This window comes from Gavia stellata, chromosome 13 (genome assembly GCF_030936135.1).
Source record: "Gavia stellata isolate bGavSte3 chromosome 13, bGavSte3.hap2, whole genome shotgun sequence".
NCBI classification, from domain to species: Eukaryota; Metazoa; Chordata; class Aves; order Gaviiformes; family Gaviidae; genus Gavia; species Gavia stellata.
This window is the reverse complement of record NC_082606.1, coordinates 2,649,419-2,791,650: the sequence shown is the minus strand read 5'-3', so window position 1 is coordinate 2,791,650 and position 142,232 is coordinate 2,649,419. Positions and strand designations below refer to the sequence as shown.

General features: G+C 46.3%; 4 protein-coding genes across 4 annotated transcripts; 1 reads left to right on the top strand and 3 right to left on the bottom strand.

The window, feature by feature from the left end:
* Positions 1-13,514: 13,514 nt before the first annotated feature.
* Positions 13,515-16,768, bottom strand: LOC104256630 (zona pellucida sperm-binding protein 3). The gene is made up of 9 exons (XM_059824096.1): positions 16,361-16,768; positions 15,433-15,551; positions 15,252-15,355; positions 14,848-15,025; positions 14,652-14,772; positions 14,463-14,554; positions 14,248-14,393; positions 13,870-13,989; positions 13,515-13,645 (listed from the first exon to the last, which is right to left on the bottom strand). Exons 1-9 carry the CDS (start codon positions 16,766-16,768, stop codon positions 13,515-13,517), a joined length of 1,419 nt encoding a protein of 472 aa, XP_059680079.1.
* Positions 16,769-22,825: 6,057 nt separating this feature from the next.
* On the bottom strand, positions 22,826-30,842 carry CD276 (CD276 molecule). Its single transcript, XM_059823586.1, has 7 exons — positions 30,719-30,842; positions 28,966-29,316; positions 28,275-28,571; positions 27,124-27,264; positions 25,373-25,414; positions 24,843-24,878; positions 22,826-23,495 (listed from the first exon to the last, which is right to left on the bottom strand). The coding sequence occupies exons 1-7, from the start codon at positions 30,765-30,767 to the stop codon at positions 23,473-23,475; spliced, it is 939 nt and encodes a 312-aa protein (XP_059679569.1). The 5' UTR covers positions 30,768-30,842; the 3' UTR covers positions 22,826-23,472.
* Positions 30,843-51,638: 20,796 nt separating this feature from the next.
* NPTN (neuroplastin) lies at positions 51,639-110,581 on the top strand. Its single transcript, XM_059824095.1, has 8 exons — positions 51,639-51,726; positions 83,226-83,394; positions 87,838-87,932; positions 96,897-97,030; positions 98,580-98,853; positions 108,509-108,530; positions 109,005-109,078; positions 109,511-110,581. Exons 1-7 carry the CDS (start codon positions 51,639-51,641, stop codon positions 109,063-109,065), a joined length of 843 nt encoding a protein of 280 aa, XP_059680078.1. The 3' UTR covers positions 109,066-109,078; positions 109,511-110,581.
* Positions 110,582-110,702: 121 nt separating this feature from the next.
* Positions 110,703-135,614, bottom strand: REC114 (REC114 meiotic recombination protein). Its single transcript, XM_059824094.1, has 6 exons — positions 135,441-135,614; positions 134,836-134,925; positions 119,713-119,796; positions 115,582-115,776; positions 113,615-113,683; positions 110,703-110,864 (listed from the first exon to the last, which is right to left on the bottom strand). The coding sequence occupies exons 1-6, from the start codon at positions 135,612-135,614 to the stop codon at positions 110,703-110,705; spliced, it is 774 nt and encodes a 257-aa protein (XP_059680077.1).
* Between the last annotated feature and the right edge of the window lie 6,618 nt (positions 135,615-142,232).

Genomic DNA, 142,232 nt, shown 5'->3' with positions numbered 1-142,232 from the left:
TTTTTTTTGTGGACAGAAGCTTCAGATCAATAAACCGTCCGTCATGGAGAAATAATAACAATAACATATATATATTATATGTATATATGTGCCAAGAGCGGGAAGCCTATATGGAGGGGAGAGCCAGCGCATGTGAGGTCGTGGCCAGGGGATGGATGGGGATGTGGGGATGCTGCGGGGGGGCGGTGGCTGGGTTTGGGGAGTGAATGTCCCTCCCTGGGACGTTTTATCCCTGTTTGGCTTAAGAAGAACCGGGGTGATCTGCTTCGGCGATGTCTGAGCGGAGCAGGGATGTCACCGGAGCTGTCACCTCACCCGCCAAAGAGGTTTGGAGAGGGGTTTGCAGAGAGCAAAACCACACCGGTGCTGAGGAGTCGGGGTGGGGAACATTCCGCCTCTTCCCAATTTCCATCCTTTATACCAGCTCCAGGGGAAATATTGGCGACCTCGAAGTCTTGCAAGACTGTCTTAAACTGATACGCACAACGTCTCCAGCTTTCCTCCAGGTACCCGCTTCTGGGTTTGCATTTCCAACGCTGCAGCCCCGATTTGGGAAGGGAAAAAAAGGTGGATTTGCCCTAAAAAAATGACAGAATCTGGGCCTCCAAATCCACCCTCAGCATTTTTTTTTTTGGCTTCCAGGTTTTGCCGAAGCCTTCAGCATCCAAAGGGGTCGGTGCAGTGCCTGGTCCCGGAGAGAAACACCCCGCGTCCTCCCCATCGGCTCTTCTTCCCGCAGAGATGTGTTTGCACCACCAGCCCTCGATCAACCCCGGCACGATGGTGGGTTTTTTTTCCAAGCCTGGCAGCAAAAAACCCACCGCCCTGAGTCCTTATTTTTAATCCAGGTCCGAGATGCTCCATGTCAAGCCTTTTCCAAGTGCCACCCCAAGTGTCACCCCGGAGCCGGGACCCTCGCTGCCACCCAGCGTCGCTACCGTGGGTGAGGGATGCTCGTGCGAAATGCCCTTCAAAAAGGAAGCGATGGTGATCAAAACACTCTGAATTCAACCCAAATCATAGCAGGAGAAAAGCCTTTCACCCAAATTATGTTGAATTACATTTATTTTTGGTTAGTTTTTAGGACCTGAGGGACGTGGCATCACCTGGGGATCGGCATATGTTCCCACCACATGCAGCACCCGGGAGGGTTCGGTGCCTCCGATCCAGGGAGCATCCGTCTGGGTCCCCACTGGGACATCCCGGCCCCGGACAAAGCCAGGAGAGGGAAGAGCCCTGCAGAGGGGACCGTGGCGGGGAAGATGATGCTGATGATGCTGATGCATCATCTTCCTCCGCATCACCCCCTACGCCCAGGGCTGGGACCCCCAGGGGAGCCTTAACCCCTTGTTTTTCACAAATAGGGCCATCGAGGGACGGGATGTCCCCATCCCACATCCCGGAGAGGGGACAGCCGGGCTCACCCAGCGCCGGCACGGGGAGACATGAGATGGGACAACTCCTCCCCACTCCCTCCATTACTCCACATGTCAACAGCTGGTTCCTTATTTATTTTTTTTGAGCTTTTTACAGCCTGGCCCCATTGTAAAAGCATGATTAATAGATGTAGCTTTGTTCTTTAATAACTCCTCCCAAAGGATGCCAGGAAGAGGACAAGGCAAAAATTCAGAGCAGCCAGAACTGCAAGATGAGATGCTTTTTTGCTGATCCAAATTTGGGGGCACCCGCATCGCCTGCAGCCCCGGAACAAGCTGCAAAAGCAGCCAGAGGGGAAACTGAGGCACGGCGTGGGGGTCCAAAGCTCCGGTTCCTGCACAGCTCAGGGCAAAGCCGCTCATCTTGGGGCCAGGGATTTAAAGCCAATTGCTGCAGCTGGGACCGTACGGACAAGGGTAATAGCTTCTTCCCCCACGTTTCTATTAAGGATGAATTTACAGCCGCGCGAGCTTTATTTCATGCTCTCCGATAAATCCAAGCGACGGCGGCGGTAAGCGCTGTATTAACCTTCTGGACCCACAGATGGAAAACCTCCATAAAACAGGGGTAAACAGAGGTGGGGGTAAATCCTCCGCTCCCGTTTGCTCGGGGTAAGGGGTAATAAAAGCCACCGCTGATATACGGACAACCACGGGCGATGTCCTTGCTGCTCCTCGGCAGATTTGCTGTTATTATTGAGCACGAAATCCTACTGGTTTGGGGTTTTTTAGGGTAAAATTCCAGAAGATGGGAATGATTATGAACACAAATATGGAGAAACTATTCAAACTAGTAAAAAATGGCTTTGTTACGCCAGATGTTATTAATTGCACCACCAACCTAGTTATTAATGATGAATTAATGGATTTTGCTCTTGCAGGGACAAGATCCAGCTCGTTGGAGTTATCGCCCCACGGCCGCGGGGAGAACGATGGGGGATGGAGCAGGAGCTGGACTGGGAAAACACCTTGTCTTTCTCTTGATGCTATAAATTAACTAATTAATGAGCCTTTTCCCCACAGCACCCCAACAATGTCCCTGTCCTCCATCCCCAGGCCCTCCCCGGACCCCAAAACATGTTCGGAAAGACCCGAAACAACAACCAGAGAGTTGCCGGTGACGGCAAAGGGAAGGGCAAAGGGCTCGTGTTTCCTTCAAGAAGCAATAAAGAAACCATCAGCAAATAAAATGAGGACAGGGACTGGCCAGCGACCCAGAACTGTGGGTACTTCTGCCATGCATCCTGCTGATTTGTGGCCGGGAAGGATGCTCAGATGCTGCTCCGGCCAGAGCCAGGGTTTGATGGGGTTTAAAGCAGAATTTCAGCTTCGCGTTCGAATCCTCCGGCTCTGACCCTCCCCACGGCTCCTATTTGAGCTGACCTGAATTATGAGAGGCTCTGCTGGGATTCGTGTTTTGAAGAAACTCCTCCGAGCTCACCCAATCCCTCCGGCTCGCAAAATCCAGCCGGAAAGTTTCCCCCCCCGGGAAGATGCCGTCTCACTACATCTCGCTTGGGCGAGGGCTGAAAATAGCCCCCACTGCCTGGAGACTTCAATTCTGAGTTCGCTAACATGAAAGGCAGCCATCAAAGTGGATAACGGGATATTTTCCAGCCTAAGTAAGAGCTCCAGCTCGGGGTCAGGCTTTGGAAAGGCCAATTCTGCAGGGGGTGGGAGCCCAAACCGCACCCATGGGTCCCTGTGCTCATCCCAACCGCCCCTGGGAAGCCAAAACCCAAGCTGGCCCCATACATAGATGCAGCTTTTTTGCTCAAATATATTACGATCCGCTCTCAGGACACTGCAGCAACCTCTCCCTGCGCAGCGATGGGCTTTATTTCACCTAGCCCTGGCTCAGACCACGGCTGCAACCAGTCCCCTTGTAGCTTATCAGCTGGTAAAAGCATCCCTGGATTTTTAGCTGGGCCCCCCCTGCACCCTTCGGGGCTGGTTGCTCGCTGCGACTGGAAGACAAATGCTTTGGTTTCCAAGGGAGAGGCTATGCCTCCTGCCCCTGCTAACGTACGGCATCTTGTCTTATTTATTCCTTGCTGTTCCACAGCTGAATTACGGCAAGTGGTGTAGCGGCGCGTTGTACGGTGATGCTTCTTTATAGCTGCAAGAGGAGCGCTCCTTCAGCCTCGTCTTCCAGCTTTCAGGAGTTAAATCCATCTGCGAGGGGGTTCTTCCCTCCTCATCCTCACCTCCCCGGCCAGGGTGCTCCGCTCCACGGGGAGAAAAGGAGCATCCCCCCAAAAAGCTACGGTCCCCGTGGGCAGGCGCAGCTCGGCTGCATCTTCCCAGCTTGATTTTCTCCACGGTGCAGCGAGCCGGGGGTCGCATCCTCGGCGCCTCTGCTTATCTCCAGCCTTGGAGCCAGATAACTCACTGGCGGCAGTTATCTCCTCGCAAGAAAAGGCTGCATGGGGAGAAAGCGAGGAGCCTTGCACCGAGCAGAGCGTACCCATGCTGCTCACAGCACCCCGAAACTGTGTCCATCCCCAGCACAAACCCAGCCCTCTCTCCCTGGGGAGTTACCGCAGCATCTCGCAGCATCCCGCAGCATCCCGCATCCCTTCGCCTCCTCGCCCCCAGCCCAGGACATCCCCATCGGAGGAGGACGGCGGGTTCAGGGGCACCCCCAAGCCACATATCAGGGCACTTGGTGACTCAGCGCTGGTTTATGGCTTCACCCCGATGCGATTTGGCATCTAAAACCCCAACCGGAGCAGCTCCCCTGCTCATGCTCCCCTCCAGTCTGTGCCAGCCAAGCCCTCCTGGCAGCCACGGGATGGAGATGTATAAACTAAGCTTAGCCAGGCATGGGCCTGAAACGGGTGCCCGTGGCCACGGCAGGCTAATTAATCCTCGTTTGTGCCTGGCACATGCCAGCCTGTAATTTCACAGCTTGCTGGAGGCCTCTGTACCACAGGATGGCTGCCAGTCGCTCCGTGGTCGGGAGAGCTTCCCCACGCTCACGGATGGAGCGGTGGGCTCCAACCTTCTCCGGGGCTGACAACCCAAGGATGGAGCAGGGCCAGCAAGACACCTGACAAAAACCTTCTACTCTGCCAGGAGAGGGAAGGAGGATGGGGATGGGGAGCTGGGATAGATACCCGACAGCGGGCAGGAGCCTGCACCCCACCCTTAGCAAGGGGGGGATGAGGGGGAAACCAGTCAACAGGGAGCTCAGAGCATCCGGGAAGGCGGTGAGGATGAGGCAGGTCCAAGGCAAGGTGGGAATAAGTTTGCGGTCAATGGGCATGGCCGGAATGTGGCAGCCTTGCAGCAGAGCTCAAGCAGGGACCGATAACCCCAGGCTGAGCTTAAATGGGCTCCTGGGCCCACGGGCAGGGTGCGAGTGGGGGTCCCGGGTGGGGGTCCCGGGTGGGGGTCCCAGGTGGGGCTGCCCAGGCCATTTAATGCCCCCAGGGTGGCGGGAAGCCAGATGCGAGGTGAGGGTCTCTGCCTGACATGCGGAGCGGAGCTGAGCGGAGCTGGCAGCTCCTCCATCACCTTCAGCCCAGCAAAACCCGCTTCTCCAGCGGCCGCCACTCCTGGAGCTCAACCTTCCGATACCTGGATACGGCCCTTGCTACGCCAATGGGGAAACATATATTTATTTATTACGTTACCTTGCCTTATAAAATGCATTTTGCTGGGTGATGGCTGGGTGCTCTCCCACCACTGGGTGGCAGTGGGCACACACACACACACACACACGCGTACACGCATGCACACGCGTGCCCCATGCAGGGGCTGTCTCCGTCATCGCCACCCCTTCCAAGACCTGTGCCAGGCGCCAGTGCTGTGGTGGCCCCATGTCACATCACTTCCGCGGATGAATGTTGTCTTCACCCCACGCTTCGTCCCCAGTGGGGACATGGGGACCGAGCAGCTTCAGCTTGGCCACATCCTGCTCTCATGTGGAGAGCATCACCCCCAAAATACAGCCAGAAAGGGCAAATTTGAGACAAAAAATGCTTCTTACCTCCATAACCTGAAGGCAGCAGCAGTCTGGGTCTTGCCTTCACCCTGGGACAAGAGATGCTTGGCTGGAGCACCCCCATTTTCAGGGCAGCACCCACAGAAGAGCCCCAGGCACCCCCCGGAGCCGTCAGGTCCATCTGAGCCTGCCAAAACACAGCTGTGCCGGAGGAACCCTGGAGGTACTTGTAAGACAAGGGATGACATGCTTGATGGGACTTCTTAATTAGATCTCGCTAAACCAAAATGTACCGGGGCTCCCCTGGCAGAACAACGTCAGACAAAACATTAATCACGCTCCAAATAAATAATTAAAACGTTGGGGCTCTTAGAAGGAAAAAAAAAAAACAAACCAGGAAAAATCAAAGGGGTCAGCACCAGCCCATAATAAGGAGCACTGCTGCTGGGTCTGGCAACGTCCTGGCCTCGGAGGGAGCGGAGCTGTGTCCCCAGGGCCACCTGAGCCAGGTGGGACCCAACGTGTTCATTGAAATCTGTGCCCAAAGTCCCAGGAGGTGTCAGGATGAGGTTTGGACCCTCATAACCTCATACTTGGAATTGTGGGATTATATCCTCATGTCAGCTTTACATTAAAATGTGCCTTTCCACAACTAGCACCTATGGACTCAAACAACAAACTAACAAAAAGGCACTGGTTGGCCCTGGGACATCATCTTTGGTTTACCTCTGGGATGTCATCCATGGGTCACCTCCGGGACATCATCCACGGTCACCTCTGGGACGTCACCCATGGTTCACCTCTGGGACATCACCCACGGTCACCTCTGGGACGTCATCCATGGGTCACCTCTGGGATAACATCCATGGTTCACCTCTGGGACGTCATCCACGGTCACCTCTGGGATGCTGGATGATGCCCAGATCTCGGGCTCCGGCACGTGCCTGATGCAGTGTGGGAAAATCTATTCCCCCAGCACTTAGGAAACCCCTTTTGGGAGAAAACAACAAAAAAAAGGCTTGAAAAAAGAAAGCTCTCCCTCCCCAACCTCTCTTAGCCAGAGCGGAGATGATTACTCAGTGTAAGCAACACAGAGCTTAAATTATGCATGGAGCCATTTGCATCAGAGAACACGACTGAGGCAGAGCGGGTCCTGTCCCTCCCGGCTCCCCGGGATGGTGGGAAGGCTCCTTGGGACCGTGCATCCCCCATCCCAACATCGGTCATGGCCAAAGCCTCTGATGCAAGTTTATGGGGGAGGAAGAAGGTGGAAAAAGAAATATGAGGGGCTGTAGTGTCGTTTTCCCCTGTGTGGCCATCGAAGCCACTTGGGTACCAGTCTCCAGAAACAAACATCACTTGTGCTCTGCTTTCTTCTTCTTTACCTTTCCTACAACATATTTGTTAAAGAGCAAGCTATATTTATTAAAAAGCAAAGCGAGAGCTGTGGTGGGATGGGGCTGCTCCCCTCGCTCCACCGATGAGCTGATGGTTGATGATGAATTTCATGCAATGACCATAATTTTTAGCTTCTGCTTTTCCTCCCTGGAAGGCTGCAACGCTGCAGGTAAAGGGGGCGTTCTCTGGCAAGGATGGAGCAACCCCGTAGCCCATGGACGTGGCCACCAAGAGATGATGCTGCGCACTCAGAAAATGACGGGCACCCATGGTGCAGCATCCATGGGTGCCCATGGTGGGCAACATCCCCGACCTTCCTCTTCCTCATCCTCTCAGCCCTTCCCCAGCACATCAGCTGGGTACAAAGTTCTCTGGGAATGAAGGACTCCACCAAAACCCGCTTTATTACGTTAATATTTGCTTGTAATGAAGCTAGCAAGCACTTAGAGCTCCAATCAAATGAGGAAAGCTATAATGAACAAGAAGCGGTGCATTAATTCATTAGCAGGGAATTACGCTAAATTATCTCAGCAAATACGGCAAAACTTTAATTTACCGGCGGTGTTTTCAAATGGCTTTTGCTCCTTTGTCTCCATTTACACCGCGGCGCATTTTTTCTGGCAGCAAAATCACAACAAGTGAATTAACTCCAGGTCCTTGGGGAAATGCTTTTGTCTCTTGGATGGGAATAAATACCCATAAGAGATACTAGAAATTTTCATTTTCTGCTCCTTCTCCAGGTCTGCAGAGGGAAAATGGATATTATTTACGATAAACAACTTAAGTGCTCCGAAAACACCATTGCAAACGTCACTGCCAGCTCTACCAGCAGCATCCCAGGGCTTGGAATAACGTTCTGCTTTGCTGATTATCACAGAAAGGGAAAAAGGGGGAAAAAACGTGTAGCAATTCCCTTGAACATGTGCAGGCAGGGCATTAGTAATGTGCACTGTTGGGAAATTAGCCCTGATACTCAGCTGCCAGTTTGTACATGCCTAATGCATAAATCCGAGCATCAAAATGTAATGTTCTCTTTACGGTCTGGATGCAGAGGGCTGAGAAAGGACGCAACCCGCATCACGTCCTTAGCCTGACACCACTCAAGAAATAAATCCCTGGACCTTCCGCATCCAAGCACATCACATCTGGGGTGGTTTCCCCTTGCAAAAGCCGGCCCCACATAACATCAGTGATGGTAAAAGCCCTTCTCACATGTCCCCTCTCCCCACACCTCTTAGCTTTAAAAAAAAAATGATAGAAGATAAGTTTTAAATACACCGGAAGGTATTTTTCCTGCTTTCTTGCAGTACAAGGAATATTTATTTATTTTTAATGAGCTTCCCATGTGCTCACAGGACTCCACGAGCTGCTGATGCAGGGACACCTCTGAGGTGGGAGAACATGGCTAACGCCCTGGAGCTGGGGCTCAAAGTGCAGCCAAAATAGCAGGGCAAGGTCCAGAAGACATTTGGGGCAGAAATAAGGTCCTTGGGACATCGGGGAGCTTATCTGCAGGAGTAAAACGAGGGTGGAAAGGAGCCCCTTGCACCACAGGACATGGGTGCCTGCAGCCTCCTATTTAAATGACCAGGTCTGCAGCCATACATACGCAGCATTTAAGGCAAGAGGGATCTTGGCTTGGTGGGAAAAAAAAAAAAAGAAAGCAATAAATAAGGCTGGGAAGTCCTCGAGCTGCACAGATGTACCTCCTTGCAGCTGCAGGGCTCCGCAAACCAGGTTTTGTCTGGGTTTAATTGCAAAGCAGGCAGCTCAGGGATAATGGGGGAGACGTCTTCCTTTTGAAACTGGAAAAAAAAAAAAATCAAGCCCTGAAATGACACCCTGTCCTCAGCGACCTGGAGTTTTCAATCAGATCTGGAACTTTTGGTTGCCCCCTTTTTTTTTTTTTAAAGCAATCCTTTGCAGAAAGTTCCCTTCTGCTGTAGGATGGATGGCAGTGCAATGAAGGGGATAGTCCCATGGGATAAACTGAAGCACCTCAAGTCTTGCCACGTCAAACATCCCATTTAAAAAGAACCTGCAACCCCTTGAGCTGGAGGATAAGGGTGCACCGTGGTCAGAGAGAAGGATGACTGGCAATGCAAACTCTTTGGGTACTCTAACAAGTCATTATGGAACGGCTAAAATGAACATTTCTTCCCTTCCCTCAATTCTCCCTTTCCCTGGTTGCTGCTGCGTCTCCAAGAAGGTCATCTCCAGCCTGCCCTCTTGGGCACCCTTCCCTGGTTGTCCAAGTGCCCACATCCAGGTTGGTCCAGGGCTGCCACTATCTCACTGTCTCTCCGAGATAGACCCCATGGGAATGTGGCCACCCACGCTAAACACAGGCAACAGGACCTCCGGACTCCCCAAAAGCCCTAGCTTGCTTCTTGGGAAAGCCAAGGAATTCCTGCCATTAAGGAATTATTTTACCCTGTCTTTAATTGTTCTTGCTGTCTAATAACAGATGGGCCATGCCCAGAGATAGATAGGACAGAGCAGCTCCTGCTGTGCGGAAGGGAGATGGGTATTGATGTTCACACCACTTCCACGGGACAGCACAAATTTACAAATGAACATATGAAGCAGCTCACTCTTACCCCGAAATTCCTGTAAGTACTACTTGATTGTTCTCCTACATGCTAAGTTATTTTTCTTTTAATTAATTGCCTTGAAGGCCACTTATAGCCTATCACCAACATCTTCACATAACGGGGCACTTACAGCAAGTGGGAGACACACGTGAATAACCGCGATGCGTCCTTGTTCGCATTATTAATTCCCACAAATTTATTGTTCTACCAGCATCTTACAGCTTTCTAATTAAGTCTTTACTCAGATGGGTGCAAGGGAAACAAATGCTAATAAAGTCCAGAAGCAGGGATGACCACCAGCACATGCCATGCACTTTCCCTCTTTGTCCATCAAGCCATTGCACAGGGATTTGTTAAACCAGACAGGAAAAATGGACCAGCAATGTCACCTACTAGAGCTCCAGCAAGAGGTCTTGGTGCCTTTGGGGACAGTGGAGCAGCACCCAGCACTACCCGACTCTAAGAGCGTCCAGCAGTAAATTGCTGCCTGGCCCCTTCGTTGGCTAAATGCTCCCTCATCCTCCATGAGACACCTTCGCCTCCTCGGCTTCCTAATCCACCTACAGCAATCCCAGCTTTGGGAGCCTCAGCTTGGGACTGGATTTCTGGGAGCTGTTTCACCACCAAACCCTCCTCCTCCTCAGCCCTCCCATCGGGTTTTTTTTCCTGATAAATAAGGGGGGGAAATTGGTTTAGGATTAATAATTTATTAGAGAATGAATAGCTGTGTTAAATTATAATACTAAAATCCGCAGATGTGCTGGCTACAACAGGGGAAGCCAACAGTGTTATAAGCAGCTGATGAGTAGCCTCTCCTGGGCTGGGAAGGGGGTTTGGCAGGGGGGGAAGACAGCCCGGAGCACTGCAGCTCCCAGCACAAGTCTTTCCTGCTGAAGATGGGCCTCAAAAGAGGATCTGAGCACAGGCTGAAGGATTAGCACTAATAGGATCGGATCCAGCCAGGGCTCAGAGCCCCAAAATCAGGCTCTTCTCCCCACACAAAAGCCAGCCGCCATAGGTACGGGTCATCAAAAGGCAAAGAGGCTTCAGCTTTGGGCACGGGTTACCTGTCAGATCACTAATGAAGGTTTCTCTCCATCACAGCTAAAAGGGTAACTCAGGAAGGCATTTCCAATAATAACCAAATTGAACATACGGGTCAACAAACAACACGTGCAGCCCCACACTTGGAGCTCAGAGCAATCCCTTTGCACGCTGGCATCAGCCCAGCAGCTCCTCAAGCATTCCCTGGACACATAACTAAGAGAGCACCATAACTAAGGAAGACTCCCATGCCATAACTCAAAAAACCCAGCCAGATTTCCTCCCCATTTCCTGGCCTGGATGCTGAAGCCCTTACAGAGAAGTCCTGTGCCACCTCTTAGAACCTGTACCAGAGGAGGTCACAAGTCCACAGCTTGAATTAAGAAGAAATAACCACAAAGCTTGGCTTGTTCATTTAAGCTCCTCACAGGTCTGGGAAGGGAGATGGCACTGGCAGCACCCACCCAGCGTGGGACTGGGCTTTCACAGTTGGAAGAGTTTGCAGGAGAGATGTGACACCCAGAGAAGCACAGGTCTCCATCAAAGCCCTGTGGCATAGGACAATAGTGACAAGGGCAGCAGGTCCTGCTCAGCGGGAGATTTCTTCAGAAGGTGGGAAGAAAGTGGCTTTATAGATGAACGAGGAGCCTTAAGACAGATGGTTAGGAGAGGACCATAAGTGTGGGACTACCTGTAAAGGACAACCTCCAGCTCCCACCCAGAGGGCAGGGCTGGGTCTCCGTGCCCTTGGGAGGAGCACCAACAGCCTTTTGGAAGGGTAGCATCACAGCCTGGCCACACACTCAGCCCAGCCCCACAGTGCACATCACCCTGTCAAGGTAAAAATTAAGAAAAAAGGGGGTTTAATCTTCTGTAGCTCCTCCAGGAAGGAGCTTGTGCATAAAACATGAAGGCTGACAGCCTGATGTGGGAAGATTTCAGCCCAAAAAAAAGCTTACATGGCTGCCTCATTTTTCCATCTAATTATTTCAGCTCAGCTGCTTAATTCATTGAAAGCAGAAGCAGGAAACATTTGCCCTAAGCGCATCATCCCTGGGCTTTCAAGCTGAGCTTGCCTGGGGAGGGGGTTCCTGCTCCACACCCTGCCGAGTCCACGGAGAACGAGTGCCAAGCTGATTTCTCAGTGTTCGGCAAGGCTCATTTGCAGAGCTGGAGCTACACTCGGCCTTTGTTGGAGTATGTTGCAAGGAGAATCAGCATCGCTAGATTGCATCCTAGTGAACTACAGCCCCAAAACTTCAGGGCAGAAGTGCTGTTTCCAGCCTTCAGCTGCCAAATTTAGGTAATGCCTTTAACAGCAGCAGTTTTCAGAAGGCGCTAGCAAAAGCAAAGGGCCAAACATCCGAGAACTAGGGCTGCCAGCATCGCTCAGAGTCAGCTTTGCCCCTTTTTACTCTTTATCCAGGGCCAAGAACAGTTTTCTCAGCTCAGAAAAGGCTGTTGCAAACACCAAGTCTTTGACTTCTCCTGGCATATAGAAACAAGAACATGAGGTATAAGGTCATTCAGACCAGAAGGATGGATGGGAGTCAAGAGGCTTGGGGATTCCCCCTGCAAAGCACACAAGGGTCACCAGCACCAACCAAGGCACGCTCATGCTTCAAGAAATCTGACCCCATTGCTGTGCTTACCCAGGAGCACAGGGTCCTGCACTATATGAAATAAATCATTTGGTTCATCTGACGCAATGTAGTTGGTCTTTTACCAGGTAGCACCTCAAAGCACATGGACCTCTGGCCATGGGATAAGGAAATGCTGCAGCCTCCAGGTTGGCATGGAGGTGACCACTGCTCCCAGGGTGTCCCCTGGGGCTGCAAGTAGCACGCCATCCATGGTAAGCAAACCACTTTTGAGAAACATTTGTTACCCAAACTCCTGAGACACACAACCAGTCTTCAACTCACCACATTAGGAGTTGAGACACCAAGAGCTCATACCCAGCCTGAATCCCACCAGGCAGAAGACACCCCAAGCCCTCAGCAGCCTAAGCCAAGAGGTCAGGAAAAGCCTATGCTATGTAGGAAGGAGAGCCACAGAGCAAGGAGAGCAATTTCACATAGCTTTAAGGCCCATCTTGTGCATGTTGACTCAATTTAAATGTGATGAGGACTCCTGTGCCCTATAGCACAACTCCTCCAGTATAGCAGGGACAGAGTCCCCAAGGCTGCTGCAAGAAGAGGTGACGATAATCTAGGCCAGACCTACTGGCTAAGGGCTTCACCCCCCTTTGTATTTAAAGAAAGATCTGTTTAGAGTGAGTGGACCAGTAGCTTTCCCTATTTGTCCCCTTTCTCTTAACTACAAAGTCACCAGTTTTACCTCCCCACCCAGCCATTGCTCCCTGCTCTCCATATGTCTGAGGCCATACCAACTAGAAGCAACACCCATCTTCAGCCCTTGTCCATCTCCAACACCAAGTTTTTCCCTGTTCTCCCAGCAGCAGAAGCCATACTTAGCCCCAGCACCCACAAAAGAGCCAGAGTTAGAGCTGCTGTTGTGTTGTAGTATCTCCTCACCCAGGCTGCAACAACTCACACGCACAAGCTCAAGAGAGCTGCTGTTACCACATGCTCTAGTATCACCCCTGCTAAGGAGGAGCAAACAGGTCTTCCAGAGTCGGGAACCCATTTAGCATGTTAGCAGCATCAATTCTTCCCTGATTTGCCTGAAAATTGGAGCCATACCTTGTTTGCAGCCAGTATTTATAGGATGCCCCGCTGTCAGGCACCGCACGCCAAGCATACGACATACAAGGAACCTCAACAGCAGCACTGGACATTTGGAAAGTCCTCCTGCAGGGAGGCACTTTCCATCTCCAAGTGCTGTGGTTTGGGAGATGCTTTCAGGTGGCAACAGCTCTCCATGTCTTTGGTCCCACCGCTGGTTCATTGGTAGCTTCCCAAGAGCTTCTGGCCACCCCAGGAGATGGCTTACCTGAAGGGTGGTACCCCAGCACAGCCCCAACTCCCATCCCATCGGAGCAGACCCAAGGAAAGGCCAAATGCCATGCCTCCTCCCCACTGAGGACGCAAGGGTGAGGACAGAAGCATTTCTCTTTATTAGGGTCAGGAGTTACAACGACACTCCAGGAGGGCAGCTACATTTTCTGCACATAAGAAACAGTCCAAGGGCAGTTAAGCTCAGCACAGTGGCTGCCGTGAGCATAGCAACTTGGACCAGTGTAGGAAGCCCTTCAGCAGCACCTGGAAGAGACAAGAGCCACTTACTACGCATTTAATGGTTTTCCACCACCTGTCAGTGGATGAACTTGCAGGCAGCTTTGGGAAGAAGTCCCCCAGACTGTCTTCTGGTGATTATACTAGAAAGTCTCTGTCCCAGTGTGAAATCATGGGGAATTCATGACTAGATCAACCTGGAGACACCTTCAAATGAGACCTGAAGACACGGTCAAACAGAAAACACATACCATGTGGGGTCTTCCCCGCTGGTGCAAGACCTCCTGAGGAACTCCATAATCCCTGAGCTGGATCAAGGATTAATAATGGTCCAACTGAGACTTCAACCTCTGCTGCCCTTGAGGACCCACCTAAGAAGAGATGGACATGAATGAGTTCACAGGGGAGGTAATTCCTGCTTAGTCTTGATTTCAGGGTTTACAGAAGGGTGGACCCTGCAAGAGGAGGTTTCCAGTAGTTTTAAATATAGGGACACACCGACATAGTTACAATGCCCAAGGACACTGGAGAAGAGCTAGGTTTGTCCTTAAGATGAGATGCATTTGCTAATATCTTCCAGCATTTGGCCATCCCAGCCTGGAGGGTACCTTTCGGACACAAAGCCCTACCTTGCTTGGAGGAGATGTCTCTCTTCAAGCGCCTCCCTGGCCATCTGGCCGGGGGGTTAATTCTCCGGGAGTATCCTCCATACAGTGGACAGTTGCCGGTCTCACAGCAGCTGCAGATGTCTCCAGTACCCTCCACCGGAGCCCAACTGAAACAGAATTACCTGTAAGCCCTCTTCTCCAGGCTGGTCCCCTCCCTACACGCACCAGGTACTCACAGGCTGCTGGCTTTGTTGAAGGAACAGGCCTTGTTCAATGGATTTGGGGCTTGGTCAGCTGGGGCAACCTTCAGGTGGCAGGTGATGTAGATCTGGAAGGGAAATTAAACCAACATCCCAGGTTAAATTTGTTCATGCAGAACAGCACAGCTTCTGAACATGCTGGGGGAGGTGGGCTCCACATCTCACCAAGTTTCTGTCATCTCCTGCAAACTTGAACGCATCAACCATGAACTGCAGCGTTTCCTGCCTCGGCCTTGGGGAGATGAAGGCTGAAGTGGTGTCATCTGATCTCCCATCCACCAAACACCTGGGCAAGAGTCAGAAGTCAGAGACACCCCAGGCAGCTACAGCAGTACCACCCAGAGAGCACCGCACCCCTTACCCATTGAGGTCAATCAAGGCATATCGGGGAGAGGAGCTCCTGTCTGGACTCAGAGTAGCAACACAGTCATCCACAAAGAGCCTTAGAGGTACATGGTCCCCAGAAACAACATCAGCCTGGAGGTGCAGGCTTTCCCCCAGTTGGAAGCCATTGGAGAGTCTTTCAGTGCTCCAGTCATCTGCAAGGCACGTTCAAGGCTACAGGTCACTTTGGACAAATGCACGTTGCCCTCCTTTGCACATGGGACCTCTCAACTGAGGAGCAACCCCCCCCCCCCCCCCCCAAGTACTCTTGCAAGATTTATTTTAGCCCAGATTACAGCTCTGTTTGGGCTCTCAGCATGTGGCCAAGAGCTGGCAGGAGCAGGAACCTGAGGGAAACCAGGCTGCCAGGTCTGCACCCACCATTCATGAGACGTAGGGAGAACATCAGCCTCTCCTCCGCTGACAGGGTGGAGTGGAAGGGAGCCCACGTGGGCCGGACAGCATTGCTGCTCACGTTGCTCTTCCTAAATGGAAGAGATGTGCATTAACAAAGATGCCACCACCGGTCCATAGGAGCAGAGGCACAATCACATTTGCTCACCTAGGGTAGTGACACTCAATAGGAACCTCAGCCGCGTTGGTCCTTACGATGACCAGGTTGCCAGAAGGAGTAGGTTTGTAGGACAAACTTGTTTTGTAGATCAAGGAGTCTGGGGTCATCTGCAAGGGACATTTGGGAGAGCTGATAAGTCAGTAAAACCAGTCAACCAGAAGCTCAGCACCATCAGATAGCACAGTCAGTGCTGAGTAGGACACAGAGGTCCATCAGCTGTGAGGCACAGGCTGTCCTCTGCATTCCCCATCCAGCACATATAGGATGCCATGAAGCTTGTTTTGGCATCCCAGAACAAGGGTGCTGGCTCTGCAGAAGGGCAGTCTTGATGACTTTGGCACTCCAGCAACCACCCACATCAGGTGGGCAGGGGCTGGAGGACAGTAGGTCTTCAAACCTCATCCCCCAGGTGAACTGGGGCACACCAGCTCCAGGCAGCCCTGTCCTCTCCTGCTGAGGAGGTCAGCAAGCCCCTTTCCCAGCAACAGTCACTGCAGTGTCAAGTTATGCCCAGTTCCCCCGTATACTCAGGCATCCAGTTTCATCCGAGTCATAAAACTACTAGAAGCCTTGCTTGCTGTTGAGTGTGCACTTCATCTAGGGCTCAAGGATGGTACCCACACACCAAAAGCTAGCTCTGCTATGGTCACACCACCCCTTGCTGGGGAGCTGCCGCAACCAGATGAGCCCCTCCTCACCCCAAGCCCTGGCATCACCTTTACCAGGTCATTTCCAGGACCAAGATCTTCGCCAAGATGAATCAGGCAGCATGACAGCACATTGCTCTTTAGCAGTTAAGCTGTCCACAATAATTCCCATTTACCCACCCAGTGCTGGTCAAAGCCCAGAGAAGGTCCATTACCTACACAGCGTTAGCAGGCATGGAGCAGCCCCTCACCCTGGCGTCCCACCTCACCTGCAAGGTGCTGCCACACTCATGCAGCCCAGCCACAAAGGTCACGGTGTTCTCGGCCACACTCTGGGCCACAGGCGGGCAGGCGGCCGAGCCCAAGGTCAGCTCTGCAGCCCTGACCAGGCGTCCCGTGCCAAAGAGGTCCCTGTGCACCGTGACCACCACCTGCGCCTCCTGGCACCGCACGGCCACGGGGTGCAGCGGGGCAGCAGCCTGCAGCTGGGAGACATCCACCCATGCCCAAGGGGAGGGCTGGGAGAAGGAAGGCACATGGGGCCAGCTCCAAGAGGAGTCCCCCCGGACCCTCAAGACCCCTGAGTCCCTTTGAGGGAAACCCCAGGGGCTGTAAGATGCTGCTTCAGCCAGCACCCAGCAGAACAGAGCTGCACCCAGGCTGCCTCCTGACCCCATCCTGACCCCAACAAAACCAGCTCATGGAGAAGATGCTGCTCAGGAGCCTTTTATACCAGCACTCCCAGCAGCCCCAGCCCAGATGGGACACACCTGGGGCTGCAGGCATGGCTCCCACCCAGCTAGGAGCAGCCCAGGGCAATGGGATCCAGCTGGGACCATCCCTCCCTCTCGGGGCATGGAGGGTGATTTCCCTGGACCCGCACCTGGGAATTGCCCTGGAGCAGTTTGTCCCATGTCCCTCTGTCTTGCCTGTTTGGGGTGCCATCAGCCATTGCCACTTCGGTGGCCAACTGGCCACAAGCCCCCTGCTCTTGCACCTTGTACCCCCGTGTCCTCACTATATGAGAAGGAGCAATTTTGGCCACCGACACAGCAAGGGCTCAGTCAGGGTCCCCCAAGCATTTCTCCCCTGGTCTCCCCCACATCATCAACATCAGCAGTTCTCCAAAACCCAGGTCCTGGAGCACCGCTCGAGGTGGCACATTCAGAAACGGAGAGGACTTTAACTGCAAAATCCACCTGGGTTCCGGCCCGTGTGCGTTGGCAATCTGTCCGTGCTCGATTTCATGGGTATCTGCGCTGGGTAATTGTATATGGAGTAATGAAGGCATCATAACCGGCTTATTTGCATAGAAAGCAGAGGTACAAAAGCAGATCTTCCCATAATAGCAGCTGATAAGTGAATGGCAGGCATAATCAAGAGATTAATTGGCCCTCGTGTGTTAATTATGCTAATTGGCACAGCTGCTCGTGTGTACAGTACGATGACTAATGGCTCTACATCGCCGAGCTGGATGAAGAGGTTGGGGGTCACCCAAAGCCTCTTGCCGCGGTGGCAGAGCCTGGTTAGCGGGGTCGCCTCGACACGGGGGCAATGCCCTGCACACACCCGCTCTTCAACGGTGCGGCTGAACAAGCCGGGAGGGTTCGTTAGCCTGAGTGGTTGTATTCCTGGTGTGTTTCTGATGGTGCTTTACGTGGGTGCCCAAGGAAATGGGGTTTACTGGCTGAAGCATCTTCCTCCTGCGCCGCTAGGATCTGCGGGATGGGTTTGGGGTGGGGTGACCTGCGCTGTTTGCTTGCAGGGGAGACCGCAGCGATGAGCTGGATGAGCAAAGCTCTCACCAAGAGCAGGAGGGTGCACCCAAACCCCCTGCCCTTGCTGGCCCGTGACCCCGCTGTGGTGTCCCCGAAGCATGAATAATGCCACACATTTGCACACCATCCTTTTGTGGCATGATCTCCATATCCCAGCCTTGCCCCTGATATTTTTATGAGTGATGAATAAATGATACAACAAGAAAAACCTCTCCGGCAGCATAAGCCCTCTTTATTAATTTAGCAAGCAGGACGCCATCTCCGAACCCAACTCATCCCCCGTGCTAGGTCGGTGTCTTCTACCCTGCAGACATGCGAGCCAGGTTTTCCGAGGGGGGCTCCTGCAGCCAAAGGCTTGCAGGAGGAGGGGAGGTGATGCTCATGCTTCTCACAGCCCCATCGCCCAGCCTGGCAGCAGGACACAGCACTGAAGGTCCAGCGGTTGATTCACCCAACCTCCTGCAAACCATCTCCATGAGGAACCAGGTCTATGTGGATGGGTGCCTGCACCCCACGCATCTTTGCTCCTGCTCCAACGGGAGAGATGTAGCTCACCTAGAAACCCAAGGAGCCATGTACAGCCCGAGCCCCATGTCTTACGCTAACACAGCCCAAAGTTTCTCCGCTCAAAGGTGGGTTTCTCACACCTTGCAATAGCTCCAGCCAAAGGCTGGCAAGTCAAAGCACTGGGAGCGGGGTGGCGGGAAATAAATCCAGGCATCTGGGATGAAACGGGGATGGAAGATTCACTGGCCGTAAAAGCCTGAACCTGTTGGGTGGGGAACAGCTTTTATTCTCGTTTGGGTGCCAAAGAGATCAATAGGCAGCCAAAACCGCCCCCCATCCACCACCTCCCGGTCTCGCACCGCAGCGAGTGCCGCATCCATCACTGTAATGTGTATTTAATAGCTCTGAAGGAATAGCCCTTTCCATCTGCAAAGTCCTCTGACTATAGATTTTCTCCGGGAATGAAGGACATTGGGGGCCACCTCCTTTTTGCCGCAGTGGTCTGTCCTTCCCTGGGCTCACGGGAGCTCGGGGTCTTTACTGAGCCCCGGCTAGAAGGGGAAGGCCAACGGTTGTGTACGCCCCATCCATGCTCCTTGGAAAGCCTTTGGTTGAGCAGGACGAGTCCACAGCAGAAGTCTTTGATCCATGCTGTAGGAAGCAATATCACATCCTTCTTTTGGGATGGGTCTCCTTGTGAATTTTTCATTTTTATACCCAACTTCACCACCTGAGATGAGAAAAAGTATTTCTCTGTCGGGTGTGGAAAAGAACTGCACTGTCAGCACTTTTTCTCTAGATGGTTCATCCGAAGGCATCTCTTTATTTACCCGTGTGCTTTTTCACTGGAGTGTTAAATACTGGATTAATAGGGGAATTGAGTACTTCTCTGGCACTGTTTAAGCAACGTCTCCTTACCTGAGACACCACATGCTTCTCTAAGGCTCATTAAGCAACACCGACTTCTCTTCGCCGGTCCCCGAGAAAATGACACTATCACCGAGCCTGCAGCGCGCTGGCTCAGATCCCGCTTGCAAAAGCATTGCCGGGGGGGGAGTTTGTCTCACCCACCGTGAGTAATGATCGTAAAATGACATTGAAATGCCACCCGATCGGAAAACGACATTGAAACGTCACCCCAATTCCCTCGTCCCCACGCCACGCTTCGGCTGCGCATCCCCGAAGAGAAACGAACCCCGCTTGGCTAACGCAGGAAAAGAGGGGAATTGGAGTTTGAAAATGATATTGCTCATTAATTTTCCTGGCTGGAGACAACTTCTTAATGCCAGGTAGTTTTTTTTTAAGCAACATCACCGTTTCGTTTCAAATCTCTCTTAAACGACTTCTGAGTCACCACGATAAATACTCCCCGCGCTTTCTTTCTGCTTCAGATCCCTTGTAACTGCTGATGGATGAATTGCTCGAGTTACCCGGGATAAATCACGCAGGATAGCCAAATCTGTAATTAAAATGTCTCTCAACCCCTCCGTTAACTCTGACTTAGCAGGACCAGATGTATTGCGGCTGCAGGGAATAACCCACTTGGGATTCGGCTCCAAAAAAGGGGTCCTGGGAGGGAAAAACTGGCTCTGAAAGTGCCGACACCACGCGGTTGCCTTGGGAATACCATGTCGCTCTTCACCCCCCACCAAAAGGATTTGGGTACCAGGATCGATGGCACAAGTGGAGAGTTTTTCAAGGCCTTTTTTTTTTGCCAAAAAGGAGCTTTTAGGCACGCCAGCGCTTTGCATTGCCTCCGACATACCCGTGGAAAGCAAATTCCCCGAGCAGAGCTGGCACGGAGCTGGGTGGTTTCTCCATCCTAGTTGTTGCACTGGGAGGAAACAAAAGGGAATTAAAATGAAAAACTGGTCGTACGCAACAAATTCTGGATTTTTAGACCAATTTAAATCTTTTTTGGATGTTGCTTCCCAGCAAAAGCTCCAAGCAGAGGTAGAAATTGATTTTTAACATTGCCTCTCCCTAAGACGAGCTTCCCCCCAGGCTCACAGCGCTGGCCTCGGGGCTTTGCTCCTCGCCTTCATCAGCTGAGCAGCAGGAAGATCCAGCCCCGGGGCTGTTTCTGGGCTCTGCTTTCCCTGGGAAAGTCAGATATTATGTTTGCAGGGGCCTTAAAATCAGAAAGCAGCTCAGCCAGGTTGCTCTGAGCTTTCCAGCTGTATTTGGGTCTAGCCTGGCAATTTTGAGGCTGGGAACTGGGTATTTGGGGACAGCGTAGGAGCCGGAGCCTGCTCATCACCCCACAGAAACAAGCTCACGCGCTTCTTGCAAACCCTTCATCTCCAGAAAACAACGCTGACCCACGCCGCAGGGAAGGCGCACCCATGGGTGCTGGGCAGCTCTTGGGTCCGACCCACCTCGCAGGGTGTCCAGAGCATCCCTGCTGCCTGCAGGGACACGGCCCCATCCGTGAACCGGGGCTGGACAAGGGGACAACAGGGACAGACAGCAACGCTACTCCCTGGAGCACCACGGGGTCGTCATCCCATCCCATCCCATCCCATCCCATCCCATCCCATCCCATCCCATCCCATCCCATCCCCCATCATCCAGCCCATGAGGTCCTCGGGGAGAGGCAGCATCAAGGCTCAGCATCTCTATCCTCCCCTCCCTCCAGAATTAGGTCAAGAGAAGAAGCAGGAGCCCTTTATTTATTATTGATGGGGAGAATCAAGCCGCCATCGATCGGCGCTGGGGAGAGACTCGCCCCGGCGCTTTCTGAAATAACCTGCCAAATGAGATATTGTTGTTTTTTACCCATCGGGGGTGTTTGGATGAACTTGCAGCCTCGCCTGCTCCCGGGAGGGATGAGAGCAAACACGAGTCAGCTCCAGCAGCCGAGTTTCTGCCAGAACCCAGTGCCGGCTCCTTCCCTGTTAAATCCCACTTTCCCAGCTGCCAGGTTTGCCGTTATCAGAAGGCGGGCGGAGGAGGATATTGGGGCATTTGGGGGATGGAAAAACCGTGCAGCATCACGTACGCGGTGGTGTGGCCAGCCAGCCTCGTCCCTGCCTGGGTCTCATCCGCGGCACCCATAAAACCATGCGTTGAATTAAGGAGAGCTTGAAGAAGAGGATGGATGGTTTCCTCCCCCAAAACGACCCATCACCTGGACAGCCCCAAAAGCAGGATGGCACCACCCTCAAGATCTCCTTTCCCTGCACAGCCCAGGCTGCATTTTGCCAAAAAACCCTCAAACTTGCCCAGAAAACCACCCCAGAAAGCTCCCAGCTGGAGGAGACATCCCTGAGGATGCTGGCACCATCTCAGGACCTTTAAAGATGTCCTGGACCCTGGGGACAACTCATCCCACCGCCCGACAAGGAGCTGGGGGTGGTTAATGGCTTCATTCCCCCAGCCCAGCGTCTGGGTGCTAAATAATATTAATGGTACCTCCTGGCACTTCGTTAAAAATTGCGCCGGCGCTTAATTCAGGCTGTAGATCCAAACCCCTAAATGAAATCACCATCCATCCCCTCCCTAATCCGAGTTGGATACCAGCACGCTTTCCCTTGTCTCGCTTTTAGAAATATTTTTCTATTGAAATGCAGAGCCTGGCTTCACGCCCAGGGAAGGAGGGCTAAAAATAATCCTCCGCAGGTGATTTAGGAAGGTCCCTTCCCCACCGGCCCCCATCAGACCCCAGTTGCATCCCATCACTGGGATTTCAGAGCGATCTCAGATGGATGATGACATTCCCTTTGGGATTTTGCTCTTCGTTCTGCTGCTCGAGATATTAAAATAAAGAGGAGGGATGAGGGCAGGCATCTCTCCATCGCTGGAGTGGTTTTCTCCCCACGCCGGGTGATGGATGAGGGTGGCGAGGTGCTGCGGTGGCACCAGGGGACCGAGGGACAGCCCGGCCTGGGCTGAAAAGGGGACATAAAGGTTTCGCTCTGGGAATTTCGATATTTAAACTAATTACGGCCAAAGCTGCATCGTGGAGACCATGCCAAGCCCGGAAAGCACCGTCCAAAACAACCCCCGAATTTATTTGTCAAGGCACAAAAATCCCCTTCAGATTCTAGATTTTAAATAACGACAAAAACCAGCAAAGAGCCATCGAGGGGCACAGTGAGGACTTCTCCACCCACCGGAGCGGGACCAGGGACACGCCACCCTGTTCACCCCGGCAGTCTGGGTGCCCCCACGCACCCTGCAGGTACCCAGCAGCGGAGGGAGGACCCCCGGGACATGCACAGGGGCAAAGAGCCCCGATCCCATGGGAAACACAAAGGCTCGACCCCATGCACTGGCCAGGTTCGTCCCCACCAGCGCTTTAGTCCCCAAAGCATCGGCTTTGTCACCATGGGGAGGACAGGGGGGCTTCTCCTGGCCGGCAGGTCCCCCCCAAGCCCCCACCTTTCACCCCCCCCTCGAAAAATCCCCCAGGTTAATTCGAGGCAGGGGATAACCGCTCCGGTGGGATTTTGCATTTAAGGCAAAAATAAAAGTCCAGTGGGAAACACAGTGGTACAATGTGAAAAAAAATAATCGTCCCCATACATCCCTGGAGCGGTGAATCCATGGGGTCCGAGAGCACCAACTCTGTCCTCCCGTGCCTGGGGGTCCCGTAGGTCCCATCCATCTTCCCAGAGCCTCCGGGGCTCCACTGGTCGCTCCCAGGGACCTCGCTGAGCCCATCACCCCTCTCGAGGCCTCTGGGCTTGGAAAGGGCACCGGAATTCACCCCGGAAGGCACCTGGAAGGCGGCTGGCTCGGCTGCGGCCACGCGGGAGTAGGCACAGAGGGTGCTGGGGGGGAACGGTCAACCCCGGTTGCTCTCAGCCCCACGTGGGGACAGACAGACGGACAAGGAGCCTCCTCCCCGCACACACCGTCCCCGGGAAGGATGCGCCGGTCTTCGGGGCTTGCCGGGGATAAAGAGACGCAGCCTCTCTCCAGCCCCAGGGTGCCCCGAAGACGTGGCCGGGGTGGGAGGAGGGTGACGAGGCACGGGACGAGGGGTGGCAGCAGGTCCGTGCCCTCCCCAGGGGACCCAGAGCTCGTCCCCATCGGGGACATCTCGGCTGGTCCAGGGCACAGGGCGCTGCTTGGGGGTGTCCCAGCTCCCGTCAATCAATTTCTTCCTCATTATCTGGGGAGGAAAAAAAGAAAGAATAAAGAAAAATTGCCAAAGACATTAAAAATAAGAATGAGCCACAGGTCCAAATGAGTTCATTTGGTCGCCGGCAGCTCCCAGCTCTCCCTGCCCTGAAAACCAGGATCACCCAGCAATTCCCCCAGTTCCCAGAGCTGATGCCAGCCCCAGGCAAATAAGACCAGAGGCACATGTAGGTGCATTTTTATCCCTCCATCCATTCTCCCAGCTAAAAAAAAAACCCGCAGTCGGCAAACCCTGGGAGATGTTATTATTCAAGCTTTGCTTCTGCTGAAAAAGTGGTCGAGGAGCAAGCGGGGGATGTCTCGCATATGGGGTTAAGCAAACAGGCTGCATCAAGGATGAAAAGCTAAGGGGCTGGGAAGCCGAGCACGGTCTGTGGTGGCTTGTGAGGGGGAGATAAGGGCAGGGAGGAGGAAAAAAAAGAGGAAAAGCAGAGGCAGTTGATGCTTCGCTGAAGGGGTGAAGGGAGAAAAGGCTTTTATAAACGAATCGGGGTGGGGGGAAAAATGGCATTAGAGAAAAAACAGGGCTGTTAATAAAAAGAGGAAGGGAGGGTTAAATTAGCAGTGATTCGCCGGCAGAAAGGCCAAGCCTCTGTCTTTAATAAGAAAGGAAATAAATTAAAGGATTGAGATCTTGGGAGGAGGATGAGTTGGGGAAGAGCGGGGCTGACCAGGCACAGCAAGTGCTGGAGCCCATCACCGGGCTGGGATGGGTGACGGGCTGTTGGCAGCACCGAGCCCCAAGGTTGGGAGAAGATACTGAAAGGCAGAAACATTAATTCTCATTAATTTCCACCAGAAATTCAGCACCAGGCTGGGGAATTCTGCATGGGGAGGGATAAAGCTCATGCCTCCCACTCCGCAAGGCGAGGATGGACCCCAGCAATTCCCCTCCTCTTAGCAAACCCATGGCAACACTCAAAAAAGACCCAAATTCCTTGCAACGACCCCGCAGTTGGTGGCAGGAGGCTTTTCTCAGCCTCAAGCTGCCCGAGAAAAGGAAGGATAAGAAGAAACACCACGTTAAAGCCGCCGGCCGCATCGCTCCATCGCTGCTGGGAGATACGAGCGGCAGTCAGAGCAAGCGCAGCCCAAATCAGAGTGGAAATGGGTGCTGGAAAATAACTGACCTGGGAAAATTTGGTTGAAAACTGAAAAAAGAAAAGGAAAAAAATGGAGAAACCCCCAATCAAAAAACAATAATGGATAACGGAGATGCAATAGATGCTTTACGCTTAGATCTGAGCATCATCTCCAGCGTGCTTAGCAAGAAACCTTCATCACGAGCCAGCCCGCGGTCCTGGGCAAACACACTCACCGTCTTTGCTCTCTGCGCTCTTCAGCGGCTGCAGGGCTGCGAAAAGCAAAACAGCACGTGGTCAGAGTCCGCCGTGCAGGACGGGGCAGGGGGGGCTTGCAAGGGAATGCCTCCCCAGAGGAAAAAGCTAAGAGCCCCATTTTGAGGAACCCACCCCAATAATTGCACGCGCTCAACGATTTTCACCGCAACCCAACCCCCAGTCCCTAAATCTCCCCGGCAGCAGCGGAGCCGGCATCCCAAGCGGACTCGCTCCTGTGCCAGCAGATAAAGGCAATCACCGGGCATGTAATTAACCCATTTGATGACAGCAGAGCACCGTGAGTGCTTTTTTATTAAGAGATAGGGTGGCTTATCAGGGAGCTGCCAGCCTGAGGGGGTGCGTCAAAAAGCAGGCGAGCACGGGGAGAGGGCTGAGCACCGACGGAGGGTGCAAAGCACGCCGGGGTGTTTTCTTGCGTAGGGGACAGTGGCACGAGCACGCGCTATAAGGCACTCACGTATATAATAAGCAAGCATCGTGCACCCACCTGTCTTGGGTTCTTCCCCCTCCTCGTCGTGCTCCTCCGTCCCTGCAAAAGAGCAAGTCGGAGCATGTGAAGCATCTGCCAGGCTCCACCCCAGCACCCACCCTGAATCCCACCTCCCCGGGCAGCCAGGTTTGGTGCCTGCCCCTTGGATCGCCACCATTCCCGGCTGCTCGGAGCCACCCACGATCGCTGCGCATCCCCGGGCTCTGCTCGGGACCAGGCGCTGCTGAGCCGCTGGCGGTGCTCGGGGAGGAGGTGACTGGTACCCACCTGCACCCAGCACCCCCTCCAGCACCCCGCAGAGGGTATTTCCCCCATCTCAAGGCTGTACCGGGGTGGCACGTCCTCTACAAGCAAAGCAGAAAAAGCCACAGCTCCGGGCGACGCAGCGCAGCCGCTCGCCTCCCTATTTATAGCACAGCCGCCATCTGGAGCGGCGCTCGGCAAGGGGCTTAGCGGGGAGACCACGGATCCCCCGACACCTCCGGGACACCCCATCAGCACCGAGGGATGAGCAACCCCTTCTCCCTCCCGTAGCACCCACCGGGCTGCCAGGCTGTCACCCCATCTGGGAGCCCAGGAGCTTTGCACCCAATGTATAGCACCTGCTGCGATGCTATTCCTGGCCAGAAAGACCAGCAAAAATTGCCGCTCCTACCGCCGCGGCTCACGGGCAGGGTCCCTGCCCGGTTTCTGGCTGACCAAGAGGCACAGCAAAAGGTTATTGCTAAGGGCGTATGGCCGTCGGTGCAAAACAGGGCGGGCTGGGAGCCGTGTCCTGATGGTAAAAGCCTGAGGTCAGCTGGCCCGGGGCCACGGCTGAGCGTCACAGCACTGCAAATCCCTTGGCCGAGGAGAAAATATTCTATTACAGAGGGGAAAAAAAGAAATACCTTTTTTTTTTTTATATATATATATATATATATATATATCTCCTGCAGACGATTCCCTGGGATCTGCCAGGGAAAACCCCACCTCGGTCCCCACCGCTGGGGACAGCCGACAGCCAGGCATCGTGGTGGCACTGGCACCGATGCCCTCCCCGGCAGAGAGAGGAAGAGCGCAGCGGGAGCCCCCGGGGAGGGAAGCTGCGGGTCGCGGCCCCGCAGCACGACGCTGGCAGGGAAAGGCTTTGGCAGAGCGAACACCTCGGGAGTCAGCGAGAGAAAACAAATGGGGAACGCCAGCAAAGCTGCTTCTGCAGCCATTTTCGGAGCACGGCAGCTGTTTTAAAGCAACAAAGCCTCCCTTTTTGTGCAAACACCTCTCCATAATAAAAAAAAACAGCAAACAAACAGGAGAAGGATGCAGAAAACAAGAGCATGAAATGTCTCTCATGCCTGTTTCCACGTGTCAAAGCACTTGGCATTTCCACGGTGGCAACTGCGAGAGGCACCTTCTCGGAGAAGATGCTCCACGCACGCCTGGTTGTGGGTACCAGCCATGCAAAGGATGCTCGGAGAAGGAAGGTGAAAGGCGGAGACACTCTGGGTGGCAGGAAAATCAGGTTTATATTTGAAAGAGCCGCCTGGAGCAATGCACGCAGCCAGTATGGGCTCTCCGGCACGGATCTGATGGTGCCTGCCAACCCCAGCAGCTCAGAGCATCCCTTCGTCCTTTAAAAGATGTCACCACCAAGGCAAAACCGTGCTGGTTCAAATTTGCTGTGGCTCCCCCCATCCATCGCCCTCCAACCCTCCATCACCCCCTGCAAACCCCATCCCTTTTAGCGGGGGTACCCGCCACATTACCTGCATTTTCCTCCTCTTCCTCACAGCTCTGGCGGATTTTCTTCTGGCACACGTATGCCAGGACGGCGAGCAGCGCCACGACGCAGATGGCGAGTCCCACCGTCACCCAGAGAGCCACGGCGGGGAAGGCGAGGTGTTGGCCTTGCAGGGGGAGGAAAGAGAAGTACCACCACGGTAAGCATCACTGCCCGACCCGGGTGGGGACACGTGGCCGTCATCCAGGACCCCACGGTGGCAGGGGCACGTCCCCATAGAGGAAGTCGGTGGCACAAGGGGTGGTTTTGGAAGTAAAACCATCGGTGCCTCTAATTATGGCCTCGCCCAGCAGGTCTGGATCCGGCCGGGGAAGCAGCAGGTTGAGTCACTCCCTAAAATACTTCATTAACCTTTAAATAATTGCACTAATAAATTAAAATGGCAGGCTGACCCTTCACTTGCTAAGAAGCTCAAAAGAAGCATCAAATGATGCTGCACCCACTCCTTTTCCCCCCTCATCTCACGCCGTGGGGCTGGGAAGGATGGGGACACCTTCCCCAGGGTCTGGGATGGCCTGGCAGGGACCACCAGGGCTTGGGGGGTATCTCCTGGAGCGCTGGAAATCCGATTTTTCCCAGTAATATCGCTCCTTCTTCAAATAAAGTCTTGCCCCAAACCCTGCCCCTCCACAGACATCACCCCAAGGCTGACCATTTGCTCGCGCGCTCGGGAGCCCATGCAAAAGCCACCCCTCTGCCCCCAACCAGCAGCATCCACGCAAGTTTTCCTGCAAGAGTTTGGTGCATCCAGCCAAAAAGTTTATGCTCCACCAGGGACCCACCTTCCCAACCCAGCAAGTGACGTACCAAGGGTAATTAAATGCTAATTAATGCTACCGGGGAACGCACAAGGTTCTGAAGAGCTCCGGGAGGGCAGCAGGAGGAGCTCGGAGCAAAGCGGCGAGGCTGAACGTGCTTGATGAACTCTCCCAGCCTTTATTTCTGAAGTAGGATTGCCGCAGCTGGGATGGAGAACCCCAAATCGAGAGCAACCCATGGCCGCGTGCTAAGGAGAAGACAACTACCATGCCATGGTAGGGACCCCAGTGCCACCACGGTCACCTTCAGACAGAGCCCATCCCTTCCTTCCCCCACTTTTGGCCCTCGCTGGCTCACCCGTGATGGTGACGGAGGCTTGGGTCTCCTGCTGCAGCACTGGGTTTCGCACCAGGCAGGAGTAGGTGCTGCCGGGCTCCACCAGCACTTGGAGGACGCTGCGCACATCAAAGAGACCTTCCTCGTTGGCCACCTGGGACGTGGTGATGTTTTCCGTGATGTTTCTGCCCCGGCTGTCCTGCCAGAGGACGCTGGCCTCGGGGTAGCCACGGGAAGCGTGGCAAGTCACAGCCGCCAGATCCCTTGGCTTCAAATCCTTGTTGGGTTCCAGGTTCATATTGGGCTTGGAGTACGGAGCTGCAAGGGAGAGGACAGTCAGCATGAGGCGACGGAGAAGACCAAAGGATCAGGATCTGGAGCAACCCAATGAGGTTGGGCAAGCCCCAGGACAGACTCCTCCAGCTGATAAGACCAACAAGCTGAAGCCTCCCCAGCTTTGGTTCATTTATGGCCATGTTTCCAGGTGGCCTCTCAACTGAGAGCCTCTCCATCACGGCAGAGAAGGGACCACATCCTCCAGCACCAATATTTTGGGGAGACGCAGCTGGTTAGTCTCTAAGAGACCTGGCTTCATGGGGAGACCACAGCAAGGGTGGAGAGAGAAAAAGGCTCCACAGAGGAGCAAAGCACGATGGAGAACCCTTCTCTTTGGGGGAGACACATAGGGACACCCCAACTCTCCATCTCTCACCTGCCACTTGCAACGTCACAGCCGCACTGCTGTAGTCCTGGACCCGGACGAAGCAGGTAAAGCTGCCCTCATCCGAGATCTCCACGCGTCGGAGGAGCAGCGAGACATTGCCCTGGGCCAGCTGGTCATAAAAGAGGGCCGTACGGTTGACGTAGCCCCCGCCCTGGTCCGCCAGCTGGTCCCGGCCACCGGAGAAGCTGTGGACCAAACGTTTGGTGTCCGTCAGCTGCCAGATGAGGCTCAGGTCGTTGAGGCTGAAGTTGGCCTCGGGGGAGAAGGAGCAGCGCAGGGTGGTGTCTCGGCCGAAAAGAGCGACCACGGGCTCATCCGGGACCTGGATCTCCATGGCACCTGCGGGAGGGTGGCAAGGGCAAAAGCACGTGGTGGTGAGACCCTGCAGAAGCACCTCCTTAATTCTCCACCTGGATAACATCTAAGCAAATCGAGGGATGCCCACGGGAGGGACCTGTGGGTAGGTGGCATCTCAGGACCCTCCCCAGCACCGACCCCCAGCCAAGCCAACCCAGCCAGCAGGGAGACAGCCCCACACCCAGCGCCAAACCTGCGGCACCACTGCCCTCAGCTGCGGCCACGGGCACCCGAACCTGCACCCCCCCGGGACACCCAGCCCAGGAGAGGAGGTGGGTGGGTGACACGGCAGAGACACGAGCCAGCTCCGGGCAGTGCCATGGCCGGGCTGGCAGGCGCTAGATGGCACCAGTGCTCCAGCGCGATGCCAACGGGCGCGCCACGGCAAGACGCCAACCGCATCCCAGAGCCGTGGCAAGATGCCAACCACATCGCCGAGCTACGGCACGATGCCAACCCTGCTATTGCGTCAGGGAGCGATGCCAACCACACCAGGGCTGCCGGACCCTCCGTGCTTGGAGCTGGTCCTGGGGTACCCGTTGGCAGAGAGCAGTGACGTGCCCCAAAGCAGACCCAGGGCACCGTCAGCGCTTCATTCACCAATTCCTCCCAACCCCAAAACGTCAAGGAAAAGGGGAAAAATCTTGCCCCGGACCAAGGGAGGTAGATGTGCTTTATATTCCGACCTCAATATCGTTGCAAAGCCGTTACCCACAGCAAATCCCTCCCTGGGGATGAGGGCAGCAGCGAGACCGTAAATTTTAAGCAAGAGCCCGAGCGGGAAGGATGAGGAGCTGCAGGAAGGAGCCGGGCTGGAGAAGACCTGCCAGGGGCCGCAGACGGGCAGACAGGCAGGAGAAGAGCGCTCGGGCAGCCTGCCTGGCTCTTGGCAGGCTCGAGAGCGTCACGTCTCCCTCCGGCTAATAATAAATGCCAGTGGGTTTTAGGAACATTACCCAGCCTGGCCGGAACTGCTGCTGGCTGCTGAGCATCCCGAAAGGATTCAGTCCCGACGTCTCTCCCAGGTTGAGGTGCTGCAACCTGGGGATCCAGGAGCTGCAGCGCATGGGGACAGACCCAGGTAAGTCAGAAACCTTCAGGATTTAGTCCTCCCGTGGCTTTGCCATTCAGCTGTAGCACGCGGGAGGTGGCGTCCCCCGCTACGAGGGTGGCCCACGTGCACCAGAAGCCATCACACCCACGGGGCGATGCTCTGGGCAGCTGGAGGAACCACGAAACCGGGAGAAACACCTTGTGGGCGCTGCCATCAGGAGCCACAAGTCAAAGGCACCTTTCTCGGGATGAAGGTGACATTCAGGACATCTCCTTTGGGGTGGTGACACACAGACCACGCCAATCCCAAAACCTCTCCAGCCCCGCTCACCTGCCAGGCTGAGCACCAGCGCTCCCAGGGCAAGCGGCGGGCAGAGCATCCTTGGCGCCAGCAAAGACGGGGTAAGAAAGCAGAAGCGAGCACGGCCTCAGGCGTCCTTCTCACGGGGAGTCTTCTCTCTCACGACAAGCACCCTGAGCTGGGGAAAAATAGAAGAAAACACTGAGATGGTGCCGGGGACCAGGGGCAGAGAGCAAGAATGGGCAGCAGACCCGCATCAGGCAGGGGATCCCATGCCAGCCGTCCTCTCCGGCTGCCACGAGGCAACCGGAGCACCCACTCCGTCGTAAAACGCAGGAAGGGGGTTTGCCTCCCGTTCGGCACCGGCCAAGGGACTGGTGCATCCCCTGCAGCGGGGAGCCAACAGACCCGGAGGCAGGTCTTGTGCCGGAGGGCGCTGGCCGGTGCCCGGAAGAAGCCACGTGAGCCTCTTCCCCTCCTCACTGCTTCTCCTCCCCTTGTGTTTCTCTCTTTCCCAGCCTTTCCCTGCAGCGTTTGGCTCTTACATCCTCGTCCTCCAAGAGGAGGCAACTCGCTCCCGGTGTCCAAAATGGCTAAAAACCAAACATAAGAGGTTTGCAGATTCCTGGCTCTGCCGGCGGCTCGAGGGCTGCGAGGTTCATCCCTGCTCGCGGCAGGAAAGGCTGCGGCACGAGGTTGCCCCGAAAAATGGGGAATAAAACCAGAGCATCTCGGAGCTGGATGTGGGGAGAGGTGAGGGCAAGCTGCCCGGCACCGCTGACTACCGTGGCTTGGTTCCCGAGCATCCCTCCCCGGCCGCGCCGAGGGCTCGCCGGGCTCCGCGTGACCCGCGTTCCCTCGTAGCATAAATGAGCCCCAGATATCGCAGCCAGCGTCGCCGCTCTCGTGGCCCATCCCTGTCCCAGCACATCCCAGAGCCCCGCTGCTCCGCCCGGAGCCTTTAGTGCCGACGGTTTTCGGTCCAATAGCTGTATTCGCAATAAATGGGTGTCGCAGCACTGATTTCCTGGAGTGCAGTGGGAACAACTTCGGCCGTCGACGCCTTGCTCCTTAAATCCCCTTTAATCGGGGAAATGGCAGCCCTGAAGTTTTAAGCTTTGCTCAGCTCAGCTCCGACAGGGGAAACTGAGGCACAGGAGGGTGGATAAATGGAGGCACTGGGGCGGGAGAGAAACAGAGGCATGGAGGGGAGGGAAACTGAGGCACGGGGGGGTGGATAAACAGAGGCACTGGGGGGGGAGAGAAACAGAGGCACAGAGGGGAGGGAAACTGAGGCACGGCTCTGCCCCAAGCACGCTGGGGGAGCATTTCCTCTCCTTCCCTCCCGAGCACGAGGCTCCTTTGGGGAACCCAAATTATCCAGCTTATTTTCTTAAACCACCTCCCCAACTCTTGCCTTTTCCCAAGCGGACGAGCCCGGAGCCAGCCCCGTGCCAAACCCCAGGCAGCCGGGAAGGGAGGGAGCCGCGGTGGGAGCGGGTGACAGGGCATCGCTCAGCCGCCCGGGCAAGGGAAACCCTGACTCATCTCCCTCACGCTCACCCTTGGAGCTCTTTCCTTGTCCTGGTGATGCTAAAATAAATTATATTTTATAGGTTTTGTGGCCTACAAGTCCCGAGGGACCGTCTCAGAGGTGCAGTCGGGAGTCTTTCAGGGGGTGTCTCGCCTTTTCGTGACTCAGTTTCCCCGTCGCTGCCGTGTGAGCCCGGCCAAAGGACAGGCACTGCCCCAGACCTGAGCTTCCGTCGCAAGTCGGGATATAACGAACCCCACGAACACGTCCCTCGGAAGAGGGACGCCCTCGTGCACGGCAAGCCAGGAGGGCTGAACCCAAGGAATGATTAAATCCTCCGTTGCGGCGCAACCACATGACACCCGTTTCCCATTTAATATTTATGATCACGCAACCAAAACGCCGCTTTTTGGTAATACCCAGATTTTCGACTGCCAAATTATCACCCCGAGATGGGTGGAGGTGTAAAGAAAACATCTGCTGGTCCAGAGAGAAGAGGTCCTCACCCAGCGGGCCGGGTTGGTCCCCACTTTGCTCCTCTCCTGCCCGGAATTTTTGGCAGACGAGAGCCGGGCTCTGCTCTAGACTATTTTTAGTCCCCGCTTAACCTTTCGGGGCGCAGCAGAAGCTCCCCGCTTGCCAAGCGGGACCCCACGGGGATGGCAGGCGTGACGAAGAGGGGGTGCAAGCCCCAAATCCCCGCCTGGATTTGGGGGTGCGATATTGGGTGGGGGAAAGGAAGGGATGGGTTATCCTTCTGCTCATCCCACGGGAAAGGGGAACAAGCACTTCCTCGCCCTGCCCGGTTTTATTGTCTCACGCGTGGGGTGGGTTTTAGCTCTAGACGTTAAATACGGCATCGTAAAGCGGGTGGATTTCTAAGCACGCGGGGATGCTGCTTGCCCGGCAGCCGCACCGGCCACGGTGGGGACACCGCCTGCCCCCCCCGAGCCCCCCCCGAGCCCCCCAGCAGCAAGAGGAGGGGACCCCCGGCACCCCCCTCCCCACGCCCACCCGGGCTCCCCGAGACACCCCCCCCCAGCACCGGCTCTGCCCCGGCGGGGCACGGCTGGCGGAGGGGCGGGGGAGCCTCACTCATTTCCCCCTCCCGGAACAACGTCCCGGTTTCCCAGCCCCGTCCCGCGGGAGCGTGAACGGGAGCGGCGGCTCCTCCCGCCGGGCGCTGCCCCGCGGCCCCGCTCCCCGGCTGGGACCCCCCCCCCCCCCCCGCCGAGAGCCCCGGGCCCCCCCGCGCCCCGCCACGTCCCCGGCGCCGCCCCACGCCGGGCGCGGGCACTTACCGGGAAGGCGGCGCGGGACGGGCGGGAGCGCGCGCGCTCCGCCGCGGGCGGGCCGGTCGCGGGGCGGCGGCCCCGGCGCTGATTGGCTGCGGCCGCTTCCTGCCGGGGTCCCGCCGGCGCGGGAGGGGGGGGGAGGAGGAGGGACCGCGCCGGGGCCCTGCGGGGGCGGGGCATTGGGGGCACCGGGCTGGGGGGGCGGGGGGGCACCGGGCCGGGGCATTGGGGTGCACAGAGCCAAGGGATTGGGGTGCATGGAGCTGGGGGATTGGGGTGCACCGAGCCAAGGGATTGGGGTGCATGGAGCTGGGGGATTGGGGTGCACCGAGCCCTGGCATTGGGGTGCACAGAGCCAAGGGATTGGGGTGCACGGGGTGAGGGGATCAGGGTGCATAGGGCTGGGGGGATTGGGGTGCACCGAGCCCTGGCATTGGGGTGCACCGAGCCAAGGGATTGGGGTGCACAGGGCTGGGGGATTGGGGTGCACCGAGCCCTGGCATTGGGGTGCACCGAGCCAAGGGATTGGGGTGCACAGGGCTGGGGGATTGGGGTGCATGGAGCTGGGGGATTGGGGTGCACCGAGCCAAGGGATTGGGGTGCATGGAGCTGGGGGATTGGGGTGCACCAAGCCAAGGGATTGGGGTGCACCGAGCCAAGGGATTGGGGTGCACAGGGCTGGGGGATTGGGGTGCATGGAGCTGGGGGATTGGGGTGCACCGAGCCCTGGCATTGGGGTGCACCGAGCCAAGGGATTGGGGTGCATGGGGTGAGGGGATCAGGGTGTATAGGGCTGGGGTGATTGGGGTGCATGGCGCTGGGGTTGGTGGGGTGCACAGGGCTGGGGGATCGGGGTGCATAGGGCTGGGGGATTGGGGTACACCGAGCCAAGGGATTGGGGTGCACAGGGCTGGGGGATCAGGGTGCATAGGGCTGGGGTATTGGGGTGCATGGGGCTGGGGGATTGGGGTACACCGAGCCAAGGCATTGGGGTGCATGGGACGAGGGGATCGGGGTGCATAGGGCTGGGGGGATTGGGGTACACCAAGCCAAGGGATTGGGGTGCACGGGGCTGGGGGATCAGGGTGCATAGGGCTGGGGGATTGGGGTACACTGAGCCAAGGGATTGGGGTGCATAGGGCTGGGGGATCAGGGTGCATGGAGCTGTGGTATTGGGGTGCACAGGGCTGGGGATTGGGGTGCACCAAGCCAAGGGATGGGGGTGCACATAGCTGGGGGATTGGGGTTCATAGGGCTGGGGGGATTTGGGTGCACGTGGCTGGGGGGGGCTGGGGTGCACATAGCTGGGGGATTGGGGTGCACGGGGCTGGGGGGGTTGGGGAGCACCAAGCCAGGGATATTGGGGAGCATAGAGCTGGTGTTGTGAGGTGCACCAAGCCGGAGGATTGAGGTGCATGGGACCAAAGGATTGGGGTGCACATAGCTGGGGGGTTGGGGAGCACAGGGCTGGGGGACTGGGGTGCACGCAGGCAGAGGGATTGGCGTGCACGGAACCAGAGGACTAGGGTGCACAGAGCCATGGGGAATCAGGGTGCACAGAGTTGGGGGGCTAGGGAGCACTGAGCCAGAGGATTGGGGTACACACTGAGCCTGGGGAGTGGCACTCACGGAGCCAGGAGATTGGGGAGCATGGAGCTGGGGGAGTGCGCTACATAGCAGGCCTGGGCATTGGGGTACACTTAGACAAGACATTGGGGTGCACTGAGCCAGGGGACTGGGGTACCCACTGGGCCTGAGCATTGGGGGTGCACAGAGCTGGAGAACCAGAGCATATGGAGCTGGGGGATTGGGGTGCTTGGAACTGGGGTACACACTGACCCAGGGCATGGGGGTGCACAGAGCCAGGGGACCAGAGCACCCTGAGCTGGGGGATGTTGGGGTGCACAGAGCTAGGGGACCAGGACGCACCAATCCACAGGACTGGGGTGCACAGAACCAGGGAATGTTGGGGCGCACAGAGCCTGGGGGGCTCCGGTGTACAAAGCCAGGGCTTGAGGTCCTCAAACCTGGGAGACGCAGACATGCAGACCCAGGGGACCGAGGGTGCACCGAGCTGGGCCATCGGGGTGCACGAAGCCAGGGATTTTGGAGACCTCAAAGCAGGGGTGCTGGGTGCACAGAGCCAGGGGATGGGAGCACTCGTACCTCGCAGCCTTGGGGTGCACAAAGCTGGGGCTTGGAGCCCTCAAATTCAGGGGGCTGGGGTGCACAGAGCCGGGCGGTAGTGAGGCAGGAGGGCTGAGCCGACTCCTCCAGGGAGAACAAAAGGCAGCTGGAGTTTCCCCTGCGGAGAAACAGGCCGCTTCCTAGGGAAAAACCCGGCTAATAATTTACCCGCACCAGCTGCCCACAGGCACCAGCAGCCCCACGCCATGCTCGGTGGAAGATGCTGCTGGGGACCCCCAAATAATTGAGAGCTGCAGTGCTGGAAGGAGACACCCACGAGGGTCCCTCATCTAGAAGAGCAGGACCTCAGATGCACGAGGCATCGGGGCAGCCTTCCTCCTGCATCAACCACACAAAGGGACCGCAGTTTTCGTGGAAAAATCCATCTCGCTGCCTTTTGGAGTTTGCTTTTCTGGGGGTGCAGCCTGGCTGGGCTCCAGGGGGACGCCGCCATCGCTCCCACAACCCATGGGGTTGCTTTTGGCCGGAGCAGGGCCGCGGCGCTGAGCTTCCTCCCACACTCCCGCACACAATGTCTCCTTTTATACAGCTTTGGGCAGGCGGGTGCTCCCCAACGCGCACAGAGGGGGACGCATCGGGACCAAGACCGGGGAAGGGAGCACAGCAGGAAAGGAGGAAGAGGAGGAGGAAGAGCAGGGCACCGGGAGGGAGCCGGGCTCTTTGCAAGGGCGATTTTTCAGCAGCGCACACAACAGATGTTTCCCTAAAGGAAGGAGCTTCTTGTTTTTAACCTGTTTTTCATAGAGGGCCCCTCGACATCAGCGGCTCTCACCGTGTCCCCGAGGCTCCGGTGGCTGCAGTCCGTGTCCCGGAGCCAGCTGCCCGCGTGGGAGGTTTGGGTCTTTCATTGCTCCGGAGCAAAGGAAGCTCCTCACCCCTTTGATTACAGAGGAAACCTGGAACAACTAAACCTGGAGAGCTTAAAATTAAAAGGCAAATAAAAATAACCTGAAACATGCTATATTTAAAACCATTTGATTTTTTTTTTCCCACCCTTGCAGGCAAGGAAGGATTTTGCAGCAACAGAGCTGGTAATACGGCTGCATGTCTCGACCCAGGCGCCGTGGGTGACGGCAGCAAGAACGAGAAAGGATGAAACCAATATACTTTAAAAGCCTGCAACTAAATCGGGAGCCCTGTGCTCCGTTTGCAGATGGGCCCTGCAAATCAAGAGGATTTCTCTTTCCGTGCCCAGCCCGGCGTGGGTTGTGCTGGATGTGCAGAGCGGCTGCGTGATCCCAGCCCATGCTGGCTCCGGCTGAGGAGCTCCTGCAGACCAGGCACGAGCCATGTCAACCCTGTTGGCACATTGTCCCCATCCTTTTTTGGGGGCTGGTGGAGAAGATCCAACCATCAGCCCCCGACGCTGCAGCAGGGAGTGGGTTGCAGGCACCTTCTGCATGAGCCGATTCCCTCTCCCAGCCTCATCAGCAGTGGGTCCATGGGCATCTCCAGCACCGAAGCTCAGCAACCCCAAAAAAATGAGGGTGGAGCCCAAGGTTTTCTCAAAGACTCCCCCAAAAAAGACACAAACTCCCAGCACTGCCAGGGCAGGGCTCCACACCGTCACGGCTTCATCACTTTGTCCCTTCTTCCAACAGTTCACGTGATAAAAGCAGCATCACATCTTTGATACCTTAACTGCAAACGCAACTCCGCTCCTGTTAGTCTTTGAAGATATAAAGTGAGCATCTGAGCACCGGGAGCTTTCTCAGTGTTAAATAGAAACACACACAAAAAAGTAAAAACTAAGGGAGCTTGGAAACAAAGGCAGATTTTTCAACATCAAAACTAGCTAAAAATTAAAATCCGTGCTGCTTCTAAGTCTGCTCATAATTAACAATGAAAGGGCAACCGGGGAGGAATTTAAATAGTAGATGTTCTCCATCCCAAATGATTATTTTTGGCTAATTTTCCTTCCTCAAACCCTGCAGTACCCAAGGTATGCGCATTAAGAAATGTGCATAATAATGAAGCTGACAAAAAAAAAATTACAGAAAGGCAAAGAAAAGGGCTACAATTTGCAAGCTTAATTTCACGCTCAGCCAGAATTTGATCAAGGAGAGGAGGGATAGCCAGAGAGGATGGATGGAGGTGCCGGGGCAAATCTGGAGCCTCCTGACAAGGTGTCCACAGCATGCAGGTCAGCTCCGTGTATCCCAGGGAAGCTTGCATGGCTGCTTCTCCTTCCCAGCAACAGCACAGAAATACTGCACAGCACCAGCAGTTTCCAGCTGCTAATGATGTAGAAATCAAATATGTGATGCCCAGGAGGATCTCCTGTATTTTCTTCCAGCACAGGGCATCTGGCGCACATCTTCATGATCGATTCAGTACAAGGCAGGGGGGGCGGAGGGTAAAATCCCACCTTGGCTACGTGCAGATTTCCATCCTCCAAAAGCTGCTCAGATCATCCATTTCGGAGCCCTCAGGAACCAAACATCAGCCGGATCCACAGAGGGGTAACTGCGTTATCTCTGTGGGTGAGTGGCTGCAGCTACTGCACCGCAGGATCCTTGGACATACAGAAAATGGCTCTGGTTCCTCTTGCTGAAGCCTCAAAAGAGTGCAAGGAACATGGCAGTGGCAAAAAGCAAAGGATCTGGAGGAGCAGGAAGGGGTTTTTGAGGCTGCTTTGAACAAAGAGGCAGAGCAGCAAGCCAGTCCCAGGAGCAGGCACACACCACAACGCTAACCTGGGGCTCCCGAGCCTTTTTTGATGAGGCTGCATCTGGATAACCTCAATCCTGCTCACTCAGGAGGAATAGAGCTGAAGTGCTTTGGATGTGGTCGTCCCGAGACACAGGGTCGGGGCTGGGGACGGTGAGTCACTTGCCAGCGCCCGAGCCCAGAGGTTTTAGGTCTGCACATGTGGCAGGAGGCTGCTTTGGAGTGAGCTCAGCATTTTTGCAGCACACAAGGGTCATTCATAAGCAGAGAGCCCAGCAATGGACTCCAGATGCAGAACCACCCCAGGGGGATGCTAGCAAAACTGGGATGAGTTCCCAGATGTGGGCGCCCGGCCGGCCAAACCCTGATCCTGCACCCAGGTATGTACCAGCCCTTTCGCCTCTCCTTCCCAAGCACAGACCCAGCAGGTCCCCACCACCAGGAGATGCTCAAAATGGGTCTTTCTGTTCAGATCAGCTACCGCAAATGATTCCCCCCTAAATTCAGGAGGGCTTTATCTGTCCTAAACTCCAGATGGGACCCAGGATGGCCATAGCCGAAGGTGCTAGAGGTCTGAGTTGCCAGTGCTGGTGCTTCCGCAACTGCAGATGAACCAATCTTGCCGACATTTATTTGAAAACTTAACAATTTAATGGGATCAGCACCCCAAATTCACACTGGGGAGCCCCAGTGCAAGGCAAGGGGTGGGAGCATGCACTGGGGAGGGGGGAAGGAGCCAGAACTGCAACAACCTTTACTTAGTTTTCCCCAAACTGTTGTGAAATAGCCCTGAGGGGTCTGCAAGGTGTAAAGAGGGAGGGCAAGTACAGGGTTACCCCATGACGCGGGGGTCTGGAAAATGCTTACAAAAGCCCATGTCAGCAGAGCCCTGCCAACACACATACATGCCAAGGGCACTTATTTTCACCCAGGGGCTCTCAGTAGCAGGATGGTGAAGTTGTCCTGTTTGCAGAGGCTTTTCTGCTGCCTGCTTCAGACCAGACACTGCAGGATGAAAAGGGTCCTTTTTGTTTCCACAGCATTGCCTTTGAGGTATGAAGGAGCAAGCTCTTAGGCTGAGCTGTGCACCAGGCCCTTGGAGAGGAATTTCCCTCCCCCAGACATGGAAAATGAGGCATTTTTCATCCTCCTTTCCTCCCCTTCGTTTCTGCATCCCTCCCAGGCATCCCCCAGCCCTTCCACCCAGCCTTGCAGCCATCAGCATCTACAGAATGAAGCCAGCAGTTGCCACCTCTGCTAGCCAGCAACCCCACTGCACTGTAAGTGCTAAAGGAGGCTGGGTCTCATCACCAAACAGCCAGCAAGGACAGTAAGAAGGAAAAAAGTCTTTTTCCCTAAATCTGAGAAGTATAAGAACTGCTTCCCCAAAGACATCACCCATCCGTGCTCAGCTCCAGGCATCGCCCCTCTGTGCTCAGCTCCAGGCATTGCCAGAGCCTTCATCTGTCCCCGTAGCATCCTCTGCTGCCCCAGAGCCACCCTCACTGCAGGATAGCCAGGGCCTGTCCCCCCTCATCCTCCTCCAGCCAGACTGTGGGTGCCAGCCTGGAAGGGAGCAGGCAGGAGCATTGCACCTGCAAAACATGAGGTCAGAAAAATAGCTCAAGTCCGGCACAGACAGCTTTGCAAAAGGCATCTCACCGTCCTGCACAGGACTGGGACCACCGGACACCCCAGCTCTGGTCCTGCCACGTGTTCTCTTTCATATAGACTGAGCCAGAGGTGGGGGCAGAAATGGGGGGCTGCAGAGTCCACCCTGACATGGGGTGAAGGTCCCACAGCACTGGCAGCTCCCTCCCAAATTTCACATTGCAGAGGCAGGAGGAGTTTCACAGCAGGGATGTCTCAAATGCCACATCCATGCATTTCCCCCTCTTACCTGACGGATACTCCCACTGAACAGCACAGCTTTCATTGCTTTCCGATGACAACAACCAGATTCAGGTTTCCAAACACTGCCATGTGGCCACCTCCTACCTGCTTGCCATCATCCCTGGCAAGCACATTTACCCAGTGTCCCCATACCCATCATCGCTGCGTCGTGGGCTCCGTCTCCTGACCACACCGGACAAATTGCCTGTTTACAGAAAAACAGACAGGAGCGCAGGGTTTTCTGGTTCAGTTACAAAGCAGGTACTGCATTTTGATCTCCCAGGAAATTAATGCAGTTCAGAGCAGGGTAGCTATCTGTAAATATTAGTAAGGTGTTTTCTTATCAGAGAAAATTCACAAGGCTTTTCTTTTCCCCAGTAACACCTCCGCAAGATGACTTTCACTATGGCTTTCATCAATTAACGGTTGGGAAAAAAAAAGTTTTCTCTAAAGCCTTTCCTTAAGGTGTTTTCTTCAATAAACTCAAAACCCCACATCGCAACAATATGCAAACCCCATGTAGGCAGCACAGCAGCAACAGCAGAGCCCACCTCAAGTGCACACGCAAGGGAAATCAAGCAGAATAAATACCTGGACAGTGCCAAAGCAGAGGCGCAGCACCGCAGGATGGGATCACCACGCCCCAAGGAAAGCGGTGACACCACAGTCCAGCCATGCAGAACTTCAAAAGATCATGCACAAACCACGCACAGAAAACAGATTTGCCTGGGCCATTAGGTACTCAACCTGCTTACACACAAGATAATGCTGCAAAGGATACGTGCTGCTCACAATTTGTGCGCACACCAAGTACCAGGTTTGCCCAACAGCTGGGCAGTTTCTTAATGCAAACTCTTAATGGTTGATTCAACACTTTTATTGGCAATTACAAGGTATGTGAAGTTGGCCAAACCTTATAGAAGGGCGCGACTGAGCTAATGCAAAGCTTTATGCTATCCCCCCACAAAATATAACCTTAATCAGCCACGGGGCTGAGTTGATGGAGAATCTGAGGCTGCATTACATCCTAATACCCTTTGGACCTTGGCTCCTGCCTGGGAGATGCCCACCAGCGGCCGTGGCAGGACCCGGCAGAGCCATGGGTGGCAGGTCTCGCTTGGCAGCCTCCACCAGCCGGTCGCTGCTCACCATCTGCTGCGCGAGCTCCTAAGGCAGAGCCTGCTGTCAGCCTGCAGACGGACACACAGCCCGGACCTCTCCTGCGCAGCATCCCCACCACTCCAGCAAAACCCTCCACAGCACAGCAGCATCCATAAGTAAAGGGCCCGTGATGCCGTTAGTGTCCCTGACACAACAAATATCCCTTTTAAGCCCAGTTTCCTAGGGAAACTCAGTGCTGATCACATCGCTGGCTGTCCCTCTTCTCCCGAGGAATGCACTAGCAAACTTTACCTAAGTCTGAAACGAGGGCAAAGCCTAAGGGGTGGTTTGGTTCTTACCAGCTTGGGTAGAAATTCAGCAGCAGGAGTCAGAGCAACACACGCAGCCCAGGGTGGCAGGCAGCGAGCTGGCATTGCAGCACATATCCTGGCTGCCCATCAGCTGCTCCGTCCTAGCCATAATCCATGCCATAGCTGTCCCGAGGGGTCACGGGGGAGAAGGAGTTATTACGGTGATGGGAAAGGGATGATCCGAAGAAAAATGAAGCCCTGAGAGGGAATAACCCCCACGCTGCTGCTCCCGGAGCAGCTGATTTCGGGAAGCTGAGCACCATGTTTCCAGATTCACCCACACATTTTTGGAGCCCACCCTGTGCTGCACAGAACAGTTTTTTCCAAGAAAAGCCCTTCCCAAATCAGTTTCTCCATCTCAGCACCATCATGATCCTCCTCCTCCTCCTCTTCCTCCGAGGCAGCTGCCAGCAAGGAAGGGAATATGGCAACTGCAGAAGTCACTACGAAGCTTGTCTGCGGCTGATGCTTTAGGCTTATAAATTGCAGCTGTCCCATGGCAACGTGTCAAATGTATCGCGCAGAAAATGCCACATTCACATCATTATCTCCATCGCAGTCCTCCCCATCGCCATCTGTTTGGAGCTGGGCCCCCTCGACAGGTGGCTGGTGGAACGGCAAGAAGAACCACCAGCTTTTTAGGGGATCTTGCAGCATGGGATAGACCGACTTTTTCCCAAATATCCTGCCACCTGCTTAGGAACAGTCCCACAAGGAGATTCCCACTCACAAAGCCGGGCAAAGACGTTGTCATGACAAACTGAAGATCAGCTGTTTGTTCTCTCACACTTTTGCAGCAGCTTGACGGGCCAGGGAGCCATCGGGGGAGGTTTGCAGCATGGATCGCCTTGTCCCACAGCAGGACCCACCTGGGGATGCAGCTGTAGGTCCTCCCTGGCCTGCCCAACCCACGCAAAGCCCCATCAGGAACACAGGTAGCTTCAGGACAGTTATTTGAGCTCATGCAAACACACTCCTCTAGCAGCCTTTTTTTTTTTTTTTAACCTTTAGCCTGTGGTTTGTTTGCGCTGTGCTGAAATCGAGCCCGAGGAAGGGCAGATGTCAGCAGAAACCTGAAATAACCACATACCTCTGCACCCTCTTCACCTGTTTTTTTCTGGAGACCACATGGCCTCAGGACTGAGGTTTATCTGAAGTTTGGAAACCATTCCCAAAGCCCACCTGCATCAGAGTACAACACCGCGTGCTGGAGCCTAGAGAACCTGGAAAGGGGATGGAGGGTGAAGAGGTGCTCCCGGTCGCAGCTGCGCAAGCACCCACCACTGCTCCTAGCACCCCAGACTTGCCGGGGCACAGCCGTCCTCCACCACCCACCCAACCACAGGCTTTGAGAGGCAAACCAGCCAGGACTGCTGGCGAGGACCTCCAGAGATGAGATTTCCAGCCTTCCTGCCACTCTTGAGCCTTTCCCAGACTTTCCTCTTGCTCCTGGCAAGCTCAGAGCTGGATCGCCTTCCATGCATGTATCCCCAAGGCTCAGCATCTCTCTATAAGATCCCTTTTAACACATCCTTTGCTCTTCTTTAGGGGTTGCCCTGCCCAGTTTATCACCTTTTTTTCCAAAACTAGTTCTGCTTTCTATAAGCCCATGGGAAGGAGGTTTCAGACTTTCCACTGAAGCTGGCTTTTTCCTCCGCCCATGCTTCCCTAAAACTGTAATTCAAACAACTTTAATTGTACATTATTTTCTTTCTGAATTGCCCCTATGGATAATTTATCTTCTCTTAGTGTAGCTGTAGGGAGTACAATCTTATCTTTCAGCTCCAGCAATGCTGACAATTTCCTATCTTCTGATGCCTTCTGCTCTTGTTGGGGCTTTGTTATATGGTTGATTAAAGCAAAATTACTTTTTACTGCAATCTAACCCAGAAATGCCCAAAGAATCATAGTCATCTTTCACAATGCTCATCTGTTCGCTGCTATAAAAGTCCTCCCTGCTCATTCTGGAGCGTCTCTAATTCTGTACCAGCCATAATGTTTGCCATCAATTAAACCTCCCCTATTGACACTCCTCAGAGCTTTTGTAGGTGAGATACTGAAGATATTCCGCTGAGCCCGTGGTCACTCACTGCTATCCCCCATTGTTCATTTTCTCCTATTGATAAAAATTCTTCCACTCAGAAATTGCTTTTCTTTTTGCATTTGCATTCAGAAGCTTTTGCCAAGCCCTCTCCACCGCAGCTTCCTCACTAGTTTTTGTTTTTCAAAGGTGTGAAAAAAGTCTGAAGCCAAAACATTGTCCCCTACACACACAGAGCCTAAAGCCTCCATGAGAAACCCATGATTCTCCTAAGGCAGCTCATCTCCAGGCCTCAGCAGGGCACAGCACTGACCAACGCAGCCCCAGCCCTGCATCCAGTTCTTGGGGGCTATAAACAGATGCTTTTTGGCTATTCCAGCTCACTCAGGCATTTTGGCTGCCCTCAGTCACCTGCAAGCAGGTTTCTGCATCTGGATTGCACATCACATGTGAGGTTCTAGAAGGTTTTCAGGTGCCCCATCCCTCCTCTTCCAGCAGAATAAAAGTTGGCCTTTAATGACATCAAACCCACTGTCATCTCTAAGTGCCAGGGAGCATCAACAGTGGGATTGAACCAAGAGACAAAGGCAACCACAGCGCAAGCAGGAACCTCACCAACAGGGAGTATCCCGCAGGATCCAAGCAGCCCCAGGGAAGATGCCTGTGTCAGGGATCCATCCAGGAGCAGCAAGACATAAGATAGGGCTACCTAGAAGAGACATCTAGATCCCACCCCAGTAAGGCCAGTCTAGGAACCCAAGCCAGGACAGGCTCACCCACACTCCAGCTCAAACCAAGAACAACTACCTGGCTCCGAGCTTATATGGATCTCCCGGAGCAGTGGGCAGAGGGTGTGTGGGTGGGGGTCCCAGGTGAGGCTGCTCAAGGCCATTCAAGCCTATTAGTACCCTGATGGCTGGACCCGGTGACTGGTATTTATTTTAGGTGTCATACTCTCAAGGGAGAAGGGAGCCTCAGGTTTCATCAAATCACTTTTATTAAACAGTTGCATCACTAGCTAAAATAAATGTGCTCCAGGCCAGCACAGACAGCCCCATCTCAGAAAGGCTGACCAGAGGAAGCCAAGAGAGCCATTAAGGCTAGAAAAAAGCATGTCTAATCTGACCTGAATCACGCAAGATTAGGAAAACAGGTTGAGCTGAGCTAATTGTATCATTTACCACACTGTAAAGGCTGGCTAATACCTTTAATTTTGATTTAGCTGGTAAAGGCTGACCTGTAGGGGATGCTGAAAATAAATGTCATGTATGATGTGATAACCCGCACATGCGACGCGTCCTGTCCCCCACTGCCCACCATCACGAGCAACCTGTGCTGCTGTTGTTTGTCAGCTCAGTAATGAACTCCTAGCTGGGCTGTTCCCTCTGTCGTCCCCGCAGTGATCCAAGCGTGATCATCTTCATTTCATTTTAATCATTGGCGTTTAGTCAAACGTATCGGCGTTTCTGCCTGGTTGGCTGCGTGCGGCTGGGACCCAGGGGGAAGCAGCGAGAGGACTGCGATCGATGCGAAGCCATGATAGCACAACTGTCATCGACGTGCGGGTCACTGGGCTACCTCCTGCTACCAGCACCCCGAAAACCTGGCTTGAGCACCCCTGCAGTGACGCCCGTATGTGGGTGTTCCTTTAGGAAGAGACGCACGTCGTGGGAGAGCTGGGACCGGGAACCACGAGCCCAGAAGGGAAGAGCAGAGAGCCAGGATAACACGGCCAAATACAGCCCTAACAAGGAGGTGAGGGACCACATGGCTCACTGAAGTGTCCCCTGATGCAAAAAAACAGTGTACAGCGCTTTGGGGAGGGTGTGAGCTCTTCTACCTCTTGAGGTAGTTTATGCCTGCAGGCTGGGTGACAAGTCCTGGGGGCACTAACGGCCCTGAGCAGCCCCACCTGGGATGCCCACCCACACCTGCCCATGGGCTTGGGAGCCCATTTAAGCTCAGCTTGGAGCCCTCAGTCCTTGTTTGAGCTGTGCTCTCAGGGTACTGGTCCATATTTCAGCCCCAGCTACACTTGTACATAACTTATGGGCCTTGCTGATCTGAATCCTGATCCAGACTTATTTCCTGGCTTGATGTTGGGTCTGTTTTGTGACCTTGGACCTGCCTGGGGATTACTTGGCTGTGTCTGACCCTGGTTGCCCTCACCAGCATTGATCCTGACCTGTGAAGTGATTTCTCAGCTTGCTCTTAAGCCTACCTCGTTGCTGTGAATATGCCTGATGATTGGAACTCTTGGCTGACCCTGGCTGCCTCCTGCTTTCCTTACTCAGGTACCTTGGGGCTGATCCTTCCCTGCCAGCCATGGTGTCCCCCTGCTTCCCCATCCCTTAGGGAGCAGTGCCCTTGCTGCTCCCTGGCACAACACCCCTGCTTGCTGTGGGCACCCCTTGACCAAAGCCAAGCCTAGTCTCCAGGCTAACAAAGCGTGATGGGAATAGCCTGAATGGCCTGTGAGGAATAGCCCCAGGCCACCCCACGCAGGACACAGATATGTCCCCGCATGCAACCGAAAGAGCCCATTTCTCTGCTCTTCTACCTCTTCAAGGAGATGAAGCGAAATCCTCACTGCAGGCATTGCCCAGCCTGGCCTCGTGCTCACCCCGAGCAAGCCCTGCGCTAATCCATGGGTGCCACCTGCCGTCTACTTCTGATGGCATCATCCACAACTTCACCTTTGCATCATGCAAATTGCTCCAGATGTTCAGCTTTTCCCCTTGCGCCTTCTCGGAGGTCTCCTGCTGGGACGACAGCGTGCGAGAGCAAGTTGGGGTGTAGCGTGGCTGTCCCCATGCATCCTGCCTGTGGCTGAATGGAGCTGCTCCCAACCAAAGCAGGAGGATAATGTTATTCCTTTCCTCGGGATAATGAGGTCAGGGAATAGCTCTTGTGTGTCTGTAATTAGAAACTAAGCTATTGGACCCAGTTCCCTAAAAAAATTGGGTGGAGAAAAACATTACTGCATGGCTGAGCTGGATGAAAAATTTGCAATTGTGAGAAATAACTTTGGGATTGGATCAGAGGGGCGGGGGGAGAAGCACTTTCTTTTTGTCCTTCTTGATCCCTTTCTGCAGAAAACAAGGTTAGACAGACTTCAGATTTTTGTCATAGCAAAGATGAAATCAGATATGCCAATATTTCTCATTGGACTCTTTGTTTACATTGCTAATCATTCTGATCAAAATTACCCTTTCTGTCACAATGTTTGTTTTGTGTGAAAAGACATTTCTTCTCAGGAAAAAAAATCAGTTAAAACATTTTGACCAGTTCTGACAGGAACATTTGAACATGTAGGAGGATGGGATATTGCTCAAAATAACCCAACTGCCATTACCCAGTGGGGTTGAGATGTGTAAAGCCAGCTTTCTGCAAAATAAGAAAGCATGTCTATATTCTCTTCTCATCACTACCCTTGGGTCTGTCTTTTTTTCAGAAAGACTGTTTCTCTATCATTTTATGAGCTTTTCCTTTCCCTCTCATTCCTCAGAGCACTACTTCTTTTTCAGATCAATCTTTCTCTGGCTATTTAGAGTGAAAGCTTGTATGAAGTTCTGTATGCAGCACACCCCTGTCTGTAAGAAAAGCCAAGGAGCCTTTCTGGTGACTCACTGGGATGGGTGTCACCTCTGTCTGGTGCTTCCATTCTGTTATCTGATTAGATTAATGGTGTTCCCCGCCTGCCACTGTGCCTCTAGGGAGATTAATATACATTAATCATATGTATAATCCAAAGGCCAGAGCTACCTCTTGGGATGCTTTACCAGTACCGCTCGCCGCAGAGCTGTGCACCTCTGCCATGCTGCAAGGCAGGCAAGGACTGTCGAGGGCCAGCAGCTGGAGTTTGAGCTTGGCTGGCCTTATATAATGTATATATACGCACACATGTATCGCATCATGTTTGCTCATTCGTATCTCGCAAGCACAAAACAAACACAGCGGGTTATCTTGATCACGCACTTAACAATGCAGCCTCACAGTGCTGAGGCGTTCTGGTTTGCAAGTACACCGCCGGTGGGTGTCTGTCTACGAGCTGATTTGAGCCTGTTGGATATGGATCTGTGTTTTCCCTAGCATGTCACCCTCAAAAGTATTAACTGACGTTATTCAGCGTTTCTCAGCCCTGAGAACAGCTGCAATAGCTGAGTTTCACTGCTAGACATCAGCGAGCATTTCATGCTCTACCCTATATTTTCAACTTGCCAATAATAGATTCAAAAGAAGGTGACTGCAAGTGAGACTTCTAGAGGCAAAGCTTTCTTCAAGGGCCAAGGCGTATCAATAAATACATCGAAATAAGAGGGATCTCGTCAACGCTTCCAGTTGCAAGAAGACGGGCTCAAAGATTATACAGAAAAAGAAGGATGATGCCTCTTTGCTGTTCTGCAATGCGAGAATTGAAACACTTGCCTGAATTTGCTGCTGCTGATGGGTTTTTTTGTTCCTCTTTGCTTGTTTTGAATCCAAGATTTTCTGTCCTGCTTTTGCTGAAGTCCCAATGAATAATCAGAGAGTAGTCAAAATTGAGACATCCCAGGTGAAAAGAAGTTGGGTCTTGACTGAAGGGAAAATGCAGAGATTTTGAGTTACTGTATTTGGAAACTTTGACATGTCTGAGTTCCCCCTTCTACTCACAAGCTGTGTCAGGAATCACCGTACCCACACAAGACTCAATCTGCCTTTGTAAGAAATCTCTTTCCTCACCATCGAGCCATGGTGTTGAATCCAGTGCTGGCAAATCCCATTTTTCTCCACAACTCCACTATAAGAGCAAGCTGTTGTAAGAGGATATACTCCTGCGGGGTAGAACAACAGGTTTTTACCCTATACTAGCCATGGCTGGACACATGAGTATGGCAGGAATAGATCCTGCTATACATATATATTAGGGATCTATAGGAACCCTGTTTATGTTCCCCCAAAAGACTCCGGAAGGCAACAGCAAGCTTCAGATCAGGTCTGTCAGCACAGTCCTCTTCTGGCCATGGTGATCTTCTGCTTTGGTTTCTTGTGTTTACTTTCGCAGGGCCTCCGCATCAACCACAAACCCACAGGTTAGCTCACTCTGTGCAGCATCTTTGTTAACTGCGCCGGGTAACCGTCTCCGATCACAGCCTTCGAGGGAAATCCCAGCAGCTGCTGGCGAATGCCTGCACCGGGGTGAAATCAGCAGGGCAGCGTGTCCCGGCGTTGTCTCCAGGACAGAGCCAGAGGAATGCGAACGTGACGGGCGAGTTATGCAATTGTGGGGAGAAGATCTAGCAAAACAGTGTGCTGAGCTGGTGACGGGAAAAATAAAAAAGCCGCCTGCTAACTTCGGCCCAGGCCTCTGGCAGCATGAGTCACTGTGAGCTGCCATGGTTACGAAACAAGGATTACTGTGCAGATACAAACCATGCTCAGAGGCAACTACATCGCTAACTAGTTCCAAACTTGGAAACCAGTTGAGTGTAGGTAAGGCCTAACACCGAGTGGGTGTTTGCAAAAAGGAGAGTTACAGCAAAATCCTCTGGAGCCAATATTCGGCAGGCGAAACAGCACGCAAAAAGCAGAAAGGACAACGCCGTGTGAAACCTCGATTTCTGGTTCTTTTTGCCTATTCCTTCTGGTTTGCGAGGGCTACTGTCAGAACTGTTCCACAGGGAGGGGAAAAGAGGATGTTTCTGCACCATGGCAAGAAAACAAATAGTAGTGTCACAGATGATTCAGCTGGCACGAATAGTGAGTCATGGAAATGCACCATGGAAATTCTCCAGCACAGGATGCACGGCACAGTGGAATATCTGATGCACATCAAATCTAGTACCTGGGCATCCTTGGAGAGTTGGGGGCAGCCAGGATTATGTACAGCACTAGCACGTGCCCAAATGTTTCTGGCGTGTGACCTCAGCCCCGTGAAGCTGCAGTCGTTAAGCCCACAATGACCGTCATCAAAGTCCTGAAGCGCTCGAGCGGGGATTTCACTGGCTTCAAGCGAGCAGCAGGGCTTTCATGCAAAAGGTGTGTCCGATCCTCCTTCTCAGTCTTTGAGTCACACCAACAATAAAAGGACTCCAAGTCTGTTTGCTTAAGGATCAGCTGAGAATAACCAGGCCAGGGTAAAGGATGAGGGATGCAAAGTCAGGCGGCTGCTTTGAGGGAAGAGGGGGAGCGAGGGTGCGATCTGTGCGGCTGCTGCTGGCTGTGCCCTGCTCAAGCAAGCTCTTGCTGCTGCGGTAGAGCGGCGTGAGAAATTACGACTGGTTTGGAGGCTACCACCACAAGTCCATCGCATTGTGGGTACACTGATGCCTGCAGAGACCTCTGGATTGGAAACAGAGGACTCTGTAAAAAGCAGAAAATCTATTTTTGAGCGATTTTCTGCCCTTTTTTTTTTTTCCCCCCCCAGCATCCTTCTCTGCTGGTCTCTCCCAAGGTCTACTGCAACTCTTGTTACCTCCCTACTTCGGGTGTGTGGTAGAATGACGAGCTCACATTCAGCCGTTTGTGCCATCCCATGACGGAGAGCAGTCAGAAATCCGGCTGAAACAGCTACATCAGGCTTACCATCGGCTGGGGTCACCAGTGCAGTGCAAAGCAACCAGGGCATAAGGAACGCATCTGACCCGGTATCTGTGTTTTACAGACCGGGAAATAAAGAGAAAACCTCCCAAAGCTCATCGGGCAAGCCTTGAGGTGGAAGCACAGTGATTTTCTTTGGGATGCTTGGCAGGTTCGGTATACCAGGAGTGAACTTTTGGGCTTTCTGCCCTCAACTCTGCCACTAACCTGGGGCAAACGCCTTCGTTCTTGTGGCCTCAGTTTCCTACCTGTGCACCAAGGACAGAGCCCAGCCTGTACGAGAAGAAAGACGTAACTGGTTTATTTTTTCATATAAATGAGTAGCCTTATGTGCTGGCAGTCTGTGGGTCCTAACCACGAGCTGGCTCTTTGTCCCAGCCATCAAGCAGACACGCAGGACGAAGCAGCCCTTGTCCCGAGGTTTCTCAACAACATAACTGTGCGTCTTCCCTCCCCCTTCATCACTTATGGTAAAATTTCATTTGGCCATGGTGCATTTTTATAAAAAGTGCAGCACTTTCACCGATCAAACTCCATACAGAAGCCTGCTGAGGGGAAACACGCTGGTAAGCGGTGATTGGTAAAATGGTATTTGGACGGATTTTGCCTGCCTCCCACACCCCACGGCCCCTGAAGAATAGCACATAAACCTCCTAAATCACCCCTGTAATTAAGACCGGAGCCAAATCACCGGCTGCTGGCCTGCCTAACCCTGTCTCTGCCGGTATTAAGCCCACGGAGAACAAAAGCGAGGTGTGCGGTACTCCTCAGGCCGCAGCCTTCCCGCCCGCAGGAGGGACTCCGCTGTCCCGCCCGCTGCTCCCCTGAGGGGACCGCAGCCTCAGGCGGGGACCCCGGCGCCGGTGCGAAGCCCGGGCAGCCCGCCGGGAGCTCGGCGCCTCAGGAGGGGAGGCCGGGACCGCCCGCCCGCCCCGGGGAAAGGGGGGAACGGCGGCATCATGGCGGCTGAGGGGGGCGGGCGGCGTGACGCGTGACACCCCCCCCCGCCACACACACGCAACCCCCTGCGCCGCGCGCGCGGCGCCCCCCGCCCCGCGCGGTGCCGCCACCCCCCCCCCCCGCCCTCATCAAATCTCGCGAGAGGTGGCGGCGGCGTCGCGAGAGCGGGCGCTGCGCTGCGGTAGGAGGTCGGCGGAGAAGGACGGAGCCGGAGCCGCTTCGCTCCCGCCGCCGCCCGCCTCACCCCCGTCGCCCCCTTTCTCCTCCTCGCTTTCCCTCCCCGGCCGCGGACAGGAGGATGCCGCGCTCCGGGCCGCTCCCCGCCGCCCTCTCCCTGCTGCTGGCGACGGCCGCGCTCCTGCCGGGACCCGCCGCGGCGCAGAACGGTGAGGGCGGCGGCGGGGGTGGGGGTGGGGGGGGCGCGTTGCTATGGGGGCAGCCACGGTGGGGGGCGAGGGTCAAGCGGGGGGTGACCCCTGGGCCCGGGCCGGGGTGGGGGGGGGGGTGACCCCGGGTTTGGGGGGGAACCCCGCCGTGTTTTCGGATCCCTCAGGGGAAGGGGGGGCTGACAGGGCCGCGCCGCGGCGGGTTCTGCCCCCCCCCCCCTGCGGTTCTCCTGAGGCGTCTCGTGCTGCCGGTAAAATGGAACATCTCCTCCCGCCTACTAAACCTGCATCTGCCGGGCTGCCTTAAATCATTTATAATGCAATAAAACCGTAGTTCCTTAGCAACTAAAGAGGTCCTCTGATAGGAGCGTGAAAGAAGGAAAAAAAACCAAACCCACCCCACCAACCCTTCTTTCTTCCTTGTAGGATAGCATGAGCTAAATCTAGCGCGGCGTGCCTCCTCCCTGATGAGTTTGCAGCCAAGTGCATGACAACTAGTGGCAGAACGAAGCGGGGCCAAGAGGCTGGCTTAACCGAGCGCCAGCCGCCTGCTCGAAGGAAGGTCCTGCAGCGCTTATAAAAATGCATGTCTTATCGTGAGATACCAAGGCGAGAGCGAGCCATAAGGGCAGGTTTTAGCCGCTCCAGGACTGTCCCAGCGCCGTCTTTCTGGAGTGGTTTCTTATGCAGCATCATGGTGGAACTGATGTCAGGGATGCTTTGGCCTGTAAGTGCTGTGAAGGGCAGGGATCTTGGCTCACGAGAGACTCTGGTTTACATGCATTGGGAAAATTTACCTAGAAAGAAGGGATATCTTACTAATATACCAACGCCACACAAGGTTTCATCCTTCTTTCTCTCTCCTTCCTTTCTGCTCTGCAGACATTACTCAGTCCTAGCGTTTTCCTTCCATTGAGGTGAATTTTGCCTTGCTTCAGCTTCGTTGGCTGTTTGCTCTGGAAGAAACGCTGAGGCTTTCAGCAGGTTTGATGATGATAGGAGAGATGTAGCTGAAAGAAATAATGTCCCAAAGATCCCAAATCAGAATTATTGCCTTACTAAATGCAGATTTTGCAGTCTGAAACCAGAACTGAGCCTCGTGTCTGTTAACCAAACAGAAGAAGCTTTGGCATCCGCACTATATGAATGAAAACTGTAGGCTTTCTGCAATATGAGGGACTTTTTGTGGAGCCTAAAAGAGTCTGGGCAAATTCCACCGGAGTTCAGTGGGAATTGGGGACCTGACTTCCATGAGCTCCCGGGAATGTGCTAGTTGGGCTGAGTTGTGGATGAAGTCTGGTTCTCAGTTGCAGAGATGCTGTCTGCTTCCTGCAATAGCTGTGCCATCTGAGCATCATCTTGGCAGGCTTAATCTGCCTGTGCTGTGTTCCCCTTGTATTTGGGTGAAGCGAGGTGAGCAGCCTTCTGACGTGCAAGTTAAATGGGTCGTGTGCCTGAAGCCATTCCTGCGCAGAGTTAGCAGGCAAGGTGTCAAATGCTGGCAGCTGGTATAACAATTCCAGATAGCTGGTTGGTAGGCAGTGCAAACATTTGGTGTTTGACAGTAGTTATATGTCTGGAGGTCAACAATGGAATAATTTTTTGGGATAGGAGGAAGGTTTTAGCCTTTCTGTCCATTCCTGACATGAAGCTAACCAAGCAGTAGCAGATCTTGGCATGAGGTAAGACTGCAGACCCCAGGTGTGTCCTGAAAGCTCAATTTTTATTTGGTTAACTAGGGTCATCCAAGCAATTGAATGGTAAGGGAGACTCTGAGTCTCTGTGCTGCTGTAGGTTTTCACTCACCTGTGTAAACTCCTACTTGGAAAGGAGTAGAACGCTTTCAAGCCAAGTGAAAGATGGAGGTCCTTCTGAGTAAGGTTCGTTGCTGCTGTTGGATTTTTTACCCCAGTTCGAATGCTGTTGTAACAGAGGGAAACGAATTTAAAGATTGTAGGCCCTGCCACAGAGGAGCTGTTTTCTTTCAGCAAATAATGGCCAATGAGACGCTTAATGAAACAGAACAATTCCTCTTCTGCTTTGGCATGAAGAATAGGTACAGCCATTTCCTGAATTGTGTATACTCCTTGTAAGTCATTAGAAAAATGATGTTGTGAACAGCTGTGCACAAGTATGTCAGTGACAACTCCTATAAAAAAACCCCAACATCTAACACACAGGTCTGTGCTTTGAAGGTATGTGGAAGGATCCCAAAGTGTATACGCGAGAATCGCTTTACTTATTATTGATATGGAACCGTTACTGTAGTGAAAGGTGATAGTCCAAGAGCTGTTGAACGTACAGTAACACCACGTGAGTTTACGATGAAAAAGGAATGGTAATTCTTTTGTTGTTGAAACTGCAGAGCAGGTCACCACTCACCTGACACGGAAAATGCCCAGTGGAATCCTGAGTGGGATGGAGTCTGTGGGAAGCAGCCTTTTTTTCTGCTTCTGAGAGGAGATCGCTGCGATTTTTCCAGAATTAATGTAATTCAGAATATTTTGAATCAGACTCACCTATAGATTTCAGCTTACTAAAACTGGAAGTAGGTTTTTGACACTTGTATGGATCATTTTTAAAGCTCTTGCATAAACACCTAAAGATCACAGAAAAAATTGCATGTCAGAAATTTAACTTTTCCTGAGTATTCTTCTGAGAAACTTGTCGGGTTCTTTGAGGCTGCATTTCTGATGCGCGCTAGTTCATCGCTTGTATCCGGAGCATAGTTTAGGTGAAGTGACAGAAAGGAGGGTTAGAAGAGAGATGAGGAAGCGTGAGGAGGAACAGCTGGAAAAAGCCAGTCTGTCAAGATGATCTGTGTTAAACCTCTAGTTTCCAAGTGGTATTTGTTGGAAAATCACTTCAGCGCTTCAAAACAGGCAGGATCCTCCTTACGGAACGGTGCTCGACTTGCTCTTTGGTGATGAATAACGTGCCTTTTCCAGTTGCTTTTTTTTAACCTTTGCAATATCTCTGTTTCTCCAGCTGCTTGTTTAAAAATAAAGACTTCAGTGTACTAATTCTTTCACCTTAGAGTGTCTGGATTTAAAGGAGCATGGCTGTATTTTTACTGTTGTCTAAAATAGATGCTTGGACTGCGCCCATGAAATCCGCAGTGTTTCTTCAGCGCACCAACATGTGAGTTGAATTGCTAGCAATTTTTCAAGTTCTTCCCTTTTCAGAGCTTTGGTCTGGTAAAGTGCGCTTAAAACCAGACTTTAGCGTGTTTTGTGTAGAGGAGGGAATTCTTAAACATCTTATTTCTCGAACTGTGAATGCTGACTTCATAAAATTGTTCGGGTTATTCAAAGCTAGACATAAGTGGAAATAAAAACAAATTAAGTTAGGTGGTACTTGTTTAGCTCTGCTCTCTTCATCCTCTGTTTGGATGAATGAGGAGGAACTAACTAGCTGGCTAAAAACAGAATGTGGCTTTTCTGTTGGCAGAAACCAGAATAGAAATGACCGTAAAATCGGGAAAAGAGTAGCTTCTTAAAATGAGTTTCGTCTTAAAGAGCAAGTGAAAAACCTTCCTTTTATCCTTGTAACGCTATTTCTGACTGCTGATTCTTATCCATTTTGCACTGATTGGATTCTGTCATGATTTTAATGGTCCCCAGATAAAACTAAGAAACAGTTTCATACAGCATTTATAGAGCATGAGTGTGGGCTGAGCATCGAGGAAAATATTCAAAGTTCTGTTCTCTTTCCCACCATTGCTATTCTCCTTCCTCCTACAACTCCCGCATAGGAAACTTAAATACAAGTGATATGACTAACATGTGTAGACTCGAAAACTGCACTGAATTCTGACAGATCTCAGCTAACAGGTAAAGAGGCAATAACTGCTAGTACTGACATTTCAAACAACAGTTTAATTATGTTGAGAAACAGTTCAAAGCGAGGGACTACTTTTCAATGATGAAATAGGCTGAGAGTGTTAACTGTCCTTACAACATACTACTGTATGAAGACTACTTCTTGTTAAATTCATGAATGAGGTGCATTCTTCCCTGCACAATGAGCTGTTCTTTTGCTGTTAAGTACTACTTTAGAGGAGGCAACTGTAAAAACTTGCGTGCGACAATGCTAGCCTGTGATTCATCCTTGGGTTGTGAAGCCAAAGCATTCAAACTCTTCTTAACTTCAAGTGCTGGAGGTGCTGCAGCTCCCTCTGAGAACCTGTGAAGATTGAAAGTTAGATAAACTGTTTCTGCGTATCTGTTGTCTGGAAAGATCTTCTGTAAATCTAACCTAAACCTGCTTTCCTATCGTTTTAGGCTTTTTATTCTTTTTATCTGTGCAATTTCGACTGGGGAGGAGGGTGTTACCTTCTCATCAGCAATTACTTTCCGTACTTCTCCAGGTTAATTGTCAGGGTTGTTCTTGATGAGTTGCATTTTCCTGGCTGTTCCTGGTGCTCTTCTGTGGATTTTCTTCAGTCACGTTTTCTGGAGTGTGGTGTGTAAAACTGGACACGCTTCCAGTTGGGACCAGACCAAGGTTCAGTGGAGTGGAAGGATCACTCTATGTGTCTTGCATATGGCATTCCCATTTGCGTCACAAGACAAATGGTTTCTTAACAGGAAAACATTTTTGACTTGTGTCCAGTGGGATCCTTTGTGGTGGTCAGATCTTGCATTGCAGGACTGCTGCTTTCCATTCCTTTACTACCTAAACCGAGTAGTTCTTCAATGTTCTATTAAGTGACATCTCACCTACTTCTGATGTCTTCCCCCAGTTGTCAAAAGTACTATTGTATCTTCTCAAACACCCACCCCTAACTTTTAGCTTGCTTTGGTTTTATCAGCTTAAAAGACCCTCTAGCCCATCATCGGTCTTACTTCATTCTGGTTTCCCTCTACTTGTTCGTGTACCGTATCTCATAAAAAACACGCACATGGTACACCAAGCTACGTTAATGAGATTTTATTTTTGGTTATGAGGCTCTTGTATAGGGCAGTATTAAAAGCTTTACTAAAATTAGGAAACCTGCATCTGTTCTTTCTCCTCTGGAGTCACCTTTGGTTTTTATTACCTTTATAGTAGGAGATCAGATTGTCATGGGCAAGCTGTATCGAACCACAGGGAGGCGATACGGCTCAGTTCTTCCCTCCCTTCTCCATTTTTGAGCACTTCCAAGCAGATTTCTTCTCTTCTTTCTGGAGACTGAAATTGAATTGACTGGTCTGCGATTCCATGGTCTTTCCATTTTAAACATGGGCACCATCTGCCCTTTTCCGTTCACCCATCTTCCACAAGTCCTGCAGAATGAGTTGAATTAAACCCAGCAGCTTGACAATACCTGACTTTCCAAAGCAGCCTGTAATCTGGTTTTAGAGCTCTTCTCGGAGACTGTTTATCGCTATGATCCTCCCTTTTTTTTTTCCCCTTTGAATGGCATGTATGATGGCAGGAGCCTTCTTCCAGTCTTTTCCACGCACCTGAGTTCTCTGCCCACGCCGACCTTGTGCTGAAGTTGTTCGCAGAAACGCACGGGTGGTTAAGGTGCTGCTCCTGCTGCCAGAGCCAGGGGCTGAATGTGCAGATTTACTATCTGATACTGCACACAGATGCTTGAGGACAGCCTTTGTATGTTCCGTCAAACTTCTTAAAACAAGCTGCTTATCTGTATTTCATAATGACTGTAGTGCCTTGTTTTTTTTCAGTTAATGCTAGAATAGGAAACCTGACTTGTATAAAGTTGGAGGAGGGAGAATGGGTGTTAAAACATAACTCGGGAGTTATCAAAGCTCCATATCAAATATAATATCCAGTTGCTCAAATCGTGATAATTATCTGAAATGTTATTTGCGTGCCTTTAAAAATCTTAATTGATTTGTTAAATTTATTTTCACTCTGCAAGTTAAACACTTTTTTGATGTCTTGTACCACATGGTCTTTTTTTGGTGTTGAAGGAGATTTGGTCTAAACTAACTATAATTTCAACCTGGATTGAACGTCTGTGTCAAAACTTGAAAGTATTTATCCCCTAGTAAGACAACTACTATAGACTTCTAAAAATTCGTGCCCCGTTGATAACCTTGAACCTTATTTGGGCCATCAGTATGGTTGAAGTCACCACTTATGCACTGATGCAAACTCATTCAAGAAAAAAGAAAACAACTTTTGAAGCCTTGAAGGGTTCTTCATCATATGTTGTCAGAAGCTGTAGATCTCTGCTATAATTAAGAATAAGAAGTTTTTTGAGAGCAAGATGGCTTGGTTTTTTCTACCATTCCTGTTCACAGTGCAGTGGAAAACAGGACCATCCTGTCAGCGTAGTATTTCGGCTGCTGGAAGGTGTGTATGCGTGGGGGAAAGCGTGAACAGCGGGCTCTCATCCTGGGAAGCAGATGTTGAGTAAATATGACCCCAAATGGCATGCTGTTGAAGAGCTGTGGGATAGGAGAGCCTTTATGCTTTTCTTAATGGCTTTGATGTTGAAACAGGGTAGGATGGCAGAGATGTCTGCTTTGCAGCTGCTTTTGAAGGAGGGAGGAAGAGGCATCGTGTCAGTCTTCTGCTCTTTGGAGGTGTAGTTGGAACTTCAGTATGTAAGGTAGAGTCTCAGGGTCACAATGTTTATATCAACTGTGTTGGTTTTTGATATCGAGTTGGAAGCCTTTTGATGTATCAAAGAAAAAGCAGGAGCAGGGATGTTCTGAAAGAACAAATTTTCCACATGAGGAGGAGGAAAGGGCCCAAGACAGTAGGTGACTAGCTAAACGGATTTGCATTGTGAGACATTTTTGTAGAGGAAAATTAGATCATAATGTCCTGTTCTGGTTTGAATAAAGAAGAAAAGAAGGTCTTGGATTGCTCTGATTTGTATAGGCTTGGTTTACATTCTATGTTTTAAAATGCCACATTAATGAATCTATTGAGCCAAAGTGCTATTTAGCGTAGCTAAGTAGTGTAGGTACTTACTACTTCCCACATCTTGTGAATTATTGCTAGCTATGAGTGCACATAGGGATCATGGTGGCTCTCCCTAGAGCTTGTGCATTTGTTTGGAAACCTAAACTAAATGCATTTTTGAACAGGCATATTGAAGACGTGAGAAAATAAGAGGAAGGGGAATGTAATGGACTGGAAAAGGGAAGGTGTGGCAAGATGCAATCAGTCCAAAAACTTCAGCAGTAAAAGCGGGTGAAAAAAGGATTTAATTCTGGGAGGATGATAAAACTGACAAAGAATATATTTTAAATTAAAAAAGAGAAAATGGAACTTAAATGCCTAGAAAAGAGCTTGACAAGGATTTTGGCAATGCGGTAGGCTTCCAACAGACATCATGGCAAGACCAAAGGCAGACCGAAATAATTCGGTGAAGGCGTACAGCAGGAGGTTGAAAAAAAACAGATGCTTGAGTGCATTTTTTAAAAAAATGAGTAGATACCATATTGACTGATCACTCTTGGATTTTTTGGGGTTTTTTGGCCTAGTTTGTTAGAAAAGCTTTGTGGCAGTTAACTAGGATAATCTACCTTAGCAGGTTCAAGTTGTAAATGTAGAAGTATTTTAATTGCTGTCATATTAATTCAAAACTCCTAATAATGAATGATGCTAAACTGGTTTAAATGCAGTTATAAATCGGAGTTCAGCTGCACTGTTTCTGTTAGTCTTGTTAACATTACAACGCTTGCACGATTTTAAGAAGCTCGTCTTTCTGTGACCCAGACATAGTATGTAATGACTGATATGAGTGTGCAGAATATTATGTGATACCTTCTCGCTTAAGGAAAATCTGAAGTTAGTATTACAGTCCAGAGCTTAAAAGAGCAATGAAGATTGCTCCAGAGATGGTTGTGTAAGTTAGGGTTGCTTGGCTTGGAACGGAAAGGAAAGGATGGTGCCTTGATACAGGATCTGAGATTGTGAAGGACATCGTGAGAAACAGATACAGGGTGTTGGTTGGTTGGTTGGTTGGGTTTTTTTGTAATTCTCAGTACAGTAAGGGTAGTTAATAGAACTGTAGTTGAGAAGGGCAAAATAAACGCTACGTGGGGATTACTTTATTCTGTGATATATAGCTTTCCATGGCACCGGGAAAGCTGGTCTGTTGTCTTGGGCACAAGACTGGCAAGATTAGCCAGGCCACCATCTGTGCAAGGATTATCTTTTCCCCCGAATTGTTGGTTGGTGCTAAAAATCCATAGTGTTACAGAAGACGGACTGATTTTAATTCCCTGTTTGAGCAGGTTATGACCATTATTATGCAGGCTGACAGAGCAAAGAATTAGAAGATCTGTAACATACAGTTTTGCAGTATGTCGTTGATCTCATGTTCTATATGTCTTCAAGCAAGGGCAGCAAACTTCCGTTTGTTGTACTTTTGATGGTTAATTTCTGCTTGAGGTATTCTAACCTGTATGTACAGATAGTTTACCTAAAGCAACTTTTCACCAGGAACTGAATATTGTTTCATTCTCTCTCCTTTGCTTTAAGCATCCAAGGTTGCAAGCAGCTGACTCCCACTCTCACATTTTATGCTATTAAATAGCTCTATGATTTTTATAGAAGTGTGGTGACATTAATTCACGTTTTGGGGTCTAGTTCGAAACGAGGAAAAACTTACATCACAGTATGTAACTTGAAACACTTCTTCGTTCTGCGTATCAGTCTAGAAAACGTGTAAAAATTCTGTTCCAGAAGCAAGATCTATGCATACAGTTCTTCATATATTGAGGAGCTTTGCAAGAGAATCGGTCTCCTCCAAAATTAAGATTTTTACAAGTGGACAAAACTCTTATCATAGCAAAATTTCATAGCTGAGTCTTTAATAATGAAATGCATGCTGGGGCGTTCTGTAGGAGAAGGAGGAAGTCTTTGATCCTCACTGGTGAGGACACCTAAAGTTTCTGAGACCTCTGCAGATGTTGTCCTCTGCCACTTCAGACTGTCACCCCATACCACTGATTTTTACTCCGTGCAGTCCTGTGTAATCTTTATTTAGAAAGGTGGGGTTACAGCAGAAAAAGTTTGACAACTATTCTAATGAGGTTTGAGGAGGGAGTTAAGAGGTTGAGATCAAAGCAAGCCAAGAATAAACACCATGGAGGAAAAAATACAAATATATTTATATAAATATATAGCAAGTCTGTTGAATTTAGTATAGTAAGAAATGTGGTAACAGGATGTACAAATTGCCGTTTTAAGCCAGATAGTCACCAAATAAGCAAACTTTTATTCTGCACGTGATCGCATTATCCTGCGTTTCTTGAGTTTGTAGCAGAAGACTTTCAGTGTAGGCTCTATAAGGCAGCTTAGTTTTCACTTGTGATAGATTACCTTAATGACTCTAGGAAATAAATAGGAAGCTCATTATTTGGAGATACCATTTTATTCAGTGTTTGCAAATGGTAAAACAAGTTCTGCAGCAAACTTCTTCCTCTTGTTATGACCGCCAGGCTTCATAAACAGTGAGTTCAGCAGTGAGTTGCTGTTGAGGCTTACCACTTCACTAGAAGAGAGTTGCCTTGGGGAAGTGTTTTCAAAATCCCGAAGCAGCTGAACATCCAGGTTTTGTGACTAGGAGCCAGAACCTGCCCTTTGGAAGTCTCCTCTGGATAGACTCCTCTTCCATATTTATGTATGTTGGGAAGCTAGGGCTTGCCTGGTCTGGCTTTTCTTGTTTTTCCCACTGCATTTTCATGCTGGGGAAGAAAAAGACTGACAAAGTGAGCAGAGCTGTTACTGGCTGCTATGCTATATGTGACCCATCCCATTAGAAACAAGTGCTTTTTATTTAACCTAATGGTAAAATCTGAGTGTGTCTTGGGCATACTGGAGGAGTTGATGCAGATACTTCCAAAGGGCAGGTGAAAGGATTGTGTTTGGCAGTTGGTTGAACCAATAGATGTTTTGATTGTACTTGGTGAGCTTTGCTTTTGTACAATTGCTCTCAATCAGCACTAAGAGAAATACATTCAAGTTGCCACTCCCTTTGTGCTTAATTTCGCTTTAAGAAGTGGTATGTTTGGTGCCTGTTTGGTCCCATAATCTAGAAACTAATGCTGCCTGTTATTTCTGTCTTATTTTCATTCAGAGTACTTGCCTTTTTGCTCTTACAAGCCTCACCCCTTTGCGCAGGCCGGGGGATGACCATCGGTCTCTGGTCTGACACCAGTGTTTTCAGAACTGCCAAAAAAAAAGCTCCATTTCACAAAATTGTCTCCTTTCTACTGTGTTTGGGCTTGTGTTTCTGTTGATGACTGGCACCCATCATACAACGCTTTAGATTGTGTTCACCTTTGGATTTCCCCCCACAATGTAAGTGCTGTTACATCTGACTCTTGTACTTTTGGAAGTATTTGAAGTTTATCCTCTTTGTACCAATTCTTTCTTTATGCAAAAGGATTGGGAATGATGCTGGAGTACCTGGCTGTAACCATTCGGTACTGTGAAATGTTTTCTGCTTGTTGTCAAATGTGATGGTAGTATAAATGTTTTCATTTCCTTCTATTGTGTTATTTGTGTTTAGAGTGCAACTCTCCCCATTTTTTCCCCTGTAACACTGACAGGGAGGGACAGCGTGTGGTAATGGCAGCATTCCCTTCCTGGCTATTTGCTGCCAGAAACAAACTGCTTGAAGTGGGCAGGACAGTTTGCATCTCTCCCTGGTTTTGAGGGCACTGAACCTAATATAAGACTTAGATATACAGTATCGATGGTTTGCTTTCAGATTAAATTTGTTAATTTTTTAACTGACAGGTTTTTCAGCACTTTGCTGCAAGTTCTGTAGTGCTCAGTAGCAACTTACGGTCTCACTTAAGGGTACAAGATAGTTTTAAGCAAAGCTGCATGTTTTGGGTCTCAGACTCCCGAAGCTGCTATTTTTAGCAATACCAGGATCAATTTAGTGACCCCAATCTTGAGCCATATGGCATAAGGACAAAAAAAAAAAAAAAAAGTCGTTTTTGGTTTCTAGGAAGGAACTAGTTGGAAGAATGGAGCAAAAATGACAGGATGGAGAGAAATAGCTTTTAAGGAGCTATAAATAACAGCCAAGGCAGGAACTGTAAAAGGCAATGGATGAATACACTACTGCTTAGAGTATTCTCTTTCCCTCTACACTTCCATCTTCTCAAATCTTGCTTTAAGCAGATACAATAGGGTCTGTGGCTTTTCAGTACACAGTAAGTATCCATGAGTTATAGTTGTTTGTCAGTGGCCTACAGTCACGTTTTTCAGCAAAGCATTATCGCATTCTTTTTTGTTGTCGCTTTATTTATTCCTCTTCTAGGCAGCAAACTAACTGCAGAGATGATTTATCCTTTTAAGAGCACCTACCAAATGTTAACCTGGCATAGGCTGCCCAGTCACTACCAGTATGAACATGCCCTGTCCTGCATTGCTGCTCTCCCATTTTGGGGCCTCAGTGTGACAAAAAGATGTGGCTTTATAGTTCCCAAAGTGCCTTCCAAATATTACACTGTCATCCTCTTGCAGACTGAACCAGAGCTCTTGCCTCTCAAAGATGGAAAATTACTAAATAAAGCTTTTCAGTTTCTTTGTGGAAATGTAAATTGCTCTAAGATGGCAATGAAAACATCACCTCTGGTTTAGGAAAACCCTCAGCAGCAAACTCTTGAAGGCTGGCAGAAGACCACTACATGTTTGCTCTGTTCTTCCATTTTTGCCATGACCACCACTGTTAAAGGCCTGCTGCAGGATAAATTCTTGCAGTGCTTTTGTCTGGTCTCTAGTAAGGTATTTAAAAAATACCTTTTAATGCTTTTGCAAAATGACTGCACAATTGAACGTGGTCTTTGGTTCAAGAGCATGTGAAAGATGACTTAGTGTTGTCATCATGTTGTTAAATACGACGGCTCTTAACAGTGCTGTGATCTAAAATAGAAATAGTACCTTTTTTGATTGAGTTCAGGGGGATGATTCAAATTAGATTTTAACCAAATTGTTTAGGTCACCATTTATACTCTTCTCAAACACCAAAAAAAAAAAATCTCTAAAATGTAGTTAAACACTCTTTTAAGTATATCTCATCTGTGGGTCTGGATTCCCTGGTACCTTGAGTAGGCTGGAGTTGAGTTCTCCTAATGGCTCAGGCATGCCGGATCTTGCCACTGCCTTCTGTGTAGTACTTATTTTCTTTCCTATCTCATCAGTTTTATAGTGAAGTCATCTCAAACCCGGGCCTTTCAAGCTTCTAGTTTTTACTCCCATCAAGCGATCTGCGTAAATGCATTGTATCGGTGATGTGGCGGTACTGCTGCTGGGTTCAAAAAATCAGAAGAATTTCCGAATTCATGTTTAAAGGCTGCTTAGTGAGCTGTTAGGGGGCTTTGCTTCTTTCATTCTTGCAGAAGCCTTATAGCAGATAGAGATTTGGGGGTTTTTTTCCCTCTATAATTAGTATTGGTAGCACTGGTGGTGGTATTTTGTAAATTTTCTTCTTTATACTGAACAAAGGAACAGGTTTCTCTCAGTATTTTATGTCGGCTCCCTTTTATGCTGCCTACTTGAAGAGTCCAAATCTGCTTGGCCCTTAATTGGATTGCTGCTTTTTCTGCAGAAGAAATAGGAGTAGGGGAGCCTACTCAGGATGGCTCTAGGCTGTGTTTAAAGCTGTAAGGCTGACTCCCTTAGCTAGAAAACCCAGAAGCTCAAAAATAGACCCCTCTAACCACGACTGGCATTTTTGGTGGCTTTGTTGCCCGTCAGCACATAATTTGTGTGAGGCGTGAGGACAAAGTCAGGAGATCCGAGTGGCTCAGTTCCCTGGGATGAGCAACCTCTGGCTGCAGGAAGGTGATTTCTGGGTGTGGATTAGGATGCACAGTGTGGGTAATCACCAGTTAGGCTTGCATTAATCTTGACTGATACTGAACTTGAATTTCATCTCATAAATAGCGATATTTGATGCTGTAGAGGAGGTGCCCTCAGAAGTTTATTTTTGTACTAATAATCTAAGCGGTGTCAGTAGGCCATGTGAGATCAAACCCCTGGTCCGAGGAAGGATCCGATTTATGACGTAACCCTGATGCAGCTGCATGTACTGGCACAAAGCGGTGGGAAGGGCAAGGCTGTTTCTGTTGGCATGTTGTATATACAAGCGATAAGTGCTGGTAGACAGCTTGATGTGGATGTCTGAGTTAGCAAAGCCTTCCTGTGGTCAAAGGCATGTTTTTAGAGTAACAGGGAGAAGCTGAAGCTGCGCTGTAGAAATGGCTTGGGGAAAAATATTATTCAAAAGTACAACTTGGAACAAGTATCTCTCAATTTGCAAAGGAGTGTAAATCTGGCAAACAAATTGTGGCGTCTCTGCTAGTTTTTAATACATTTCCTTCCTGCCTTCCTCTTCCCTGTAACTGGAATACTGTAATGGTGTTCTCCTGGAGAATATATTGCCTGTCTTGGGGCTGTCCGCCACCGCTTCTGTGCAGTGCATAGCTTGTCTGGCCAGGGAGATCAAGACCTGACCTGCTAGAGATGTGTTTACTCTGAAGTTAGAAGTTAGTAGGCAGTAATTCTCTCCAGCTACAGAGAGCATAAACTATTGAAGTAAATAAAGCACCCCTGCTCTAACCCCATCTCCTGCATTGGGGCCAGTGTTTTACATATTGTTATTAGGCAGATCTTGCTCTGTTCAAAGTTGAAATCTGATTTACATTTAAAAATGTATTGTACCTAGAATGTATTGTACCTTCTGCTAATTTCTTGTTGCATGTAGAGGGTTTTTTTTTTTTTTTTTTATTTCACCGACTGACTTGTTCTCAGCCCTGCCTCGGATTGTGTGGCCTCTTACATAATCCAACAATTCTGCAAAGGGCATTTCTTTAAAAAGGTCGGTGCATTAAAATGTCCCGTTTCTTCATCACGGATGAGACAGAGCAGCTCGTGCTTCTGCGGAATGCATAAAAGGGGAAAAAAGAGGTTTGCCATTCAGTATGTGCTTCCTTTATGCTAAAGAGAAATGTAACCAGTGTCCTTTCAAACACGTTTGTTGGATCACGAAAGGTCAAAGCAAAATTGAGGAGTACTTTAAACCTTTAGCTCTCTAATGGCATAGTCTGAGGATTTTAAATAACTAATCTGAACGCAAGATATTTTTGGTTATCCTCACCAACGTTTGATAGTGTTTTCAGTAGCTTTAGGGTGCAAATCTGGTGGGTTTAAAAATTTTTGAGATCTTTAGCATGCTGGCTTCAGTTGCTGTGTTACCTGTGAACGCTGGACAAATTTAAATTCCTGTCTACTGTAACTCAGCTTTTCAGTGTTGTGAAGCTGAATTCCTTCCCGCTTATTTCCAGGGAGTGGGTTCCTAGTTGTTAACAATTATATTTTTTGCAATATACAGGAGCTTTTCTGCTCCTGTGTGTTTTTGCTTTAGAGAAATTCTTGTATATGCCATAGCTACAACAATAATATTTCTGTAGTGACCTAAAAAAAGGAGTTAAAACTAATAAATGTTGGCTTTTTTTTTTTTCTCCCTGCATGGGTGATTGTAGGTCTTTTGTCCCTAAGTTGTGCCAGGGAGAAGCATAAACAGAAAGAACAGGAGAATAATATTCTGAGGATGACGCAAGCTTAATCTTTGGAGAAACCTTTGAGGAACTAGTCTACAGATTCTCCATGGAAGGAAATCTCTTGCGATAAACGCTTCTTGATGCGTTCAAACCAGCTTCCTGACAGCGTGCGCTCTTTTGAACAACCAGCCATGTAAAAACAGCATTTGCTACAGAATTACATAGTTTGAAAAAGGCTTTGCGTAGCACCCTGCGCTGTGCCAGAATCAGGCAAGCAACAGGCCCAACTCCTTCAGGTGATTAGGTTGGGTGCCTGATACCAGCAGCCAGTGTTTGTTCTGTAAGTGTCTGTAGATAAGGGGATTTTTTGTTTTCAGATTAGAATAGTTTATAGCTCAAGGTCTTACTAGAGGGAGAACGGTGGATACTTAGCGAACCTGATTACCACTTATATGTCTGCTTTGAATCCCTAATCAGTTGACTAGAGAATGAAAACTGCCTTAAGTCACTTGACTGTTGCATTAGTCCTCCAACGCTGAGCCCTTCAGTTTGTAGTCAGCCCGGGGGAACGTTTTCTAGTCGTTTGTGTGGCATTCAGGAACGCGATGATAACAAGCCTCTTGGGATTTTAAGATATTTTAATATCAAGACTGGCTTGTGTTCTGCTGGTGTTGCCCTGCCTTGAAATGCGTGTCCTCTGTGAGGAGCAGCTTGCTGTTTTCCTGGAATCGCTCAAATGGCATTGTCATCCACATTTGTTTAATTGGTGTTATGTAAGTTGTTGGTCTATATGAACTGCTGAATGAAGTTACCCAGACTTGCCTTTTTTAAAGCACGTGATTGAAATGCCACATAGCTAAATACAATTCTATTTAGGATGTTGTCTTCTGTGCTACTTGCGGTGTATGTGAGCTACTTCAGAGATGGCTAGGAGTAGTTCCTGGCTTATGTCCTTTAATATTTTCTTTGAAATATGAAGAAATATGCTTTTTAAGGCACTGAACAAATGTGTGGACTTGCTGTTGATCCAGATACCATTAGCTGTTTCACAGGCAAGTTAACGCGTGCTTCAGGTTGATCAGAGCTGGCTTCGTAATGTCTGTGTCAATATACTGTTTATTTGGAGAGTGTTGGTCCAAGCATTATAAGCAAATGAGAGATTATTCTATACTTCCTATAGAAGTGAATGCTTTAATATCATGTCTGTCCAACCAGGATGTCTGAAGCAGAGAGAAGCACTTTAACACATAAACTCACAGGGCAGAGGGGCTTGGAGCTTTCTAGTTTATACTCCTTTAACGCCTCTAAGCAGATGGGCTTAAAACAAAAAGCAGACTTTGATAAGTAAGAAGCTATAAACTGAAAATAGAGCTTGCACTCAGTAGAAAATGAGCTACGACAGGGACTGCAGAACACGCTTTAGGGACAAGCTTGTGCAAAAATAGCATCTTTTTACCCCATGTCTGCTCCTCATGTGTCACCCGAATAGTTAGTTTATACATGTAAACCACTGCTTTAGTTATAAACGCTTCCAAGTCCTTTGCAGAAAAATAGGAATTGGCAAGTTAGAGAGCCTTAACAAAGAGAGCAATTAAATGTTGGTATTAAGCTTTGCTTACTGTTTTAAAGTGTAATGTATTTCAGTTTTGTTCCATCGTTTTTCCAGTAACTAAGTGAAATACCAAGTTTCCCAGTTGTTTGTAAAAGACCTGAGTCAGTGTTCCAGTTACTTCTTCAGACTGTGCTCTTTTGTAGTACCAGAGAACTAGAAGGACTTTGTTCTTTCCAGCTAAAGAACTAGGAAAAAAGATCTGCAAACTCCCACACTTCAAAATGTGACTATAGCCAGCAGGCTGACATCAATATGGAGCCAAAATGAGGGAGTAGATATTCATTTCTTGTTCTGACTACTCTTCTCTTGCTGGATATTCCAGGCTTGAATCCATTTTCACATCTTCTACCTTACGGTGTCAAACATACAGGTATGGGGTTGTTGAAAAAGCAGACGAATTGTAAACACTGTCCGCAATATGAGAAAGATGTCCAGAAAAGGTTTCTGAACCCAGACAGTTTATAGAATGAGAATATATTTGGGGTGAAAGTAATTTCCTGAAATTGGAAGTGTGTGGCTGTAACTGCTAGGACACATCAGTGTCTTTTCTACCCAGTAGTGTTTCTACGAACCGTGCTTTGATGTGGTTTTTTTCAGTGAATTATGGTTAATGAGATCAGGTTTTGCCCAATAAAAGTGACCGTAAAATAATAGTTGCACTTGAAAGTCATTACGATGCGAAGTTAAGCATTGCTTTTTTTATTCCAAGAAAGCTCTTGAGTAAAAGCATCCATGGTGTGAATGTATGTGGGGAAAGATCAATGGGCAGCTTGAGGGCCTTAGCCTTATCTAAGGGTTTTACGTTTGGGGGAGGCAGCTGGACCAGAGGACCTTCAGAAATCCTTTCCAGTCTGAATTCTCTGATTTATAACCTAGAAGCTGATCACTGTGTCCTTTCTCCATCCATCTGTGCAGAGAAGTGTCTCTTGGCTACGCGGGGCGTATTCCCAGGATGGCTTCGCAACAGCAAAGGCTCTGAAACAATTTACTTAAGGACTCTCTGAATTTTACGTCAGCAAACAAATGAAATCAGTTTGTCCATAAATCTTTTTGCTTGTCAAACTACTCAAGTTTTTCTAATGCACAGAGAAATGAGGAATGTTGGTCTGAATCCAGAAAATGTTAATCCTTATGTCTGTGGACCTGGAGAGAGTAATCCTCACGTTTCCGTCTCTATGAAATGAATCTAACATTACATCATGGGCTCATACGTTTTATATGATGCTCTCTGGATAATGTTTTCCTCTGTAGCAAGTCATAACCTACCTTCAGCTATATAAAGCTGCAAGATGAGATCGCAGGAATAAATTCCATGTGTTGTTCCAGTTCTCAGTATGCTTATAGATGGTATAGGCTCATCTGGATATCTGATACGCATGTCAAAGTGCTGTTTTTAAAGCTGCTTCTGTAGTTGGCTAAAGAATAGGGCAAAACAGACCAAGAAAATGAATGCTGATTTTTTTAGTTGATGAAACTGGTGTGATGTATTTAGGAGACTATAGCCGAAGGTTGCCTGACACAGCATGTGATGGTGAGTCGTACTCAGCAAAGAGGACAGGGAGTGCACTGTAAAACTTAAACCCATCTCTTATCAGTGAAGTGATTAAGACCAAACCCATTTCTTATCAGTGATATGATTAAAATCCATGCTCTCTAGTGATAAAAAGAATGGGAAACCACCAAACCTACTAGATGATAGGTGAAAACAGGCAGGATGTTTTAGTGCTTTCCATGGAATTGAGATGTCTTCACCTTTCTCCTCCAGCTGGCGCGCTGGCTGTCACTTTTTTGTAGATTTGACTAATTTTAAATACTTTGGTTTAGTAAAGGTGAGCATTGGAAAAAAACTAAACATTCATTAGGCTGCCTTTTTTCCGTCCTATATGCAGGAAAAATGCAATACTTTGACAAAGTGATGGTGGGTTTTTGCTGCCCTCAAAAAAATTTATCACTTAATTAACACCCTTCATTGAAGAAGAAAAGGTGTTAATTAGACAGAGTCCCAGTTTAAGTAGCAGACACTTGGTGCTGAGGTTTTCAAAGCCCAGATGATGGGTGCAGTGGGAAAATGGAGAGGGGAGAGGAAGAGGGCAGCTGCTTATTGTAGTTTTCTTTGATATTCTGATGAAAGTTCTAGGCGAGACAGTTGCCATGTAATAAAGGTGGAAATAAGCTAAAGTGAGGGCAGAGCAAAGCCAGCTGAGGAGCGCTTTGTGGACTGCCCAAGGTCACCTGTGCCTTCATGTTTTAATGACTTCTTTTACAGCTGGCACTTAGCTTCATCCCCTTTCCTGAAACTGCAGTCTGCCTGATCATTCATTCCGGGGTGTGCCAACCACACTTTGTACCCCTGAGTCCTGGTGTCAGGACCGGACTTGTCTTGGAAGAATGTGATTGTCTCTGAGGTAGCACAAACGCAGTGTTTCAGGAACATGTGAAGTGTTTGCATCTGGTTGTATTATATTCTTCCCTTTTGAATCCTGCTAACTGCATTTTTTTCATAATTCCACTACAGAAGATTAAGCAATTTATCTAGTCGCTCTGAAGCATGTGCCAGTGGTGGTAAAGCTTCGCTTCATTTTACCTATGCAGAGCCTAGGGTACTTGGAAAAGCCAGAAGAATTTTTTTATTTTTTAAATTAAAAAAAATCTGACTGCATATTCCAGAATACCAATTAGGAAAACGGTGTGAAAACAGTTTAATAGAGACACCTCACTGAAAGCTTCAACCTTAATGCCTATTTTTGGTGGCAGAACTTTGATACCAAGGGCGATGGCATTTGCTATAGTAACATATCAGTATCTCATCTGGAGTATTTTGGATAACACTGCTCTATAGAACATAGAAAACTTCACTTTGGCAAAGGTAGTTGGCTTTTTGTTACTCCGTTTAGGAAAGGCATTCCTGAAGTCGTATTTACAAAAGTGAATTACACTATGTAAATAAGGAAATTTTTTAAATGGGTTTTCAGAGACAAAGGGAAATAAAAAAGGGCTAGCTTAGCTCTACTGTATTCAGTCTATAAATAAGTCGAATTGCAGGCAAAGCTCTCAACCAATGCACAAGAAATAAAATCTCCAGAATTGTGCTAAAGGCCTGAGCGCAGTGAAGAAGTGAAATAGAAATGCTGAGCTAACAGCACAGATAGGAAACATCAGCCTCTTGCTGTTTACATGATGGTTTTCACTGCAAATATAGACAATCTGTAAAGCATTCAGTCCCTAAGCAGTCTGCATTTTATCTGTGTATTGTGGTTTCATACTGAAAATAGGGTTTATTTTTTGCACTAGCTTTGCAAACTCTTTTTTGAGCTTTGAACCGTGTTTTCTTTCTTCATATAAGTGCAGTTCACCATGAGATAAAGATAGGATCAGGATAGGATAGGAGCATTATCTTGCTTGAGAGAGATGTGCGCTGCTTTGCCCCTGACTGTAAAATTTCTTTGTTACAGCTATAGTCCTTGTGGTTGAAAACGTCCTTGGAAATATACTGCATTTCCTTCATTTGGGTCACCTTTGTACGTTCTTGCGCGTGTATCCTGCTTTGAACCTCTCCGAACAGCCACTTGTGCTCTTGGGCTTCAGAGCTTCTTGTTTCCCGATCTTTGCAGACTCTATTTTCAAGATGGTCTCCTCTTGCTATTTGACGTTGATGGGCTTGTGCTTGTTTTCAGCTTTAATCTTTGTGCCTGACACATGTAAAACCTAGAGAAATTAGTTTGTTCTGTGTTGTTAGGGCTTCTTTCTGTCTTTCTGCTGGGACTGGTTTTAACATTTCTTTTCCTCAGCTAGCACTTAAGGCCAAACCTAGCTTTATTTTTTAAACACCTTTCTTTAGGCCAGACTTCAACTTGGGAAGATCAATATTCCCCCTGTTTTGCTTCTCTAGTGCCATTGGCATTGATTCTTTTGCAGCCTAGTGCATCTTCTGTTAAATTTCAGTAATGGAAGGGTATTTAAATCAATTGCCCAACCATTTCTGCAAATCAAGGATGAGTTTTGTCAGGTAGTGCTTTCCATATATTCTTAGACTGGTAGATCGCTGCTAGCCCATTTTATAATAATTGTTGATATATCTATCCAGATCCATTTTTGTGTGTTTGTTCTAGCAGGTGAGGAAGTTGGGAAGCTCTTTGGTCATTGCAATACTGGTTTTAAGCTATTCAGGAATTGTCTTTTGTGTTGCTTTTTCATTTGGGCTCCAGCCAAGGTAGAACACGAGCTGCTCTACAGGCTTCAGAAGCTGGTCAAAATTACCGTTAAATATTTCCATGCGTTTCTAATATGTATAAATTTCTAGTTGTACGCTATATTTAATCCTACAGTTACATGATCACATCAGCAAGAGGATAAGCCTTGTTTCTTCTCCCACCTGCACCTCTTCCAGAGGTACTCGGTTGCTGACTCTTCTCTGGCTTCCGTCAGTGAGGGAAATAGCTGCAATTGGAAAGGGTGCTGCCGCCCTGTGAAGTTGGAAGGGCTATTGCTAGTGTGTAAAGCTGCGATTCATTTATATGCCAAAGCCGAAATGTAGCTTGGCTTGGCGTCCCTTGCTTTAGGCCGACAGGTAGCTCATAAATATTGGCAGAAGAAAAATTAATCTGAAAAGGTGTCTTTCATTGATAAAGCCTCATCAATGAAAACGTTCACTCGGGAGCGGTAAAGCTAAGCTTTTACATTCACTTAAACTCACCGTCTTTAGGCTTCTCGTCCACTCTTCTTCTGAAGTCTAGATTTGTTTAAGATGGAGCTTTTCCAGCTTTTTGGCTCTGGGAGTCTGCTGTACATGTTTCTCTTACTGCATATGGAAATTTTTGGCTGCCCTTTTGAATACCTCTTAGCTTCTCCCCCACTTCCAGTTGAAGTGCACCTGTCTTTCAAAATGCATTTTTTTTCTTACTCTGGATTTAGTGGTTCTTCACTGCAATACAAATTTTAACATACAGAGTTTGCAAATGGGAAGAGCCCTGCTGCGCACTGGATTTCATTAGTCTTTGGCAGAATTGTATGTGGAGGCTAATTTCTCGTTTTAGAGCATTAGTCCATTGCTTTCCTCACCTTTATCCTTGCAATTGGTGGATGAGATCAAATCTTCAATAAACAAACATCACTTCAGAAGTGATTTAATATTATTGCCACTTGTTCTTCGTTCTGTCCTTCAGGCAGATAACCATCCATTAATAGCAAAAAAAAAAAAAGGTTGGAAACATAATAATGTACTTGAATAGCTACAGCTTCTGGACCATCGTGTGTTATTTTTCTTGCGTTCTGGTGTATCATGAAGATTTGTAAAGACCTTGTGAGGGATGTTTAACAATAGGTTTTCCCTTGTTCTTTTATGCATGATAGCAATTAGCTTTAAAAATATCCAAAACCCAAACAATCCTCCCCCTCAAACACTTTTTTCTTTTAATGAGGAAAACTCGCTGTGTAACAGAATAACTCATTTGTGACTATAATGAAATAAATACAGCTGTCAATATACTGAAAATTTACAGTATCAAAACTTCATGGGAATATTTTCTTGTAAGCACTTGAAGGTGCTTATTCCTATTGTACTTGACATTAAGGATTCACTTAAGATTTGGGCTATTCTGCTACTTCCTATGGGTCTGTATGATCTTAAGGTATGATCTATGGATTATTGCCTCCTTCCTCCACCCTCCCAAGAGCCCTGACCTTTGCGAGCTTTTGAATGCTGGCTGCAGTTTTGCTCTGCTATTCCTGACACTGGCAAGCTGAAGCTGAAAATTATTCTTGCAACCAGTGCTTCCTATAGTTTACACTTTGGAAATAAGACAGCTATAAATTACAAATAAGGGGTAGGTTTTCAGTTTTAAACAAATAGAGTATAATCACTTTAACAAAAACTTGACCTCTTGGCTTGATCTGTTTGTATTTTGGCACGTATTTGTTCTTTTCATGCTCCCATCTCTAGAGTTGTGCAGAACATGGTAATAACAAAGCAGTGAGTACTGTGCTTGGAGAAGACCAAGTAAGGAAACTGTTGGGCTCCGAAAGCCCCTTATGTAAGCAATGAAATCTGTGGAGTGTCATTTTCTGTTTGGTTTCGAACAATTATGGAAATCCCTGACAATTGCCAAAAAGCAGGAGTCCTTCAGTTTCCAGACTCCTGTTGTGTTGCAGGGAGAGCTCTCTGTAATGTTTAGCTTTGCTCTTCTCTCTCTGCTCTTCTCTCTCTGCTCTTCTCTCTCTGCTCTTCTCTCTCTGCTCTTCTCTCTCTGCTCTTCTCTCTCTGCTCTTCTCTCTCTGCTCTTCTCTCTCTGCTCTTCTCTCTCTGCTCTTCTCTCTCTGCTCTTCTCTCTCTGCTCTTCTCTCTCTGCTCTTCTCTCTCTGCTCTTCTCTCTCTGCTCTTCTCTCTCTGCTCTTCTCTCTCTGCTCTTCTCTCTCTGCTCTTCTCTCTCTGCTCTTCTCTCTCTGCTCTTCTCTCTCTGCTCTTCTCTCTCCTCAACATGTCTGCTTGGTACTGGCAGATTTCAGCTCTTTTTTGTAGCTTCTGGCTGGATATCTTAATAGGAAATGGCCCTCTGGCAGATGTACAGTAGCTGGAAGTATCACCTCGACTTACTGATGCCATTTGATGTATTGCCTTTGCTGTTTCTGAACGACTGAAAACACAAAACACTAACCCGAGATTCTTGCACAGAGCTTTTAATAGCACTGCCAGTCCTTTGTAATGCTAAGTTTTTATTAATTTGCATATGGAGGTTTTTCTACCACCTTCATTCCCATTTTTCCTTCCAGGATTTTATTTGAACCTTGGAATACCTTTTTAAAGAGCACTTTTACCTCTTGGTGGGGCGGGGAGGGCCACCAAATCCAGTTTTTTGTTTTTCCTTTGCCATCATTATGGAGTTATCTGTTCTGATGACATGGTTACTCAGATGAAGATAGTGTTGCATTGAAATTTATCATGATCTAAGACATTGTTTTTCAAGAGGATTTTAAATTGATGGAAACGTAGGGTTTAAAACTTAAACCCAGAGAATATTTACTAAAGAGACCTTTTGATGCAGTTGTCCGGTTTAATATTTTTTAAGTTATTTCTAGGCTTTGTGCAAAAATTATAATACTTTTAACAGGTTGGTGAATGCAGAATCAGATTCAAAACCAAAAGCTTTTGACAGCTTGTTTTATTCAAATTACTGATAACTTCTTTTAATAAGAGGATTTACAGTACTCTTTCATACCACATATGTCTATTGTGTAGCCCCAGCAGCAGTGCAGCTAGCAGTTGTTTTAAAATATACAGTTACACCCCTTCGTCCCTGCCACAAAGGCTAGGTAAGAAGCCTTTCTTGCAGAAATGGTTGCTTAGTAGCCAGAACAGCTGGAGAAGAAGGATTGAATTGCGGCTTTAGGGTTTCGGGTCCCTTAGCCTTTGACTTCAGGGTTGCATTTCACAACAGGGGAGTTCATCATATTTGTGCATCAGTGTTTAGTGGAAACTGGGAACCTGTAGAAGGGGGATCGCTTTCTGAGCCGTCTTCCCTGAGCTACTGTCATCTCTTCAGCTGTGAGTGGCATTTCAATATTATGGTGGAAGGTTGGAAAAAACGGCTATAGTATAGGAGAGAGAACCACTAAGATTTGAAAAGAAGCTAGCCTATACCATATGCTACTGCTTTAGCCTTTCGCATCTAGTAAACCACGTTGAGATAGATGCTGGTCTTGCCGTTTGATGCATGCCTCTCTGGGAATACAAAGTCTTCCTCGTTCAGCATCCCTTGAAATGTGGACAGTCCAGCAGAGCAAGATCATAACCCGGCCTCCTGCATTACCTCAAGCAGCAGTGTGAAAACAGTGTGATCCTTGTTAACCTCAAGAAACAACAAGGGTGGTCTTAGTGCGTTTTGTAACTGCTAGTAATTAGGACACTTCTAGTATAATAGCTTTTCTTCTCCCTGCAGCAATGGATTATTTGCTGTGGTATTTCTACTGAGTGCAGAGCTCACCTCCTTTAGTGTTGGAGTACAAGGCTGGAGAATCCTTGTCAAACGAGTTTGTAATTGAAACAATTATTATTTTTTATTTTTGAGTGTTTGTTCTTGTAGCTGTTATTTGCAGCTACTGCACAGTTGCTCTTCAAACAGGACTGTGCTGACAAGGGACAGTTTCTGCGTGTGCTCTAGAGACTCTTGGTCTTGTTTTCTTGCCCAAATGATTCTTTAGAGATGCATCTATAGTGCAAACTTCCTGTGTAACTGTCTGTCAATGTACAACTGTTTCTTTCACCGTTTCATGAGTGTGGTCAAACGATGGGCAGGGGGAATGCTATTTAATGAGCGTGCATCAGAAATTTTACTAGGGCTTTAAGTCCACCTTTCCCTCTTCGAAAATCCGTTGAATTGTCTTTCAATCCTCTTCCTGAAAATAAGCCGTGAATTTGACGAGAGGGATGAAGCAATCTGAGTTTTATCAGCTGTGTGGCACTCTAACTCTGCTTGCTGATGAGGAGTCCTGCTGCCCAGGGAACACAGCAATGTGATGGGTTTTGCTGCATAATCTGTCTGGCCAGCTGTATTCTAATCTTTTCGGTTTGGGGGGGGGGCCTGGCGGGGGAAGAGACTAGCTTTAAGGCAACACTGTTTTCAATAGATACCTTTGAAAATAGGATTGAAGGACAACTTGGTATGTCTGTGCTCTTAACACAGCTCTGAAGCTGGTAAGTATTGAAGGATTTCATGCCGTAATAAGGATATTTTGGCCTGATCACGAATGTCAGCACGGCATCTCATTTCAGAAGGCAAAAATCGTGTGGTCTGTTGAAGCGCCTTTGATGCTGTCCGTTTCCTAACTAACGACTCAGTCTTTTGGCCTGTGTGTGTATATACCACTGAAATTCCCTTTACCTTAGAAGGTTGTGAGATTCCTGGAGCTGTGGCGGTCCAGCTACTTCAGGAAAGTAGGTCACTTGTGTCTTGGGGAATTCCCTGCCTCAGGAGTCCAAAATAGATGGAAGAAAAGGTCAGAGCAGAGTTCACAGTTACGAGCTGCACAGGGCATAAGGTTAGGGTTTGACCCTTTTTTCCCCTGTAGATAGGTCGTAAAAAGCAAGAAAACTCTTCAGAGAAAAGACATCTGGCCATGGGCGCTTAACACTTGCCAATAACAAGATCCACGCTGAAAAAGGGTTGAAAACCCATCAGTCTGCTCGGTGGCTTGGAGGTACCTCCTGGCTGGTGTGCGTGGCAGCCCGTGGCTTCCTGAGTACGGCTGCCACGGATGGATCCCCCGGAATGGCGAGGATAAGCACTTGGTGCCGTGAAGCCGTGCCTCCGGTGAATAGTCTGAGTAGGAGTGCACTGCTCTCAAACTATTGACCTCCATCCACAAGTGCTCCGTGTTGTGCTTTTTCTATGAAAGTTGTGTTATTGTAGATGCTAATGTCTTATCTAACTCTTTTGTTTTCTGCACCTCATTGCTTTGTTCTTGATGAGATCTTTTGTTTTCTGCCGCTCTGTCACTGCGTTTCTGCTGCCCCTCCCTCTAGCTGGGTTTGTCAAGTCGCCCATGTCAGAAACTAAACTCACGGGGGACGCCTTTGAACTGTACTGTGATGTGGTTGGGAACCCCACTCCAGAGATCCAGTGGTGGTATGCTGAAGTCAACCGGGCTGAGTCTTTCAAACAGCTGTGGGATGGCGCTCGGAAGCGCCGTGTCACCATTAACACTGCCTACGGGGCGAATGGGGTGAGTGTGCTGAGAATAACCCGCCTTACCTTGGAAGACTCTGGGACTTACGAGTGCAGGGCCAGCAACGATCCCAGGAGGAATGACTTGAGGCAAAATCCCTCCATAACGTGGATTCGAGCCCAGGCTACTATAAGCGTCCTTCAGAGTGAGTCCGGCACCCTACAGTAGTGGTACTGTAGTGTCTAGAGGCAGTCTAGTGACCCTTACCCTCTCGTTACCCCGATAAAACCCTCTGCTACGTTGTCCTGTTGTTTTGAACCCAAGACTGCTCCTCTGCCTGTAGTGCTGACGTTGTCTGCCATCTGTGTCTCTTCTCCTTAGGATCAAAGCGCTTGGGAAAAATCTATGGATCTGGTTTATAGCTTCTGTGTGAAAACAAGCCCAGTCTTGAACTTGTGTTTCTTCCCTACCCCCTTTAGTTTTGTAGTAGGTTTCCAGCCACCCTAATGCTGGTTTCTCCATGAGTGCCTTTATATTTCATTTCTGTGTTCTTCCCAGGTCTAACCGTTTTGGTTTTTTTATTCCTTTCGTTCTCGTGGAATTTCTCTGAATGCCTTCTCACATGGTTTTGGTTGCATATATGCTACTGTACAAATCCTTCCCTTTCAGTTACATGTGACCTTAGATTTGAATGTTTAGATTTTTCCATGCAGTCGTGGTGTTTCTTTTCCTTTCTGAACAGCAGCGTGTTCCTAATGAGTTCTCTGATGCAGCAGCACTGAACTGATGCAGCTATTCTTAACCCAGCCTATGAAAGGAGGGGGGGAATATCCTTCCCCAGTGTTGAACTAATAACTTCAGCTAATGACTTTCGTCTGAGAATGCAACTTTTGGCAGTAGAAAAGCTTTCAGAAGGAGAGAATATGGTTGACCCGGAATTGCTTTTTGTTCTCTATTGTTACAAGGCTTTTCTGCATTCAGCTCGCTTTTAAAGCGGTCCCAGACGAGTTTGGAAATCTATATCATCAGAGTCAGTAGAGAAGAACCCCGTTTCATTTTGTTTAAGGTGCAAAACTCTTGCATTTGCTAACAAGATGAAGCAAATGTCTAATGAGTTATAGGTAGAGTGAATTAAATCTGCAATGCGAGCCTGCTGCATGGAGGAACAGGAGAACTTGGGATCTCGGTGATTTCTCAGTGTCCTAAGTTGGCAAAGAGCAGAGCAGAGGTGTTGTCTTGCTATTGTGCTCTGTGCATAAATAAACCTTTGATGTACCACTTTGAGTTTTGTCTGGGTACAAAAAATGTCAAACTCTGTAATTATGTCTCAGTTATGTTTTTGGATACCTGAAAAAAAAAACCAAACCCAAAACTCTCCCTAAAGCATGGTGCTGCAGTCAGCACTGCTGGATCAGAGACCTTCCCTCTGGAAAATGGAAACAACATTGATCTATGTGGAAAAATAGACAGTGAACCCAATGACGTGGATTGACTTGAAAATTTAAGTGGTATTGGGTTGTTCAGCTCAAACCTGCTTGGCTTTCAGTCCTAATGCCTGATCCCTCCTTTGTCCTTTGAGGTCCCAAAGGACTTGGATCGGTAGATTGCTTGCATGACCTACAGCAGCAAGAACCATGTAATTTTAGGAAATAATACTGCCTTAAGACAAAGCTAAAAAATTTGTCTTGTAGGAAGTAATGTCTCCTTGAAATCCCTACTGCCCCTGTTAAGACCTTTAGTTCTTCTTGAGTGTGGCAAGTTTGTGGTGGTCCTGCCTGTGCTCCTCTCTTTGTGTCTAGTCATTATTAGTAACCTGCTGAGGGAGAAAATCCTTTTTGTATGAAAAGTCACCATTTGGGAATGAATTACTGTGAAGATGTCTCCGTATGGAAAGTGGGTTTTTCCTCTGTCAGGCCATTGATACTAATACTAACCTGCTCCAGGGATTAAAGTTTAACCTTTTGTCTTCCCCTCCAGTTAACATCATCTTGTTGCATCTGGTGCTACTAATTCCGGAGCGTGTATCGTGACTTCATTGCTAAGTGCCTTGTGCCCGGGATAATTCTGCTTTTGTGTTTTATTCGTGGCGGGGGGGAGGGGGAAATGTTGAACAGAATACTTTAATGCTTTTGCTCTGTAATACTGTGTATGTTAAGACATCTGACCAGCTGCTGCTTGGGAAACAGACCGCTTGGACATCAAACTGCTGCGTGGCCATGCTGGAAACAGAGATAAGGGGTGAAGCAGGTTTCCAAGCTGTCCCTGAAAGATGGGGAGCATCTTATCTGAAGCTGCCCAAAATGTCTCAGATGCCGCATTGTGTGCAAGAACACAGTTTGAAACGAGAGTTTTCTGGCTAAACAGTGTCGGAGTTCCCAGCTGATGGCCGTTTTGCTGCTGGCCTTGTTTGACATCAGCATCACTGAAAGGGAACATCAAATGTATCAAAAGAGCACAACCTCTTTTCACTGTCTTTGAAATCACAGCTTGTCTCAAATACCAAAACTTGAATGCACAGAGGTCGAGTGTGACTTGATTTTTAAAAGTTAGAACCGAAGAACTAGCATCTAGTTTCTATCTCATTCCTAGTTTGGATAAAGAACTAATTATGGATGGGTATTTTTTATTTAAAAACCTGATCCTACATAAAATGGGCAGTTTAAATGATGTGTAAAAAGAGACTCTTCAGCATCTTGCTCTTTCAAGTGAACATCCTTCTTTGGATGTTGCTGTCCCCGTAGCAACATTTGCAATTGTATTATAGAATTAAATCAAGCTAGGACTGCCCGAATGCTTTTTTTTTTTAAATAAACTAATTAACATAAATGCAGGTAAACGATGTAAATGAGACTGCCCCAAGTTGCCTTTAATTTGTTTTTTTTTTATCCTAAAGCTTCAAAAATTTGCAAGTCTGACACAAAAGGACTGAGCAAACTCTAGCAAAGCAAGCTTGAGACAGCTGTAAATATTTTCTGGACATTGCAGCTTAGCAGAGATGTAAGTAAGAATAGGTGTGAATTAGCAGAAGTAGTCACTGGAGCTCCAGGTGGGTTTTTTTTGTACGTTCTGGTTCATCAATGTTAGAGGCTGAAGAGTCAATTATCAACAGAATATGAAAGCCAGGAGATTACCACTGTCAAAACCCTTCTGCATTAAGTCTTTAACTTTCTGGTTTCTGTAGGGGCTAGATTCAAAATTTTTTTTGGTGACTTTTTCCTGTTGCTAGGATTTGTGTAATGCTTCCTGATGGCAGCACATATGCTTTCCATTTCCAGGATGACTGCAGTCTGATCACCGCTTTAGGTTGCCTCTCAGTGCAGCACAGACAGCAGCAGCATATCTTATAACAGCGCTCATTAGATGCGTTGCAGTCTCTGTTACAGCGGCCTGAAGCCTGTCCTGGCAGCATCCTCCTTCTAAAAGGAAAACACTGCATTTGTTTCGCAGGCTACAGACTTGAAGACACTGCTTTCATCATCAGAGAAAAATGTTTAAAACAAAACCCAGTGTGATCAGTGACTTCTAGCAAGAGTTTATTTCTCTAGATAAATGTTCTGATGCTGAATTACTGTTTCAAACACATCGCTAAAAATATTTCCAGAGCTCTGTTAGTATTTTTCTGAGAATGCACACAAGCTTTTGGGGGGGGATGGAAAAGCATACGGGGCAGTCCAGTAATGGTATGGCTTTCACAAAAGAATTTTGTGCCCCATAGGACCCAAACAGATCCTTGCATGGTTAAAATTCCCAGCATGGGAACAATGAGGCAGAAACACAGTTGAAAATGTGTGATCATAGAAAAGTGTCTAAGAGAAGGGGGGGGGGGGGGGAAGGAACAAAAACCCCTCCATTGCTACAGTACTTGCCAGTTTTTCTGCAATTAAATGATAGTCCTAGTTTTAAATAGCTTTGAAAAGAAGCTATGTAGCCAGCCTGCTGAAGAAAGGGAGAAAAGATACACCAGAGTCGAATGGCTTTGTCACGTTATTGGTAGGTAGATATTTTTTCTCCCTGCCTCTTTGGGCAATAATCTGAGTACTGTACTATTGGATAGATGAATGTTTTATGTGATAAAAAATGCAGCGTTTCTGACGGTACTGGTGTTTTCCACTTTCCCTCATTCTATTTCATAATTTGTTTTCCAAGTGCTTTGCAGATGAATATCCAAAAGACTGCATGGGTATGACTCAATTTGTGTTCCAAATATGTTCTCACAAGGCATAACAAAATTTTACAGGATTAAAAATCCTTTGCTGACTTGCAAGAAATCACGAAGACATTCATTACTGACTGACATCCTCACCCTCCTGCACTTTGCTGCCGACCTGAATGCGGAGGAGGCAGCCCCTGTGTTCAGAGGGGTTGGCGCTGCTGGAGAGTGGTTGGTGAAACGAGCAGCTGGCAACAGCTACCTCTTTGGAATTCATTTCACCCTTCAGAGTAGAGAAATACATCAAAGACAGAGGACACGGTAGCATTTACATGACGAAGACTGCTACAGCAGTGGTCTTTAGTTCAAGCTGAAACTATAGCCAATACTAAATCTAGATATTTTTGGAAGGCTAAGCAAGAATTCTTAAATTTCCTTTAAGCTCTGTCATGTTATGCTCAAGTTTTTTTACAGAATAGTTGAAACCAGCTGTGAGCCATCAATAAAAGGTCTTTTTTCCAAGTTTGGGAAGAAACTTGTCTCCAACTATTCTAAAAATTCAGCAGCTTTATTTGTTAGAGATTAATAGCCATCTGCATGATCTTAAGAAAACGTGGTTATCAAATGTAAGGATAGTGCCCTTATACTAATCTTCCTGCTTTCAAAAGACTTTCCCCTAAAAAATGTGAATCCGATGTTACCAGGTAAGATTGAACTGTGAAACAGCCTGGGTTCAGTTCCTAATGCAACCAGCAAAATACGTAACTCTTGGGGTCTGTTTATGCAGTGAGGCTCATGGGTTTTTTTTCTTCATAAATGTTTATGTTTAAGGTTACTTTAGAAACAAAATAGCTCCTGACTCTAATTTTAACATGGTGTGTATTCTTACTTTTTATTGTTAAGCATTAAGGGCTGCTTTCAGCCATTCTTCATCAGACTTGTGCCTTATTCACACTGGGTGTTTGCTCGAATTTCAGATAGCAGAAAAGTTGTGCTATTTGAAATGTCTTGTCTGCACAGGATGTTTTCCTTAGGCAGATGTTAGTCTTTTTGCAGGGGGAAGTCCAGAAATACCATTCAGAAGACTGTCTAACTTCGAGGGCTATTCTGTGTAGAAAGTGGGTTTGTTTTAAACTTCAAAGTAAGTAGAGGAACCATGAAATAGTCAGAAAGAAGTTGCTTCCGAAGGACTAGCTGATCTCTGATGTGTAGTCACAGGATGAGCATTTTCCCATGTTATGGTCAGTAGTGTGTTAAAAAAAAACCCAAACAAACCACAAACAAACCAAACCCCAAAACAAACAAACAAAAAATAATGGTGTTACATAGAAATCTGTAGTGATGTTAAATATTAAAATAAACAATCTAAAATAAATCTCTTTTTTCCATATAGGGGTGCTGATCCATAAGGTGTTGCCTTCGCTAGTGGTCAGCTGTTTTATTGTGACTTTCTTGATGTCTCCCCAATTAGTGCAGTGACATTCCTTGTGTAGTCTTTTTCCCTTCCCGATTCCCCTTTGAATTTTAGACCAGCGTGGCACAATTGCCAGTGAAGATTTGTTGCTATTCAATGTGTCCTTTGTTTCAGAACCCAGGATCAACGCCAGCGAGGATGTAGTCATTCATCTGTATGGTCCAGCCGTCACATTGCAGTGTAACCTCACCACAAGTCCCAGCCCCCTTTCTGCCAGCTACTGGGTGAAGAATGGAGAGGAGATCCCTGGCACTAGAAAATCTTCAAACACTACAGAATACAAGTAAGTCTCTTTAGAATAACCTTCATGTTACCCTGGAGAATGAAGAACCTGGCAGACATATGGCTTGGGAATAGACCGTGGGGCGTTGGGACTCCAAGGTCCCCTGGTTCAGCTTCACAGTGGTCAGGCAAATCCAGCTGATCTGCATTAGAGGCTCCACAAAAAGGTACGTCTGTGAAGAGCGTTAGAAGAATGATTCTGGAGAAATTGTCGTCTACAGCTGTCCCAACTAGCTCATAATGTCAACAAAAACATACTTTAAACTTCTCTTTTCAGTCTAAACTCATTTAGTTCTTCTCTAGAGTATCTAGAGATGTGTGGACGTAGGCACAGACACAGTCTAGTTTTCTTTGAGTATGTTGTGCAGTCTCTGTCTTGCTTGTGTCTACGTAAAGATGGATCTGCAGCTGTGCATTTTTCTTGTGCAGGGAAACGCAGCACATAAATCACTGCTGAAATCAGCTGGTTTAGTCATTTTCTGGCCTTGGGAGATGAAGGGTGGCATTGTCTGGGTAGTTACTGACGAGTTGTCAGACCACTGCTATGAAATGATACCAAATCTTGATTAAACCAGTACAGCTGTATCACTTGTGCTTCTTATTTGTCAGTGCATCCACATTTTCAGTGTTAATCTGTTCCACGTGCGCATGCTCTGGCTTTGTTTCTACCTTCTATCTAAGGGTGAGAAGGAGAACAGAACGTGTACAGCTACCTCTTTCATTTCACTGTAGCTTGCATGGAGCAGAAATCCTTTGAGGGTTTCTGTATTCCTGAAATGGGGCTTTCTTGCCATGGAGTTGACGAAAGCATATGAAGCTTGCTCAGTGCCGCCATCAGAGATCTGTTTTGTATGTGTAAATTTTTTTGCTTTTTTTTTTTTCCCCCCCCTTTCCATTTTCTTCTCTTGATGCCAGCGTGGATAGCAAATACAACTTTCTGTTCAGTGTTAAGTTAGGATGAAGATCACTTAAGGAATGTCTTAACCACTGGTGGGAACTTACTCTTTGGGGACATTAGACCACTTCTGATCCTCTTACTCAGCTGTTATGTCAGAAAGAGGTGGTTATGTCTGGGCAGGGCCCACTATATTACAGTGCATCTGGCTTACTGTGCCACTAAAGCGAGGAAACATGCCTACACACTCAACTGGCTTTTTTCTGTCTCTAGCAGAGTACTGTGGGCTCTTTACCACACTAATATTGTGTACTGGCACAGGATTAAGAAATATTCAAGGTTTTCATTGCCTTAGCAAAGCATCCTTTCATCCACAGGATTACAGAAGTTGTGTTTGATTCCGATAAAGATGTGTTCAAGCTTTTCCTTTTGTTTTCCACTTTAGCTCACTTTGCATTATCTGTTCAGTTTAGCAGCTAAAAAAATAGTCTCATTTAGTTCCATAATGACACCCTGCTATTTCCTCAGTATAATGTTTAATGCTGGATTTGAGTTTTAAAGGCTTTGCTTTCTTATCTAGCAATTAACTTGATGAGCGGTCTTGTCCAAAAGCACCAGCTTGAGTGGTACAAAAGGTACGTTGCATCAAGATTACTGAAAATCGCACATTATTATTCAGGAAACTAAGTATCGAGGCTGACTTCTCTATAGTCTGTTCCAAGCTTGGGTGGATTTTTCCTTTCAAATTCCTCAGTAAAGGAGGAATTAAACTTGCTTTCAGTTTTAACGTCCTGGAGAAGGAAGTAGTAAGGTGGAGGCAGACTGTGAGACAGTCGCTTTGTTCCTAGTGAATGAAGGGTTGGTAGAGCATGCTGCATTCATGGGACAGCTTGAGAATTTCAGAAAATTTGCATTTGCAATGTAGACCTCAAATTCCTGTTCGTTTATAAGTTGCTTTGTTGTATATTGTGATTTCAGGCTTTCTGTGGCATTTCTTCATTGCCTGAGGTCACACTGCATTTGATCTGTTTTTTAACTTCTAGCTTGATTTGTTCACTTTTTTTTTAGATCCAGAAATACCAAATTCATGCAAGCAATGTCCACATAGTTGTAATTAAAGAGGTTATTAACATCAGCATTTTTTTACATAATTGGTTAGTCTTTTGCATTTTACTTACTTTCCTTAAAACATAAAAAATGTTTCAGGGTCTTAGTGTTTAGTCATTAAGATATGTTGTTTTGCTATGAAATATAGTTAGTTTATTGAAGTTCAGTGTTGTTTACCATGCAGAAAACTTCAGAATTTGTAAGTTAAACTATGTATCTTAAAAATCCTGCTTCGTACAACGTTAGAAATTGAACACATCTTTCCTAATTCTTCATTCAAACCTGATGGAGCTGCTCTTGCTGGAAGGCAGCTATAGTCAGAAAGCTCAGAGTTACATATAGCTTTTTAGTTCACCATTTTAATTACAAACGGGCAAGAATTATTTGTAGTGTATTCTTTTACAAGCAGAAAGTGCCTGGAAGTGGTTCTGGTCATTCTGTGCTTTCATTCTGGAGGCCTGTCCCCTAGTCTACATGCATAGTTTGGAGGAGAAGAGTAGCGATTTCTTTCTGAATTCCTCATCAGTTAATTCAGAGTTGAGTAGCAGGTTACTGAGCTAAATTGAGGAAGATGGGGTTTTGGGTGTTTTTGTATCTGCTGAAAAGTCTACATCTACAAAAAGCTGGGCTCTTCCTAGAACCACAGGACTGAAGGAAGTTGTTAGCTAAGCAAACTTGTTTCAGGTGCTTGTTTGTCTATAAAACTTTGCAGCCGTATCAACTTACACTTGTTTTAATGATTTATGGTAACAGTACTCTAGTAGTACTACTCTAGTTGTATTACCTAGCTGCCATAGTTTCACACTTTAAAAAGCAGCTTACGTAGAACTGAAATAATACAATGTCTTACTTTCTTCCCCCTCCCTTTTAAGCATTGACTGTAGTGGATAAAAAGCAGTGGTCAGAGTATGATTATTCAACTATTAAGGTCCTAAATGCTGTTACAGAAAGCCAGGTGTTCTCTGCCTTCCCTCACTGTTGCAGAGTCTTAGTAATGGAAATAGTTGGGTGGAGCTGTCCCGTTGCAGCTAGGTGAGGACTGCACCTTTGCCAGCAGTGTCGGCAGGCACTAACGTTCCGGGTTGCTGCGCACTTTCTAAGGATACTTTATCTGCCTACAGTTTAAACACAATTATCGCTTTGATGTTTGATACTAAATGATCATTCTTTCTGTCATTTAAGATGATCTTTAATTTTAACTCCGTGAAAACTGGGTATCTTATCATTTATCTGAAAGACGTATTAACTTTCTAACTAACTGTAGACTTTCACCGGCAACTCTGGAAAGTAAGTGCTGTAAACACAGTGAAGACTTGAGTCCAAGTAATGTGTTGAACTGAGCAGCTTTTTCCATGTGTCTAAGCAGTTTCCATGTGTCATTAAATCGTTTTATTACAGTGCTCTTCTGCAGGGTTTCTGTTCATCTGCATGCTATTTACTTAACGTGTTTTTAAAAAATTAATAATAAAAAAAGAAAGCCAAGAAGCCTTTCAGTAAAGGGAGGGAGGGATGGGGAGAACTCTACCTTATTCTGTGCTGTGTGGAGATGTAAATTCTGTGTCACATCGTCATATGCTTCTCTACTCTAAGGTGTCTTTTTTAGGTAAATATCTGAAGAACATATGCGTAGAGCTTTTCAGTCATTTGTATCCAGAAGCTTTTCGAAGGACAGCAAAAGCTGGTGGACATGAAGTTAGCACCGTCTCGAATGTAAATTCGTCTTGGGTTTTTTGGTGGTTTTTTTCATTTGTTGCAGCTCTGATTTTCTTCTGGCTGGCTTGCATCTGGTTTTCCCTCTTCTAGTTGTTATTGAATTAGTCTTTCCTAATTTTAAGTGGCAGCAGGTTCCTGGGTGGTGTCTTCCTTCATGAGTTGACCAGCTTTTGCAGTTTTTTCACATCCAGTTTGAATCAGAGAAAACTATTAATGGACCAGTCTCATATCCGTTATGGAACAAAAGAAAACAGCTTATGGAATGACAGTGTCAGCCTTGATTGTATTTGTAGCCTTTTGCTTTCCAATTGGCCACGTATGATTTTATTTTCAATGCAGACGGTACATACAAATCGCGTTTCTCCCTCGATGGGAGGTGATATCTGCCTAATAGGCTAGGGACTTGAGGATGACTTGCATCAGACTAACTGTAGTGCATAATTAACAGGTGTCGGGCTCCTTCTTTGCTTTTAAACTAAATGCAGCTTCTCCAGCTAAATTGGTACTGACTTTCCAGACTAGAACTCACCCTTTTTTTAGGCAAACAACATCCTTTGTTTCAAGTAGGTACGTCTGCACAACATACCTTGAATTAACAAGTAATAGCTGTGAAATTCAGTTAAAAGATTAAAGTATGGGGGGGGGGGGGGAATAAATTCCTAGCCTGCTCATTTTTTTGTTGCTAACACAGTACTTAACACGGCTCATGTGTTCTCTCCCTGTCTGCAGGATTTTGAAGCCCAGAGCAGAAGAGTCAGGGGAATACTTGTGCGTGTTTGTGTTTTCAAACTCTCCTATAGCCAACGCCACTATAGAAGTGAGAGGTACTCTTTTGTTTTGTTTTGTTTCCTCTCCCTGAAAGTGAAGTGCTTTCACTGCCTCTGCCATCATCTCGCTCAGTGTCTATACAAGAGGCCTTTCCTCATGATACAGAGCCTGCGTCCAATCCTTGGTTATAATTTCAAGGGAAAGTCTTGCATGCAGTCATAGGGGAAAGATCTCACAGGTACGGGAATATGACCATTGCGTTTGTGGTCCACACAGGGGATACTAAAACACCTTCTAGCACACACTTCTGCACTCCTTTGGTAAATCTGGCTATCACAAGACAGCATGCCTGTCCGGCAGGATAGAGATTGCTGTAGAATATGTCTATGCTTGTGCAAAGACACTGTTGTTTCCTCCCTGTTTCACAGTAAATGAGGCCATCTGAACGTATTCAATGTACTTTGAATTTGTCTGTTCTGAATAGGAAAAAAAAATATGAACCAGCATCTCGCGTGTGGCAGCTTGGAACTGCAGAGGCTTTTTGTCTGCAGAGGCTATTTCAGTTGCCAGGAAAGCCTGGGTTCTGGTTAGGATGGGTGCCCTGTACCAGATTGGGGTTTTCTATTTTCGTGCACCTTTTTTTGTCTTGTGCGTGTTAGTAGTCTTCTGACATCTTTAGGACCCTAAAATCGTGGATAGAAACTGCAAAATGTGAAAGGCTCGCACCGAGTTTTACTATAGTTGTTGAACAAAAGAACAGTGTTTCTGTTAGACGTACAACATAGAGGTAACGTGGAGATGATGGTGTTTTATACAGTGTTAAACTGCTGCCACAATACAGTTGTTTGTTCATGGAATAACTGTGGAAATTACTGGCCCGCTGCTCTGCGGTAGCCACAGTTTGCCCCTTATGTGCTGCAGTAAGATGGAATTGATGCATTATGGCAGCTTTGTTCGTCAAAGAGTTTACGTAAAGATGTGTTAAAAAGTCTTGCAACCAGCCTATGTGCCTCTGGGACGATACTGATGTACACCTTTTATAAAGGTGTACTGCAAACTTGTTTGAAATCTCAGTTAGTGTTACTTACCATCTTCCTTACACCCCCAGCTTAAATGTGGAGCTTCTGCTGCTGCCGTTTGAAAATAGCAAATGGGAAGGAGGATGTTTCACGCTATTTCTTAGCATCTCTGCACCAGTGACGCAGCCTATCCTGATCTGTACTGTGATCATTGCTGTCTAAATTAGGTACCACAGATCTGTAGCAAAAGTTGAAAGCTGACCTCTTTCCTGGGAATTTCTGGTGCCTCGCTGCACGGTCAGGTTCCTGATTCCGAAGTGAGGAAGTGGGAGTAATTCAGCAGTCTGTGTGAAATGACAAATGCACAGTATTACTCTGAACGCCACCTCTCCTCTCCAGAAAACAGCGTCTTTTGAACCATACAGTTTCCTGGGGAAGAGAAATATTGCCATATAAATCAGCATTCGTGACTGATATTGTACCAAGAAAAGCTTGCTGATTTCCTGTGTTGATTTTAAAAGGTTTTTTCCAGTGATACTGCATAAAACAACCTCTCAAAATACAGCCAGCATTTAACCAAATCTGGTGCAGAAGCTATCTCTGCAAGGAAAAAGGAAATCTAAAACACGTGCTCGTGTGAATGCACCACAAGTTCCTGTTGGCCCAGCTAAGACATGTATGGCGTGCGAACACATGAGAAATGGACTATTATCAATTAAAAAAATCTGACTGCACCCCTAAAAATAATTATTGCCTTGCTTACAGCAGGTTGAATTCAAACTTGTGTTGTACTTCTGGTGAGCTTGTCTTCTGGGTGTTCAAGGTACATAGGTGGAGAGGTTTTTTTCAGGTTTGGTTTTTTTTTTCCCCCCCCTTTTGGGGGATTTTTTTTCATTCTGCTCTTAAGCTCTAATTGCTAAATCTAATAATATCTTAATTAAGATCTTGAGTCCTTTCTGCCTTCTCTAGGCTGCCTTGGGTGACAAACTACTTCTAGAGACAGGAAATTTAACTTTGGTAATAGATTGAGTAAGACCTTTTTCAGCTTTGTATAATCTCTCAAAAGACCTTTTAGAAACGTTTGGCTTGGGGCTTCTCTGCTGTCTGGTGCCAGGCGGGGGACACCAAGGGAACTTGGCAGGGAGGTTTACAGGGACATAGGATTTAACATTGGAGAAAGAAAAGCCAATATATCTGGTTGAAGTACTGGCACAAAGGGCAGAGGGAGAATAATAACTAATTGTACTAACAGCTTTTCACAAGTAATTTCTATATAAATACAAATGAGTAGTCATCAGTTAAAAGTTAATGACTCCAGCACCACTCTGGGGAGGTATTACACCTGCGGCTTGCTCAGCAGTCGCAATTCCAGGACTCAGTAACCTTGTTCTCCAGTTCCTCCTTACAGCATCACGAGAGTGCTTGATGGGCCTCAAATTCCTCCTCAGCAGAGAGAAGTACCAGGGGTTGTCTAGAGTGTGAAGTACCTTGTCAAGTCTTCTGCAAAGCAAATTGGAAACTGGAACGCATGTATACTTCTAAACAGAAAAGACACTTTCCTATCTAATGCCTGTTCCTTATGTAGTAATAAATTGGGACTGCATTTAAAGCACAAGTTAGAGAACTTTGCAGTCTCCTTGCAGTCCTAGTGCTGTACATAAATTCATTCTGATCGGAGAGTTACTGCTCCTGGAAGAGCCATACAGCTAAACTTGTATGGTATCGCACATGTTTTCTTGGATGAAAAATGTCTCTGAATAATATCCATGCTAGTTGCAAAGAATATACAGGCTTTTTTTTACTTGGCAAAGGAAGACATTCTCTGCAATTCCTGCAGTTATGTGTAAATATTCCACACGTTCTGCCAAAGCAGTTCTAGTTCTCAAAGCAAACAGATTTTTGATACTACTTCACGTGTGGAGATGTTCCCTTGTTGTTAATCAAGGCATATGTGATGTATCAGTGATGCATGAATCTTGTTTGGCCCTGTAGATGACGTAATTTAATGCTTACCTGCATGTGTGGCCTGTCAGTGTTTGTGGTTAAGCAGTGGTACACAAATTTAATTGCTTAATGGCTAATTGTAATTATAGTGCAATTTTCAACTGCTGATGCACAGACGAAAGATGGTTCTGAATACGAAAGTGCTTGTGGACCAAAATAGTGACTTTCTGACAACTTGTGAACAACTTTAACAAATGCCTCGCAGCAGATGTAATCCAGGATATACCAGTGCCATTTGCCTTTTATGTAATGTTGCCTATTTTCTTCCTGAATCTCTACATGTGCTATGTAAGAAGATGAAAAATGCAGAAACATGAGCGTTGCTGTTAGAATTGCTAGGTGTGCTTGCATATTTAAAGCAGATTTTCTTGGTAAAAAAAAATTACTAGGGCAGCACTAGTATAACAGGAGTTGAAAATACTGGGTTTAATGTCAGTCTCTCGGAATTCCCAGGAATGGCCTAAGTCCCTCCTACAGTCGGCTTTTGGATGAAGTGGCTGGTGGAGACTTTGAGTATTCTTGCTGAAATTCGCAGAGCTGTTAGGGGCATTGCATGAGTGCAGCTCTAAGCCTGAAACAACAGGCTGAGCAAATGCTGATATTAGGAAGAGTCTGCCTTGAAATAGGGATCTTCTTCCACCCTTTGCTTTTGCAGTGAAGTCAGCTGGCTGAGAGCATTGTAGGTAGCCAGGCCGTGATGTATGATGTGGTTATTTTCAGCGGAACAGTGATGATGATCCTGCCAGGCAGTAGCCAAGATGCAGTCTGCTATCTACTCCTGATCTGGAAGTAGGCTTTTTTAATGGCTCCATTGCCACAGGGTGGAAGTACCTGCAGTGCTTTTGCTGGGTTGTTGTGATGCTGGAGCTCTGAAAAATTGAAGATTAAAAGAAAGAAAGAAAAAAAACCCCAAGCAACCCTGAAGAATCCTGCCTCTGCAGTCGTGCTCTCATCAGGATCTTGGGAGAAGGAGGAGGAAACAAAGTTTGTCTTTCTGTCTTCTGATATTCCAAACCATCGTCCGGTGCAGAGCAGCAAGCAGTGAGAACCAGGTGGGGAAGAACATGCTTCCAGTTCCCTCTGGCTGCCCAGAAGTAGCGCAAGCATCAAGAAAGATACCGATGTATGTAGCGTGACTGATGGAAGGCATCTGTTCTCTCTGCCCTGCCTTCCCATCAAAGGCTCCCTTCTTTCTGTGCACCTGGACAGGTAGAGCTGTTTAATGCCTCTTCCTATAAGGCCTTTCTGCTATTATCTCATCAAGGGGATTCTTCTGACTTCCCTCCTCATCCCTTGTTTGTTTTGCACCTTTATCTTCTGTCCTCTCCAGTTGCTATTGCTCTCCCCATAGCAAGCGCTCAGACCAGTTCTGTTCGCTGCTTCTGAGACACAAAACTTACCACTTCTAAAAATGCTTATTATAACCCCTAACTTCAGCTGAGCCAGAGGCTCTTGTTTCACAGGCAATACCTGCACTCAGAATGTTACTCTTCCACTTTTGCTCTGGCTCCAGCCCAAGCAGCATGCTGGAAAACGAGTGGTTATTTCAGCAGCCTTGGAAGATCTTGGTTTCTTGACTCCTGGCTGTCTTAAGAAACCTCTGCTGCAGTTTCACAACGCTGTACCAGAAATTAATTATGAAATCAGCCATTCTCTTAGCACAACTGCATCTTAGAGAGTAATCCTAAGCATTACACAGAAAATGCATGTCGTTCTCCCTTCTCGCAGTACCTTTGGTGTCTTAGCTCTCTGCCCAGGCTATTAAAGGTAGACGTGGATTAGAATTATAATGCAGAAAAAGAGCTCTTCCAGGTCCTTTTATTAGGTCACCCATAAGACATAATAGTTTTTACATGCAAGAATATTTTTAGGTACTTTTGCCCTTGCTTCAATTTTGTCTGTTAATGGGAAAACTTAAAGGGGTTTTGTTAACTGGGACATGGTTTGGAGGTGTTATGCATATTATTTCTCCTCTCCTTTTTAGTAATGCTGGTAAAATATCTTGAAAATACCTGGAAATTAAGGGCTGAATACCTCCTATATATCAAGAAATGACACTGCGTGCTCTGTAACAAGGAAAAAACCTCCTCTTTTCAGGGCTGTATTAAAAGCATACCATTCAGAGAGTTGCTGGACAGTGTATTTTGTGCCTGTGGGGTACTTGAAGCATGGAGGTCCAGTGTTTATGCTGGCACAAACCCCCTTTCTGTTGTGATTCAGTTTAAAACTATCAAAAGAATGATGCTTATCAGAAGTTTACTCTTGTGTCAAGAATGACTAAATCTGTATTTATTTTGATTTTTTTTTTAGTAGCAATTAATTTAAACTAGCCCTGCCTCTTTTTGCTCTTCATATGCTGTTTCAAACAAACGTTCAGTATTTAGTTTTCCTGTTTCACAATGTAAGAATAAAAAACTTGCTTTCTTTTATCAGGGGTGTTACCTTGGTTTCGTTGATGTACGAGCTGACATAGCGTGTTGTGCCCACGTCTCCACAGCCAACTGTATCTGAACAGAGATGTGGATTCTGCTGCTTAAAAGCTGAAGTGAAATTTAAATCTTTTCTGAACAAAACCTGCTTCATTCTGTGCTTTATCTGTTACTGGCACTGGCGCAGAATGGTGTAAGAAAAATCTTGACTTGAAAAGCTTCACAGGAAAGCATCGCTCTGTTGCTAAATGTGTGACCGAGGTCAGTTGCAGCGATGTTTTAATTGTAGTTTGTACAGCAGAACGCAATTAGCCAAACAGTTTGGTAGAATAAGTACTGGATTAATGTCTCAGCCATAGCTTAAAACTGGCTAGCATCATGCCCTGAAATATTAATATTCCACGTAGTGCTCCCCTCAGACTGCGTACAAAAATAGTCCCTGTCCTAGTAGAGCTGGAAATGGCTGCTGCGTAACTGTGCCCAGCAAGGAAAGAGCAGAAGGTATTCTTGTCACTTATGCTCTCATTGGGATAACCCGGTGAAGATGTCCTCTCCTTAAAGAAATACAATTATCTCTTGGCTGTAGGAAAACACTAGGTCACCCTGCAGTCCAAGTTCAGATGTCCTAGAAAGCTTTCCCTCTTTCTTTCTTTCTCTCTTTATCTATCAGCAACCTAACAAAAAGTGGGCCAGCTGCAGAGTGCTGACTTGCTCTACCCTTTTCCCCTGCAAGGTTCTGCTTTGACTCGCTGTCTGCTGGTAGATGGCAGTGAAAACCGAAGTGCTGACAGATGGAGACTGTGCGGGGCTTCAACTTTAAGCTGATGAATCCTATTTCTTCTTTTCCTAATGGGGGTAATTTGCAATCGCTCTTGGCAGCCTGTCAGTGCCAGTTTTGGGATCATCGCCTTGCCACCTTAAGTCTGTCTCTTGCGCTCTGCTTCTGCTGGCTTTCATTTTCATGAGGTTGGATGCGATCTCTGCCTATCATCCTTAAGTAAGCAAAAACCATGGGGAAGTCACTGGACTTACCTAGCTCCTGCCTAAAAGAGAACTTTCCATGCCTAGCCAGGAAGACATGATGCCTCTCAGTAGATCACGAGATGAAATTCGCTTCTTGTTGAACCACCATCTTTTGGAATAAATGTTATATTCCTCTTTGAGGCTGCAGACAGTGGTGTGAAAGGATGTTGCAGGTGCATATTGGTGCTTAGTCTCCTGATGATCTAATGCAGCACACTCAATCCTAAAGCTGATTTATTTTCTGCTTGGAGACCTTCAGCTTGAAAACTTAATTTCCTCCAAGTATTATTGCCCCTTGTTGGCCCAGGTACTATGGGATCACTTAGCAAGTATGGAGTGTTCTTTCCTTTCCAGCTTGCTTCAGTTTCTGTACCTGGCAGCTTCTTTTTGCACAAAACCAGGGAATTGTTACGATCTGTTGTCTTCATTCAGTTCATATTCTTGTCTTGCAAAGTATTTTCATGTTTGATATGTAAAGATAAATTTTAGGTGTCAGTTTTCTTAAAGATGAATAAAACCCCTAGCACCTTGTTCTTACATAGCCTGGTTATGGTTAGCACCATCTTGCAACTAGTCGGCATTTGTCTAGCTTCATCCGTTGGTCTTGCTGTACAATCACGTATATTGAATATTGTTAGCAAAGCCATTATTTGCCTGTGTGGATGCTTACAGACTTACATCAGGTACTTCTTTCACCTTCTTCCTTATGGGATGGTACAATAATATATCTGGTGGGCACTATCTCTGCTAAGGAACTGGCCTCTGCGTCCTCTGCAGCAGCGTCTAGCGTGGAGGATCTGTGCAGCTTGTCGGTGCGTACTGACAGCTCTGGCTGTTGCTGAGTTGGAGGAAACCATCCGTTGGAAAATGCAGCTAGGAGTTAATCATTCTGCGAGCAGCAGGGCCATGTTTCTTCACATGGCAAATGGTCAGAACTTCTGCAAAGCTCACGCATGTGTTGGAAATCCTGTTTGAATTTACACAGGCATTTTGAGAAAAGCCTGGGTTGATCAGCCTCTCCTGATGGTGTCTTTGCAGGCAAAGACACACATACTAAGGCACACTATAGCTGAAGTATTCTTAAAACCATGATTTTTCTGTTGTGCAGAGGCTTATTTTAATTCTGCCTCTAACAACATTATCAATCAGCTGCATTACTGTCTGAAAAGAATCTTGCAGGATTAAGGTGTAGGATGCTTTCTGCATTTGAAAAGCCCTTGCCTTTGAAATACAATAATGCCTTTACGACTTAAACTTGCTGAACGTTTTCCCAAAGAGTTGTGATGTAATTTTTGGGAAGAGCAGGTTCAGCTGATGTTGTCTAGTTGCACAAGAGGTTTTGCGTGTTTTTGTTCGCTGTGACTGATGACAGTTGTGAAATTTGCTTAATTCTTTTAGCTGGCAGCTGCAGATAAGCTGTCACAAACCTGTGCTCCCTGTCTATACCTGCACATAGGGGTTGCTAGTGGTAAAGGGAACTCTCCTTGAATAGACCCTTACAATAAATTCCAGTGCCTGGGGGTCTTTTCCGGGAGCACTCAGATTGGACTCTGACTGGATTAACAGATCACTGTCCTGCGATCACACAGCCAGCCACGTGCGACATAATTAGCAAGCTAGAAAGCGAATGGGCTAAATTTAAAGGTGGTCACTACGGCACCAAAGCCATCTGCTTAAGCGAAGGTTCAGCTCAGGCAGTCCATTGATCCATCGTAATCTCTCATGAGGTATTAGGCTGCAGCGGGCTGCTGTGACAAACGTAGCAAACAGCAGTGACGTTATTTACAGATTCAGAAGACCCTCTGCTGATATTCAGGGCTGTGTTTTGCTTGCGGTTGCCCAGCTTCACCTGCAGCCCTCCTTAGAATGTATGTTTTTGTGTATAGGCTAAATGAAACGATTCTGTGTTGGCGGGATTTTTACTTCTGCTGCATTACAGGTACCCAGCGGTACCCAGGAGTAGTGTTGCTGTAAGGTAGAACAAGCGTAAAGCATAACAAGTCACAGCATGTCTGTGGACCAAATCTAAAATCTTGCTGCGAGGAAGAATACCTTGATTCAGCTTTCAGAAATTCACGTTAAGACAGTATCAGTTTGGAGTCCTGACGTGACGGGCAAGTTGTAACCAGAATCTCTGACAGCTCTGTCTCAAAGCTGAAGGTACTGCAGAGCCGTAGGGACCTCCTGAGCATTGGGGAGGGAGACGTGAATGTTTCTCAGCTTCCTGCGCTGGGGAACGGCTGGACCATCTTAGTTTCGTACATTTTCGGTAGATAACTCAAGTTTGATGTTGAGATTTCTCCCTTGTCTGTCAATTTGTCTGGCAAACCAAGCCCGAAGGACATTCTTGCAGATCTTCAGTTGAGATGCTGCTTGGAGAGACATGGGAATCGCAATTTTTCTTCTGTGAGATAGGGTTAGTGTGGGAAGGGGACAGCTTCCAGGGAACTTCTCACTTATATTCCATTCACATCCTCAGAGCTTGAAATAACCCTCTCTTTAACGAGCAGCTTGTAAACGCAGAGTTTTTTCTTTTGTTTCGTAGCTACTCCCGACATCACTGGCCATAAGCGAAGTGAAAATAAAAATGAGGGGCAGGAGGCACTCATGTACTGCAAGTCTGTGGGCTTCCCACATCCCGAGTGGGTGTGGCGCAAGAAGGTCAATGGAGTATTTGAGGTAAGAAAACTGGCGTGTCAGGCGTATATGAACCTGCCAAAACCCCCAGTAAGGAAGCAAACGAGCACCTTGGGTTTGGGGATATATTATTTAGGGTGCCTTATAACTTCTCGACATGCAGTTCCTCAAAAGTCTGATACATGAGTGAGTGAAGCTGAAATTTGCCAGAAGCAGTGAGTATAAAATGGATATTTATGTTGTTGCTGTGTGAACAGAGTTGCTCTTTGCATTGCTGCTGGGCAAAGTTACGAACTGGCCAGAAAGAGACGATGTTCAGGGTATTTGCTATAAATTGCAAAATGTGAGTTATGAAATGTGATTTTAAAAATGCATTTGGTTATAAACTTCTCAAACCATTTTCCAGTTTTACGGTTTGAGCTCACAAGACTTAATACGAGGATGTGGTAGTGACACCAATCGGTGTTTAAGTGATTGTATTTTTTTCCATGTGGCAGCTGATTAGTGAGCAAAAAAACTTGACCAGCAATTGGAATAGCAGGAGAGAAGCTGGAGGTTGCTAAATCCTCAGCACACCTATCTTTACACTGCTGTATGATCTTCCTGAGAGGTAGCAATTTGATTGCTAGATGAAGAAAAAATCTTAAGCAAATAAGAGTATGGGTTGATTGTTCACTGTTAAGTGCGAGCTTAAATTTTTAAGGGACGGTACTGTATGAGTGACTTACCAAGTGCTGTGAGCCATCAGAGTCCTGTATGGTGTTCTGCAGATTTCCCTTCACACTGTCTTTCTGGTGAAGTTATTTGATAAATCCATGCAAGATTAACTTTCAGGAAGATCAAACATCCATACTTTGTCAAAGTTTTGCCCCTTTTTAATTCGTTAAACATAAGCAACTCTGAAAGTCTTTTACTGAAAAGTAGAAAGAATATGGTGCTGCGAATTCCAGCTTCGTGAAATATTCCTGAAGTCAGTGGCTTAGGCTGCCCTGACCACAAATCTGTGAGCAGTGTGTGTTTCTTTTAAAAACACAGCAAATGCAAAAATTTATTAGGGCTGTGATGCCTTAAATAGTTAGAAAATGCTATCTAATGCTGTGCAGAATAATCTTAACGGGTACTGCTTTTTCTTTTTTTTTCCCCCGCTAAACTGAAATCGTGTTGTCCCCTGCTAGGGAATGTATCCTCTCTCCTGTTACTTGTCTCATCTGTTTAGGTTGACCTGTTTCATGTTACTGCTGTAAACTGGTGAGTGGAGTGGAACAGTTTCTCTTGAAGCAGAAGGCTGAGAACATGGTAGCTTACGTGATCACAACCACTGGCATATTTCATGGCTGATACTGTTAAAGTAGGATAAAAATACAGCTTGTTAGTCAAGCTGGCTTTTTTTGTTGTTGTTTTGGAGCACAATTCACTTTAGTGAGAGATCCAGAATAAACACTGGCAGTGGGCTTTTCTGTCGCGTTAAGGAACCAGCCTCTGTGAAGAATCCCTTGAATCTCTTCTAGTTTCCATGACACAGAAATGAAAATGCACCAGAACTTACTAAAGCTCTTGCTCTTTTCCTCTTCCATCTTTCTCCTTTTACCAGGACATCAACAACTCCTCCGGCAGATTCTTTATTTCAAATAAAGACAACTACACTGAGCTCAGCATCACAAACCTACAGATAAATGAGGATCCTGGCGAATACCAATGCAACGCAACCAACCAGGTCGGCTCTGTCTCGGTCACAACCATCCTCCGTGTCCGCAGCCACTTGGCTCCCCTCTGGCCCTTTTTGGGGATCTTGGCAGAAATCGTTATCCTCGTTGTCATCATAGTCGTTTATGAGAAAAGGAAGCGGCCGGATGAAGTCCCAGACGGTAAGTGTGCTCAAAGCCACTTGTGAGGAGGAAAGAGGAAAAAAAAAAAAGGGAAAAGCGAACTTGTGGAAGCAGGACAAAGTGGGGCTTTGTGGCAGGAAGGATCAGCAGTCCAGTCCGTTCAGCTCTGAGCTCTTTGTTTTCTCATCTGTTCCCTCTCCAAACATTAAGCCCAGCAAGCGCAGAGGGTCCAAGCGCGAAGTCCTAACGCTGGATTTCCCAAAGATCTCAAGACTATGGGGTGGGCGGGCAGTTATTTCAGTATCTTTAAAGCTTTAGTTGCACAAGGGGTCTAGCGTTCCCGTCTCTTTCCTGCTGTAGTAGCCCTGAGAGATCCTGCACGTCAGCCCTAAGGAGCGTAGGGCAGCACAGGGGGAGAGCCGGAAACGCTCTAATCCATGATGGCACTCCCTCTTCCATGTGGCATCTGGATTGGACACTGGGCAGGTTTTGTAAGGAAACGTTATGCTTAAAGGGACTGGGACCGCAGAGATGCTTCAAAAATGAAACGTTTTCAATGTTAAAGGAGTGGGGGTAGGGCTCTTATTTTGGTGTGTAACTGAATTTGTATTTAAGGAATGCTCTGGAAACTATATCTAATTGTAGTAGCCACTGAGTTATATTTTCTAAAGATTAGGTTTTTATTATGAGGTTTGATAGCACTAATTAGTTAAACTGTGTTTGGTACACACAAAATGTAACTGTTTCATCTTTGAGCTGCTTCTGCAAAGCTTCCTCTTATTTAAAAGATGGAGGAAGGGGCAGCTTGAGGCTAAAATGAGTATTTGAAAGAACCACATTGAGAAACAGGCTTTAATGTGTCATCTAGCTGCTTACTACAGTGTTTATCAAGAAAACCTGTCCAAGGAATCCTTGTGAGAAGCGGCTGGTATGCCATTGTGCTGTAGGAACATGACGCATCCAAGTAACGGAGCAGGTGCTTTAGAGTAGGTGCTGAATCAGTACCTGAACAAGCCCTCTAGCACGGTAGATCACTTCCGAAGGCAGCTGAGTTGTAGCTTGTGCAGCAACGACTGGTTGTTGTCGAGCTGCACAAGGGATTGATGACAGCGCAGCGTGACGTTTGCCTTTTGGGATGAAAATACAGGTGCTGAAAGAGTGATCTGCTGGTGAAGTTTGGGCAAAACCAACTTCACGGTTCCTGAGCTATGTTTCAGAGAATGAAAAAAAAGAAATCTTACGAAACAGACAATAGATGTTAATACTTTGAGAATGGCTGAGGCGTGGATCACTTCTGTGGCAGATCAAAACTGTCTTAAATAGTGCATACCTAGAGGAAATTAGCTTTTGATCTTAACCACTTGAGTAGCTTTTACTAACTGCTTACAGAGCATGCGTTGAGACTGGTCTAGGTGTGTAGCCAACAAAATTTAAACTGTGTAGTGCATGTTCCTCTGCATAACTAACAGCTTCACAGTTGCTAAGGGGTTTATACTGCCAGCAGTTTGTCCTCAGAGTGCCTCTCAACCAGCCCAGAAAACTTCGAAAAAGGCAATTTAAATGTTCTCTTGCACGTCTCCCATATTGCTATGCCACATTGGCCTAACTTTGACGTTGGAATGGCCAGGGAGAATCTCACCTCTTTGGTGGCTGTTCGTAGTTCCCTGCATTCCAGAATTTCATTTGATGAAGTTTCACAAGGACCGAAACAAGATACCAGATCGTAATTTGGTACGTAAATATTCATTGCAAGCAGCCTCAAATGGACTTAATCCAACAGAAATTGCCTTTGACTTGACCAGATCGCAATGCAACCACCGTGTTAGTGCAATTAAGCACACGTTGGAGGTGGAGAGTTCGCTACCTGTTTTGTTTCAAAGGCTGATGTTTTCCTGGCTGGTCTGGCCACTCTGCAGATGCCTGAGGAATCCAGGCTCATCATCTCTGCTGGAGGTGTCCAAGATGATGAGCCAAGTAACTGAGGTTACTAAATTTGCTTGCTCGGTCTGCTATTATTTTAAGGGCAGCTAAGCTTGAGTCCTGGAGAGCGATATGCACCTCTGTGGTGGACAAAAGTTTTCTCTGTCCGCTTTCTTGGAGGACAAAATCCATATCACAGTTAATAACTGTGTATTAGGTTTGCCTGGATGAAGAGACACAATTGGCATAACATCTTCTCAACTGAAGGCCGATTCGAGTCCTGCATTCCCTTGGATACTCTTGCACTTTCTGTAATGGCATTTGAAGCTTTCTGCGATATCGTGATGGGAAACACCCTATAAGCAGGGGCGTTTTACAAATGCATATGTGAGAAATCGTTGATAGTCTGCTGATTTCCACACTTGGATGTTTTACATAGGTTATTCTTAACTTTATTATTTTAAATACATTGTTATGAAATGCCAAAGTTAATGTTTTCATGCAGTGGCATGCTTATCATTTGGAATTTAAACTCTCAGCTTCCAAAATCATACATCCACCTCCGCATGCTGCAGTGAGCTCTAGCGGGTAACATCAATGAGCCTATAGCTGAGCCAGCAACTCATGCAAGATGCTGGCATAAACACCGTATTACTTTAATGTAAATATTATTTGGCAACAGCTGTGATATCTCTCAACTAATCAGCTGGTTTTCTAATTTTTTTTTTAGTATTGGTTTTGATGTGTTAAGCTTTAAGGACAAGGGTTGTGCTTGTGCCAGATCTTCACATGAAGCTGCTGCAGCAATAATGATTGAGCTGTTAGTGCCTCCTTGCTAACAGGGGAAAAAAATGGTAGCCTCATTAGCAGAGTCACCTCACTGATGGACCTTCGTGCTGAATTTTGTCCTTGGACCACTCCAAATTTTTCCTTAGACACTGAGATTCTTTCATATTCCCCACCGTCACCCCGCTCCCCGTCTTCCCGTGGCTGAATAACTCTGAACCTTCCTTAGCAGATTTCTCTGATGTTCTTCCTTTGCTCTGGAGTAGCAGGTAGCAGCAGCCAAAAAACCCCAGCCATGTTTGAGGATGGATGGCCATTTTGCATCTTACTTTGGACCGCTGCCTAGTGGATCGTTATCATTCGGCTTGGCACGTCCTCCTGCTGCAGGCTGTCTATTCCCACAGCGAAGGTGTCTGCTACCAGTAACAGCCTCAATGTTGGGGTGCAAGCCTTGTACCTCTAGTCTCTCCCCTCTAGAGTGCTTTGGGGTGGCCCGTGGGGTGCCATAGATCCCACGTTAGCGAGAGGTATATCCCATGTTCAGTGAGGCTTTTTTCCCCTCTTGTGAATCCTCTGATGTGCTGGCTAATATCTGTCTTGTTGAGAGGATCTCGGGAGTGGGATTTCTGCATAGCCCTAGTGCAAAAATGACTTATTCAGGACACTTTAAGGATTTCTTAAGAAGTTTTGGAAAAAACCAGCGATGCTAAACATGGTAACTTCCTCTGTAGACAGAAAAGTCAAAGCCTTTCTGGAGCTGAAGAAACTGTTAAATCAACAGTCTAGAAGTACACCTGCAGCCCGTGCGGAGCCTGGCTGATAACAGTGTAGGATGAAATGCAGTTCACCTGCATTTATCTCGGGTCTTGCTGGGAGGTGCTGGTGCCCACGCTGAGCTCTCACTTCGTGCAGTACCCAGGTGACGTTTGTAGGTCTGGCTCAGTTAAGCCTGCAGGAGTGACAGGCAGCCCTTCGGGGTGGGCCCTGTTCGTCCCCTCGGACAAAACCGGCCCAAGCTGAAAGCTGGAGCGGGATTGCTCCAGACTCCACTAATAACAGGCACACTTAATTTGACTCCTTTTACCTTTCTCGGCTGTACCAGCCTGCCTTTACTGAGCTGCCACCTTCCAGAAACTGCTCATCTTGCCGCTCTTTTTTGAGAACTGTATCAAACTAGCCACGTCTCCCAAGAATCCTCCAATTCAGTGTAGCATTAAGGTAGTGAGACAGCAAATCCTGAGGGTCCCCCCACTTTACCTTGACTGATGAAGAACCGTTCTTAGAGGTATATGATGTTTCTCAGGCAAAGCTCAGAAATGTTAAAACCTTTTGACAAACCAGATCAGTAATTTCAGTGTTTGTATTTGCAGTGCACTTGTAGACACACAAGAGGATATTTTTAAGAACTTCATAGAAAAGTGAGTGGTCTTACAGCTACATCAGCCTTAAAAGAAAAAAAGCGAGGCTTGAGGGCTGTACCTGTTTGGCGAGTCTAAACAAAGAAGTGCCAAAAAGGACGTTTAATAACTGATGCTGAACAGAAGCACCCAGTTGCTAGTGGGGGATGTGGCTGTTTGGAGAGAAACATTATCTCTGTCCTGGAAGGTGTCTGGGATGCTTTCCAGAGTGCTTGGGAACTCTACCTGGCCAGCCAAAATAAAGCTATTTGAATTAATTCCCTTCCCCTTTCTCTCATCTCCGTCTTCCACAGGCTAAAAATTACCTGTCTTAACGTGCCAACTACCTCATCTCTTGGCGGATGGGTAGAGTGACAGATAACCTGGTTAAATTTGGAGCAGTTCTTCTCAATTTACTGTTTAGCTGCCGAGTGAGGCCACTTAGGTTTCAGAGTTTGGGGGGGATAAGGGCAGTGTGTTACAAAACACCTTTCCAGTGTCTTTGCTGGCCTTACAAAAGGTGTTACCTCCGTCTAGAAGCTCTGCCGTGCTGGGAGAGCGAGGACACTCCTTTAACTTTGGCATTTCCTGACTGCAGGTTGGGGTTTTTTTTTGCATGGACATGCTTTTTGTGTTTAGCTGAATTGCTTTTTATGCCACGAAACAGGGCTGCTCAGTAGCTCCTTTGCTAATATTTCCTCCTTCACATAATTCAGATTTGTGAGTTTATTTTTTTTTTCCTGCTGCTGTATAGCAGAAAAAAGGACCTTTGCACCTGTGAAATCCGTATTTCCACCAGAAATGGTGCAAGGATGGTATTAGCGGATGCCCAGTGCGGGTTCTTGCTGTCGTGCCTGTGGATTAGGGGCATTCTCCTCCTCCTCCTCGGAGGGGAGGTGACTGCAGTGAGAACCCTCCCGTCGGTGCGAACCCCCTTGCATCCAAATTATGTGCTGGAAGGAGGAAGGGAGGGCAGATGGCGCTTCAATTTCTGCATCCTTTCAAAAATGAGAGTTTTGACTTGCTTTACACAAGGTAAAGCGATATAGGGATCACATACACCTTTCCCAGAGAGCGGCTAGGTTTTGTAACATCAAGAGCGGGTGAATAACGTGCAGCTTCCAGTTGCTTTTGGTGATGAAAGCTGCATGAACGTGGCATGTCGAGGTCAGAGACGCTGGCACGTCACTGCATGTATGACGGGAAGCAGTTTCAGCAGGGGACCGCTGATGCGTTTTGCTCAGGATGCAAGTTGCTTGGACTTCCCTTGGCAATAAAAGGCAGCAAATAGCTTTTTATTCCTCTGTGGTATAGCTTAAGCTGCTTATTTCTGATAGATGTAGTGATCAGCCATTGTGACCTGAATGTAGTATATCAGAGTCCTAAAGAAAGCGCTTTTCCTGTTGTTGGATCAAATAGCTTAAAATTAGCAAAGACGCTGTTTTAAAGAGTGTGTTCTGGGGTAAGTAGAAAGTAAAAACTTCTTGGCTACATTCCCCCATAGGAATGTAAACAGTTTTTACTTTAAAATCCATATTCTACATGATCTTTGGTTCAAAGCCATGAGGTGACTGCGTTATAACATGTCCTTTTCCATTCTTCCCTTCTCATTTCTCAGCTTAATACAAAGACTTTCCATAAATGTTTTTCTGCTCTGGCTCTGCAGCAGCTCCATCCACATCCCCCACGTTCTTTCTAATACTCATTTTTTTTTCTTGACTTTCCCTGTTCCTGCTATTACTGTAAGTAATTTAAAGAACAAAATGTTTTCTCTGAAACGGTTTACCTTGTAACGAGTTAATTTTTGAGGTGGTTTTCCTATTACCTGCACCTTTCTCTCCCATGCTTAATATTCATCAAGGGGAGAAAACTGTCCGACAGGCACATTGCGAGACTGCGTGGCTATCAACTACACCTAACAGCAAGCATCATTGTAGCACAGTGGTAATGAAACGGCCTGGCTCCTCTGGGCCTTTATATACTGATTTATTAGATGCTGTTATAGGACCAGAATTCCTCCAGGCTGATGTAAGTAATCTTGGCCAGAGAGTCTCCATTGCCGATACGCTTGTGCCTTCATTCCATTTCAGAGCAACTGCTTTATTTTTATTGGTTTGCTTTATGGAGTAAGACAAGCGTCTCCGTTCACCTCTTCCTCCCCCTCCCTCAAAATATTCCTGTTAATGAAGCCAAAGAGAAGAGCATTGCTCCGAACCCGACGTGTGTCCTGGTGGTAAATGCCACCTTCGAATCTCTCTGTGCAACCAAAGCCCTAAATGGTTAATGCAGGCTGTAATGCTCACGTCCCCGTGAGCAGCTACCTCGTGAGAGAGCATCACGGTCCTGCGTGGCCTTGGACTGCTTTGAGCGTTCGATGTGGAGCCTTCCAAATGTTTTATGAGTGAAGAACTGAAACCTTTATAAAAAAAATTTAAATTTTTCCAACTTGGGCAAACACATCTAAATGCTTATAAATGTTCTTCTCAAAAGTTCTCAAGCCACTGTCAAATTTTCTCTTCCTGGAAAGCAAAATCTTAAGCTAGCGTTTAAAGATAAAAATTCCCTCGCGGTCTCGGTAATAGTTCCAACAAATTGCTTTGCAGACCGTAGAAGTTGTGTTGCAACACAGGACCCCGAAGCCGCCGCGGATGCTGGCTTTTCCTTTTGAGCATTTGAACAGAAATTGAACATAAGTTTCATTTTAATAAGGCTCCAGTTCACTATTGATCTGTACAGGCAGGTCTGAGGGCTGCCGCCCGCCAGTATAAGAACCGTTCCTGAAGCTGCTGGGTTCGACTCCTCTCTGCGTAGATTTCTTTGCAAGTTTTAAAGCACGAGCAGAAACGTAGAGTCCCTTCGGATGCCAAAATTTGAATCTTGGTGCTGGAGGTACCCATTAGCGTTTCATTTTTAACTTCCACCAGTCGTAAGAGGCTACACAAGATTAACTTGATCTTAAAAATAAATACTGTAGTTTTCCAAAGGAGGTAAAAGAAACTGAGTAACAACTAAAATGCCTTATAAATGAAGGCTGAAAGTAAAGGGGGGGGTTAGCGTGGTCAATGCTAAAATTACGGCTCACCTGGCAGCGTTTCGGGAGCCCCGTGGGCGCGGAATGGAATGAAGCAGCATACTGGGAGGATGTTCTCTATGGCCATAGTTTTTACATGCTATTAGAGACAATCAGTTACTAGAGCAGGTCTTCTGGCATAAAGGTTTTGAGTTATATTGATATTTGTCGGTTACTATGACTTCTTTTTTTTTTTTTCCCCCCTTCAATTGCATCATACCCTTAAAAAAATGGTGGTAAGTGAGAGATCTGCATGCTTTGGAGTTTGTTTAATCTCCGCTTCAGTCTATACAATGCACAAGTCATAATGTTAACACTTTTTCTTAAAACTTCTTCATTCACGTTCACAACTAATTTGGATTTCAGTTTGCTGTTTTTAATCTTTATTTAGTCTAATTTTGTACTTATTTTTCTGTTGTTCTGTTGCCCCCTGATTTCGCTAAGGTTTCGGTCTTTGTCTGTACTGTGCTGGGGGTGCTTTTCCAGCAGCTAAAAGGCTGACCAGGGTAGTAACGCACAGAGACGTTTTCCTCGGTCTTATTTTATCACCGTTTGGGTTATAGGTGGGAAAGGGGCGAGTGGTGGTGATCCACCGTATAATCTTAAGTATTCCAATAGGCATTTTTGTTGGATCTTTGTTAGGAGAACACCCGATGACAGCCTTTATAAATGTCAAGCTTTTTTTTTTAACGCACAGAACTACTTATCTGAAATAGGTACCTAAATATTTTAACGGAGAAGGAAAAATGGTTATTTTACAGCGAGAGAGAGCTTGTATCTTAACGGTGCAGTTTGATATTTCTGAAGTCCAGCCAAACAAACTCTCAAAGATGTCGATGATGCTCGTTAGAAAGCCGAGATAACCGAGTCTGAAAGCCGAACGGCACGGGTAGCATCCGGGGGTGGGGGGAACCAAAGGCTTGCTCTCTGTCCGAGGCTCTTCCCAGCCAGCGTGCGGAGTAGGTAGCGCAGCCTGCTCCAAGATCTTTTGTGAATCAAAAGATGTCTGTGGAAGGAAGTTCTAGATTTCCTCTGCTGTGCTTTGTGTTTCAGTACCTGATGTGTCTCTGTATATCTCCACTGTATATACAACAGCACATTGATGTCTGGTTGTCCTTACTAGTCCTAGTTCTCTCTGTATCTTGTCCGATAGTGTACTGTTGCTGGTAATGGACTTCTGTGGACACTGGTGTGTCGCTAGTCTGTTATTTTGGCTGTAAAGCTCTTGGTTTGTGGTTAGTTCTTTATTTTTTTGAAATATTTTTTTGTTCCGGTCACTGTCTGTGCTAGCGGTGGCTTTGCCTATCCGTTGCCTTGAAGGTACAGGTGGAGTAATGTCCCCCTTGACCGACATTACTCCTAGCGTGTGCTCATGCGGATGCCTACACTGTTAAGACTGTAATTTCCATAACTGCTTCATGTGCACTAAGCACCCTTGTGGAATCCTGCTGAGAGTTTCTTAAAGACTTCAGTGAAAAAAATCCCTCTAGCGTGGGGCGGGAACGGCCACTGTCGAGTGCCAAAAACAGCAGGTCCTGAATTGGTCCCCCCAAACTACTTCTACGGGAGCATTAACTTTCTGGATTGATTTTCGTACTGCTGTTGAAATGCACTTCTGTCTTCTGTACTGCAGCTTGGGGGCAAAACAAGGTGTTTTGTAATCCAAAAAATGTTCAATTGGTCACGAAAAGAGCTAATGCGAAACATTACTCATTGGCAGATCTTCTTCCAATTCTTAGAATATTTTTGCCAAGAGACGCAGGCAGAACAATGCTGTCAGTCTTCTGTAGCTGAAGTCTGTCGTGCCTGGAGGTATTGCAACACCCCTAACTTTTCCTGGTGTTTTGAGCCCTGCGCTCTATCGGACGCACGCGCAATGCCCGCCGCTAGCCACGGACTGCGTCTGCCTACTTGAATCGAGTATTGCACTTTCAACCTCCTCCTAAACTGCTCCGTTCTAATTAGACGTTGAGAAAAATGCAATATGTAGAGCTTGTATCATCCATGGGGGAAGATGAGCATATGGGGTATATACCCTGGTGTGTATATACCGGTAATTACCCATCAGCAGTTGAAGAATGGCTTAAAAAAAAAAATATATATATATATTTATATTTAAAAAAATCAATGCAAGAAAACAACCAGCAGGATTTTACAACTGAACCGTTGGTTTGTCTTCTCATCTATTTTTTATGAGATTGAACCACTGGAACTTGGGGACAAGATGAGTCTGACCATATTGCAACAATCTGTCCGCTACAGTTGCAGTTCTTCATGACAAGCATTCAAAGTGTTAACTAAAACCATTGAAGCAACACACCTGCCATTAAAACTTGAATCCAGAAAAATAACTCCATGAATCTTTGCACTACCAAGTGGAATGGCCTTTAATGCTGTAGATAGAGCGGTTTGCGGTTCAGCCGGTGTTCTGGTGCAAAGACTGACTCTTTTTTTTTTTTCTTTCTTTCTTTCCTTTCCTTTCCTTGTCTTTCCCTGGATTGCATCGGAATTCTTGCTGCAGATGATGAACCAGCTGGGCCAATGTAAGTGCGCTTTAAGGAAAAAAAAAATATTACTGAGCTTAATCTGAGGGTTTCTGGGAGTTTACGGTACGTAGGACCTATGTTAGGGGTGATGTTACTAATGGTAACGGACCCTTTGGTCTGTTGTTTGCTAGTGGTGGAGTAAAGAAAAGACGCGTGGTCCCCCTGGTTGCCTGGTGTAGCAGATGTGACACGTTTTTTCACAAATATCTGAAGCGGTTGGCAATCCGGGGTGGGGGAAGCTTCGGTTGTAAAAAAGAAGCAGCAAAACGAGGAAGCGGAATGGCAGATGCAGGAGGTGAATTGCACGGGGCAAGAAGGTGGCAACACACAAAGAGTCTAAATGTCGTGTTGTCTTTAGTCACTTGAGTTAAGAGGAGGAAGGATGAAACGCTGTTTAACTTAGGATGGACAAAGACTTTTCTCCCTACGCTTGTGATTGATTCTTGGTGCTGGTTTTTTTTATTTCTCCAGGAAAACCAATTCTACAAACAATCATAAAGATAAAAACTTACGCCAGAGAAACACAAATTAAAAATGCTCATCACGTAAGTATGACTCGCATCTCAGAAACGGTCAGGCTAAAGTCCTCCTTTTTCTGTGGTGGTTGGGGTGTGGAAACGTTGCTCGTTCCGTGTATTAAAAAGTTACCAGCTGCTCGGAGGATGGCACCAGCCTTCCTGCCAGGCTTCAGAGAGCCCTGGGGGTTATCAAAAGATTTCTGTCATAAAATATGCAGGTAGTTTAATGATCCGGTAGCTGTCGAACTCTGCGTAATCACTACTGTTGCTAATGATAAAAAATCCCAAACCCTTCCTCATTCGATCTTAAAAATCTGGAAGGTAACCTTGGTTGGGAAGCCTTTATCGTCATTTAAGAGCGAAACCGATGTTGGGCGCTTTGATTGCACGCTGTTACGGCACGTGATGTTGAAAATGCGGCCAGGCATTGACTAGCACCTTTTCTCGTTTCTTTTTTAGAGCTTTAAGTTTCTGAGAGACTGATGGCAATATGACCTGCTAAATTTAAGGGTTGGAACTCTTGGTTCTAGAACTCCAGTTCTGATTTTATTTTATTTTTTTTCCTTTTCAAGTGAGCACCAATATGACTGTCTAAAGCATGCCTTATTTAGCTCTCCTGTAAGGATGACCTAGCCAGAGAAATTCTAATAATGCTTCAGTGTAGAAGGTGTAAACTATTTTGGGCTTGATGTGCTGTGAATGTTGCTTTTCTTTTTTTTTTTTCCTTTCTCCTCCTTAATCTATTTAAACATTAGCAGTAGCGAGCTGGTTCACGCATGCGCCATTTTTTACTTCCTGTAGCTGTTAAAATTGGCAAAGCTCTAAAACGCACTGCTGCCATCTCGTGATACTTTTTGTAAAGTACAGCAAAACTTAAAAATATATACAGTATATATTTATATTTGGGGGCAGGGGGAAACCAAAATACAGTAATTGTGTTTTCATTTTTAAGCTGCTGATATTCATTCCTTACTGTATGTCTGAAAGATGAGAGAATTATACTGTTCTGGTACTTAGAGAAGTAATATAAATTGAAATTATCTTAAGGGCTTAACCTATATAGAGAGACTTGGGTGTCCTGTAAGCAGACTTCAAAAGCTGGAATGGTTCGACGTGGTGGTGGTGGAATGCAGTTGAAAACAAAAACAAAACTTCAGTTTATAAATATATATATATGATTGCTTTTTAAGTGATTTTTTTTTTTTTTTGTTAACTCATGTAAATTCTCAAATCCTTTTGCACTGATGTGTTCAACATATTCTTGTACATTCAATTCAGGCAAACTTTTATAATTTTCTTTTGTTTTGTTTAAATGATGAAATGTTACAGCATGGTGATATTCTATGCAACTAGTTATACTCTTTAGTTTGACACTGTAATTTCTCATGATTTAAAGATTGTAGAAATAGACTTAACAGGGTTCTCATGATGTGCGTAACTGTAGATGCATGAACTTGTGTTCTGTGTATTTGTTGAAGTGCAATGATGTATAAAAAGTGGATTCACCTGTTTTTAAAAATAAAACACTGACAAAAAAAAAAAACACGTGAGACTTTTTTTTCTTTCAACTATTTAATAACCCTTAAGCTCGTGTCTCCTGAGTGCTGGGTACCCCGGAGCCTGTATTCCCGTGGCAGTAAGCTGGTCGTTCTCAACCTTCTGTGAGTTTTTTCAATTCCTTTTCCACGTCTTCCACAAAAGCGGGGAAATTCTGATCCATAAGACATAAGCGAATGAAGGGCCGCAGCTCTCGCGCGCGCCACACCGCATGCTGATACACGAGGGGGAGCTCGGACTTCTTTGTCAGCACAGACTGCGACAGTAAAAAAAAAAAACCAAAGGTGTTGCACCAATCTTGTACATAAAAGGTAACGGGGGTTTTGGAACAAAGCAGCTAGGTCAAGGTTCTCCTCCGGTATTTAATAAAGATGCGTCTGCCTTGTTACGCTCTTTGAATACTTTCAATCAGGTAGGATTTTTTTTTCTCTGATCCCTAGCTTCAATTCCAATGTAGCTTTTCTGCAACTTGGAATTCCTTTGCAATTATTTAAATCGGAAATGCCACTCCCCCCGGGTAACACGGCTTCCTTGTGAATATCCCTTTCTGTGTAAGAGAAAAGGATCCCATACAAAGCGTATGTACTGCCGCTTGAATTGTGTGAGGGTAACCAAGTATGCAGTTCTAAGCTCTTAATTTATTTTACAAGTAAATTATGGGGCTTTTTTAAGAGTCAAAACATCCTTTTCATGCCCATTTAGCCCTCCCCCCCAGCTTTTTCCCTTGGTGGTGGGCAAACGGTGTGCATCGTGTCGCTTTTCAGCGTAAAACCCTGGTGGCAGCAGAGCGGAAGATGTACAGCACCGTCTACTGAGGTTGAAGAAGCCCTGATGGCCTTCCAGCATCCATAGGTGATGCCGCTCCCATCCGTGAGATGCGCTGGAGAAATGCACAAGTCTAACGGACCGGTAGGTTATCGGGCGACTCCCGAGCACTTTCCGCGCTGCTGTTCCTTCCCGCTGGATGTAAGTACCGTAAAGAAATAGTGTAAACCGCGTTATTTGTGCTCTGTGCTAACGGCCGAGTGAGTGTTTGCACCAACATTTTTCCAGCGTTGGGGCTGCCAATGTTCTCTAGACCTCACCGCCCGCTCAGCCTTTAACTTTCTTTACCCGTTTGTGCTGAAGTCGTTAAAGCTGCAGCATCAGTTACGGATGATTTTGGATACTTTGCGTGGGAGAGCAGAAGCAAAGAACGTGATGAGGCAGGTGTGCTGTGCAGAGACGATCCAAGGTGAATGACGTTACTCCAGGGGGACTGCCTAATGCTGCTTAGTCTGTACCTGGCTTTAAAAACCTGTGTTGGCCTCTTTTTTTTGATGCGCTGAGATGAGAGGCAGAGGCTAAACCAAGTCTCCCCATCTGGAAAAGTCGGAATTGCTGTTAAGTTCAGTCAGGCTCCAGCTTCCGCTGCTCGAACCTGAAACAGGGCAAGGCAACCGGCAGATGGGCCGGGCACGCCGACAGCTCGAGCGTAGCTGCATTTGACTAGGGAGGGGGGCGAAAAACCAAACCAGCCCTTCATATTTTTGCTAATCTTATTGTTGGTTCCCATTGCACTATTGCTCTCTTCCTGGGTCATGCCATAGTCTTGACCAGAGGAAAGTATCTTTAAACAGAAATTGTTAACTGTTGAATATCTTTTAAAAAAAAAAATAATCTGCAAGCAAATGCTTAAAACCCAGCGCTTCTGCTAGCTTCCTGAAGTGGTGGAAATGGAGAAACTTAACTCCAGAGTGCCCCAGAGCACCAGCTGCAAGGGTGTGCTTCTCAAGTTTAAGTGGGGAAAAGAAGTTCAGCCCCGAGGAAACTTTGTACGGCAAGCCTGTGGGCCAGGGCGTGGGAGATCCCCGCTCAGAGCACCAAGAGGGACGAGTAGAGGAAGCTCTGCTAGTAGGAGAGTACTACTAGGAAACTCTAGAGTAGGAAACTGCTACAGCTAGGAGTCTTTTTGTGTTGGGGAATCTGTTAGTAATTCAAGCAAGAGATGGAGGAGTGCGTACAGCAAATACAGGCCTCACCAGCAGAAAGCTCTGAAGCAGGTATCGTGCTTCCATCTTACTGAGGAACCACGGAACGGGAGTTTTTAGAAGCTAAGTTGTTCTTTGTAATGTTGGTGCTAATTTACACTTCCTAGTGTTGTTGGTCATGAAAAATAGGAGCTGCTAAAGGCAAACTGCCTTGTTTGATCACTCTCACTTGCTGATGCACTCTCGCTGCATTGTACAGGGATGATGACAAAACTGTTGGGAAGGAAACAGCAGGACATGTAACACAGCTCTCGCCACTGAGAGGAGAGTGCAGGAAACACGGCTTCCTGAAGACGGGGTTTTTAAAGGCTTTTTTGGGTTTAAGAGAGGACAGATTTGTAATAGGGAGCATAGGAGTTGTCCCTTAAACCACTGATGTGAAGAAACACTGATTTCATCATCCTGTCAGTATGGAAAAAGGACAGGAAAGACCCATCGAAGCCACTGCAGAAAAACAGAGGTTGGAGAGAGTGGAGTCTTCTCCTCAACCATCTGATTCTGGATGGTCCCGAACGCACACAGTAAACTACCACCAGTTACCTGCCAGTTATTTCTAAACACGGCTTCACCCACCAGGACTTCTTGGTGAAGCTACCAATTGAATGAGGGGATCTTTTGTCGCGGGCAAAGATGATTGACGTTTTCAGACCTAAGCTATGACTGCAGAGGTTGTTTCCTCAGAGTGACAAAGCCCTTTGTTTGGACGTGACCTCTGGGTATTTATTTGCTCTGGGTGTGGCGCTTTGTTCTTAGGCAAATGGGGTAACTACACCATGAAATACCTGGGTTTGCAGCTTATTTCCCAGCTCCAGATCATTACACAAGATCCTGTGGGTTTTGTTGGTATAGATGATGGCATTCTGATGTTCAGTGAAGACGTTTACCAGATGTTTACAGCACATGAGATAGCTTGCTCTCTCTCTGTGCTCGAGAGGTTCAGTTACAGGCTCTAAATATTAGATAATTATTTCTTTACCTGTGCTAGCTGTGTTACAGATCTTCTTTCTCCAAGGCTTGTGCAGGAATCTGGTAGAGGCTCATCTGGCTAGAAAATACCAAATGCAAATAAGGGCTTGTTAGCAAGCAGAGTGTGGGTATGTGCAAGAAGGGAAGTAGTTCTGTTTTTAGAGATAACGAGAAGAGAATGTGCTCAGCTGCCTTATGCAGTCAAAAGGCATCTTTTTATGGAACCTGAATGCACATCTGCTCGAGTCTTTAAAAATGAAAGACGTGAGATAATGGGCCTGTAGTTAAACTGTCATGTCTAAACGAAGATAACTTTTAAACTACCTACTGGAAGTAACTATAAAAAATGCTGTGTATGAATGCTCACCAGGAGCATGCTTTTTTCTTTCACATCACTGGAAAGATGGTTTAAGTTGCAATTCTATTTTCTGAGCAAGGTTTTCAGTCTTAGCTTCTGGAGCATGGGGGTTATTAATACCAACAGTAGGACTGTCGGTGTTCAGCAGCATTCTGCCACGAACTGCTTTCTGTGCCTTTCATACTTTGCGTTAGCTTATCAGGAAATGAGCAAAGCCCAAAATGTAGTCATCTGCTTAAAGATCAAACAATAAATCTTGACTATCAGCTGTTGACAGTCTCCCATTTGCCTTCCTGGAAACGGTGTGAGTCAAATTAGCAATATATGTTTGGTTTTTTCCTCCATGCTTTCTCTACCAAATATGATTCCACTGTCCAGTAAAGTAGGACCTTCCTAGATCACATCATGAAAATGATGTAGCTCAAAGCTTTGACGTGCCTTTTTCAGGGCTCAGTCTTGGTCTGGGTATTTTTATCACATCCCCAAGAGCTATCCTGGCTAAGCTAGCTGCAGGGATGTTTTTTTAGAGCTGGTAAATGTGATCCTCTGGATACCCAAGAGAGCATATATTTAAGAATTAGTCACCCTCAGAAACACTATCTGCCTTTGCCTTTTCCATTTCCCTTAGGTCTTTGTCTTGGAGAGGGGAAACACTCTGTTCCGACCCTGAAATCGCTTTTAAATGTGTCAGGTTAAGCTCAAATTGATACAATTGCCATATTTACCATTATTAACACTGCAAAACAGGAGGAGGTAAACGCAAAAAGGAGAACACAACTCATGGTTGCTTAAATGGCTCTGATCATTTTTCTTACCCTGTAGAATTCAGTTGGAAGTCTGCCAGGTAGTTACCAGCAGTCCTCGCCGAAAACCACGCTGATGAAATCGTAGACACGGGTTTTTGGTAACTATTCAGCTCTCACCTTCTGCTCCCTATTCTTGTTTATGCAAGCAGAAAGCATCTAAGTCTTCCACCAAACCGTACCACCCTCTGATTGGAAATTGGTAACTAACGCTTGGCTGTAGCGTTTGCCGCCGTTTCTTTTAACGGTTAGTAACTTCCTACGTTTGCCTGAGCCCTGCCTAAGTTGTTCTCTTCATTTTCAGGCTCCCTAGCTAAGGAAGAGTTCAAACCCCAGAGCAAAGCTTTTTTCCCCACCTATAAATCTCATTCCATACGCTTGCTAATATTCTTCCTACGATCACGTGAAATGTGCATATTAATTTTGGTTATTAGTGACCTTTTGGAGGCCAAAACAAAGGTACCTGATTGCTCTGAGGTATATTACAATAAGCTTGAGGAGCTAGAACCACTTGTTTGAGCATTGTTCTGTTAACTTTTTTTTGGGCACACTAAGAAAATGGGAAGACGATCGCCAGCTTCAGCAGCTGACTTCTGAACACCTCTAGTCCTGTTCACTACTTTGGTTTCCCCGCGTGTAAACTGCATTTTGGGTTTCCCAAATCATATTTCATATAGAAATCGTATTTCTCATAGTTGCAAAAAACTTTGTTCCGGAGTAAAATTAGTCATTTACAGATCTAACACTGCTAGCTGATGATTTTTCTATTATTCTGTCTATGTGTTCTTGCATACTTACTACACGTATTACTGCTACGTTTTGTTCAGTGTCCTTCACTTGATTTTCACCATCAGCCAGCTGATTGAGACTGTGATAGAGCTTCTGGCTTTGCTCATCAGTTACTTGCACCGGTACATACTCTGCAAGTTTCTGAACGCAACTGCAGCAGTGTTCCAGCATCTGTTCTTTTGAATCTCCACCAAACTGAACACGAAACATGCGGCATTCATTCTGCTCAAAAACCAAAGCGAAATTAAATTAACTGTGAATCCCCTCAAACTATTTTGATTTAATTAAATTCCTATTTGTCCTAGTTAGGAAGAAGGCGATAAATTTTTGGATCACTGCACCAACTTAAATACAAAGAATCAAGTTTTCCCTTCATTTATCCCAGCAGCTAAACCAGAAGACTATGATTCCCAGTTTGAAAATCAGTTTAAAAAACCCAAGAAAACGGTAAGTGAGCAGGGCTGCTTGTCAGCTAATTAAATGTCTAGGCAAGTGAACAAACCTTGCCACAATGACAGAGTTTTTACAAGTACAGCAGGGCAATTAAGTTCTTATTGGTGCTGCAAGTAGTATTCTGTAAGGATATGCCAACTCTGAACAGTTATTTCCTGACAAAAAATGAAATGACACTAAGCAGAAGTTAACTTCGGAATTGAAACTAAAAGTTCTGGGAACCGTATGTTCCATTTAGGATTTATGTTACTCTCTGCATCAAACCCAGCCTTCCCCACCTACCTGGTGTGCCTGTGCATAGCTAAACATCCAAATTGAGTTTGGCACTGCAACTGAATGTTGCCGTTCCTTGACTAGGCGCTAACACAGTTGATAAGGAGTGCAAGAAACTCAAATGCATTATTTTTAATACCATTTTAGAATGTAAAAAAATAATAGATAGAACTGACCCCCAGTATAGGTTGTCGTGCTGTATCATAACAGATTTTTTTTTTTTAAGTACTTGAGGTCCAGGAAACTGCACTGAAAATGGAGGACTGAAGAGTCTGTTGTGCACGATAAGCTTGTCCTAAGCACATTCAAGTAGTGTAAGGCAGATACGTATTGAATGCTCTTGTTTAGGGAGTGAATTAATGGGACTTTCGGTCTGATCTTGAAATTTCAAATTGAAAACACTGTTAAAGTACTAGAAAAGAAGTTTTCTTTGGACTGACCTAGCTTATTTGAGTCTTCATCTTTCTGAGATTTTAATGTCAAAGCCATTTTTTAAATGACTAGACACGCTGCTAGACTGCTGATTACACGAGTACAAGGACATCTTTCATTTTAAAGATTTTTTTTGTCTCAAAGATGAGCCAGCTCTTCATGACAGCCTGTATGTTTACATGCATGTCATTTTAAGATGCTTGTATTGCATAAAATGATTTTTAGGGCACTTTGAGCATAAAAGACTGTCTCGGTGCCTTTTAAAGGGAAAAAACATTAAAATAATTCAAACCGCAGCACTCATTTTACCAGTGCCCAGTTACATTCCCTCTGATTAACTAAGATGACAGTTTCACATACCCGAGCACTGATTTGTGGGTATGCCAGACAGGCGCGTTCTCATTAAAATGACAGAAAGGTAACTTGTATCTTAATTTGAATTCCTTTCGGAGACTTTCAAAGAACACTTGTTTTAGTTACCCCTAGAATCCCCAGTTCCATTTTCAGTCTGAGCCGTTTGTATTGCCCTCTGCTTTTTCACAAAGCATGTTAAATACTTAAGATTGCAGTTTATAAACAACAATAGACTTTGTAAATTCAACATTTTTCCTTTGTGGAAAGAGAGAGCGTACTCAAATTCAGCTAAGATGATATCAAAAAAATTTTAGCATAAACTGAGTACTGGGCAATAATACCTGAACCATACAACCATACAAGAGCTGAAGTATTAAAGAACCTTGAGGTCACTTGGATCATCGAATTTGCACCTCTTCCCCCAGCTAAGTGTAAGACACAAGCATGCGTCTGACAGGTACAGCTTCAGAATGAGACACCCGTGAGCTTCAGGGAATAAAATTTCCACTAGTACAGCTGAGTTTCAGTAGTGATCCATGACAGACATCTTCTCTACACATTTTGTTCCTTCACGTATGTTACCTCTAAGCTGCTCAGAATATAGTTTAGAAACTCATTCTGCTAGCTAAGAGTCCACAATGCTCTGTTAATAATATTTCTTAAGAAATGAGTAAGTTTCACTATAAATATAAGATTAATGACTTACAAAAAAACAAGGAGTACAAGATAAATCAGAAACAATAGTGTAATATTTAGTGGGCCGTGCTCCTTAGTTGCCCTGTGCACTCAGATACAGGAGCTGGGGTTTGAAAACCTAGCTTGCTTTCCTCCGCTTAAATGGCTTCTGCTTGACTCTTTCCTATGGTCTAGCAGGGTTGAGACGTACGTAAGCCCTTACACGGTGTGGCTGCCTTCCTTTTTTTTTAAATATTTTTTAAGATTAGCACAGAAGCTATATACCCTGACAGCATTTAAGGAATCACTTCAGCTACGATTTAGGATATAAAGTAGAGAAACTGTATGATAGGACCACTGCAGTGCCACTAAATCCAGTTTAAGTCATGTGAATTTATGGTAAGTAAACATTTAGATGCTCCAAATTCCTTTAAAGACTATGTTAAAGGTCCTCCTTTTCTGAACTCTCCCTCAGAGCTTTGTTCAAGCCTCCAAGTGATTGTGATGTTGATTTTGTGTTTCTTGTGAGATGGGGCAGAATCCCTTATCTGGTTCTATTAACTGCAAAGGAAACGGATGGTCTACTGATTCATCAGAACTAATTACTGCAACAGCTTAATAGTCTTCTTCAGTGATACTCCACGTTTTATAAGAATCTGATGAAAACCTGAGAGCAAAGGTGTTTGGTTTCAGGCAAGCATAACTGATGAAATGAAAACAGTTTAAAATACTTATTTATACTTTTTAAATACTTATTTCTAGTGCCACCACTAGACTAGGCTTAGTCTGAAACAAGATGAGTCCCTATATTTAAACAATGTTTATTATGCCCCCCATCTGCTTTTATCTTGCAATTAGCAAGGCATTCTCCCCTCTGCAAACTATATTGTTTGGTTTGTAACAGCCTATAAAGAAATATTTATGCGTCTTTCATAAAAGAAATCAGATAAAAAATCAAAATACAACTAAACAGGAATTTTTACAGTTTTCAGCTATGCCGAATATTGCTATTATCTGCAGTTACAATAACCCAGACTGTACCAAGGTTCCTGTCAGGGGAGAATGCCAGAACATCTCAGAATACTTGAGGTGGTTTAATGCCTTAATAGTTCTGTGAACGGGGCAAAGAGTTAAAACTGGTCTCTAGCATCTACTGAACAAGTGGCTCGTCACCTTTTTCCAGAATTCCTGTTTCTAACTTGGGAGATGGATTCTTTTGTCAAGGAGAGATAGTTATAAACTAGAGGCAGCTGTTTCTGCTGAAACAACAAAGCCGAGAAACTACCAGGGGAGAAGGGAGAGCTCTTCTCGTTTCAAAATAGGCTTTGTTTCTGAAAAACTTGGTGAGTGCTCCGTGTAGATGAGTAAGAAGCTTCTTGGTTCTTAGATGAACTCTGAGAAAACTGAGATTTGTACAGAAGTTGGTAACAAGCAAGTGCCGTTTAGTTATTTAAAGGCTAACCAACCACTTTTCATGAGATCTGAGGGGAAGACCAGAAACTTTGGTCTCTTTTGTTGCCTTCAATACCAAATGCCTGAATCACCAGCCTGCCACTACTGTGCCAGGTGTTGGGGACCACAAAATGGCTCAATAGTTGTTTGTTTAGATACTTTGTTTGCCAAAGTGAAGTATGACTCATAGGTAGCATGCTTCTGTACATGTAGGAGAATCGCTTCATCTTTTTAATTGTTAGCCATGGCAGATGGATTCTAAAATAAATACCGGTCTAGCTGTTTTAGTAGCTAACTCTCAGAAAGCAGTCTAAAAGACCTGAATATTAGCAGTTACAAAAGACATTCAGATGATTAAATCCATTCTCGTTTAAAATCTAGAGTAAAAAAATATAAAATTTTAATTTATATCAACAATTTATAGTATCTCAGAACTCCTGCTTTAATTTATCCGATATTAAGAAATCTTATACAGAACTGTGTTAGCTATTAGAAATAATCAAAAGCACCTCAACTTACCTTCGACTGTGCACAAAGCAGCAGGCAGTCTGCTCTTCTTACTATCTTTAGCCACTTGTGGGAATCAATTAATGAAAAGCCTTCCTGAAATAAAGCAGAACATAAACTACTTGCACAGCAAACATGCAACACTCAGAAGTACACGCTTAAGTTACGCCACGTAATTTAATCCCTAATGAAGATTAGTCATCTGCATATGTGCAACTTCTGTATCTGTTAAACAATTGCTGGTATGTAATTTTTATCATGCTGAAACTAAATCTATAGCTCCAGTACCAACACTATGTCAAGGTACATTCTAATTTCCATATATATTTTACATTTATGTTTGTGCACGTTATGAAAAGTCTCCATGAAATGCATAATAGAAGAGCTGCAACAGAAAGCTTTAAATTCCTCCGCATCCCATGAAGTCGCCCGAGAGGGCAGCAGAGGGCAGGCAAACCTGAAGAATGGGACAGCAGTTGGTTTATCTAAGGCCCAGAGAAGCGTTTTCTCCAGATAGAATTCAGGTAAACAAGAAGCAGCTTTGATAACTTGATAAAGTTGTTTTTAGACTCCAGTTGTGTTAAGTGTCAGTCTCTTTAAACAAGACAGACTGCTCAGCATTCTGTAAAAATACCCCCAGGAAGCTGAAAACATTACATAAAAATTGCAAGGCAATGGACTGTGTCTCCCAAGGTACTCCCAGGACTGCCACATAGCCATTAGTTACCAAAGTTTGGGAGGCGGGGAGGGGAAACAAAAAAACTTAAGGGCAGGGAGGAAATTACCTACCTGTTTTACCTGACCTCATAATGCTTTCAACGACCATGAATTTTCACCCAGGCTGCTTTTCATAGGTGTCCTAAGGGTCTAGAACCCCAAGTCATGTCCATCCTGGACCGCCAGCAGTGTGTTTTTGCCAGAGTTACCATCCATCTTACGCAGGTCCAGGCTGGGAAACCATCTGCCATGCTATTTTGGTACAAGCAGTCACCTCGGTAAGACACTTCTCTTTTAATGTACTGGCAGTGGCTTCATAGTCTCATGCAGTAACTGCATGTAGATTTTTTAACTGAACTTTTACGATGGGGATGTCTAGCAAGCATTGAAGAGTTGAACCAAAGGCAAACTGGATCACAGCTGATCAAACACCTGCTATGATAGACTCCAGAATGTAAGCCGGTGTGCAAGCATCGTTCCTAAAAGATTTGGGGTCAGAAGGAGAAAAGAATTTCCCTCTGTGCTGTAAAAACAGGTGCTGGCTGCAGGTAAGACAGGCCAGTCACTTGCAGCACATCTGTTTGCACTGAGCGCTCTCAAAATGTCTCAAGGTAGGACTTGCTAAGGCGTGAAAGGCCTCAAGGTCAAAACAGGAAGACCTCGCTTTGTGACCGATGGGAAGTACCAAGCTATCCTCTACTCTTACAGGAACTAGTAAAGGAATCTGGAGCCTAAGAGGGACAAACTGCAAATGATAGACCTCGCAACAGAAAAGAGCATCTTTCTTGGTAAGTCAGTGTTCTTCAGCCACACTACACGATGGAATTAGACTGCTGAAGCAGTGGAGCAGGAGGCTGCGTCTTGCACACCAAGGGCACCCTCAGTCCACACACAGACAAAATCCCCTCTGGTGTCAAATAGTAGGAAGTCTCTGAAGAGGTCACTTTGTCATGTAGTCTGAATTTATGCCTGACGCAGTAAAGGAAGCCTGTGAAATACCCTTACTCCTCTGTTTTAGCACCCCTGGCTTTTGGGGGGTGCGGTTTTAGCCTCTTTTGATAGTCCTGCCCAGTGAGAGCTTGGTATACATACAGACATTAAAGTTGGGGCAGGGTGGGGGGAAAAGATACTGAGCAGAATGCCTGAGGAATGGGATTAGATTAGTAGACTAAGAAAAGAGCACAGCTCTGGTAGAACGCTTCTAGAATAAGCAGTAGCACTTCACACGCCGTATTTTCAATTTCACCGTAGAATATATTACTTTGAAATTTGGCTGAGGAAATTCATCTCTGTGCAGAGTTTAGCCCCAAAATATTGTTTAATGCTGAAAATGGAAAAGCATCAGCAAGTTAAGCTAGCGATGGAGCACAGCACAAAGTTATGTCAAAAGTCAAGAATTTCAGATGTGCCAACGTCACGGTAATAGAGAGCAGCATCTGCGACAGCAAAAAAATCAGCATTGATCATGCATATGTATTGCAAAGAGGTCTTAGTGCGCGGCTGTACAAAATACAAAAATGCAGATTTGTTTTGTGTACATGAGAAGTACTTTGGAGGAGATGAGGAGTGACATCCATCTATGACGCTTATCAGCTTGTGCTGTGCTCGTGCTGCCATAGTTGCTAGAAGGGATCTACTGAGGAAGCAAGCAAGGGAAATGATTAAAGTTGGAGGAGTAAGGTACAGCCGACAGTGCATTCAAGAAAGGAAACATCTGGTGGCAGAAAACATACGTAGTGCAGCCAAGTTTGGAAGGGGCAGGGGATAAGCTCTCCTGTCAGAACAGTGAGGAAAATGGGATATGTAGAACTAGAGTATGTAAAACAGAAAAAATATTTTCAACTGTCCCTCCCAGGAAGGGTATACTCTTGATGTTTATACAAATCATCTGAAAGTAAATGTTCGCACTGTTTGGAATGCAGTAGGCCAAGTGCGTTTATATTTATTTTTGTGAAATAAACACAAACTAACATAAGGTAAATTCCATATCAGCACAAGGACTTAATTCCCTCATTTAAAGCCATCAATGTTGAACATCTTTTAACTTACTTATACTGAGAGGAATATCCGTAACTTCTTAAAACACGCTGGGCCAGTTCAGAACTGCTCACTCCGGATAAGCAGCCAGGCTGAGTCCTGGACAACCAGCCAGCCCAGGAAATTGCGTTGCAGTAGGACGGCTGCTCGTGCTTACATGCTTAGTGCTTCCTGCCATAGGGCATTTCTCCATTGCCACTTGGTCTTCCTGCCATTCCACTACCAAGCCCCAAAATGCTGTTAGTGAAGCAATTCTGATAGCCCATTCTTTCACTAGGCCACTTTAACTTGTGGCCACTTGTGCTTACTCTGTTCATTTCAAATAGTTACTGGTTCTGATACACAGCAACTGTGTTTGTTTAAATACAGCTGTTCCCATATTAAGTCTATTTTTATAGTGTTTTTCCTTTCACTGTAAGATGTAGGTAGAATAAATGTTGTCTCCTTAAAATGATAACTGTTTTGAAAGAAATCATAAAAGGCAGGTAATGTTTAACTTTCCTACCAAATATTTTATTGACATTTCCCAGGCTGTCATTCTCTTATGTGGCCTGTTTCTGAGGTAAAGACTGCTGGAATAAATGAGCATTTGGAATTATTTATGTACTCCTAATTATTCAACTCCAAACCCAAAATTTAATTAACTGAAATTTAATTTACTTCAAGTTTAATTAACTGAAGAACAAAGCAGAAAGTATTTCCTTTCCTCTTGTACCTCTGGTTGATTGTATATTGCCAAGCAGCAACAAATAACTACGAATCGCTAAACCAAATATAAAAACTCAATGCAGTACTTGAGCAATACAACAGACCTGATTTGGCACAAGCAAGCTATCTGAAAAAGGAGAAGGGAATGTTTTAGGCAAACTCAGGTCTGCAGAACTACTCAAAATTAACTCCATCATTAAATTGTTTACATCGGTAATTGTCATTACAGTCAGGATCCTCCAGATTTTCCTCAGTTCTAAGCAGCAAATGAGCCCAATTTTGTACCATGTTAAGAAGGTCTATTCTGTTCCTCACACCTTTTCGATGTTACCTCAGGCAGCACAGACTGCATTTGAGGCTGCCTGAATTAAGACAAAGTAAGATTCTTCTTGACGACAATTCTCTCTTTTGTCAACAATGAAATAGTTATGAATCTGCAAATTAAGTTAGGTAAATGAATTCAAAGCAACAAGAAGGAAGACCACAATAAATCTGTCCCTTGTTCCATCGCTTGAAGTCGAGAGGATCTGTGCCAACATCCAGGAGCTAGGCATGGGGTAGATCCTGGAAACTGCATGGCAATGTATTGAGATTATAGTCCATTTGTGCCTTTCTAGAGATAACGAATTGACTCTAAATCCACTCTGGACATGTGCACTGACACAGAAAAAAGTAGTAGTCCCTCCAGACTGCTGTTGCCACCACGCTGACAGAAATGCAGAGAACGAAGCAGCTGCGGTCACTGTTCTCCTTGAGCAGCAACATAGCTGCTTTACGTTCAGAGCGGGGTGTTGCTGAGCAGTATTGGGCACGAGCAGAGACAGATGGCAGTGTAAGATTGATCAGGAATATAGACAAAAATGCAGCCTAGAACTGGGCAGGAACGTAAGGCTTCAAAGGTTTACAATTTGAAGATATAAATGGCAGCGCTCTTCTAGGTTGGATCATTAATGTTCAATCATGCATGTACTCCTTATGTCATTCTCCAGAGTCATGCTTGTAAGAACACTGTATTTAAAGGAAGAACAGTTTCATACATCTCTGACAAAAATGTAAGTCTCTTGAAGAATTGAGAAGAATTAAGCTGAAGCAGAAAACAAAGCAAGACATTTCCCAAATGCAGGGAAGATGTGACCACACCTTACGCAAGGCAGAGAAGCCAATAATGCTGGTCTAGCCTTACACCCGTCTAGTCTGTCATTAATTGGGAAATACTTTTGTTCTGACTTTACATTTCAGCATTCAAAAAGCTGCTGGATAATGAGGCCTGTGATCTATTTTGGAAGGTATTGCATGTTATTTATGAATATTTTTATTATTGTATCATCTAGAAACCCTATGGTGCTAAGCAACATACAAACACAGGAACAGATTATCCATTTTATGTTGGATTGCAAGGCCTTTAGGCAACCCTATCTTAACTAAAAATTAATACATATTTAAGAAATGTTATTTGTGTAACAGTTCAGCTGTGCTGGCTTACATCATGTAGTTTGTATTTACTCATTCATGAGACAGATGTTTTCAAATGAAACTGAACGATGTGTAAACAATAGCTTAGGAACAAAAACTTTCTTTTTGCCATGAACATTATAGACTCTGCCTTTAAATTTCAACCATTATTAAAAAAACAAACAAACAAAAACCCAGAACACCACACACAAAGACACACATTCTCCAGTTTTGGCTGCCACTTATAACAGGCTCATGCAAAATAAACTAGTTTGTTCTCAGAGTTCACAGGTCAGAATGAACGTATGCATTATATAATGGAATGGATCAAGAAGTCAGCTGGGTACCCCACAGACTGGGAATATGCATTTGCAAGAAATGATGAGTTCGGCATGAGATCAAAGGAATTTTATTGTATTAATTAATATCCCAGGGCATAGCTGCCAGAGTGGTCCTGTGTGATAACTGAAGCAAGATGGCAGAAGAGGAAAGCTACAGGCCTCAGTCGACATCCCGCTTGCACCGTTCTGATTCAGGCTGGGCAGCGCCATGGCACACAATTCCCCAGAAAACAGAGCAATCTTCTGCTGGCAAAGGCCATGCTCAGTTTCCGGGGGGCACCTGTGAAAGTTCCTTAATCCAATCATTTCCCAAATTAAGCTACCAAGACACAATTGGGGAGCAAAACTAGCACAGTACCCCTCATGATGCCTTTGCAGGGCAAAAGAAGAGATTTGGGAAAGCGCGTTGCTGGGGAAGGGTAAGATGCTGTGCCGCTCTGAGCACCCCACCTGCAAGCTCGTGCAACACTACACAAAACCAGTAGGGATGGCTCCAACAACCTGCCGTTTTCCCCAGACCGAGAGAGGCACTGCCCAGTTCCTGGGTCATCCTATCCGCAACTCCACTCCATGGGTCTGCTCACCACGCTGCGGATGTAAGGTACAGTGAGAAATCTTTTCGGAAATAATATTCACTATCTAGATTTTTAAGTGTGATTTGTTGAGTTACAAATACCAACATTTTTGACCTCTTATATTCTAGGTACTATTATTACTTAACATTTGTGCTGAAGAACATCTTGTTTGTTCTTAGAAGTGACTAACTGGGAAACAAAGGAATGGTAGCGGTATTTCCAGGTATCTACACAATGTGGTCAATACATTTAGTACAAGTCTGCAACAGAATAGAGATATCGTGGTTGAGAAGACTCTTATTAAGCATTATCTCAAGAGACAGTAAAAATAAGGTCGTGAGAGCGGACAGTCTGTAAAAGCTTGTAAATTATGTTCAAGTATTATACTGAACACTAAAGTAGAAGCAAACCTGAGATGCTTTCAGAAAAGTAAGTGAAATTGGAAAACATGTTGTTCACAAGTGTTTGCTTGAAACTTGACATATAGATTACAAATGAAACTCTTGCACAGATCTGAAAAATACCGATTTTTAACTCATTGCTTTCCCAAAAGAGAATGTGAGTTGCCATTTTGCACTTTTTAAATTAGAAAACGGCTTATTCTACAAAAAAATTGAAAAGTCTTCCTTCCATTAATGACTGTAGAATAAAAAAGTAATTCCAGCTTCAAGTTAGAAGTAGTGAAAACTAAACTTTGAACATAATTCCAATCAAATCTTCATTATTACGTTGTAACACACCTAGAAATAGATATTTTCCTTACTTGTATCTTTCTTCAAGATCTAAATAAGGCCAAATACATTAGTTTTTATTCCTGCAGTATGAACTGTCTTGAACACTGAGAATAGGAGTGTCAGCGTGACAAAAAAAAAAAAATCCCCAAACATGACAACTTGTAGAGTGAGGGAAGCAGAAAGTTGTCCCTGCAAAATTTCCAGGTTACATGTCAGTATCCAAATGTGTCATGTATAGCATCGTTGGGAAGATAAGAACACAGCAGAAACCGTGTGCTGTATGTAACTCAGATCTTAGCGTAAGCATTAGCTGTCTCAAACAGATCTGCAGAATATAGAATAGGAAATGGAAAGAGGTGAAAGGCCAAAAAAAAACCAACCCCAAGGCAGACAGACAGCAGGCTAACTGGAATAAGGAATAAAAGGATGTTAAGCTCTGCATTACCTTTCTGCATGCAATTTTTTTTTATCCCCAGTCTCTTAGAAGCTGGATCTTAAACCCTGCTATTAAGCTTGATTGTGGAAAAGAACACATCAGGGTTGAATTCATTAAACAGAGTGCTCTGTCTCTACAGAGGCAGGAAAGCTAAATGAAGTAGCAAATACAGGACACACACAGCCACCCTTGAGACAACCATGCCCAGGGAACTCGGCAACTGATGAATGTCTTCTGCCAAAGTGTCAGGTGCAGGAGCATGTGCTGCCAGGTGTCAGCTTTCTAGAAAGAGTTCCTCCAGACAGGTCCAAACTACAGCCCCTCGAAGGAGTGAATAGCAAAGATAAGCCCCTAAAACTCAGGGCAAACCTTGATATTTCATAATGAGAACATGATTTTTTTTTTTTTTTTCCTAAACTATACTTTAGAACAGTGACACTTGACCAGGGACCTAGAGAGGTGAACTGGATGCTCATGGGTTTAGCTGGCTAAAGCTCTTCAGGGCATCCCATTAATAAGTCAAGTCAAGCAATTTTTTCTTTAATTCCTGATACAAAATACATACTTCCCTAGATCTATACCATACATTTAACTTTAGGGTAAATACATGTCATTAATAGACATCACTACTCTTTAAAAATTATTCTAATAGTTGGGTTTAGAAGTGAAGCAAGAGAAAAGTAAAGATCAGAACCCCTTAAAATTCTTTACTGCTGCCAACCACCAATACATAGTCATTATACAACAGGAATGTATCATTATATCAAACATAAATGGGGAAGCTAATGCAGAAAGATACTCAGCTTGTCCAAAACAATCATGTCAACAGCACATATTTAAATAAAAAAGCTAAAATTGAAATTTTTGAACTATGATTGTGGTACTGAATAAATCAATAAAACTAAGATTCCTTCTACTCTTTCAAGTAGCAGCCATAGGACCTTTAATAAAAAACCAGCCTTCCTCTAGCTTTGCAATGTACTACCACTAAGCAGCATTAGCAACCTTCTCGCTTCCCTAGGTTTCTGTCAAATGTCCTCATTTATTGCACAGGGACCTTCGTCTACCCAAGGCACTGTTGTGAACAGCATCTCAAAAATTTGGTGCATAAGTTTCAGGCACTGCAAAGAGAGCATCAAGAACATCAGAATGTCTGCTGAATGCCTGCCTAATTAATGAGTTAGAATCTACTGTATCCTAAGCACTGTTAGCTTATTACAAGTCATGAGGGGACTGGGAGGGCACTAAGGACATTTGAAAGATCAGGTCACAAATCAATTACTCTGGATTAATTTTATCCTGTTAAATAAGTCCTCTGCACAATTTCAATTTGTTTTAATTTGTAGGATATTAAGAATTATAGCACTGGAATTAATTGCACTGGCTGCTTATGGCTTGGACAGGCATACTCTCAACTGGGTAAAAAAACTGGCTGGATGGCTGAGCCCAAAGAGTTGTGGTGAATGGAGTTCAATCCAGTTGGCAGCTGATCACAAGTGGTGTTCCCCAGAGCTCAGTACTGGGGCCAGTTCTGTTTAATATCTTTATCGACGATCTGGATGAGGGGACTGAGTGTTCCCTCAGTAAGTTTGCAGACAACACCAGGTTGGGTGGGAGCATTGATCTGCTCGAGGGTAGGAAGGCTCTGCAGAGGGATCTGGACAGGCTGGATCGATGGGCTGAGGCCAATTGGTTCAACAAGGCCAAGTGCTGGGTCCTGCACTTGGGTCACAACAACCCCATGCAATGCTACAGGCTTGGGGACGAGTGGCTGGAAAGCTGCCCTGCAGGAAAGGCCCTGGGGGTGTTGATCAACAGCCGGCTGAATATGAGCCAGCAGTGTGCCCAGGAGGCCAAGAAGGCCAACGGCATCCTGGCCTGTATCAGAAATGGTGTGGGCAGCAGGAGTAGGGAGGTGATCGTGCCCCTGTACTTTGCGCTGGTGAGGCCGCACCTCGAATCCTGTGTTCAGTTTTGGACCCCTCACTACCAGAAAGATATGGAGCATGTCCAGAGAAGAGCAACAAAGCTGGTCTGGAGCACAAGTCTGATGAGGAGCGGCTGAGGGAACTGGGGTTGTTCAATCTGGAGAAGAGGAGGCTGAGGGGAGACCTTCTCGCTCTCTACAGTTACCCGAAAGGAGGTTGTAGCAAGGTGGGCATCAGTCTCTTCTCCCAAGTAACAAGTGATAGGATGAGAGAAAACGGCCTCAAGTTGTGCCAGGGGAGGTTTAGATTGGATATTAGGAAAAATTTCTTCACCAAAAGGGTTGTCAAGCACTGGAACAGGCTGCCCAGGGAAGTAGTTGAGTCACCATCCCTGGAGGTATTTAAAAGACATGTAGACGTGGCACTTAGGGACATGGTTTATTGGTAGACTTGGCAGTGTTAGGTTAACAGTTGGAATCAATGATCTTAAAGGTCTTTTCCAACCTAACCGATTCTATGATTCTATGAATAAAACACTAAAATATAATTTTCATGATGTGCTGATTTGAAGGAGGGAAAGGAAATAAGAGTTGTGGTAAACAGAACATGATGTATCTTGAGAGTATGGCCAGAAATTGACAGAGATGCTATTGAGATATTCCTGTTAAAATTCCATTATCTACAGTATGCAAGAATGAGATGTTTCTACTGTAAAATATGCAGTCTGTTAGGCAACACCACAGCAAAAACAGGTCCTAAAAATATGTTAGGCAATTTAATTCCAAATTAAGAACTTTGTTTAAAACAAAAAAAGCCAAACCAAAACACCCTTTGATTTGCATTACACATTAGGGATTTTTATGTTCCACGCTTTGAAGTTTCATTTACCCTCCTTCATTCCATTTGGCCGATCACAAGAAGTAGATTGTATTTTAAAAGGAAAGCAGTTGTTTCCTTGTTAAGCTAGTTTCAAGTATGTCTCTGGCAGTGTCATTAAAGAACGTTTAAAGTCATCTTGAAGGCATACCCATTCCCCAAAAGTTTACCCATTAAAATAAATAATTTGTTTTCTTTGAGCAACTGATGGAAACACTAAACATATTCACAATTATTTGTTACAGTAGCATGGAAGTACTTTAATGACCCGTTCTGGAGCACTTGCAGATACTGTAATCAATTGTTTCAAATCTAGGGCACCTCGCCACATAGCAGTGTACGCAGCACAAGGTATTTACTAATCTGCCTGGTTTAGAAGTGCTGAGACTCAGTGCATACCTTTAGCATTCTTTTTGGCAAGAAAATAGTATTTCAGCTTCCATTAGTGGAAAGACTGCTAGAAGGGAATTAAATATTCTCCTATTTTATTGCTCATGAAAATAATTCTGTAGTCTTCTGTATGTATTAAAAAAAAAAATCAGTTGTTAGGATATGTGAGTATTTTATTACTATTTTATAAATGTTGTTCTTAGAAACGGATCATAGAAGAGTCATAGTTTCACTTGGCTCTAAATAGCTACAGTTCTTTAAGAAAAAGAAAAGGTTTCTTAACACTCCTGCTTTAAGAAAATAAAAAGGACTAAGAGAATACATAAATACAGCCATTATAGAGAAAATATTTTGATCTCTAGTCAGGAACACTTGAATATTCTTCCTAGAATGGATGTTAATCCAGCCATCAATGAAATAAAGACTTCCATTTCTACACAACCTCAGTTTTGTGCAAATGGAGTTGTAGTGAAGTTGTATGTAGATGAAAGGTAGACACCAAAGAAGAGGATTCACTGAGTAAGTAATTTACACAAAAGCTATCTCCTCTTGTTTTCACACTGACAGGAGGGTATGTTACAGAAAATAGTTTATGTATTTTACTACTTCATAAATCATCACCTGGCATGAAAAAAAGTTTGATGAAACAATCACTAAGCAAAAGAACTAGATATGCCTTCATCCAAAAAAAAAAAAAAAGGTATTTGTTGGCCCCATGCTCACTAAGAGAGCAAACACTGGGAGCTATCACTAGCACATTGGTCAGCAGAGATTAGTTTTAGCGGGGAACTATGAGGCTGATCAGCACCTAGTTCAGGCAAGCATTAGTTCAGCTAACACCACTGTTTAGTGCGGAAGAATGAAGAAAGAAAAGTTCTATGTGAAATACAGAACAGCCGAAGTCTGGAAGTTCACACTTTTCAGTATGTGACTTTGGTTTTGGTTTTTTTTGCTGGACTTTTTAAAAAGCATCCACCCACAGTATTATGAGCATAACACAGAGCTTGCTCGCAGTGAAAAAGGTTCATTTTGGCTTATGCAAAATGTACACACTAGTGAGGAACAGATGCACTCTGACTTTTATCTTCCAAAAGAAAATAGAAGGTACAAACCAAGATAGTTTACATCTATTAATGCACTGATTTTACTACATTCCTCGCCAATTTTAAACCAGAAGAGATAAGAATATATCATAGTACACTATCATCCATTTTAAAAGCATCCAATTAATAAGTTTTGTTACAGATGCTGGATGAAAACTTTTTTTTTTATATAAAACTATTACTTAGGATGATCATGTTAAAATTCTTGGGGTGCGGCGATGATTCCTGCTCTATCATTACTGCTGCAGTCAAAAAGAAAAGTTAGGAACATTCACCAGTGAATGAATTCTTGAACGTAGTTAGCAGTTCAGTTCATTCTTAGTTTACTGATAGAGGGGAAAAAATCCCTTTATTATTCATTCACAGAAATTCTGCAGAAATACAATATAGTTTTTCAAGTTGAGAAGGAAATGGTGTCCCTGTGACACAGATCTTGCGCCTCACTGTGTTCCTATGCAGAGGTACAAGGTACAAAGCTACGATAATTATCCAGTTCCCTCAAAACCAGGAGCCTGTAGTACATCAAAAGGTCTGAAAAGTAGGGATTAGAAGATAGATCAAAAGACTAGACATCAACAACTTAAAGGATGCAGTTACTACTTAGCAAGAAACAGTTCTGCAAGTGTATCAGAGGGATTTCAGTGCAAGTAAGGCAGCACATACGTGTTGGAGAACGCCCTGGCAATAAAAAGGAAATATTCAGTAGCTCAGGCCAGCAAGTAGAAATGAGCGTACACAGTAAAAACATTAACTGAATCATTCCAACAATTGCAGCATTCTATCAAACTTGATACATTCCCTCTGGAGCAGAAACTTGTGCATTATCCTCTGTGACAAAATGTCCATTGTAATGGCCCCCCAGTGAGAGGATTTGGTCTGTGACAGATTCAAAAGAACTATATGTACTTAGTCGTGCAAAGCCTGTTTAAATATTGTGACAGGTTTCTGACAACTCCTGAGAGCTGGAGACTAGAGGGAGATAGAACCAGTGAGATTAACCATTTCTACAGTCTGATTATTTCTACAGCACTAACATAGACCGCAGAGTATTGCAACTTTTTTTGTGATATGGTATCTCGATAAGGAGTTTGCAAAATTTCACCAGTGGCCTGTGCAGTTCTGGCTAGCTTGGAGTCTACTGCATTGTAAGCTGCTCCTGCTGTCCAGATCCTGTTGTCAACAGGCCTTAGAATACCTCTGCCCAAAGCCTGTGGTATAAACTGTCCTCGGACAGTGATACTGAGTTTCTACTGTCCCTGCCTGCTACTTGAAGGAAACCATTCAGAAATCCAGTAATGGTCATAATTAATTAGATATCAATGCTGTTATCAGCTACTGGCCAACAGCATGACTGCCTGTGCTGCCTTTTTCAGCACAATCCCTCTGCATCACCTTTCTGTTTGATATTAGCTGCTTTACTAAAGAGATTCCACAGACTATTCTTCAAAGACTGAAAAGATACCTGTAGATTGGGATTGTCCCAGGAAGAAGAATTTTATCACTGCGTATCAGTCTTGTATAGTGTTGGGAAAAGGGATGCATTTCTGGGAGGGCATGTGCTTAAGGAACAAGCCTAAGCAGCAAAGCTAAGCCAGATGTGCTGGACCAAATCCCTTGTAAACAGGAAACCTAACATAGTTCTGAAGATGCCCGCCCATGTTCAGAACTAGCGGATTGGGTATTTACTAGGTTTCGCAGCAAGTCAAGTACGTTTAAGAGGAACGGTGGGAGGACTGCAACTGCTCCAATCTCTGAGAAATATAAATAGGCATCGGGCATGTTGTACTGATGCATTTCACACTAGGTTAGTCCTGTATGCACACAACACATCTGCAGCACAGTCCCAATTACACGCACACGAAGAAGTGCACCCAAAGGAATTGATAATCAGGTTTTAAAATGCATATGACAACAGGTTTGTATACCTTTTCTCTAAAACTTAATAAAATGTTGTTGGCGTTAGCCTTAAGGTCAGTATAGAAGCATTGCCAAAATGAATGTGGTTTTTTTTGTAAAAAAAACCCACAACTTTTTTTCTTTTAAACTCCCAGTATTAGGTATCAGTCACATTTACCAAGCATGTCTGTTCCACCTCGCTATTCTGCACTATTCTTAGGCTGTGATCGTTACTGGAATATCTTAGTGTCTCTCAGAAGCTGAAACAGACCTGATAGATCTCAGAAATTCCTCATCTGGCATTTCAAGAAGGCAGCTGCCTGAAGGCTTCACTAGCCACTAAACTCATGAGCTGCAAGAAACTGCTTTTCTCAGCCAAGTCTTTATAAAGCTTTTCTTATACTTCCCGCACTCATCCCTTACGACAGCACACTTATCTGCCCACTGTTACTTGCCAGATTCAGTCTTTGCCAGATGCAGTCTTTGAAGGGCTACAGCTTTTGTCTGTGCCTTTTTTGCTCTTTAGTTAGTTATTAAAACTTACTTTCAGTTAGCCTTCATATGGCTATTTCAAGGACATTCTACAAAGTAATATGAATCGACTAGTTACTAAACACTTATAGCCGTCTCATCGGGATACCGAAAACAGGACCAGCCCCTGGAGAGGCACATGCTCCACTGATTCATTCCAAGCAGAATTTGGCAAGAGATGGAAGCAAGTCTCATTTCAGTTGCATTTCTTTTACCTTTCTGGACTTTCAATTACTCCATTTTTCTTGGAGTAATTTTTTCTTTTTCTTACTCGGCACAACTGCTGAAATACTTTCCATGTTCCATTTTCACCTTGTCCAAGAACATTCAACTTGTCCTCACAAAATATGTGAGCCAAATACTGTGTCTTGTATGAGGGATATTCAGACTGCCAGCTCTCTGTTAGCTCATTCATTATCTATTCAATACTCTTAACACACCCACAGGCCAACAGAATTCAAGGGTATCATTGGTTCTCCCCCTATACTTACAAGATATTTCTGTAAGTTTAAGATCTTTCAAGAGGCACAGCAAAAACTAATTTATAAGCTTACACATATTTAAAGCTACAACATACTCTCTTTTATATTCTGTATTAAGAAAAAAGTCTGTTATCTTAATACTGCAGCATCTTCCAGTGGCTTGTAATAGCTTCCTAATATATTTATCAGCCAATTCCTGCTTGTTATCATCACTGAGTATTGGTGATATGCACTGAACATGCTTGATTCCACTTTCCTATGTGGAAGGCATAGGCCTTCTCTGTCATGAGCATCAAACCAACTCCTTCTAGATGGAGTGTTTCTGTTAACCTCTTCGGTGTCACTGTGAAATCTTTACAGTTTAGTAGCTGGTCATGCTTATGTACAGGCTACAGAAAAACCAGCTGACACACTCTGAAGTTGTTATTTTGTCTCTGTGAATATAACATGTATGTTAGATCACATTACCCAACGTAGAAAAAAAAAACCATACCTTTTGATAAACCAAATTATCAAAACACTAACAAACAGGTCACTGGCAAGAAACTAGCTGGATCATGCAGCAAATCTTATAGGCACTGATAGTTACATTTTTACCTGTTTCTTAACAGTGTATTTTCTCTGTTTTCTTAGGCAGAAGAATTGTGAAAAAACTAAACGCGTATCTTTCAACACCCGCAGCACTTAGTATTACATTTTAATCTAGATTTTTAGAGCCACAGCAGAAACACTGTTCCTCAGTATGAAATAACGCATTTAGTATTATTCTGATAAATGTAGAGAGAAAGCAGCACGTGAGAATTACCCTGGGCAAAATAAAATTGGCAGTTTCCTTTCAGTGGGAGAGATCGCGAAGCTGAGAAGGGACATGAAGTTAATACTGATGCTGACACAAATGGAGAAATGTTCTTTATACATGAGAAACTTACCAGTACTGTTCGCCCTTGGGAAATAAAGAAATGGCCAGATACAACAATGGTAAGGATAAGATGGCCTGATTCTTCATTTGATTCAAAACCCTTTAAAAAGATGGACAAAGTAAAAATCCAACCCTGTAAGCACAAAATCTACATTTTCTATTTCTAGTGCAAAATAAAAAAGTTTCAAAGGTCAGTGCTAGAAGTCAAGGTGTGTAATTTCCCTCTCAGTAATGCAATTTGCCCTCCACTCCCACAACAGCAGGCACATTTAAGAAATTTTTACTAATTATAACTCCGTATACAGATTTAATTACTTTAAACAACCATCTGGACTCTTTCAACTTGAGCTAGAGTTCTTAATACCACAGGTCACTGCTGAAGGAAAGAATAGAGTGGGCCACTGACTATCATATCATTGATGTGTTTACATTAATAACTCATGAAGCAAAATCTCTCCCGATTCCTGCGTTAGCTCTGGACTTGCAAAAAGATAACTGCAAAGGCCTCACTTACTACTTACTGCCTGCTACACAGCGGCCTCCCAGACCCCACTGGAGCCAGCTGCAGCAAAACCAAGCAGCCAGCCCCCACCCCAGCCTCGCCTCGCCCCCCACCTTCCAAGAGGAGGTGTTTTGCCCTTCATCGTCGCCGTCCGTCGGGGGTAGGAAGCGGCTGTAGCGCTTCAAGGGCCACGTTGTAGCGCTGCCGAGGAGGGAGGTGTCGCCGGCGCCGCCGGGCGCTGAGGGCTGCCCCGGTTCAGAGCTGCGACCCCCGCCCGCCACCGCCATCTCTGCACTGAGGGGGCTGCGGCGCCTTACAGCGAGAGGCATCGCGGCGGCCGGCAAACAGGAGTTGAGCGGGAAGGAAGGAGCCAATAGGAGGGAAGAGAGAGCGCGTGGGGGGACTTGTTCACCAATCAGCGGGCGACAGAGAAATGAGAGCCAATGAGGTAAGGCGCTGGGGCTCGCGCCGGTCTCTCTCTAGCGGTCGGTCGCACGAGCCGCGGTGCTGTCGCTCCGCTCCCCTCAGCGGTGTTTGGCGCCGTCCCGTCCCGTTCCGTCCCCCCTCGAGGGTGCCGCTTCTCCGAGGGGAGCACGGCTACTGCCTCCCTCTTCTCCCAACAGCCTCCGGGTGTACCGATGTGGCGGGACTGCCCGGCAGTTTCGAGGGAGAGTGAAGCGCGGATTCTGGGGCACGCGCGACCGCCATTTTACGGGCGCTGAGGGAGCGCGGTCGGGGCTGCGCAGCGAGAAGGAGGCGGCGGCGTAGCTGCCGTCCGTCCGTTACTGCGCTCAGTGAAATGGCTGTGGAAGCCGGCCACGATGTCAGCATGCATCCTTCCTCAGGTGAAATATGTCCCAAGTCCCTGTAGAAATGTTGCCTTAAACTCTAAATTGCCTTTTCAGTTCTTGATGCAAGGTGCTGTGCTCACTTCACAGAAGTTCAAGAGTGCTTTTTTGGTATTTGAAGTGGGAGCTGTGTTAGAAGTCAAAAAGCACCTCTCTTCAGTGTGTGTTGCCTGTTGTTGCCAGCCCAGGTTTGTACAGCTGGAGTAATAACATTGAAATTGCACTTCTCCCCCCTTCCCATTCTGCTTCCTCTTTGCTATTTGGTTGCTCCTAGAATTATGTAATACTACACTTTCTCTACAAAAAGCATGACGGTAAAATGACTCATAATAAGACTGCGCTTAGGTATTCCATTTATAGTACATATCTTGGCCCATTAACAAGAAAAACATATGCATTAGCCAGTCAAGGTGATTGAGGGGCCATGGAAGAGCTAGTTACCATTCAGGAAGATGTGCACGAGAGTCTGCTGACCTGAAGGCACTTAGGGGTGCCAGGTCACCACTAGCCGCTGTTAAACCATCTGCATGCTTGAGGGTACTGGGCCAGTAGCTTTAATCCCAGTTCTCACCATTGCCTACCACCGGCAGCACATACTTGATCAAGATGAAGCTTGGCTAAATAGTCACACTTCTTAAATTAAGGTGAACTTTTTGCTTTTTGTTAGCTCTATGGTTTGCGCTTACGTTGTTGGCTTGGCTGACATGAATAAGGTTACAGTAGAACGAGTAACTACTGTCTCACCTGAAATAAAACCTTCAGGTACAAGTTTAACCTATTACTTAAACTGTGATGGTTTAATCTGTTAGAAAATTTTAGATTGACATCTATGTCATGTGGCCGTTGTGTTTTTCGTCTGATGTTACACCCCGAAATCCAGATTAACATCTGAGGAACTATCTCCATAATAAACAATTCTACAGTGTTTTCAAAAGGAAGGTGTTTATCTGAAAGTTTTGCAGATAGGGAAACACAGGCAGAAAGGCATTAAATGACTTGACAAGGTCATCCAGAAAAATCGGTTATGAAACAGGGAATACAGCATGGGCTTCCTTCCTAGCTGCCAGTTGCCTTCTCTAATCACTGCTTCCCCAGGAGGATTTCTCAAATTGCGCTTGTCAAACATTCAGAATCGGCCTGTAGACTTGGGACTCTCTTGGAAACTACCGAAGCAGCTAAATATTATTGTCAGAGAAAGATAGTATGAGTACATATATTGAATCCATTTTCCCCTAATTCAGCTGAAGTTGTGTGGAAAATGGTTTGTTTGCAGTATCTTCTAGTGTCTCTTTTCCAAGAGTGATTTCTGACAAATGTGCTAAAGGCTTCTGTAGGAGGAAAGCAAAAGCTCAGACTTTTACCAAAACATGAATTTCAAAATGTGGTTTTGAAAGAGGCAGAAGTAAACCGAGAGCACGGGATACTCCCATCAAATCCTTTAAAAATAATGTATTATTGACATGGCATATGAAAAGAAGGAATTATTAGGGGGACATAAAGCCGGTCACCATGTGTAAAAGGCTATACGAATTCTTTTCTTCACAGCTTTGTTAGGGCACCTCAGGAGTGTATACAGTACCTGCAGTTTATTTAGACCTGAAGCTCAGCCAGCGCAACTCAACCGTGACCGGGCAAGATTCTCATGCTACCTCATCTAGACGTACCCATCACAGCCACATTTAGTTTGGATGCTGAACTTTAAAAATGATTCTAGCACCTTTTAATTTTCAGTTCATAGGTTTTTGCTTGACTAGGGTCTACTAGTTTGCTTTTAGTTTTTGGACTTGAATGCATTACATTTTTACATGTGTAGAAGGGAAGGTTTGAACCAGGAGAGATGAGTATTGCGTTAAGACTGATAGACAAGTCCTTGCTGATTCTGATTTCTTTGGGGAATTGCATGATTAGTTCTGTATTCGGTGAGCAGGCATGTAGGAAGATGGTTATAATGGTTTTTTTGTAAGAGGCTACAGATGTTGCCAATTTTTTAAAATTACAGAATAGAATGTAGGAGACTGGTAGGTGAGCCTGACAGATTAAAATGTGTTTCATCAGAGATGAGATAGCAAATCCCATGTACGTGCTGAGGGTTTATCACTGTGGTGTATTTCAGATTTGCTTGAGACTTCACAGGCTGCAGTAGTAAAGTTAATTCTCTCACTGCAAAAGTACATAATCCTGTTAAGAAGTTAGAGAAACTCTGCCAAAAGCAGAGAGATCCGTGCAGGAAGAGAGATCTGTTCTGTTCCTGCACAATAAGGATTTGATAATGTGCTAATAATTGTTTTTTCCCTAGAGAAGATAAGAAGGGATTTGTTATTATTTGGGAGTAAAGCAAAATGATGCAGTAGTTTACTAGCCTGGATTATATAATATGTATGGCAGTTGGTTTTGGTACTAGGTATCTCTCTGAGCCATCTACATTATTGATGTGTAATATTAAGGGTGGTGATAATAGCAATAATAAAACCGTATTACCAGAACTTTATTGTCAGGTGTGAGCATAGTTTTGCCACAAGTGCAAAGGATGGACTGGAGTAACTTCTACAAATTGGACAAATAATGTGTTAACAAAATAGAGGCTGCCAGATGCATGGAATGGATAAAATAAGCCACAAAAGGTACATTTCAGAAATTCTGGAGGTTTCCCTGTGGTACTGACAACTGACCATCTGCTTCCACCCAGCTGTGTTAAAGGGATAGATAGGATTATTCACAGTGGCATAAATAACACGTTAGTGAAAATGTTCTGTTCAGAATACTTGATTTATTGCTTTGATTTTTGTAATAAACACCATTACCTTATGCTTTAATTGCTTTGTTAGTAGCTGTGAGCCTTCCTCAGTAACTGACAGGTTCATTCCATTGATCAATGTTTCACGTAGTTAGTTGAACCTACTTTCATCTGAATGTGATCTGACAGTCAGCAACCTCACTGCCCACAACTCTCAGTTCTAATGAAATTACAGCATCTCGGTATCCGATGATTGCATAGCAGTTCTGTACCCATCGCAAAAATACCTTCATCCAGTTCTGTCAACATATGTCAGCGTTGAGGGAGATAAACTTAAGAGTTTTCTTACACAGAAATTTGAAGCCAAGGACCCTGTGGTGGTCTGGGCTCTGGTACGATGGCCTCTGCTGTCCCGAGGAGTGTCAGACCTTCACATACCTCTTAGGAGACCTCATTCCCCAGCTGTTGTGAACCACAGTCACTGGATTTTATTCATTGGTTTTTATCCTGTTTCACTTTTTTCCTTGCCAAAATCTACCCCTTGCAATGAGCTTTACATTTTTAAGTGAAAAACAGAAACCAAATCAGTGCGTTTCTGACTGAACGTACTTTAAGTATTGTTGTAAGGTAGGAGTGAAGTCTGATGACTTGTATTAGGCATCAGGCTCAAATTATAATTTGCAGTTATACTTCATAGTCTCTCTTTTCTCTTCAGTGGCCATATTAAGATTAAGATTGGAATGAGAATCTACCCTTTCAGCAGCACAAGAATTAAAGGGTCCTTCCGGCTCAGTGTCTTCCAGAATTTTAAGCAGCTGATCCATCTTATTTTCCAAAGTCAAAACATGTTCTCCAGTGGAGTCTGCAATTACCCTTTTTTCAGAAGTTATTCAATTTTAGTGTGTCGCCAGAAATGGATTCCATAAGTTCATGTATTGTTTCTACTTATTTAATGGTGACATTCCTAACTTGTCAAGTGTTGTATAACTGAACAACACCTTCATCTTACTCCCTAAATTACATTATTTGTGAGGATGCTTGACATTTACAAAGAAGCTGTGGAAGCTCATATAGCAGTGTATGTTGATGTGCACACTTAGTTACGTGATGAAAAATGTAGCCATGTAGTTCTGTGGTTTGCGTATCTTAATTGTCACTGCCGTGGGATTTACTGGAGTGATTTGAATCGAGTCAGAAGCTTTAAATAGGTAGGTGAATATAGATGTAAAAAAAGCCTGTCTACGTGAGGTCTGCGTGGCTGGTGTGCAACAAGTGGAAGAGCCCTGTGCCAGTTCTTTTGTGAACAGCCCGTGGCGACAGAAAGCAGAGCTTGTCCACAGCCAGCAGGGACAAACAAAAGACAGTGTGACTGAATTTGCCTGAAGACCCCTGACTTAATGATGTCTTTGGCCTCATTGTGTGTTTTGAGACTCTGTTCCGTAAGACCTTTGACTTTTTCTAGGGAAAGTCACGTTTATTCAAAGCATAATTTATTTGCATTCCCTTTATTTCCTTTTAAGTTTTCTAACTTTAGCAGTCATGGCACACATGAAGGAGCTTCTGCCTCACAGATTTTAATATACATAAAAAAACCCCAACCACAAACACCCTTCACTATCAGTGCATCCATTTTGCTGAGTGCTTTTCATTTTCCATGACCTTGAAAACATAAGGGCGTTTATTAATTAATTCAAATTTACAGATGGGTGGAGGGGAGAATTGCAGATTGGAGATCAGCAATTTGTTCTATGCCCCTTATTTGATGAGAATTGTAGAAGGAGAAATAGCCCTCGCCATTGCCAAGATTTCCCATCCCAATCAACTGTGGTTTTCATTTAACCACTGGTTAAATAGTGACCCTAGCAGGAAGAGAAGAGTCTGGACTTAAGAGTAATTATTGTAAACTGAATTCCTGACAGTCTTGGGTATGGACAGGAGCTGTAATTATCTCTGCTTTTTTAACTCTTGCACTGATTAACTCTGGATGCTTCCTAATGTAAACCCGTATATACTGTTATAAACACAGCAATAATGGAAGGGACTTCTGACTTGTACACAACTCTGGCAAAGTTTGTTTCTGCCCAAACATATACCAGACCATTAAGAGATTTTGTAAAGAAAAAAACAGGTTTTTTCCCTCAGGCTGCATTTAACTGGTTTTAGCAGTTCTTGCAGTGAGCTTGTAGGGGAAAATACCTCTTTGATTCTCTCCTTAGGTCTCAACCCCAAAGCTGATGTCAGTGAGAGTTATGTGTGCATAGAGAAGGAAGAAAATACGTCTTGAACTTTTGTGCGTTCTCAAAGGAGGATGTTCTCTCCCCATCACCCACCTTAATTCTGAATTCTCTTTCTAGTCTACTGGATTATTATGTGTTCAAGTAGGACTTAGTGGTGAATAGAGAACTCTAAATATTTAGTCTAGCTAGTATAATACATCTGTGCCTCTTTCTCTGTGCCTGAATAGAATAGAATATTTCAGTTGGAACAACCCACATTAGAACCACTTAGAGTTTAATGATAGATAGGTCCAAGGCTCAAAGCCTCCAAATACACAGCCATTTAAAGTAGAGCAAAATCTTGTCTAGCTGTTAATGACATGAGATTTTGACATGCAGCTGAACAGTTGCTATGCCTTCCAATACAAAGTATACTATGTGGTACACTTAAACCCACCTTGCCACGTTCAGCTGTCCCTCTGATATATAACCTGGAACATGTGCCACACAAGAAGGAGCCTCTAATCCCCTGAATCCCACGCTGTTTAGGAAGCAAGCAGCAGAACGCAAATAAATTTAATTTACTTGCTTAATCTCCCCTATGTTTTGTGATAATATGAATAGCATTATAAGAGCAGGGATGTGCTTATATAACAAAATGTTCTCCTTCAGCTTAAGGTTAATGTAGTTACTTGTATTTACCACACATAAAATGGAGGCCTTAATCTCCTGCAGCAGGATACAAGTAACTTCCAGGAGAGTTAGTTATATTCTATGCCGGGAGTCTCTGAGCCAGGGAATGGGATATCAAGTATTTGTAGTTTCCCCAAATCATGTAATATTAGATACTGGAGACATTCCCATCTCACCAAAGATGACAGAATCAGTATGTGTAGAAGAATAATATTGGTCAGAAACCTGCAGTGTTACACAGGAAATCTTTGTTTGCTTGGATAGCCTAAAACAAAAATTAAAGACCTGTTCTTTCTCCAGCTGTCAAAGACTTCTGCTTTGATATTGGATTGCATATGGTGCAGTGTAGAAATTATGCTATACTGTAATGTACACTATTGTTTTCTTTTTAATTAAAATAGGTGAGATTCATCA

Coding starts and splice junctions, on each gene's coding strand:
- NPTN (XM_059824095.1), top strand. CDS start 51,639: ATGCCGCGCTCCGGGCCGCTCCCCGCCGCCCTCTCCCTGCTGCTGGCG. Junction 51,727..83,225: donor ACCCGCCGCGGCGCAGAACG/GTGAGGGCGGCG, acceptor CCTTTGTTTCAG/AACCCAGGATCAACGCCAGC. Junction 87,933..96,896: donor CGCCACTATAGAAGTGAGAG/GTACTCTTTTGT, acceptor TTTGTTTCGTAG/CTACTCCCGACATCACTGGC.
- REC114 (XM_059824094.1), bottom strand. CDS start 135,614: ATGGCGGTGGCGGGCGGGGGTCGCAGCTCTGAACCGGGGCAGCCCTCA. Junction 134,926..135,440: donor AAAACACCTCCTCTTGGAAG/GTGGGGGGCGAG, acceptor ATCTTTTTAAAG/GGTTTTGAATCAAATGAAGA. Junction 110,865..113,614: donor CTGTAACACAGCTAGCACAG/GTAAAGAAATAA, acceptor TTACTGTCGCAG/TCTGTGCTGACAAAGAAGTC.
- LOC104256630 (XM_059824096.1), bottom strand. CDS start 16,768: ATGGGGTCAGGAGGCAGCCTGGGTGCAGCTCTGTTCTGCTGGGTGCTG. Junction 15,356..15,432: donor ATTGAGTGTCACTACCCTAG/GTGAGCAAATGT, acceptor TCTTCCATTTAG/GAAGAGCAACGTGAGCAGCA. Junction 14,394..14,462: donor TTCAACAAAGCCAGCAGCCT/GTGAGTACCTGG, acceptor ATTCTGTTTCAG/TTGGGCTCCGGTGGAGGGTA.
- CD276 (XM_059823586.1), bottom strand. CDS start 30,767: ATGCTCTGCCCGCCGCTTGCCCTGGGAGCGCTGGTGCTCAGCCTGGCA. Junction 29,317..30,718: donor GCTGGTGCTCAGCCTGGCAG/GTGAGCGGGGCT, acceptor ACCCTCCCGCAG/GTGCCATGGAGATCCAGGTC. Junction 24,879..25,372: donor GGGGGAAGAACCCAAGACAG/GTGGGTGCACGA, acceptor TGCTTTTCGCAG/CCCTGCAGCCGCTGAAGAGC.